The following is a 108885-nucleotide window of genomic DNA, read 5'->3' on the forward strand; positions in this document are numbered from 1 at the left end:
AGGAAAAGGTGGCGCCAATACATTCATTATAGAGGGAGAAGGACACTGCAACATGGACAGCCACAGCCTTAGCACCTACAGCTTCTCTCTTACTGACAGAGGGTATACTCTCCTGTCTAGCACCAGTCCTGAGACCATGGTTGCAGATGAAGGAAAAAGGGGAGAGAGACTGGGCTGCACAGTGCCAAGGTGTATTAGAAAAAAAAGATACGGCATAGGTTAATCCTACTGATAACAAATGCTTATGCATCCCCAAACAGAAAACCCAACTGGATTTACTCGTAAATGTTCAGAGAAATAAGGAATAAATGAAAGGAAAGCAGATGTCTTTTTTCATGCATTAAAAAAAATGCCAAGTCTGGCTTTAGGTGCAAAGGAGATTCTAAATCTGCAGTCACCAGCACTCTATGTCTGGTGGAGAACGGGGTGGGTTTTTGAGATGCACGTACCCAGTTTTGACCTTGGGGCAGCCAGTTGCTTTCACGTGTGGTGCTCTGCACACCGTTAGCAGCCAAACACAGGCACAGATTCCGCTTCTTAACAGAGATGCCCATTTTACCTGCTGAGTGAAAGGGTGAGGACAGGGAGAGGAATTAACACATAAAGAACTGCTGCTCACCTGTTGTAGCGCGAGGATGTTTCACCTACCACAATCCCGATGTGTTGCCACAACTGCAGGTGGAGTCCTTTCCCTCCCTACTCCCTCCTTGTCCGCTGCGGGGGCTGAGCAACCTGCAAAGCATGGCAGAAAGCTGGCCTTGTATTCCAAGATATTGGTCCTTTTATCCCAAAAAACAGATCAGCAAAGACTGTAGATTGATGTCACTGGTAAATGGAAAAAAGGAACAGCAATGCTGTTATTGCCGTTAACGTGGGCATTCAGTGTAAATGGCCCGCAGAGCTCACCCGTCTGAAGCTTGAGCATTCGGGCCGCTGGAGACTGCAGGCAGGTAGCACAGCACATCAGTCACAAACCAGGGCCGTTGGAAAGCTTTCCTCTGCAGTAACAGCTCCTTGAAACACGGGGGTTTGCTGTCTGTTTATTGCTGCTGGGAAGGAGGATGCTGGACTGTAAAATGTGCCCGTACTAACCAGCAGTCACATAACCAGGAACTTCTGTTGGTTCCTGTTCTCACCTAGAGAAAGAACAGCATCTCCGGTGGGCTACACTGGTAGAGCTTTCGTATCACTGGACAGTCTAAGACTGACTGCTCCATAGCTAGTAATTTTATTTACTATATTTAAGATTTGTTCATTTTTTACAAATACTCTGTTAAAATACTTTATTATTTTTTCAGCATTGGTCTAATTTTCTCATTTACCTCTGAGTAACAATATTTCAGTGTTCCCATATTTGAACATAAGGAACAAAGAATTTTGGACTGGAGTTGGTCACCACAGCTGGTGCTCTAACACTCCCAGGGATAAATGTCACCTCAGCTACCCAACTAGGCAGCACTGCTCTGTAAGCAGACTGTGCAGGTAAGAACGGCTGTGATGCATAAAGCAGCGTGATGAGGCCTTTCAGATTTCCTGTCTTCTGAGAATTCAAAAGGAAGAAAGACATCATGATTCTGCTGTAGAGCCCAGGCAGCCCGACTCATCAGCACAAGGGCAGCAAGGCCCTGTCTTGTAGGGGCGCACACAGCATGCCCTCTCTCTTGGAGGCACCCGTGAGTGGGAGGGTGCATGCCTCAGAGAGGGTCAAAATAAGAAGTAATAATAAATGTATTCAGAAGCAGTCATTTCCTGGACACAGGAGAAAGTTAGTGAATATTTTTTTCAAATCTTCAATTCCCAATACCATGATTTCAAAGCTTTGAAATACCTCTGAAGTATCGTTTCTTTCCCATTAAGTATATTCAGTGGCAGCGAAGAGTTCCACTCTTTTAGGGAACAATATAGATGAAAAACCGAAGGCAAACCTCCCAAAGTATTGTGAGAGTTCAGATTCCATTGCTGGTTTGGTTTTATTCTCCCTGGAGACCCCGTCAATAACAGCAGTAATGACTGTGGTTCCAACAGGGTGGGATCTGCATGGGCACCACTGCTCTAAATACAACTCTGTCCCTAACTCCCTACACCATCTGGCCAATTTTTCAGTTGCCTTCAAGTGACAATCAGTAACCAACCTGCTAGCAACAGAAACCTTCTAGTCCCTATAGAACATAATTTCCTCACTAATTTAACTTGACTGACTTTTGTCTAGAATGTAGTCCTTTGTAAAAATAGCAGTTTGCCTTTTGACCAACAGCAACTGCATTTTCTTAGTCTTGTCATACACTGAAATACGAGGTTCAACAGTTAGCAGGTGTAAAAATGCTGGGAAACACTCCGTTAATGCAAGCTTTGTCAGCAGCTTTCCAGACTTCTGAGAACAGCTGTGCTGAGAACCACATCTTCCACACCCAGTGGAAAGAAACCAAAACGGAGATCTTGCACGGGTGCTTGGCAGTAGGGGGGCACAGACGGAGTTTTTAGGTGGGGAATAATTCCATGTACATAAATGATACACAAGTACATGTTTGGGAAAGTACTGTGAATTTCAGCTCTAAGGCACATGCAGTTCACTCTCTACCTCTTTTTATGACTTTGCACGCCAACATCTCCCAAGCTGCTCAGCCTAAAACGAGGCACTGTATTTACAGCTTCCTTGTTTTGAGCCACTGGTCAGAAACACTGAAAATAAAGTATTTACCAAGTAGCACTTTTACTAAGGAAAACTTTTATTTCAACTGTGCAATCAATCAGTATTTAGACAGCAGTTTCATAAACATTTGGCATTTAAACTTCTATTACTTTTTGGCATGACCTTGGGGTAGTATATAAACAACCCTGGAGGGGAAAAAATGAACCAACACACTAGGTAACATTTACTAGAATGCTAGAAAAAGAAAAACAAGCCCACATTATTAAACAAAATAGGTTTTTAAAAGCCATTAAAAAGTTACATTCAAATCAGGGCAAACATTGGCTTTCCTCATGCAATGGAATTCACAGAGCTGATCCCCTGAGACAAATATAAAATTAATACAGCTCAGCTCCATCGTCCGTTCGCCAGTCAGCCATTGCTGCCCTTGGAAGAAAATGGCACACGGAGTGACAGGATCCAGACCACCACAATATGAGATACATACCTGGCTCCCACACTGGCAATTCATTCACAACTTAAAAAACCCCAAACAAAACCCAAAAGCCAAACAATCAAACAGCAACGTTTGTATAAGTCAGTTTTTCATACAGTCAGTCTTTACTGACAACACACCAGGCGGGTGCAATGTGGGTGTATGCAGCCGTGAGCAGCTGAAACTTCCAGAAGGGGCACCGCTCACCGTGGAGCCCGAGGGCCCAATGCCGAAAAATCTTAAGCCTGTGTTTACATCCCTTTTGAGTCAATCAGGACCAGTCTCGGTGTAAATCCAGAGCAATTCCAAAGGAATAAACTGACTCACATTTGAGCCAAACTGAATCTGTGTTCTCTTCATATAGGCCTTTGTTAACAGAGAGCAAGCTGGCTTTGGACTTGTATTGAAGAACGGTGCTTTCTGGAACTCGTTCCAAATACATAAATAACAGCTTTTTAACTTGCATTGTTATAGAAAGGCACTCAGTATTTCCTGCAGACAGGCAAGTTCCTCCACTTTAGAAACCACTTGCTATTAGCAGAGCTGCAGTTGCAGCAACTAGTAAGTGCGTAACAAGCCAAGAACTACCTCTTTAGCAATTACTAGGTATGATTCTGATCTCAGTTTTACCAGAATAACTTCAGGAAATTGATTTCTGTGAAATACCACCAGTTACACCCGTGCAGCTCTCTCTTCAGGTGGTGTGAATGAGATTTTTGGCTAAACATGGAGCGCCCGACAAAACCCACCAACATTCCCCATTTTAGGAGATGGACTTTTCCCTGCATAAACTTCATTCTGTAACGAATAAAATGAGAAAGAGCTCCTGGTCTTAGGGCTCACACATTTCCTCAGAGCAACAGGTTACTGAGTCCCAGCAGCCCATGGTAACTCTGCTTGTGCACCCGCAGGTTGCAGCAGATGGCAAGTCACACACGTTGACTTGGTTTGCAGCGAAACAGAGCTAAACTGACAGGAACTGCTCAGGGTTTGCTGCAGGCTGAGGCTGGGTGCATGGAGAGTTACGGTGGCCCTCTGATGCAGGGTGACTTGTTATCTGACAAAAATCCATTTGCCAGCAGTGTTTTAAGCACATGAGAATTCTGTGCCTTAAAAATAACCACACTGTGAAGATTTAAACCCCAGCCAACCAAACAAAAACCGAGCTGATTTTGTCTGTCCAAGACCATGCAAACTGAAATAAGAATTAACTCTCCCGTTGACTTAAAAAGAACCAGGATGAGGACCCTGATTTGAATAAGGCAAACGAGATTTAGCTCGTAGTCTAAAGCAAGGGAATAAAACCAAAGGAGGAATGACCTCTTTCCTGTTAAAATCTCATACATTATACAGAAAATGCACAGATAGTATAGGAAATTATTAAAAGTGATATGTAGATTTTTCAAGTTTCTCTTACAAAAGCAGCGCTATTAAAAAAAAAAAATCGACATGCCCTGTTCTACATGGCATACACATTGCCAGTTCTCCTAAATAGCTCCTGAAAGATGAGAATATTTTTTGTTAAATATGAAGAAAGTACACAAGTGTAACTGTGGGCAGACTGAGCATTTGGGATTGGATCCAGGTCCTGCAGAACAGGCACTGCTACTGCAATTGAAGGGCGCTCCCTTGGCAACACAATTAGCATGGTAAGCCAGTTCCTCTATCAGTTTCGATGCTCTTCAGGTCACATCAACTGTAAGATTCTTGCGTTCTTTTTAAAGTAAAAGGGTTGCATACACACTCATTACACCAGCCATGGCTCCTTAGTTCTTAATACACTTAAACAAAATCAATTCACATAGTGTAACACTAAATTCCACATTTACGTTCATCTTCCAGAACATATTTAGTAAAATTCATAATTAAAAATTGATAATTTTTCCTCCAGGACCCAGTTCCTACATACACAACCAAGAAAAAAATACTGGAAAACCTGAAACATTCTGCCTGCTATGTTTTGCCAGCTCTTTCTAGGCAAATGGAATGAACAAAGTTTACATATGAAAACCTGATTTCCTTAGACAGACACAGGTATAAAGTTTTGAGGAGATTAATATCTGTAATATCATGGTGTAACTGCATGTGTTGGCTTCAAGGACATGAAGCATTTAAACCTTGAGCCCAATTTTGCACTGTTGGAATCATGAAGGATTGATTCTGCCATTGAGTTCAGTAAAGTATCAATTTCTACACCATTTTTCTGGAGATTCCTTTGCTTACATTGCTGGAGTTTCCAATCATAAGACGAACTGTCTCTTGAAAAATCTTGTGATATATTAGTAGTAGGCTATGAATTTTGAGGAGAACATATTTTTTGTTCTGTGGTGATGATGACTATGTGACGAAGTAAAGGGAAGCACATGAATGTAGACTGGGTTCTGGAGAAATGTATTAGATTTGGTTAACATAAAAATAAAGAATAATTAATGTCTAACTAAGCTTGCCTATATGCTGAGGTAACCTTAAATATCTTTGGTTTTCTTTATTTGCTGATAAAAAGTACCTCGATAAAACGTTAAGCAATGAATAGAGTTCTGGATGCATTGCTCGCTAATACACTTCAACTCCTCGGCTACCGAAATTAGAGCATCTATATTAGATTGACAAATTTTATATGAACTCTGTTTCTCTTAAATTATCCATGGGTTAAACTACAGACTGGGTCTCTGGAAGAAAAAGTTTAGGATTTTAAGTATTCCCCTGTAATGAAGTCATAAAATTATATCTGATTATCAGTACTTACAGCAAACAAATCTTTGGAGAAGCAGTTACCATCTGCATATCGGCTCCTTCTGAATGAAACTAGCAAGAGAGGCTACTCTGAAAGATGAAGTGTGAAACTTCATGCTACAGGTACACATTCTTAATCTAGCTTTGATTATTTCACACTTTACCTAACTAGAAACAGTACTCTGCTGTACACTAATTCCACCTGACGAGACCAAAAATAAATCTTTGGTGAAAAGGGTTTATTTCTTTTTCTTCAGCAAGTAGATAAAAAACTGTTCAAAAATATTTTTTTTAATACTGTATTGTTGATCAACTACATGCTGGAGAAAAAAATTACACTTGGAAGTCTTTGGAGATAGCTGCTGGTATTATTATAACTTTCTTTAAATGCTCTTGTACCAACAAGGTAGTTAAAATTATAGAAGCATACAGCTCACCTACGCAATCAGCTACTACAACCAAGAAGCCCTATTGGTTTTTGTTAGTAGCTACTTACACAATAAAATGTATTCAGCTCTTCAAACCTATAGCTTTTAACTAGTTCAGTTATATCGGGACAATGTGTGTTTTCCTTCTCTTCTACAGAAAATTCTTTGATACAAGATTATTTTCAAAGCATTTGAATCCACACTGTTAGGAGAAGGTGAATGTGTACTGCCTGGTTCAGAACTAGCCAACAGTTACAAGGCAAAGAACTCCAGTGCCTAGAGGTGGATCCCTCCACACTAAAGAGACAGAAGAGCAGGGCTTACTGAGGACTTCTGACCACCTTCCAATCCACGAGGAGCGGTACAGAAGTCAGCCTGGCCCACCTAAAGGGTGACATCTTGACCCCAGTAAAGTCAACGGGAGTTCTGACAGACTTCAATAGAGCCAGGAGTTCCTAGGGCTGCTTTCTCACCTTACATCTCAAACATTGCTTTTAAAAGTAAAAACATATGCTTTTTTTTTTTTTTTTTTAATTTTCTTGCTTGCCTTTTTTTTTTCTTTTTTTTTTCTCAAAGTAAAACAGGGAAAAGGAGGAGTGGAGAAGAGGACTGGATATAGATACAGACAAGTTTAGAACATGGGATGATTCCAACCTCCTCCCTTTCTCTCCCTCTCTCCTATTAAAAAACAAAACGTGATACCCTGTCAGTTTGCTCCACGTTTCCGTGAGGCAGCTCAAAAGTAACAAACTGTTCCCTGAGTACAGGAAAAAACAACAACAACAACAAACCCCAAAAAACACTAGAATAACTTTTAAAGGAGGTAGTATAAAACGGGAATTGCATGGGTTCAAGGCAGTAGCAGTACTCACCTCTTTCAATAGACTCTTCAACTAAAGCTCTGGCTTTTTTATTTCTCATGGTAGCCTAATCAGAGTTTGAGATTGGCATGTGGGTGAAGTCACTCCCTGAGCTAAAGTCTTGGCTAACAGCACGTTAGGTAAAGGCAAGGAGCAGGGTTGCATCCTAACAACAGCTCTGAGACACACTCTGATTCTAGCAGTGCTTATCAGCACTCAAAGCTGGGTAAAAATGAACTCTAAACACACGATACAGTTCACTCAAAACATCTAAGAAGCATTTAAGGCATCTTCCTGTACTCCAGAGCAACTTTATGAATACTAAAAAGGCATAAGGCAAATCAGTAATTTCATAATATATAATGCAAGGCACCATTGCTGAGCAGTACTGTGATACTGGAGTACTCAGCAGTATTATCTGTTCCGTGACTCTGCGGCAGAGCCAAACCGTTTGGAAATGCTGAATACTTCTTCATTTTGCCATGCTTTTTAGCATCAGCTGTCAATAAGGGGGCAACATTTGTCACTGGGAGGAACCCAATGTGTCCCAGAGCCCGAAGCACACGGCATACATCCTGTCAGCAGTTGCTGGCACAGGTTTCTCGGGGAAAGGCACTGTCCTAGGTTTACTGGGGTTATGAGAAATCAAGAGGTAAAAGAAATTTAATGGGGCTGTACACGTGGAAGCATCAGCTCCGGTTTTCCCAGTTTTTAACATCCTCTATGTCAACCATATTAAATCGTTACATTTTATACTCTGAGGTTTCCTTCTTTTTAAAGACAGAGCTTCAGCTAAACAACCTTGTTCCCCTACCTATACAACTCCCTGATCACTGAGCGCACGTGCGCGCACACACACATTCTACACACAGCCGGGAAAAAAAAAAACAAAACCAACCCAAAATAAAACACCACCACTAGGAAGTATCATCAGTTCCATAGCTGAGACCAACTAGAACACAAATGAGGTAAAGCATTCGTCATTCAGAGTTCACCTCTCGGCAAACTGAGGTAGATAGTCAGCAAAAGGGCCAACAGCCTTCCCTTTGCTCCAGTGACACATTTTTAACTTCAGTCAGAAATCTTCACTGTCCTTTCACATTTGTTGACCACTGAACATTCAAAATGAGTGAGTTTTAAAAAACAATCAAAAAAAAAACCAAAAAACCACCAACATTCAACAGAAGTGTGGGATCACCTGCTAGGTTAGTCAGGCTTTCCGCAGTAAAACTTTGGCTCCCTGTTCATTGTCCTTCGAACAGACATACGCTGCGAGAATGCCTGGCGTGGCCCCAGGGGTGTCAGTTCTGCACCGCAGAGTGTATCTGAAGAAGTGAGGTAGGAGTCTGGTCAGCAGCAAACAGCAGCGGAGGCTCTGCGCAGTGACTTACTGCGGAGCTCCTCACGCTCGTACCCAAGTCACTGCTCACAAAAGGACTGGGAGTGGGAGGCGTGGCACTCGTCACAGAGGAGAGGTGTATCTCGTCGTTGGACTCGTGAGAAAATCTTCCAGAGTCACCAGTCTCGTGGCTTCCTTCGCTGTTGGCCGAGTGCTCCGTATCAGCAGCCACACCGAACGGCCCCGGGAAGTCAGACTGCTGGCCAGGAGAGCTGGGGGAGTCGTCCTCGCTGATCAGCACAGCGGTGCCTGGCTGATACAGACACGCTGCCTGGACAAACCTTCTCTGAGGCTACAGGAAGAGCAGAGAGAAAAAGGCTGTTCAGCCTCTGGAAAGCCGAGCCATAATTTGAATTTTTCCTGCATTTCCTGTCTCCTACTCCACCAGAGTGCCTCTAACGGCGTTAGCTCAAACAGTCTGGGCTTTCCTACAGGAGGCTAAAAAGGATCAATCTCAAGTCTTGCTCATACTTTTCCATAATAGATGAAATAATCCCTTCTAGGTAAGCATGGCTAATCAAGAACGATTTCACTGGAGAGGCCTGAATGGTATGTTAAAACCATACGCGGTAGAGCTCTCTCCCATCCCTTCATGCATATTCTTTAAGCATTACTCTGTGGGTGGCAGCAAATATTTTTCTTCTAGAGGCATCAGAAATATGCAGCTGCTTCTGGAAATATTTTGGAATACGAATTTACAACATGGATATCAAGACTTCCATATTCCTTAAACATACAGAACACAGTACACGTTACAATTCAATAAACATTAGTTAGATGCCCCAGAGGTGTGAATTCACATGATAACCTTCAGGATTTGGTTGAACACTTCAGTTTTAAATTGTATTTTTCTCATCCAAATAGCAAATGTGTCCAGAGCAACAATTTCAAAAGCCAGACAGTTCTACTCAGATTCTCAATTTCTTCAGTACTTTGGGTAAATAATTTAATTTCTCTCTTTTGGTTTCTCTTTAGCAAACAAAGTTTTAGCTGTCAGGGTAGAATGGGATTCTTTATATTTTTATATTATTTTTATTTATAAATACATATTTAATTTGTATTTGTATTTATACAAAGTCTCTGCAGATGGAGTACTGTAGATGCTATGCAGAGACCCAGTACACAGGAATCCCTTTGCTCCCAGACAAAAGGGCACAGGCAAGAAAGTAATCAGTTAACGGTAAAGAGTTACAATATCTGACACCTTGGGACAGAAAATGAGACTTCCGTAAGATTTTACTACAAGGCAGAACACCATCAGCCTTAACACAGCTGAAACTATCCAATTAAGATTTCCACCACTAATTATGCTTTTCCACAAATAGAAAAGTACGTATCTTCCTTTGCAAATACAGGGTATTACAGTAAAGGTTGTGCATCTCTGCCCATTAGACCGATTACCTCCTCCGTCTTCACCTTCTTAGTATCCTGGAAGAACAGCCACCTCTTCTTGCAGTTAGCCTTTGTGACGGGCCCATAGCTGTTAATAATCAGATCAGTTCCCCCCTACAACAGAGGGAGGCACACAGACATTTCTTTTAACAAATTAAATTCCTATGGTATTTGAAAATATTTTTCTATTCCTACTTATTTGCCCTATACTGAAAAGGAGGACAAATGAAGTCTTGGTGCTCAGTAAGTTTTTGTGGTCTGCTATTCATCTACTTCTTGAGACGAGTCAAGACCAGATCCACTAAATCTGGCGAACCCCCAGGCCAGACCCAACAGCTGTAATACTACAAACAGACGGAAAAGTATCGCAGCCACTGCTCTGCCTTTACTACGTTGAGTGTGACCATTCAGACACACCGTGTCCGTGCCTGTACTGGGGTCCGTCTCCCAGCTCTTGCATCCATCCTGAGGGCACAGCTCCATCCGAGTTCACAGGGTGTGCAGAACGAGCCTTACATCAGCAGGTCTGCAGGCGAAAGCATGGCCAGCGTGGTGTTGCCACACGGGACTCCTGGCCTGTAAGACTCTGCACACCTCCTGATACATGCTGCCACCCAGATTCATTTATAGTTTGACCAGATATGCATTTATAAAATATAATGTTGTCTTACCAGTAAAAATACAAAACCCCAGTATTTTCTTTAATACCTACTCAGCATCCTGCTCGACTAGATCATGCACAGGCACCTGCTGAACTCGGTCCCGACAAGGAGACTCTCACTATCTCCTTGGACTAGCCGAGGCCACCTGGCAGCCCTGAGTCTGTGGAGCTTTTATCCTGGGATGCTGCGCCAGAGCCAAACTCTCCAGTCTGCAGAGTGCAGTGTCAGATCTCTGGCTGAACTTTAGGATGTCTTGAAAATTTGACCCTGCATTGCCAAGCCTGTGCTCATCCCATTAAAAACCCCCCTGCGGATTTGTAGTGTACCTTTGGCAAGGACTCTGATGTTATAGCAGTGAATTCTACAGAAAGGTTTCTGTTTTGGGAGCGAGTAAAGCTCACGGTACCTTAGCATCGATGAAGCTGTTTCCCACTATCATTGGCAAGAAGGCTTCTTCATTCTCGGCAATTCCTTCAATACTCTTCTCCACCTCATTAGCACTGGCTAATGAGATGCTGTTATGTGACAGCTGGTCAGTGCTTTGCTGCGCAGGTTTAGGAGCAGATGTTTTCCTACACACATGTGAAGCAGGAATAAAATTGACCCACAGGAAGAAAATATAAAAAAATCATGGATAAACTTCAAAGCTATTATTAATCAAGTAATACTGGTATACTCTTGGCATTTACATTTTGTTATACGATACTCCTAACTCTCAGGGAATTTAAATGTTATTGCCTGTGATAAAAATAACATCTGCTCCCAGTTAATCATACACAGGAGGCTACAAGCTTATGTGCAGACAGGAATTGTCATGATTGGTAATATTACTTGGAGAAAGTAACCACTAATGATACTAAGACCTTTCTACCATGCTACACAGAGAGCGTCTCCCAATCCATATTTTTTCCTGCACATATGCTAAAAAGCCCTGGCTACTAAAATCTACTTTCAGACAGTTTTTTAATTTATTATTTCAAGTAACTTTATTTGTTCTGGTCCCAAAGTTATGGGCAGAGTCTCCGGGCCAGTTTCTGCCCCATAGCAGCTGGTGACAAGACAGACTGATGGTGGCCTGCCCCACTGCAAAGAAACTGCATCATGGAGCTGCTTTATGTCAGCGCTCCTCTCATCCAGCCACCCCAGAGCTAAAGCCCTGCACACCGGGGCTGGGCAGGCTGGCGGGCTCAGCGGGAGGAGCAGATGATGTACAGCAGCACGCTTATCTGACTCAAAAGGGGGGGTTATTTGGAAAGCGTGCCTCGGTTGTCGAAGCACCACTGACTCACGCTGAGGGTTCTTCCTTCTCTTCAATGGAGAAGGGGCTCAGGTAGGGTAGGAAGAGCCAACCAAGTGCTTTGTGTCCACTGCAGGTAGGAACAGGTGAAGAGACAGAGCACAGAACTTGGCACTCTTGGAGAAGAAGGCATGTCCCAAGGATCAGGGCATTCAGAAAGAGCTCGGCCTTCAAGAACAGACACATACCTGGCTTTACTGCGATAAATGAGGATCAGGATGCAGATCAGGATGCAGGTCAAGGCTATGCAAACCCCAACAACAATGCCAGTCATGGATTTCTGGTCCAGGCGATAATAGTCAGAATAAGCTACAGCAAAAAAGAACATTAGAAAAGGCTCAGTAAATAAGAAGAGTTACCCGCTGCTCCTTGTCAGGAAATATTAACAGGGCTACAGTCATAACCACAGAGACAAATGCTTCCTCTTAATGAGATTTCCAGACCTTCTCTGATAGACATTTTGATGCTTTTGAAAACGAAACTTGGTGACTGAACAGAGGAGTGTATGCAGTGCTGGTGTGGAGGGGAAGAAGGGACTGCCCCACTCCAGTGCCTCTTCAGTGACCTACAACAGGGAGCAGAGGAGCTTTCTCCAACCCCTTTCTTACAGTGTGCTACTAGACAACATGGGGAAAAGGCTTGGAGAATTCCAGCCACCGTCACCTTCACTTTGGTTTATGCTTTGACATCATATGTCTATTAACCTAATTCCAAGGGCATGACTATTTGCTTATTCAGGCCTAAAATAACTGAATTCCAGGAAGGAAGAAAACCTAAGCAAGAAAAGAATCTCTGTGTTTTAATCACAATTCAATGTGTAGTGACAAGGAAAGGTTAAAAGGTTCATGTACCTGAATAATTACTAGCTTTTGTCTCCCCAAATAGCTTTAAAAATCTGTAACAAGTCACCAGGATAAATCCTGTTCTACATCAGACAAAGACAATGTGTTCTTCCACTCTGGTATGGAGATAGCACTGCTGTTCCCTTACTTTCCACGAGGTAACACACAGTCTTCCCCAAAGAGCTGCCCATGGGGCTGACTTCTCTGGTGAAAACATATGCTGGTATGTCACTGACTGACAGATTGATTTGGGTTGCTAGAATACCAGGATCTGGCAAATTTCAACAGGTTTATTTGAGATGCCGACTCATGTCTGCTGGGCTAACTGACCGAGCGCTACTGGCGTCTCAAGCCAAATACAGGCCTTAAATGAAGTGCCTTAGAAGAGTGGCTGCAAAGCTGATACTGATGTAAAATTCAACACAGTTACGTATTCTCATTTGAAAGGCAAACTTCCAACTTCTGGGCAAAAGAATTAAACCAGTTCTGAGCTGAACTGAGATAAAAATCCCAAAGTGGTTTCACTGAGAAGAAGACGCCACACTGTTCGGACTGCCTCACGTAAAACGGAATGGTCACCCAGGGAGCGGTTACAAGCTAGAACAAACAGGGTCTTTCTTCCTGGCGCTTGGTGGCTGCAGTGATCAAAACATTGCTACTGACTGGTGGAATCTCCTGAATCCAAGCGTTTGGGTCTCTGATTAGACTCTGATGTCTCCTTTGGCAGGACAGCAAGTTCTACAGCAGTTGAGAAGGGTCCTTCTCCCACTTCATTGGAGGCTGCGATTTTGACCAAGTAGACATTTCCTGCTACGAGGTTTTCCAGCAAAGCCATGGTCATTGCTCCTGTGAAAAGATTTGATAAACAGTTCCAGTGAGACAAAACCCATGGGAGCAGAATGAGATTTAGACATGAGGACCTACGCTTTCTTTCCAAAACCACCTCCAAAACTCGTGTGAGGACTGGGATCACTTTCATATGTTCTAACCTGCAGGGTTACAGGGTGCAGAATGAACACTGGGGTTGCCTGCTTGCCCCTTCCACCCTTTCTCCCCGTACTGCTTGAGCACAGCACACTGCCAAGTGCCAGTACAGTTCAAACCCGAGCGTCAAGCACTGGCTGGGACACACAGCACACTAATCCCAGATCTAGCACTAACTGCATTTCGGGGTGACAGCATTTATGTTGTGATTGCATCTGTGAGACGATGCTCCAGGCATTAACCAGACTGTCAGGCAGAGAAACCAGTGTGTCAGACCTCTCATATACTAATCTACGTGCCTCTCCCAGATCCACTGTACCACGAATGTGAATGAAAATTGTCATAACAAAGTAATTCAGGTTCAGTTTATCAAATTTCAGGTCTAGTTGGTAAAATGAACAGGACAGATTTGGAAGAGTCCATTATACCACGCTTTTAAAATAAAATTAAACCCTATTTAGGCCTGCGTAGGCTTCCTCAATTACTGTGCATCTAAGCTGTGCTCCTGAAAATATTTCAGAAAATGTCTCTCTCGCATGCTAAGGATTCATTTCCTAAAGTCCCTGAAGGCAGGAAAAACAGATTAAGAACATAAACAGGATTCCCTTGCGTTGTCCTTAGACAGGCAAAACTCCGATCAAAGTCAGTGAGAGCTTTGCCTGTCCAGGGACTGTGGACCGCTGCTTAAAATTCCCGTTCCTTTCTAAAATGCCCGTGTTCCTTCCTCCCATAGAAATATATTGCTTTTCTGTCCCTAAATAGCAGCAGTTACAGGACCAAATCTATCCCTTGTTCTCCTTCACATATTTCATTCACTGTCTCAGACTTAAGTCTACATTTCAACCTTTCAGATCAGTTTCAGAAGTCAGAATTTATAGTATCGTGGGAGCGCATAAAATATAAGGTTGTTTTGTTGACAGAAAAGATTATACATTTGGCAAAAGGGAAGCTACTTCAAAAGCTATTTCAGCTCTTCTGTAAAAAGCATCCATTAGCCGAAAGCATTTGAAGTAAAACGTGAGGTATCTGTAACCAAAGGAGCTGTAATATTTAGCACCAGCAAGGGCGAAAGGTCATGTTTCAATATGACAGGCTCCTTCCCACCAGCTCCTTTCAAATCCGCTGCGTTGCTAAAGCCAGTAAGGGCTTTGTGCTGATTTACTGCCCACCAAGGGTGTAAAGGCTGTAACTGCCGATCCACTTGAAGAGAACCGGGGAAAAGGGGGAAGCGGCTGGAAGATAACTCACATCACAGCTCGGCACCAACCTTCAGTTCTATTTGCTAATTCTGCCGCAATTTGCTAATTCTAACGCAAGCTCAATCAAATTAGAGGGTTTTGGGTTTTAAGTTCGTGGATTGGTAGAAATTTTCATGCATAAACTCAAGCCCACGCTAGGGCTTTTATAGGTGGTAGGGTGGGTTTGTGGGTTTTGGTTTGGTTTGGTGGGGGTTTTGATTTGTTTTATGTGGGTGGGGTGTCTTTGGAGGTACAGGAAAGGAATGGCGTTCAGATTTCACAAATCTTCTGCAGAACAAAGTTAGTGTCAAGACAAAACAATGCTATTTGTTGCATAGGGTTAGCTGATCTTGTTAGAATAAATGCATTAAAACCCCCAAACCCTGCTACTAACCTATGAAAGGACTGTCACGGGACTATCACAGTATTTGCCCAATTTTACCTCTACATTCTAATTTTCTTTCACAGACTCTTTCATTTGTACTTTTAACTAAAAGCATTAGAGATAGTTCTAACGTGTCAAGATGCCCGAATTCCACGATGCCATGCCTCAAACCCTAATATACCTGTCAAAATACAAAATTAGGGACTAGCATCAATGGACATAGTAATACACTGAGATTTATGGCTCTCCATTTGCTCATCCCTCCAACACTTTCCATATGGGAACACATGAAAACGTTCACTGTTACTGCTGTCCCCTCACTCAAAAGAGCCATGGTGAAATGCCACTCAAGGTGCTGTTCGGTTCCACAGCCACAGCCAAGCTGAAGCACATCCCTGAAAGCAATTCCGTTACTTTGCTGCATACGACAAATACAGTGTGTCATCACCAGAAGGACAAGATTTACTCTTCAGTATAAGCTCTCTGTGAATTTAAATCCACAGGGTTTTTAGCAAGTAAAAATTAATATTAAATTGGTCCTTTAACATGACAACTTTACTTCACTGGTTCTTTCAACAATTTAATGGGGCAACTTTACAGCACTGTATCTCTGAAAAATTTTAATAGTGAAAAACCATGGGCTCAATCTTCCACCTATAGTTAGACTTCATTGCTATTTCAGAGACTAGTTATTTTTCACAAATTTTGCTTAAGATGAATAGTCATTTTATTCTTCACAGCTGACCATTCTATTTGAGGCTAGCCTGACAACTACCATCCTGCTCCAGCAAAGCCAAAGCAGCACTGCCACCTTTGAAAGGGACTGCTGGACTTTGGTCCTCTCTTCAGGCGCGGCACAAAGGACAGCCACCGTCTTTGAGCTAAAACAGCTCACCCTCACCGATGGCGAAACGGATGTTCCTCTGCGAGTGCACACTCATTAAGTTTTATGAATTTTCTCCACAGAAAATTTAAAGCCTCACTCTCCTGCTGATAACTAAGCTTTCAGCCATGAAACGACATGGAACAACAAAACAGCCACTTTTCCTGGGCAATCCTCTTCAGTAAGCTACTCGAGCAAGTGACTGTGCCCTGTGACACTGAGCTCCCCTCTCTGGTTCAATACATGATTAGAACATTATCTATTCTGAACTGACTCAGTCTGGTTTGAGTATCAGCCCAACAGTAAATGCCTTTTTCTTTCTTTCTGGCTATAGGATAAATTCTATAAATTCTAAACTGTTCGTGACGCAGCTCTTCAAATTGCGGTGTTATTCTGGAAAGTGCCTATAAAAGTTGAGGCTCTATCTACATCTAATCACAAAGATGGGACTGCAGATGTTACCATACCTGAGCTACTGTTAGATTAGCTAGCTGGGGCTCAGGAGCAGAACAGAGCCAGAGGGTCAAATTGAATTTGCAGAGCAATTTGCTGGGAGCAGGGAAAAGTTCATTAAGCAAACTGAGCTACCTGGGCTGGCAGTGGTTAAAAGAAACACAAAAACGCACACAGCCACACTATAAATTTGTTTCTGGAGAGCAAGGCACCTCAGAGACTGCAGATTTGAAAATGTGCACTTACAAAATGAAACCATCACAGTCAGGGTTACCACAGAACCGAGATGGATGGAACTGGGTTTATGAGACATGTTGGCTCACGTGCACACACTGAGCTCTAGAGCAACACAGCCAGCCTCTCTCCCCTCACCTTCTGAGCCATAACTGGTTTTTTTAATCACATTTTCATCCCAACCATGGGAATAATGCTAAACTAACGGTAACTTCTATGTGAACATTCATACAAATTTCTTTCTTCTTGTAGTCTAAGGGAGCTGAAAGTAACACATCACGTTAGAAGCAGCATCATTGTGTCCCCACTTCATAGGTTTATGATTTTAGTTTACCTTCTCTGTGCAACACTTGCCACTCCCCAGCAATCCAAGACTTCCTGGATGCATAGAGGATAGTGTATCGTGTGACAACTGTTTCAGGGCCATCAGGTGGCTTCCAGGAAACCAAAGCAGTATCATCCTCTATCAAAGTCACCTTCACTCCTACTGGAGGGCCAGATGGTGCTGTGAGAACAGTAACACAATGCTATTAGGCTAACCTAATTTACATGCAATTAAATTGCTCAGAAACTGATGTGCAGACCTAGTGGCTACTGCTACATCCCTGATAAACAACACATAAACAAACACAGAGTGCGCCCCAAGAAAAACTCTTGTGTTAACCCTGATCTGGTCAAGAGTTTAGATTCTGTAAAGGCAAATTTTGTATTTTTCCTTCAAGTCCAGTGGATGTTGTGCCAACACTTACTGCCAAAACCCCACATCGTTACCCTGCAAACAGGTACATCCCAAACATTGCAGTGCTGAGAACATGAAAGTAAGGTTTTTGGTTTTCGCTGACCGAGCTGACAAAAAAGCAAACCAGCAGCTAGGGCAGCAGACGTGTTAATACAGTTTGTATTCCTACAGTTTCTAAACCTTACGGGTTTTAAAATATGTTTTCATAATGCCTATGAATCAGCCATGCCTCTTCAATACGTATTTTAAATTTTTAATTCAAGTCATTTCCATTGAGCGGTTGCTAATGGTGTCAGTGTATCACATTTTACATAAAAATTGTTGCTGACTTTAGGTAGATTTTGAAAAAAGAATTTCTCAGTTAAAAAAAAAAAAAAGGATTTTCCTGACAGCATTTTTATCTCTCTCACCGAGAAGAGCAATATCTGCATCTCAGAGGACAGTATTTCTGTCTCCTACAGACAGCTTAAAATTAATAAGCAATTTTTCAGGGATTTTCGTTCTTTTTAGAACCATGTGGTCCCCCTCCTAGTGCCTTACCTTCTGGAAGAGTAGTATGGTAGACTACTGGACTCCAGGGACTGGAAAGCTGGTCCACATGCAGCCGAACTGCAAATTCATACATGGTTTTTGGCTCAAGACCTTGAACTAACATGTGAGTCTCTGACCTGTACAGACGAAGGAATAAAACAAATGTAAAAGCAGCAACTGACTTGAATATCCCGAACTCAAATGTTATCTCTTAGTCACTGTGAGTACATTCTCACCAGCAGTTCGAGAGAAGACAAGCCAGTTCAAGTCCAGACCCGTGGTCCATCTGCGCTGCCTACCTGCCAGATGTACTTGTGCTAACCCTGGCGCTCTCTGGAGGACACTGCCTGCTGACAGCCTGAGCTCACGTCTTTGTAAAGGTGGTTCGGGCAGCTGACGCACAAGCCAGTCCAAGAATATTATTGCTCAGATCACCAGTAGGTATCCCAAACTCAGCTCTTTCCACATTTCTCCATAGGACACTATGCTTCAAGCTGGAGTAACACTTAAAGCTACAACCAGCACCACAGCTGAAAAGGCACACGCTGTGGGCTCCATCAGCCGCTCCTGCATCTGCCTCTCATTTCACAGAAAATAGGCTTCCCCTTCCACTTCGGGCCTCTGTCACCTCGAGTTTAGGGGATCTCTGTAGAATATGAGTGTTCCCTATTCATCTTGTAGTCATATTTGTTAATTGTAAAATTTATTATATTAATGGTAATGCTGCAGTTTACTATTTGATCACAAAGTCAGTTGTAGACTTTCTGCTTTCTTTTGATTCTGGGGGCAGGGAGAGATCTTTCAGATACACCAGGGTTAATTCCGGGTGATAATACCCAAGTAGAGATTAAATCTCAATTTAAAATGGTGTCACTCTACAGATACTGCTTTATGAAATCTTACTTAGTATTTTCATCTTCCGTACTGCAAAGGCAGTCACCGATATTTGCAATGCTCTCATCCTGTCACAAACAGCAGCATTCATGGCTGTGCTCCAGACTGCACCCTAAGAATTTTACATGGTGATTATACTGTATCTAATCATTAAGTCAGGAGTTATACAGCAGGAGATGTGTTCTTTGAAGAGAAAACCATCAATATTTGGATGGAAACTATCTTTTAAGACAGCATTTTTCTTACTTAGAAGGCTTGAGTCAACCCAGGCATTGAGGGAACGACACGCACGGATTCCCTCAGCAGCACCACGGCCCCAGCACAGGCACACTGAGGAATGTGGCATTCCCACAGTCACACTCTTGGCCCCTCAAAACTCAAAAATTGCTTCCAGTCTTAAGATCAAACATTGGACTAAGTCCCGTCTTTGCCCAGACAAGCTACGTATAAAACAGGTATTCCATTTCATTTAGTTGAAGAGGAGCTTAAAATTAAATTCAACTTCGACAGCTAAAGAGCCATTAGAATGCCAGAGCTCATCCAGGGATCTAGCACAAGGACCACAGGTTGAGTGTTCAGCTGTTCCATGAACACATTTAAATGATTCCAGGAGCAGAACCAGCCAACCACTGGGCAAAACGCACGGTCCTCCAAGGGAGATAAGTCGTTCCAGTAAAAGGCTGTTACGAGAGGGCAGGAAGATAGAAACGGAGTGGGAAGGATCTGGCCTGGGAACCCGCGGCTCATTAGCAGTGCTGCACTTACGTCTGCAGGTAGAGAACCAGCGAAGCGTTCTGCAGCCCCACGGGGTTGCAGCGGACGGTGTAGTTGACGACCTGCGCAGACGTGAAGGCAGGCTTCCCCCAGTGAAGGTAGACAGACGAGGAGGTGTTAGCTTTGGCATAGAGGTGGTGAGGAGGCGGTGGCGGTGGCACCATGCGGTCACGGACAGCTGTTTGAAACAAGAAAAGGAGCACCAAGTATTTAACGAACTGTATACAGATACTGGTAAGATTAAGGGACAGGTCTGAGTCCACAGGTTCAGATTCACATCTGCCCCTACCCAGCACTATCTGGTACTCAGACCCAGGAACCTGGTTCAGGTTATTAAAGATCCCTCCTACCCCAAAAGATGTCAGATATTGCTTCTGTAGTCTCACTTGTTTACTCAACAACAGAGTCAAAACTATAAACAGAAACAAGGGAGAGAAATAAGATACACGATACGTCGCTGGTTAGATGGTGCAGATCATCCAAGAGGGGAGGAAAACGTGCTTGGTAGCTATCTTGTTTCCTCAGCTGCGGTTCACAGACACCGGAGACTGTCTCAGTTGCAGATGACTAGCATGGTATTTGTCACAGACGTGATCTTTCTGGCTCTCTGTTTTACACTGAATTAATTGATTATTTATAGTTAAAAACAGAGCTGCTGGGACCTTGAAACAGCTCAGCTCTTAATAAATTCTTCATGCAGCAACACTTACAGACGCATCCTGGAGTGCTGACTGTTTGGTCTGCCTGATAACCTTCTTCCATGCTGTTATACGCCAGCAGCCTCACATGATACTTTCTTCTAGGATCTGCACAAAGAGGAAAGGAATAAGAGTAAAAAAATAAGGACTTCCAGAATTCTACAGATAGTGAGATAACTTTATTCTCCTGCAAGTTTGGTTCAAAATTTGTCCGCTACAATCAGGAGACGGATGAACGGGCTGGATGCCTAGAAGTCTGTCTTTTCTCCAGCCCTGCAAATTTCCCTGAATCTTTGCCCAGAATCAGTCCCATATCTCCCAGCCTTTGCTTCCAACAGCCTGAAACAGCAGTTTGTAACCGAAATCAGTGGGAGTAGGATAAATACCACATTTCTATCTGTAACAGAATCATACCTTCACCTCTACAGAGTATGATTCAGCATATTGAAAGTGCTGTCAGTCTATAATAAAGACTTGTTAAAACAAACAGTGTGAGCGCCACAGAAACCAACACTTATTTCTGGGTAAGCAGGCTGTAATGAAGCAGGGCAATCAAAGCAGAAGCGGGAAAACAGGACCCAGCAAAGAAATGGGAAATGTTTTGGTTCAAAGTTCTCAGAGGAGATGTGCTGTGAAACAGCAGTGATTGTTAATAATGCCTTGAACTAACAACTCCTGCTGCCACGTGTTTTATTGAAAGCTGGTTCTGGCATTCTTAGAGGGTCTCTGTTCCTAGCCTGAAGGGTCTCCCCGTTTCCCTTTCTCTGGCCATGTCTTTGGGTACCCATATTGCACTTTGCCGCTTCTCTCTGTTCCGTTAATGACACGCTGGCCTTGATCCAAGTGAAAAATTGCTACAGCAAAACGAGTTAGAAAAGGGCCTTGAGCTTTTGCTAAGTGGAGACAGTGTAGGGTACCTATGGGTGGCTGGGAGTGCAGACCACCAGGATGGCTGCACTGCTTCCCTGCACGCTGCTCCCTTGTGATGGTATCTGCAACAAAACCCTTCAGCACAAGGATGATTTGCAAGGTGGTAGCTAGTACGTACGAGCTGAACTTCACCCCAGTACCGATGCAGGTATGAAGGCATTCTCCTCTTCTATTGTCATGAACTTGTTTCTTGCTATTAAGATTTTTCAAAGGTTCACATGTCTCATAACTGGGCTGATCTTCTGTATTTCTTTTCTCCTTGCCCTAAAATACCATAGTATTATCCCTTCTCAAAATAAGCTCTCCTCGTTCTCATTTTAGCTGAGATTTGACACGGCTTCTCTCATGAAATAAACAGGAACACAAATCCCTAACCTTTCTTCACCACAAAGAGCACTTTTGCTTACATCAGATCCTTAGCTCCCTCTGCAGTCTGCACTAGCAATACTACCCTAACAACTCGATGGTTCCGTAAAGATGGCATAGTAATTTCATAATGCGTTCCATGAAATCTTTTGATGTTTATTTTGAAATAGACAATCTTTTTGTGCTGTAGTTACCAACATCAGCTTCAAACGAGATATCACTAGGTAGAGTTTACATCTCTATGTATGTTTATTTTTAAAAGATTATTTTACCAAAATCTAGATGTAGGTTAAAGTATTCCTTTGATGTGTTTAACACTAGTAGTAAATAGGCAAGAGGAGCCCATTCCCATTTTTCAGACAGACTTTAACATCACAAGAAGACAATATAAAAAAAAAAAGTCAGAGTAAAATTCTCATTTGTTTTGAAGTTTTTTTCACTTTACAACATCACTTTAACAACAGATGATGTAAGCTGTTCCTAGCCAACAAACTGCAATCAGAGAAAAGGAGATGGACACAAACACACAGAATAACCTTAAGCTTGTGATAAAAGAAAATATGAAATTTTGACACTGAAAATTCAGAATGGTAGCAACATACTCTATGTAAATCATTGCAAGCTCTTAAAAATTCGTAAAAACCAAAAGACATGTGAAGGGGAGGTGCATTTAAAAACACTGAGCCCAACCAAAAAGATAACTGCACTTCAAAAGTACAAAGTGATTTGAATACACCAAAATCAAGTTACGGTGACTTACTGAGGCAAATTACAGCCTGCATCTCAGAACAGCAGAAATATGTACCTTCCTGGGCTGCTGACCCTGTGCTAGAACAGTCTATTTAATGTAACTGAAAGATTCAAAACCAAGGACAAATTTAAAAAGGGGGGCCATCAAGCCATCTTTAAGGTCTCATTAGGATTGTGCTTTGCAGGTTGCTACGATCATCAATTCTCCCATCCGTTCTTAGAAAAAACTTTAATCCAGGTCCTATTTGGCAGACCCTTGAACCGCTTCCACCTAAACAGGCAGCACCCAGCTGGCCAAGTGTCACAGTCTGTCCCTTTCTTTACAAGTTCCTGCAGAAGAGACCCCTGCTGCATTTCCGCAAGACAGACAGGACAATCTATCATCCTGCTGAGCACCTTCAAAAACTCTGCGCCCTTTGAAAGTGCTCACCCAGAACCGATCATCTTCACTGTGAAATGAAGAATAGCTAAGGTCTAGTGCCCTGCTGAGCTGAATGAGGAGCCTGTGAGGTCTGTTTATCCTCATTGCCTTTTTTTTTTTTCCTTTTTTTTTTTTTTCCCCCAAACCTGAATTCCTCATTAACACTTGATTGGGGAGGAGAGGAAGAATAATGGGATGTGGAAGAAAGACAAAAATGTAACTCCCACAAAAAAATTCAGATATCATCGAGAAAAGCACATTTTTTAAATCTTATTTTTAAGTGTCCTTAATGCTCTACGTTTAGAAAAAGCACAATGTTGAATACCATTCATCCAACACTTGTATAATGCAAGAAGTTTCAAAAGTAATTATATTTATATAGAAGAACTTTAAAACTAAAGTCTCTACCATCTAAAAACCACAGTTACTTCCACTCCAGGACATCATGGTTCAGCTGGTAGCCAGGCTAGTTCAAGCCAAAAGCAACGTCAGAATTTTTAGGCTGTCATACATTACTGCTTCTACAGCTGAAAACCATCTGCTGGTATCTGTAACTGAAACAGCAACTGAGGGTGGCTACGGTACGTACCAGCCTAGAAAAGCCTGTTACAGTAACCTAAAAAGAATATACAAGAATTTTAAAGCAGCCTAGTACCGAGTAAAGTACTGAGCAGCCAAAGAAATTGATGTGAAGCTTGTGTCACAGATTACCAAGCGAAGACCAGTTCCATGTACCTGCTGAGGCGCTGTTCCATGTTGATCACAGCTTTACCACTGGCAAAACAAGGTAACCAACAGCCAAAGATCTGCGTTCAGCTCCAACAGGTACTTGCACACTTGTTTTATGAAGCGGTGGAAAATGTTTTTGCCTGAAGTAGCCTCTGTTTAGAATATTTTTAATAAATGTTAATTCCATTTACGGGCTTATGATACAATTTACTCCTCATTACTGCAGTCCCGGTACAAATTTGGCATAAACACTTCCATCTAGCAGGTCATCAGCTGGATCAAACATTCAAAGCCAGACACGTCCTTACAGAGAAAACAAACTTCAAGAGCTTTCTTATCTTTAACCCACATAAGTGTCCTGAATAGTTTACACATAAATCATTGGTAGAAGATGGGGGATAGCATGGCCACCTGGGGGCTGGCAGTCTCGACTTTAGTGTATGCCATCCAAGCACGTTATACAGCAACAGGAGGCTTGAGAGTCCCAGAAAACAGGAAAATGAGTGTTGAGGCCATCGGTCCTGCTCGTAACAGCCCCAGAAGTAATCCATCTTTCCACAGAAGATCGCTGCTATTCAGAAACAAAGTAGGTGCAGGGATTTATTCAACCCATTCAACACATAAATTCAGTTTAAGTGAGAAAAAAAAGTCACATCAAGATTTCACCTCTGCGTTTTCAAAGCGTTTCTGTACGGCTGGTAACACTGAGTCATTTCAGGTAATTCTCTTGCGATTGCAATCGCCAGCATTTGTGTAGGGGTTGAAGGCTTGTTCCCAGACCCAAGGTGAACAGGAACAATTTATAGCCTATTTACCAACTGGCTGAATTTCTTAAAGTTAATTTGTTTCTGTTGAATATGGTTTGGTGTGGGTTGGGTTTTTTTAGGTGGTTGTAAAATTGTCAGAGCACCTACAGTTTTTTAGTAGGCATTTTTGTGGTTATTACTTAAATCAGCTGGCGGAAAGTATGCAAAAACTATGCTGTTTGCACAAATCAGAGAGGCCAGCACTGATGTTGATATACACATGCCAATTCATAAATGTTATTAGAAGAGTGCCTCTGGGGTGCACAGAGACTGTCTTAAAAGACATTATAGGCTGGATGTGATAAACTGGCATTGCTTCACTCAGTGTAATGGATCTGCCTCACACACCCTTCTTATACGGCCAAAACCTGTCAGTATTAAAAAACCCTGAATAATAGTTCAATCAGACGTACAAATTCTGCCCCTAGTAGTAATACTCCTATAAAATAAGAATAGGAAAAAGCTAAATATGCCTTATATTGATTAATTTCAAATTATCAACACAGATACTGTCCCCAAAAAAACACTGTTTTACAACTTATGTAGGATCAGCCTCATTTCCCTAGGGCAGTTTCTGTAGGTAGGTCAGTGCTCCCTGGTGATACTCCTCTGGAATCCCGTATCCTGTCACTCAGTCTCCCGTAAATTCTGCAGTGAGCCCTGCAGATTCAACCCTGAAAGGTCTTTCAGCAGCAGACACATGGGGGAGCTTTCTCTTTGTTTTGCAAGTCTAGGAATAGGTTCTATGCCTTATAGCACACCTACGGCAAAGCTAAATCCTGCAGAATAAGCAAAGAGAGTAAGCTGATATCATTTAAAACATGGATGGTAACTTGGAAAAAACATCAGCTGAAGCTTGGTAAGAGTTCGGATGACCATGATTTACTTGTGTGTTTTACTGTCTTACTATGTCCCTGAGATACAATCCTAGACCCTATGTTCAGCTTCTCAGAAAGCAGACTGGAAACCCACAGCAGTTACTGGTGTTAACACTGTAAAAACAGATTCTTCAAGAAAAATACTACACTGCATTCAGATGTTTGTGTAACAAGTCATTTCATCTCCCAGCATGGAGTGAGAACCACAGCTGCTTGTCTGTCTGGACACAAGAAACTGAGAAAAACCAAAAAATATCCTGAAGAATCGAGACTTGATTCATTACCAGTTCTATTGCTCTACAGTTCATTGGCACATCCACATTTTATTGCACCGGCTCAGTTATTCACTATTCTTTACCACTGCCATCAGCCTTGCTTCTACGTAAATCTTCCATTTCTCTTCCAGTGAGGGGACGAGTTGCTACTACAAAGCAGCTGTCAGTCAGAAATAGGTATATTCAGGTTTTCCCATTTTCTTGTCCAAAACTTAAGATTTTAATATGATCAAATTATATATATTTATTAGTTAAACCTGGATTAAACATACAGAGGCCAGCTTTCAAAGCTAAGGAAAATATAAATGGTCTAGTAAGTACATACACTACGGTAAGCAAAAGCAACTACAAAGTTGTTATCTTCTCAAACCAGAACTAGTTTCAGTGTATGTTGGTGTCTTCCGTGGCATTCCATTAAGTTGCTGTCTCAAAATTAGTTCTTCAATTCTTCTAAAACCTTGAGACAAATAGGCAAAAACATGTAAACCAACCTGGCATTCTTCCACAAGAGAGTGAACGGTGCTTCTGCTGACCTGACAGGCCTCTGCAACGCACCCACCAAAACCCACGAGAAGAAACCAAACCACAAAAGGTCCTCTGTTTTGCAGCCATTTCCCCAGTGATAAAGGTGACGTGGGGAGAGGAAGGAACATCTCCCCAGCCAGCGTGGGTTAGTTCCATCTGGTGGAGTTATACCTCATTACTGCCAGATGGTGTCCTCACGCACTTCCAATGAGCACAGCTGGAAAACCCAGCGGCTTCCAAGATTAAATGCCTCTATTAGCAGTTAAACAACTAAACCCCGAAATGTGCTCCTAATCACCTTGCAGCTGGGGAAGTACTTTTAATGCAACTACCTCAGTCTTCAATTACCAAGATTGCACAGACTGAACTTTTAGGAAAAGTTACCAAGAACAATAAAGCCACTTCCATATTCACAAAGGAACAAAAATTCCATTCTAAATACATTCTATTACATCATTAAAACCCTCTAAGCTTAAAGCAGCATGATACTAACAACACAGGCAATGAAACATCCTAATCCATCTATAATTCCACCCTCCCTTCTCAACAGAATACACAGAAATATGTTTTAATACTATCTTCAAATCAGTTTTCTGCAAAAGACCGAACTGTGTTTATCTCGTTCAGATTGTGATAATTTTTCTTCATATGATTCTTCTATTCCAGGTAAATTTATAGCATTAAAGACTAGTATAAAACCTGTAACAGCAGGTTCCACAATCCCATTGCACACACAAGACACGCTCTGGGTAACTGTTCATTCAGCCGAAGCTTGTATCAAACACAAAATGAAGGGTCCCAATTCAAGAGTGTTACAGAGCCATGTTTGCGGCTATCAACACAGCCAAAATTTTGGCTTTCTGGCAAATGCTTCATAGAAAGCATCTATTTACAGGCTGCTTAGCCAAGGTTAGAAGAGAGTGTAATATTGCAACCCCTAAAAGCCCTGTCATTGTTTCCTTCAGCTGCTGCATGTTTGTGAAGCTCTGAAGGCCTTGAAAGGAGCCAGAGCAGAGCCAACAGGTCAGGGCTAGATAAAATTAAGAAAGAATCTGAGGTCAGACCATGAAAGAACTAAGAGCTTCTTTTTTTTTCCCACCCCTCCAGAACAGCCAGTCCACCTCCAGCAGCCTTTTATTCAGTCCAGATAAGAAGAGACAGCACTCCACAATCTGGATTTCAGACTTTTTAAGTCCTCTTTGGGGAGAGGAAAAGATAAGGAAGCCCAAAGAAAATGGATGTTCTACTATCATTTACTGTTGACTCATTAAGTCTGGATACTGAACGTATTTTCATGCCTGTTCTGCACATCCCCATTCTCAGCACTTTAAAAGGAAAATATTGATAGCAGCGTAAATATTTGGGGCTTTGTTCTTGTTTCTAAAAGAATTAGGATTGCACAGATTTCTAGAGGAAAAAACCCACACAAAAAAGCTCAGTGGCTTGATGTTCTGAGTCGAGTTCAGCAACTAGAAAACTAGAAATAACTTCTTAAGCTACATCCAATATGGCAATTCTAACAGTTGGGGAAGGGGACAAGTAAAATATTTCAGTTTTATTCTAGCTTACATACGAAATTTTAAATACTTTTTTCCTTTCAATTAAAAGTATCAAAACCATACTACACCCAGAAGGCTGAAAAAATGGTTCCTCTAAGGACAAAACTTCTGTGGCCAAATGTCCATTTTTAATTTAATCTTTTGTGCTGCTGGATTTTTTGTGTAACCTACAGGTCCATTGTTGGGTAGTGGTCCGTCTGGATAGCTCATTGGTCTGGTTTGCCAGGGTGACTGCGCTGCCCCCAAGCCCGTCCCTTCAACACAATAAACTCCAGATAATTATTCAAAGAGGAGGCCAGCAGCATGGGCTGCTCTGACATCGGGTCACGGCCTTTGACATCGAATCTGGGGCTAGCCAAAGTCTGCTCCAAGCAACAGAGGTCCAGGGGAATTATTAAGGGGGAAGGGTGGGAAAGGAAGGGCACTGAGAAATACAATCCTTTAAAATGTACTTTTGAAGCAAAGTAATGTAAATACAGCAGAAACTTATTAGGAAAATAAGCAAATACATTTCAAATACACTAGACAAAAGGAACAGAGAGAAGTGCATCAAACCAAACAGTCACATAAAGCAGGAAAGTAGAAGGATGATACAGATTCGGGTCTGTTCCTCTCAAAAGCAGGTATTCCCTTGCAGATTTTCAGTACTGGATTTTATTTCTCTTTTCTAAAAAATGCCCTTTTATTTTGCTCAAGTACATATGAGGAAGCAAATAACCACAGTTTAACAGTCCCATTCTATTACAGTTTTTAAAATCTTGTCGAGGCTCTGGGTCATTTCTAAGCATTATTGCTAGCTTCAGATAATAAAATTCAGTTACTGCTATTTTTAAAGGAGTTGGAATTTCAACTTATCACACATTTTCAATAATAATTTTTTAGTATCAGATTAAAATAGTTTGAGAGGTTACAAATTGCCAATATTTTACATCTCATGGTTTCTTTTTCAATTTAAAGGTAACTTTAAACAGTTAGATGGAACAAAGACTGCCTGTGATGCTCATGTTTTCCTTTGCAAACCAAATAGCTGAAATAGAAACTAAGCAATTTGTTCTTTGTACAATACAGTAAAAGTTTATTTTAGTAGAAACTAGAACTTATGACACATGTGAAGTGATCCAGCTAAGCGGTCTGGCTTTCCACAGCTTTGGATGCCTCTCGCTTATTTGTCTAAATCCGAAAAGGGTCTGTATCCCTTTTGTAGCTTCGCACTGTCCCCTTGGAGGGCCCCAGGACAAACAACACCTCACACCCCCTTGCAGTAAAAACATCACCTCTCCTACTGCCCACCAGCAGCAACAGCAGCTTCATACAAAAAAAGCGGGGGGGAGGGCTAGCGGGCCAGGGTGAATTCCCAGCATACAGTATTTCCGCCTTTTGGAGACCACGGAAACAACAGAACTATCTAAATTTCTCTACCCTTTTGAAAACCAGTGAGGCAAATCTCAACGACTTTAAGTTTGCTCGATTTCCGTCTGGGCATCAAACATTGCCCCTGTGCGTGCAACGTTCTCCATCAGTCCCTGCGTTTCTCCTGTGCTTGAGAAAACTGTTAGATTGCACAAGCAAAAAGCTTTCTTCCAATATTATCCTAACACCACACTCAAACTAGCAGACACCCTCATGTTAACTAGCCTGGCTCACCGTTTTCAAAGTGAGCCCTCAAAAGCTGACTTGAAAGCAATACCAGAGGCCCGGACAAACACCTAATTTTGATCTTTTGTACTCGTCTTTTCTTCCGAGAGACCTTCTCTTTTGTTGCTGCCCAGTGGAAAGCACATAGCTCATTGGTCCTGCTTTGAAAGATGAGAGCACTGCCCCTCAGTCCACCCCTCGGAGCACAATCACTTTAATGGAATTATGTAGAGAGGCCATCTCTGGAGGAAGAAAGGGAGGGCGAGGGGGCAGGGAGAGATGGTCCGAAGGAGCCGGCAGAGCCCTAATTACCCCCAGTTACTAACACGGCTGCGTCCGCTGAGAACTCAGGCAGGGTCCCAACAGGACGTGCCGGCCCGTACAACAGGTTCCCTCACGTACAGCAACTGACCCACGCACGAGGGACAGAAAGCAGCAGACCAAACGCTACAGTAGAGAGGCAAGGGGAAAAAAGAAAGAAAGAAGGAAAAAACCCCACTGAAATGCTGCTACAAGCACACCTCAAAACAGGAGTGTGCTATAAAAGGTTCTTTTCCCTAAGACAGGAGAGGCTGAAAAGGTGATCTCCCCGGTGAAGGCCAACATTTCTGGGTTGCAGGTGAGAAGGAAGGTACGATTTCCCTGACCTTCAGGCTAAGAAGAACGCTTCCAGAAAACATAGGCAAACCCAACGCAAAAAGCAGTCGCCAAGTTTGGTTTAACGTCTGCTCAGGTACCGAGCTCCATCGCAGACAGGCACTGCCCGCCTGGCAGCCAGCGTCACCTTACAAACAACACATTTTTACACAATGACAAAGGCAAGCTGTTCACAGCCCCAAACTTTCCCCTGAAGCTATGAAATAAATTTTCTTTCAGAACCAACATTTTCTGCTGGTCTGTCATGGACTCCCCATGCCATTTTGACCCTTTTGTGCAGCAAAATGAAAACACTATCTATCATTATTTGCACCGCAGTGACTGTCTAGGAGGTGCACAGTTTCATTGCAAAAACATCTGTGGTCTGGTGAGTCTTCTCAGATCTCAAGCCTTTGGAGTTGTGCTGTCACAAGCATGACTGCAAGATGCAAAAGTGTCGGGTAGGGCAACTAAGAACCAGCATGGTGCTCTTGTCCTTGAGAGGGCAACGAGTAACTGCACTAAACCACGTTCCAATTGCTAGATGTAAAACAAGCCACTCATGACAGGAAAACAAAAACAATATATGCAAGTAGAAACCAGCACTGTATTTTTCTGAAGGCAAATGTTGGCTGCATGGCCTAGATCCAGCTGCATCTGTATCTGGGGCCCAAACTTCCGTGGGACTTTCTGTTATTGCAGGTGTCAAGGGCCACGTGTGCTCCTGCTCACACAGCGCTCCCTCTTCCCTGGGCTGCAGCACACCTCCTAGCCCACGCACGGCTGTGGGAGCGCTCAGCTATTATACAGACACTTTGTGGATGTAAATAAAGCAACTGCTTAACGAAGCCTACATTTGGCACTCATGTTGAAGACAGGGTGGAGGGGCAAGTTCACCCAGAAGGCTGACAAGTTTTAAATTGAATTTGCTGAACTGATGCATTTGTCACAGAGTGCCAGTTAGTCTGATACATATTTACTGCTTCTAATACAACAACTCCTATACTTCATTTGCTGATGTTAAATCAAGATGCATCAAAAAAGCTTAAAATAAAAAGGCTGGCATCAACCTTCCTTTGTACACTACTTTTAATGCACAGTATCCACTGAAATCTCAGCATATAATGCTGAACGTGTTCCAGTTACACAGGTTAATAAACGAGGAGGCAGAGAAAACAGCTAATGGCACGTGCGAAGAGTTTGATTCTAATGCCTTGGCCCCGCAGGGAATTTCACCCAAAGTGAGACGGCGCGAGGACACAGGTCTCCATTTCAGCCGTGAAATACATTGCAGTTATCTCTCTGTACATGAACATGTCTGTTACTTCTCCCTCACTATTTTCTTGGATGTCTCGTTCTCTGCAGCCCCTCTGACTGGCTGCAGATCTTTGACACTTAGCAAGGGTATTCATTTTAATTACATTTACATTATGCTGAACTACCTCCCTGCTGTTTTGGCGCAGCAGTGTTATTTTTAGTCTTTACATTTTCATACAGCACATCCCAGACTTCTAAAATATGCCCTGAAGAAAATTTCCATTTGTAATGGTAATAAAAGTGTCCAGAACCCTACAACGTCCTTGGCTTTAACATGCACCACTGTTATATGCAACGGCACACGGGCATGGGCTACTCATAATGAATTTTGTGACATTTTCCATGAAAAAGTTTATTAAAAGAACACAGTAAGTCACAGCTTGTCACCAGGTGATGAAGCCTGATATGCTACGTACTTATATTCCTTCTTGGATGCTTTCAGTGAGCTTCAATTTGGTGCAAATACCCATCTAGAAAGCCAGGAGGAATTTACTTCTCCGTAAAAATTATACTACCTTTTCATTTCCACACTGATTCCACCTAAACCCGTATTTCAATGGCATCTTGTGTTCGTCTCTTCCCAGGCCGGGAGTCTGCTCTTCTAAGATAATTCACTGGGAGGATTACTCAGTCTATGTTAGCAGCAGAAGCTGGGCAAGTTAATATTGTAGTTGCTTTTGGCTAAATAGATGTTAATAGTTTATTTGAAGACCATTTAATTAAACCAAATTTCTGGAACAGTATTCTTGAAAGCACCATAGACAGATCGTGCAGGTGGTGTAAAAGGAATCAGCACGTGCAATCTGAATTTGGACCTAATATTCCCAGGAGCTCAAATCCTTTACTCAGAGTAATTCTCTGAACTGCACTCTGAGTCCTAACACGCTGCTACAAAAGAGTTGTTCAATGTCCACACAAAGAAGCATCTAGACAAGAAGAGTAGCCTGAAGGACTTCGGGCTTCCTGGAACTTCTGAAAATCATTTGCTCTTCTACAGCACCTATTATTTTATTTCTTTCAAACTTTGTGGGGTTTTATAAAGACAGAAGTGTATTTTTCCCCCACTTGGAAATGGATTACAGTGTGGTTTTAATGTAAATACTACTTACTACAGGTAAATACTAACATACTTTAAAGGATGCTCAGAACAGCACAGCATAGCAACAACAACATGGAAAAGTAAATTACAACTTCGCAGAATCTGGAACAGAATTTCACAGATTGCGTCCCTTTTTCCAAGAATGCTTTTTATGTGTGTAAAGTATTTTTCATAATTATATACGTGGGAATTTGGTCTGGCTTAAATTTTTCCTTCAAAATTATTTTAACTTTTTTTTTAATGCACAAAATCACTTCTCATGGGAAGCAATGCTGTTGTCACCAAAGTGTTTGACCACAGACCAGTTGTAATTTAAACCTTTCGCTATACCTGCTGTATTTTTTAATTAGTTTTGTGAAGAACAAGCATTGAATACATGTCAAACACTGTATTAACAAACTGAAAGGTACAGAGTAAAAGACTAGGAGGCTATTCATAATCAAGGTTATTTCTGCTATCTTTCCTAATGCATTCAAGATTTAAATCCAAGCTGTATTACTATCTTGATTGAAAAAGGGAGAACAAAATTATCTTGATGTAATTCCTCTGCATATGAAGTTTATACAACACTTAGAAAATGGAAAACAGTCTGACTGATTGATTACTTAAGTGAAACAAATACACAGCTACTTAGTTCTTAGCCAGCTATCTTCCCTTGTACAATTAAAGGAGTTTCCCATATTTAATTCAGTTTTACACACGCTCAGTTGAGCCTGCAGTCAGATGAGCATTTTAAACGGGCATTAGCCAACACTGCCACTGAGAGAAGCCAGCCTGCTTCCCCTCACCCTTCAGCCGCTCACTCCTGCCACAACCTTCATCCGCTGAGTTATTTTTCACTCAGGCCGACTTCCCACCCCGTCCCTGTGCAACCACACAAGCATTAAGGCAAGCACAGAGGAACAGCAGAATCAGCACAGACAGGTACACCAGGAACGTGGGGTGTTTTCTTCCCGAAGTGCCAGCTTTTGCTACTGCCTTGTGCTCGGCGTTGCACTTTGATGAACTCTGGCAACTAAGCACATCCCAAGTCAACAAAGTGAGGCACAGGCAGAACCACCTCGCGATTCCCCGCTGTGGCCAGCTGGTTAGGGCATAACCACTGTAAGTCTGTTCCATCTTACAGCCTGGTGAAACCATGAACCTCAAACCCACCCACACAAAATCCCCAGTGAACTTATTGAGAAGTTTCCCTCAAGGGGGAGCTGTTCTCTAACACACTGAATGCAAAGCTGGAAAACGGGGAATTTACAGCTCCGCTCTGTCACCGATTTCAGGGCTGTATCATACCACACTCAGTTTAAACCATCAGTACCTGAGCAACTCCATGAAAATGGCCGTTCTCTTCCTTGTCTTTCAGCCACCCAGTTTGTAAGACGGGACAGTGAACACTCATCCACCTGTGAAACTCACTGGAACAGCTACAAAGCGCCAGAAGAACACAGCACGTGTTATCGTCAGAAACAACACAGAAAAGTGGAAATATGAATAACTGCCTAAAGCGTATTTTCGCGACACCGCTGCAGGCAGCGTGCTTCAGCTGCCTTGTGTGGGGGCACAAGGGACAACACAGGCTCTGGGGTCTCACAGGGGAGACTCCTCCTGGCTTCAACGCGAGGGAAGAGGATCCTTCAGAGGCAGATCTTCCACAGGGAGGCTCAAGCAAAGGAGGCAGGTGCAGGCACTGCTGGGCCAGCCAGATTAGCCTGCACTTGTGCCTGCACCCTGAAATGTGCCAAGCAATTCGCTTTTCTGCCCTACGAACTTGACTGTGCTTTGGTGCTTTTCTTCAGGTATTTTACTGGGCTGACTGGAAGCATGCTCTGGCTGGCATTTCTGAAGGAGAGGGACGATTATCACTACATATGTGACAGGGCTGTTCCAGTCCCAGCCCATGCATACCTGTCTACTCTGCTTGGATAACCGACAAAGAGTTAACACATCCAAGCCACCCCAGAGCAAAGTTTTCCAGCACAAACAACTGGCAGGGAGTGCCACCGCTCTGGGTTTTCAAAAGCAAGTGGTTGTCACAGAGGCAACAAGGACCAGTGGGAAACCAAGTTACAGAAATGCAGATGAGAAGCAGTAAGGCAGCAGCCAAAAGATATGACTAGAGAAAAAAGGCTAGCTTAGGCCAACATTAACAATATCATGAAAATAAAATCTAATACAAAAGGACTAATACAGTAAGAGGCATGCTTCTGACGGAGAAGTGCTCCGCTAGACTAAGACAAAGAGGATCAGGAAGCCAGAAGATACCTTGTTTTTCTCCCAACAGTTTCTATACACACATACAAATATAGACACACACGTACAGAACCAGGCAACAGGCTGTGAGCACATCCCTCCCTGAGTCTTAAACATGCAAAGTGGGGAATCGATGGGTAAATGAGCATAAGGTACAGTAGTACAACACCTACCCATCTGCCTCTCCTCCCCAGTACACACTGTCCTACCCTATTGCTTCTACACATCTCCAGTACAACTGCTTTTTAAAAAGCCCTGGGATCTGATAGACAGACTGCATTTTCAACACGTATTTGCATACGGTATTTTATGTCTCCTCCTTTGTCTGAATATACCAATTGTCAGCTGTACAAAGAGCCTCAGCATGCCCAACGGGACGCACACAAGCAGCAGAAAACTCAAGTCTTGAGCTGATCTGCCAAACAGGATCGAGAATGTACCTGTCCCCGCTTCTACAAACAACCTTTAGTCAGGTTACAATATTCAGCTATGATAATAGTAAAAACACTGTGAAAGTGAGTATAAATGCTGAAATACACTTTTAATGCAAAATTTACTTCTACTAAACTGTTTTCCCAGATGCAAAAAGTCACAGGTTTGCAAGAGAAGTTTCACAGCAAAAGCTGCTTCTTCCAACACAAGATTGTTTTTTTTCTCCCCACTTCCCACATACGCTCCCCTCATTTGCCACAAAAGTGTGACTCCAGGCAGCCTGAAAAAACCCAGCATTGGCTTTTCCACAATTGTCTTTTCCCAAAATAGAAAAATCCTTCTGTTAGCAATAATGCCTTCACGGCAAATACACAACCAAGGTGTTACTCAAGGCAGGAAAGCTACCAGAAAACATACTAGCTTAGCTTTAGGAGTGCATGTACTTATCACCAACACAGAATTTGCAAAGAGCCCCTACTATTACATTTCTCATACAAGTATCACAAGTGGTAACATGACCCAAAAAAAGTTAATGAAAAAAATCTCAGGAGAAATTAAGTTAACATTTTGATCACAACATCTGGACTGTTGTTTAACAAAGGAAGAAAGAATAAAAAAAAGGCAGGGGGGCGGGGGGGAGGTGGGGGGAATTAAGAAATGTAACTAGCCCCGTACAGCAAATGTTTTCTTCTGTCCACTCTGAAGTCTCTTTCATGTGCTAATGGTGGCATTTTTTTAAACTCTTCCCCTTTGACTTACTCAGACCTTTAAGGACCTCACACATCTAATGGTTCCTCACATTCACCAAGAACAATCAAGAGAGGTCTGGGGGTTGACATGCAGTATGATTAATGGACAATGTTGATTTAATTTCCTATAACAGGAGTTTTCTCTAAGCTTTCTCCAAGGAGCAGTTTCTTTGCAATCCAGGACTTAAGTATTTTACTAATGAAGCCCAATAAATAGCAAATTAAATAATGCTGTCTCCCGGAGACAAATCCTCTCATTTCAGGGAAAAAGAAAAACACACAAAACAAAAAACACCCCACCACCGTATTTAAAGTTTTGTTTAAATCTGAAAAAGGTTGTATAGCAGGAATGTACATAGTTGGGGTATTTTGTTTGGTTCAAATATTTTGTTTTGTTTAAGAAGCTTGAGCAATTATCTGGTCACTCCTGCCATTGTTAACTGCTTGCTCTTTTTTCTCTTTAAACAGGGGTACACATTTAACTTAATTTCCACTTTCCACTTTATTTATTGGTCACTTTTACATTATAGCTATTAAAACGTATACTATTACATATTCATTGTAATACTTAGAAACATTTCAAAAGCAACTTTGGGGGTTTTTATTTAAAACAATTTACAACTTTCTTGATGTAAGCTGTGATCAATATGTCCTTTTCATGAAGCAAAATTCAACCTTCAGCTCCAGCAAAGGAACAATGAAACACTATTTGCATACATCCTAACTGTTACTCAGTCAACATGACACCATTTCCCAACTGAATTCCCACAAAGGTTTAGCTTTAAGTGGTGGAATTTCTACCCCAAGAACGCAGAGCAGCAGAGAGCATTTCCAGCAAGATTCTAATTGCTTTCCCACCACTGAAAATTTTACCTTTAAATACTTTGAAGACAACAAATTTTGCTTTACTGTAGGCTAGCAAGTTATCTTGCCAGAGTGCAAAACATCTTCCCCTCCTATGCAGCACCCTTGATTCTAGTTCTTCAAGCTGTGGCACAATTAATCTGATGCCCTGAGAGAAACAACTGCATCCAACCCAGTTACGGGGACAGCTGATGAAGAGACAGAAAGTATCTCAAAAACAGGCCACAACCCCCCGTGCTATTGGAGTAGGCCCACGGAACGGATCTCTCCTGTTCCCCTAGTAAAAGCCTGTATCTTTACATTTTTACGTTTAAAATTGCTACAAGGCATTGTCCCACGACATAACGAAACCTCCCCCCATCCTGACAGCTCCCACCATCTCTTTAGAGAGTCAGGCTTAACTGGTCTTAGCACGCTATTTTGTGTTTTGAAGTACAGTGCATTCAATCTGTGTTCTGCACTTGGGTATCTCCGCCCTCACCATGTCCTTCCCCTTTAAAGGGCCACTAGCTTGGGAAGTCAAAATGAATGCTGCAAAAGTCAAGGTGTGTTTAAATGAGGACCTCAGGACTATCTTCCCAGATAAATGGGTTCAAACAGTTCAGAGAGCAGGTTCAAGAAGGTTACATAAAAATATATTAGGCAATCCTTCCAACATCTACCTGTTTCTGAAAGATCTTAACTGTCTAAGAGAGCAAGAATGCATCTTTCTGACCCAAGATTAAGGGCATAGCATATGGGCAATATAATAATTTCCCATGAGTTTTAGAGCCATTTCATGACTCTGCAGTTAATTCAAAGCAAACCTAGAGGTTCCTCTTAGTAAGTGTCTGTCATACGTAACATTTTAATCCACACCAAAACCAACTATGCTGCTAATGCAGACATTAACTGATTTCAGACTTCTAGCACCTACTGAAGTTGACTACTGGCTAAATTGGCAACCCATTGAGAGGCTTGATGATGTAATTTAAAATTGACAAATACATCAAACATTAATTAAAGCTTTCCATTACAAATGAACTGTATGAAAATAACATTTACTTTAAGAAAAAAACAAAAACATGGCCAAAGCAGCTGTGATGTGATTTAAAAAAAAAAAAAAATACAATTGATAAATCCAATTTCTTTAAGAGGCAAACTTGAATGCTATCAGACAGAATACATAACAAGAATAAAAATGAAAGTGAAAATATTTAATTATGACACCAATCTGCAATGTTGCACAGTGCAAGAGAAATAATGGCAGAACTCAACAGGAAGAAGGGCACTAGGTTTTTACAGATGCAGCACTTGAATTGCATAATAAGTATGCAGCATTAGCAGCTGACAGTTAACTGGCCTCTCCTCAGCAAATCTGCTCAGAACAAGCTGATATTTATCTAGGATTCCCACTCAGTTGTGTGTAAGAGTGCTTAAATAAAGCTGAGCCAAAGACAGAGTTGTTGTAATGGAGGCCATGCCAATAAGCTCCAACAAAGGGCCGCATAGTTAAAAACGAGCTGCAGTTGTGCTCAGTAAGAATTCAGTTTACAACCTGACTGAATCAAATTTTCATCTGAACAGAGGCATGTAGTATTTCCCTTCCCTAAGGAAGGCAGGAACCAAGTGAGTGAGTCTGCAAATCAGTTTGTCTGGTCACCTCACATCAGTGTATTTGTGCTGTGAACCTCTTGATGCTCCCCGCTCGCTGGTTCTGGGACACATCCAGCTGCACATGGACCAAGCAGTACACAGTCAGAAACGCTGCACAAGACAAAAGTTTCAATTTCTTCCCTGCCTCTGCCACCCAACCTAGTTCTTGCACAAGCAAGAAGAGTAAATCTGAATTTAAAAGCAGCTCTCTGCTACAAACATACCTAGAGAAAGTACTAGCACTGACATGGATTTGAAACAAAACGTGATGTGACAGTTTGTAAATTCCAACAACAGAACAGAAGAAAACCCAGTTTAATCTCTATTTACACTTAGAGCCTGTAAAATGCAATATGGTTCCTTATATAAAAGGGGTAAAAGCTTATCAAAGCAGCATTTGCTTTGATATTTTGCAGGTAAAAAAAAAAAAAGCTGCAGGATAATAAAGCCCCTCTCCCTTCTCTCTCTTCATCTATAAGGGTTTCTCCCCCTCCCCTTTTAAACCCTGAAAGAAAAAAGAAATATCAAGGAAAAAATTATATGCAGATATACCGTGTCTGCATTCAGAAGACAGACTCGCTTAGGGTGGTGACAGGTCTGCCTCTCACCATCACGAAGTAAGGAATGTGTCTCCTGTTTGCTGACGTGGGCAGAAGCGCTCTGTCATACCAGGAGCGGGCAAGAGCTCGGGTTTGCTAAGTGCAAATACACCTCAACTGCCACGTCTGCGAAAGAGAAAGAGGTCACAGCCAGCCGAGGAAGAGGCTTTTCAAGGTGTCCAGCCTACCCCTAGGGCTTTCGGGTTTATTACTGTGCAATACGACCGAGTCCTCCACCCCTCTGGCAGCAAATCCCTTATGTTTTAGCTGATAAGTAGTAGTAGCAAGCCTGTTACACACAATCAGGAGAATTGACAGATAAGAGGTTTAGTTTAAGGATGTAATCAGCATGAGTAAACACTAGACTGACCCAGCTGTAAACAGTGGAAATAAATGATAATATTTGTCCTGGTCACCTACTGAACTATTAGACGCTTTTCACTATGTACCAATGTAAATACAATGGCTACAGTATATACAGCATCCAGTGCTATCATCTGGTTTTCCAAGCAAGAAAATTGACCTTTTAGTTCATCTTTAAGAACCAAATTTCTGATTTTTTTTTTTTTTAAACAGAGCTGTAGTTTGTTCAACATTTCATTAACTGTGAATGTCTGACCTGATAGAAAATACCTCAAGCAAAAATAAAGTGTATCTGTAATGCCAGATTATATTTTATTGAATGCCATTTGAGAACAGTTAACTATGAAATAAAAGAAAAATTGAGTGTTGAGGGAGAAGACCTGTGTTTCTTTCACATCATTCCATGAAACTGTAGGAAAGTCTGGCTCCTTGAACTTGTATGGGAATCCCAAGTTAAATTTCCACAACAACTTAAAACCAAAAAGCAGGATCAATTCCCACATACATAATTTTGGATATCCCAGAATTTTGAGAGACAAGTATGTTAGACTGCATTTTGACACCAACAAAACTTGGGATAAAACTGAAGTTATAGCCCTAGCTATTAGAAATCACTACATTAACACATGTAATGCTCTTACAGTATTCCTTCTCATTATTACAGCATTTGCAGTTCTTAATGACGTCTTTGACCACTTTGATGACATCTTTCTCATTAAGTTTTTAAAATTTACATTTCTCTAGCACATCCACTTGCAACATGATGCAAACAAAACCACTATGTCATATCTGACCATCCTATCAACTGCTGTACAAAATTTCATAAGCACTTTCACAGAATTATTACAAGAGCCACTTGGGTGACATGCATCAGCCAGTTTATTGGAGAAATTCTTCACATTGACTCTTCTTACACACTTTTATTCAATTTCTATAGACCGTAGAATCACCTTGTCCTCTCTGCTGCCCTGGACTAAACCTTAGCTCTAATCATGGCTGTAACGCGATATAAATAGATCCAGGGGAAATTAAACAACTGAAGGCCAAGTCTCTGGGGGAATGCTAAGTGTAGTAGGTAGCTGGCTAATTCTTCAGCACAAGCCCCCTTTTCAGAGAGTGTCATGCAGGGTCACAAAATGTGTCTTTGTGTCATTTAGATTTTGACAAATTCTTCACTTGGAAATTTTGTCCAAGTTGAGGAGGGCAGGGAAATGCACTTGCCTTATTTCTCCTCTGTACAACTGGAAAGAGGTAGGACAGAGAAGAGTTTTCAGGCAGGGAAGTTTTTCTGATTAAGACCAAACATTTCGGAGTAAATCACACAAGTGAGTCTGAGAGAATCTAATCATTTTTCCAAAAGAACTATATCGGGGCAGGGGAAAATGCCACCAGGTAAAACTGGAGTCCCCAGAGAAGCAACAAGGGGCTGTGATGCCCCTCATGTTAAACAGCTTAGATGGCCCCAGTCAGCATAGAAGCAGCTTTCCCAGAGAGAGAGCTTGCAGTCTCTCCAAGCCTCAGAGGAATCATCAACCCAGTTTATTTAGTTATTGGAAAGCAGATACACTCCATTTCATGGCCATCCCATCACTTGGCAGTTTCTGCCCAGTCCCCTGCAGCCTGCAAGCGCCACAAGCCCCGGGGAGGCAGCAGTGCTCCCGGGGGCTGCAGCTCCCACAGCAGGGGACACCACTCCACAGGCTCTCCTGGGGAGAGGCCTTCCTAAGGGAAAGGCCAAGGTATGTGGGGTCCCAAAGCTCACCAAAGCTAACAGACCAGTTTTTCCATCCCCTAAGGTGTCTGTCTGAAAACGGTTATTTACTGTGATATCATCTTGTATGCGACAGAACCAAAAGAGGACCTAAGGTGTGCACATCTCTGCCACAACCTGCTTGCCTCAGGGTTTCGCGTGCATTTAGTGAGACTCCGGTTCGCCTGGTCACCAAGTTTCAGCTTTCTGAAGCCCTCACTGCAACTACCACCACTCAAGGTGGTAGGGCTCCCAGACAGCCACCACGGAAGAATGGATTAGCAGTGGATTCTTGCTTTCCTCCCTCCCTCCAAGCGAAGAAGGCATTAACGGCACAAGAACATGCTGCATTCGCCCATCACCAGTGGCATTCATTTAATTAGTTACTAGCATGGTGAGAACCAAAAAATTAACAAAAGTTCAGAGAGGGAGACTTCCAGGCAGCTTGGAGAACAGCGTTCTTGTGCTACATCATGAGAACTGACCACGCTTTCTGGAGTTTGTTAACTAAGGAGTTGAATTTTATTTTATCCTTTCTAGATGTAGGTTCCAGGATGAAATTCCTATCAGCATTGCAGCCTAGTTATGAAGAGTTCCTGGCTCCAATAAACCAGATAAGCTTAAAGTGGGTGGTTCTGTGTCAGTGCCCTTCTTGCACAGGCGTTCCCTTCCTACCAGTCATACAGCCGCAAACATCATGAGCTGTGACAGGCAAAGAGCCCACCTAGAACAGCAGTGAGCACCAGCAACGCTGAGGCAGAGATGCATATGCACATGCTTAAAATATTCTGAAAAAAAGAATTTGAAGGCAGGAGATGAGCTTCTCTGGACACTCCCTTTGTTTAACTTCCAAGCTTTGCCAATCCCTCTCTTGTTGCACAGGAAGAAAGTTCCCAAACAAACTCTTCCACCAACAAAACTCACTTCAACTCTGAGCACACACATTCTGAAACATTACAGAGAAAGAACCTGTACCAGCAGCTCATCAAGTCTGACAATAAAAGACTTTCTGTTAGGGAAAACTTTCTAGAGCCGGAGGAAGCTAAGGAGGAATTAAAAATAGAGGCAAAAATGCATGGCATGCACCCAAGGGTCTGCTCCTGTGTCAAATTCAAGTAATAACGGAATTTTACACTGGACTAGGAAATGGTCTGCTATTGAAAAATAAATGGCAAGACCTTTAACACAAAAAAATGTCTATGTGAAACTATGGATATTTATTTTGAGAACGGCAGCCCTGGCTCTGATCAGATCATTTAATTCTATTTACATGGTGACTATCATGCTAAATAATCCGGTTGAAAAATACACAGAAGTCACTGGGTAGACCTACACTGGAGTAAAATAGGTCAGTTCTCAAAAAACAAGGTAGGAACCAACAAGAGATTAAAACACACAGCGTAACATTCATACTGCTGTATTTCATGTTCAATTATTGTAGCCTATTTAACCCTAGCATTGCTGCTTCTGCTTTACCTATCACACTTCTCTCCATCAAGAGTCTTGTACACATTTGCAAATCATTTAGTTATATCAGTTCTATCAACAGTGCTTATAATATCAATCTTAATGTTCTCTTTGATTAGAGAATATTATGAATTCTGATTTTGTGATGCACTTCAACTGCCACAGAGTAAGTGAACCGTCTTCTTTAAATGCACAGATTTTGCACAATTGGCAGTTGTAGCAACATCAGCAGAAGGTTCCATGGAGAGACATACTGACACGCTCCAAACGACACTAGAAGTCTACCTGCAGTTTATTAACTGTGCAAGAGAACAGGGAATGGGCAGCCTTAGGTCATGACAATCTAAGACACGAAGAGGGAGCATTTGAAAGCCACATAACCTCAGTGGCAACAGACAATGCCTAAGAAACTACTCCATCTTTGCCACTGGGAAGCACCTAATATTCTTCTAAATTAGGAATAACCTTTTCTTTTGACCATGTTATCCAACATACATGAAACCAAAAATCTTAAAACACACCTTTCCCCTTCAGGTTTCACACTGGCCTGATTCTAACTAATTTCTGTAGCTCATAATGAAGACATTTATTTTAAAGAGGCTGTCAATAAATCAGTAGTTTAGTGTCCTCAGGAGAGGCAAGTGGATGACAGAACATTAGTCCTCAAAGCCTCTGTCCAGTTCATGAAGATTGAGTTTACTGTAGTCACAAAACCTAAAGCGGCGGCTTGCCTTGTTTGATCTTGAATTCTACCAGGTAGGGACACTTCCTCATTAGTAATATTTTAAATTTGAAATGCCTAAATAAAATAACCTGGTTTGAATGATTTAGATTATTGGCAAGAAAAAAAAAGAAAAGCAAATCAGTCCCATCTTAACATGTGGATGTTGCTACAGCCTTTGTGGGTTTATATACTGCATATAATCTTCCATATATTTCAGTTTTGCATATATTCTCCCCAAGTGCAGCTACCACAGGCAGAAAAAGGTTGGTTGAGTACTGGTTCCTAAGAAATAATTTAGTGTGCACCAGTATTTCAGACAGGCAGCTCCTCAACGGGCAAACACAGTAGTCAGGCAGGCACTGTCACTACGAGAGGTCTGAGCGAACGCTCCAAGCTTCAACATATGTAATCACCTTAGCAGTGGAAAATCATGACCTAACGAAATTTCCTGCGCTGAGTGAGTCTTCTGTAGCTCTAGCAATGAATGCCTTTTTCTGTAAATGCTACAAAGCAAATGAAAATAAGAAAACAGCAAAGAAACTTACACAGGAAAACTTCCCAGATTTGATATATACTCCAAATAACTCAATACATTCCATTTAAAATAATTTTAAAAAGGTGACTTCTACTGAAGTTATTTGAAAAAAATACTCTTCAGTGGATCTAACATACGGCAGCATAAATTACACATGTGAAGATATAAATGATGGCAATCAGATTATATGGGATGTATCATATTTTGGTCACCATGTTTAGATACTTAGAATTATGATAAGGAACAAACACTCCACAGATCACGTGCACCGTGACTGAATGGTTAACTCCAGCACATGAATTCCTCCATGCCCAGCCTTCTCGTAGTTCAGTTAACAATGTGACCATGTGAAAGTTGTCATTTCTCAAACTCACTTTGCTTTTGTTTCCTCCTCTGTCTACATGCTTACTGGAAAGAAAAAACAGTAAAACCATACAGATAATGTGCATTCTAACATAATTCTATAAAGCAATATTTTAACCTAGGAGGATTAGTGTACTGAGAAAATCCGTATGATGTGGATCACACAGTTAATAAGTTTGCATGTGACTGAAATTACTGCTTTGTAACTGCGTAATGAGAAGACAAAAAAAAAAAGGCATTTATGTCCTAGGACACACAGATACCACAACCTTTCAACCCACTGCTCTTTTGTCTCACAGCTCTGTTAAACAGTCAGCTGCTGCCAGATGCTCTGGCTAGAAGTGGTCACAGATGGCCAGTCGTCCACTTAACAGACCAGAATGCTCTCCTCAAATCTCCCCTAAAATAGTTCTCAACTGTATGCGGCAGATGAGTATATCTGAGCATGGCCAAGAGGCCATTTGACCTAGTTAAGACTGCAGGTCAATTTGGATAATTTAGTCAAGATTAATTCTCCACACTACCCCCAAGTAAACTATCTCCACACACTTGAAGCACTAAGTGTCAAGTCCCAGATTCCTTTTCCTGATGACATTACAGATCACATCTATCGATGAAGGACATTCTCGGTTCTACGTGTAAACAGAAGCACCTTCTACCTAGGGATGATACGAACACATCTGTGCTAACACACACAGCGAGAGTGACGGGAGGAAACAGTCAGGTGACTAAGGGGAAAGACTCCAGTGGGACTCCGCAAGCTCCGTGCCCCAATCTTTGTGCTCAGTCCTGCAAATATTTACCAGTATTCCTTAAAAATACTAACACGACAGCAATATGCACAAGGGCTACTGGCTACTACTGTGAGAATGCAGTGCTTGTTGTGCAGCATAGGTTACAAATAACAAAGGCTACAAATAACAGAGAAACAGGCCAGAGAGATCAGATAAAAATCTTTGGTATTTGGTAATAAACTTTCACTGTTACTAGATCAGGCATAAATACACTAAAGCTGAAAAACCTGCATATTAAACTGAATATTAAAGAGACATGTAATTTACTAGCAGTATTTACTACCTGTAAGTTCTGTATCTCGTGATAAGTAGTTGGATGTCCTTCCAAATTACCCAAGATTTACAAGATCTGTTTATCTAAGTGTAGTGCAACACACATTTTGGGAGAGGGTAATTCCAGCAGCAGCATAATTCAAGCTTGCAAAGCTCATTGCTGCAAAAATAGATGGCCAAACCTAACATTGTTGCCTTACAGGTCTAATGATTTAAGGTTTCTAAGAGGTGCTTTGACTTTGCTGCCTTTGAGAACAGTAAGAAATATCTGGTGTACTCACCTAAACCACTAACCGTATACTCAAGATCGCTGGCATCCAACAGAATGGGTCCATTCTCCTGTTGGCCTTCCTCCTTGTAATACAGCTTGTACCCTTGAACAGCTGCAGTATCCTCTGCGTCCTGCTGCCACTGCACGGTAATAGTTGTACAGTTCATCGGCTCCAAACGCAGCTCAGGAGACTTTGGGGCTGGTTTTAGAGAAATACATGTAACATTCATTTATTCTGGAAACAACCAATTTTCACGCAAAAATCTGGGTACCCACCAGTCCAAAGTTCACTGAAGACTTCCATTCTAGCTCATCTGTGTACTCACATAACTATTTCTTTACTATGATGTCTGACTCCCTACAAGCGAGAATAACAATTTAATTTACGATAAATCAGAACATAAACATTTTTTAATTCTGCATCCAAATAAATATGTAAATACATTAAATTTATAAAGGTAGTTGTTTTCAAAGAAAAACAGAAACACTCCAAAGAGTTCCAAAATTACATCCTGTTTTAAAGTGAGCCAGAGGAAATGTGATGAACAATAACATCACACTGCATCAAGTGCTACTAATTTGCTACAGTAGTCAAAACTCAGTAAATCCAAAGTGGATGGATGCAGACTACAGCTAAGAAATGAAGGTATGAATTCAAATCTACATCTTTTTCAAACTATTCATGCAAAGTTGAATGCTCTTCTGCATCACATTACTAAATAATAATGTAATCCAAAGCTCAATTACAACTTAATTCTTCAAACAGCAAGTCCATTTGCATATTCAAAACACACGTGTATTTTGTTTGTAATACAGACGTACACACATCAACGCAGATCCTTTAAGTACCTGTACATACTGCTAACGTGTAATGCCCCAGTTTGCAGAAAGGTATTTTACACTGAACAACGGTGGGGTTTGGGGTTGTTGGATTTTTTTTAATTCAAATTATACAGAACAGAAGAAAACTGTGCTACCATTGGAAACTAGTCTATGAGCTAGAACATTTGAACAGCTCACAAACATGAATTAAAGTTTCCTGCCACCATGTCAAATATGTGAACATCAACATGTGGAAGCAATCAAAGACTGACACCAAAATAATATATCAGCTTTTCCTTCTCCTGTCACATATAAAGCCTTTCATAAGACAGATTAGTTCCTCTTCAACTTTTGATCCTGAAACTATGTATTAACTGCATTTATTAAAGGAATCAGAAGTTTTTACAGATTATGCACCGAATCATGGTTCAAACACTATTTTCTAGATCACCAGAACAAGAACATGTAATGAGAAAACCTATTTCACATCCTTGCACTAACCCATCAGAAAAAATCCACAGCCTTCAGATAAAGCCTGCGGCTGACCCCATCTGTAGGCTGATGGTAACGTTAAGAATTACCTTTCACACTTGTAGCTTTGGGAGTCCGGTGGGAAGTCCACAAAGATGCCTCTCCCCAGCCAATCCTCGTTGCAGCAGTGATACGAACCAGGTACACACTGTCAGGCCTCAGGCCTTCAAGGAGATAATCATCTGAAGTCCCTGGAAGCTCCAAGACTTGGATTTTGGTCTCTGTGCTGAGGCGGAAAGACAGACGGTACAGGACCACCTGACCTCTCCTGTATTTTGCAGGAATTGGCAGCCAAGAGATGAGAATATCTGTAGGACTCCTGCTTGTCAAACTAATTTCAGGAGCTCTCAAGGGAACTAAAAAGGAAAAGGCAAAGCTTTTGAGCTCAGGGAAAGGAGGGATGGAAAAATCGTTGTCTGACACCTTAGCCTGTGACGAGGTGCCAGTGACCTATGAGTAAATAACCCAAGAAGTTTTGTAGATTCTTGTTTTAGGGTGACTTGACAATGCTCACACTTCTCACCGTCTGCGTGCACTATAGCCTAAGCAAGCTCCTTTCTTCTCTTATTGCTGCCAGCAGTAATCAAAGGCAGTCAGCACCTCACCATTCTGACAAACTCACCATCAAGGCCAGATGCAGCGGCTTAAACTGAACCTAGACAACAACCTGTACTGTTGAAGATTCGGTGCGTGTTTCCTTCCACCACCCGTGTAACGAGGGTGGTAACTCCTGGCAAGGCAACAGGCAGACAACTGGAACTGGCAATGTTCTGTGCTGCCAAAGCTTAACCCTGTCAGAGTTTATTAATCAGTTCTAATGAACTATACCAAACAGTTTGTTGTCGCTGTGATGTTCAAATTAGTTAAATCACTGCAGGAGTGAAAGGAGTCAGCAGGGTCTTTTATGAAATTCTGATTCTACTAATAAGCACGTAAGACAAAAAAAACCACATTAATTTTTTTTTGGTACAGCAAATTTTTATTTCAAATTTTCCTCCAACACTTGCAGAAGACGCAGTAGGTGTGCAGTTTGATTCACATTTCAGATGCCTAAGAGAGAGTCATAGAGACTAAACCCCAGGCTATCATCAAATTCTCAACACTGAGGGAGTTCTTAAAGATCTAGAATAGTTATTTACATGATGTAATGAAATGTCTTTCAGCATAGAAAAAGACACCATGTAATATACAATGTCACCCTGTCAGATCGTTATTTCACTCTCATTCCTTTCATCAGCTGCCTCAATCTTACACAGGACATATTGTCTCACTGATGTCAATGGAAACTTGGGACCCCCAAGAGCTGTTCGCACTGGATTGCACACTTCTATTCAGTGCAAATAAAAACGTTCACCTAAATCAGTGGTATTGTCTTACCATCTTCAAGGGTGTGCTGAGTCACATGATCTGACATCTGACTGGCTCCCAGAGGCATATAAGCCACAATATAGAAAGTGTAGTTGCTGGCTGGTTCCAGGTCATCAATAATGTAATGGGTTGTATCATTTCCAATGACCACTTGGTACTCTTCGTTATTTAAACCTGGCATAAAACAACGGTTAGACAAACAAAAATTCCTGACAATCCCTAAACATCCCGGTATCTTGGCTTTAATATCTTACAAAGATATTTCACGTTCTTCCCTAGCCTACCTCTACTTTTTCAACCCTGCTAAGTAAAAGCTCTTTTATGCACAGGAGTAACTGTGTCTTGCTGTGGTGTAGATTATGGTGTTTCAGGATTTTACTGAATAAGGGATGCTGAATGCAGTTCTAAACCCTATTTAGACCTAGTCACAACAAACTGTGCCCAATGTACAGTAACACAACAGACAAGCTCTAATAGCCTTATCATTCATACCGAGCTTCTAAATCTATTTGTTTAGAGTCAGGGAGGTTTTTTTCCCAAAACCTATTTACAGAGCCTTTCTATAGCAGACTGCAAGGAATGTGAGGGCTCCACTCCATCAAAAACAAAACAAACACCCCCCCAATAAAGAAACAAACAAAAAGAATTTATTCAGCAAAGGATCTGCGAATTCTATTACATCTGATTGACAAGGTTTTTTTCTTTAATTTGGAGAAAGGCCAATAAGAACAGTCCAGAATGAGCTTCAAAAATGTTTGGCTCCTCAGTGAGTTCTTAAAAAAAAAAAAAATTCTCAGCAATTCACATTAAAATATGCATAGCAATGCATGCAGCCGTCCTTGTCTTTGTTGGGCTTTATTCCTATAGAGGCAGGCCATGAAGTGGAATAGGTGTGGTGAAAGCTGCTGTGTTAACGAACCATTCACACCAAGTGCATGTCAACTTAATCAAAACTCTAAGAGCAGCTCCTCCTCTTCACAACCGAATTTATAAACAAAACGAAAGGCAAATTCCACCATTAAGTTTTCCCACATTTATGAATTAACTTGATAGCATTTTAATTAGACAAGATTACGAGCATCTCACAACAGACTAGCTAATGGCTTGTTAATTAGGAATTGCAAGGCACGATTTCTGACCTGCTAAACAAGATCCTTGAGCTCAAATTAAAAGGACTTGTTCTCTCATTGAATGGATTGCTAGGCCTCATGCAGAGGCCCTAATGAAACAGCCATAATAGAGAACAAGGCTTGCCTTCCACCACAATCAGTGTTCCCTTTGTGCCTTTTCTAAACCACTAACAAGGAATTAACACACTCCAACATGCACGCTCATCAGACCCTTATTCCTCTTGCTACTATGACCCAAATCTGAATGTAAAATATTCTGCTTAAAGAAACAAAAAACAAAACTACAAAAAAACCACCTGTTAGTTTCTTCAACTAACTTGATTAAAAAAAAAAAAATGTTAGTGTTTTAAATAGGGAAGAAGACCTGAACCTGTTTTTACAGTGAAACATCAGAATACTTGAGTTCTGAAATGAAATGATGAGTGACTGTATCTTTGTATTCAAACACCTACCACATCGAGTACAGAAAAAACTCCTCAAAACTGCATGTGACAGTGTATTATGCAGTTTCCATTTCTGTTTCAAGTTTACGGAATCATAAGCATGAGTACAACTTAGGAGACTTAGCAAGCACTCTTTTTCTTTTGCAATAAAGTGTTCTTTACTCACACTGACAAATGGGGTTCCTAACTAAAACAAGAGAGCAATATATGAATATAAATGTATGAAGTAAAAATTTACACATGAGAAGCTTTAAGCAGTAAGATATACTCAAGTCAGATATATCTGAGAGAATTTTTAATCTTCATCAGGGTCTGAAACAGGGTGTGAGGGCAGACTGGGAAAAGACAGGCTGAAAGGAATAGTGAAAGCAATACGTCAATATGAACTATTTACATTAATACATAATTATCCAGAATTCTTAAAAAGTAAATAAGGTGTTGTCAACGTCAACAGTCTATGTGCCTCTGTGGCCTGGTACGGTGTGAATGTCATCAAAAGGTTTTCTGTAATATTTAGTCTGCATTTCTTTAAATATAGCTGCTTCTAAATTTACATCCAAGAGATGGCCTACGTTATACTTTCTCACAAAGGCATTTTCTAGGTTTTTGATAATGCCTCTGATATGTGGAGAGACCTCAGAAAAGTTTACAGACGATCACTTAGAAAGCAATTATTTTTACAGAAGTGCAGTCCACTACCCTTTGAAGCTCAACATTTTCTTTAGGAAATGAGGCAAAAGTGGTTTTATGTCCTGATGCAGATTTTCTGGTACTACCCAGTCATGTTACCAAAGAAAAAACGCATGCAGATCACCTGCATTTTGATTCTCATCACTGTAATTACTCCTTTTAACACAGCCCTCCCCACTCCCCCTGTGTGGATTTCTTTACTAATATGAAAGGATGCAAAACTCCATTATATTAAATGAAGTAAATATCACAAGATAGTCTGGAAAGATTAAAAAAAAACAATCAGTATTTGAGAGAGCAAATTCAAATAGATCAGGGTTTGTTGGTTGCTTTTGTTTGGAGTTTGTTTTGGTTTTTAATCCAAGACAAGCTACAATCTCACTTCACAAGATACAACCTTTGGCTAAGCAAGCACATAAAGCAGGGATCACAGAACAATTTTGCAGAAAAGACACCGAAGACACCTCCTCCCCCTACCCTGCAAGAGCATTTCATGCACAAACACACATTTCCCTAAGGACAGTTTTCCAGTCTTCTTTGAAGTTACCTGGTCTCTGCTCTCTACATTAGCACTGGACACACAATTACCCAGATAACCTCTCTAGTGCGACTTTATTCATATTAGCTTTAAGAGGGAGTTTTGAGCACAACTACTCAGTGACTGAAAGCACAGGGAGTAATTTCCCGCTCCTCTTGTCCTCATTATCTTTTAAAATGCCTGCCTTCCTTCCTTCCGACAAAATTCTCTTGTGTCCTGAGATATCCCACTTGCAAAAGCAAAGGCAGCTATTCCTGCATCAGTATTAGAGTAATTAAGCTGTCCTTCCTGTCCTCTGCTTAGCAGATGGCAGACTGGTATTCCACCCAGAGCAGAGCATCTGCAGTCCTGTCCTTGAATAAACCACTTACTGAATAGAAATGGAAAAAGAAATCGCTCCTAGAAAACAGAGCTGCATCGCAGCTTAGTTTAAGCCGTGTACCTAACAAATTTTCAGGTCATTTGGCAACCGCTTCTGCTTATGAAAAAGTTTTCGACCACCTTAACGATTACCTTAACGATTACCTTAACTTAAAGCAATTACACAATACTAAGGGATTTAAAAATGTCTGGTTACTCATTTTTATTCCAACTATCCATTTCCTCTTACACAGGAATTTATATATCATTTCAGAGACTAGGATAAACCATTCATTTCAGCCTATTTTAGAGTTTGAGTACATCTCATTATAGGAGACCAAAGGGTGAAAGGAGAGTGGATTTTACCATTCAGCCAATATTCACTCTAAGAGAAGATAGTTAAGCTGATAAAGTATCAATTATTCTACTTCAAAATACATGAAAGCCAGTAAAGCCACAAGAATTTGGGGATCTAGACAAAAGAGCTGTCTCTGGTGAAAAGTTTAACTCTGTAAGCCTCCAGGATTCTGCCCTTCCCTGCCAAGCACACACAGGGAAGCAAGAAGGCAGAAGCTCCTGCCAAGGACAGAGGGAAACCCAGATAGCAGCATGCAGGCCGCAGTTTTAAAGTCCATTTCTAACGTCAAAATCTGCTCACTGGAGATATCAGACAAGGGTGAGCTGGAAGCGCACCCAGTCCCACAAATGAGATAAGGCGGCAAAGGCATTTTTCCCCCAGCGTGCCTGTTGACTACAGTGTGCTGGTACGCTCTGATGCAGCCTTGGGTATGAACCATTCCAATCCGACAGTCTTTGCAAGGACACCCCAGTTCCTAGCACACACAAGTAGTTCAGCAGTATTTAAATCAAACTGCTTACCTTCTGCCTTCATGTAATGCACGGAGTAGGCAATCACTTTGTCTGAGTTATACAGTGGCCTCTCCCACGCCAGCAGGATCGCCGAGCTGGACATCGTTTCAGCGTGGACGTTGTAAGGCGCACTGGGTCTGTCTTCTGACATAACTACAGTAAGCCTGGCCCTGGAGAGAATCGATCCCTGGCTGTTCTCAGCCATGCACTGGTAAATGGCATCATCTTCAGGAATGATCTGGTTAATCACCAATTTACTGAATCCAAAAGGAAGAAAAAGGAGGGGGGAAAAGCTCACATCTTGGACGAACTTAGCTCTACATAATGCAACAACAGTTATGTTTGCCTCTTCTTCATGAATTTAGTATAATTGACTTATGCCCCACGAACTCTTCTATTAGAAATGGATGTGCAGCTGTGAAATTTAGCAACTGCAAGTGTTCCTCAAAACCTGCCATGTTTAGGTTTATGTCTGCAAAGCCAGGCACAGCGAAAACAAGCCTGTAACTCTATTCCTGCCTGTAAAAAGCAAAACCTTAGGGCTGTCATTTCTTAACCAACCCTTCAATATGAGCTGCTCACTCTACAGAAGTAGTGAAATGGAGCCTCGAACAACTAGCAAGATTTTGGTCTCTGCTTTACTACTGTAAATCTAGAGCAACTCTGTGGTGAAACACTTCAGTTTCTCCCCCCCCAGGTAAGGCACGGATCACAGAAGCTTTGCTAAGGACTTTATGTATTGACTAATCTGCATTTCTTCTGCCAATGAAACATCCATAACTACACTTAATGTCCAATTTCATATTTACTTGAGTTATATCTTGCTTGGCTGTATTTAGTTACTGGAACTTCATCCTTTGGTAGCACATCACTAGCATAGCTCTCATACAGCAATTGTAATCTTACCTGTTGTACATTTTTACTCTACCATTGGAGTGTATTCTCCTTCCATTCTTTAACCATGAAATTTTGGGGGCAGGATTTCCTTCTGCCTGACAAGCAAAACGAGCAGTACCAGCTCTAGGCCTTGTTAAACTTTCTGGCCATTCCACAAACGAAGGTGGAGCTACAGATAAGTAACAAGAGGGGGGGGGGGGGGGGGAGGAAAAAAAAAAAAAAATCAAGCCCCCACAAATGCAAGGACAGTCAGAATAATAATGAATTTTCCACACACAAACGTCTCTTCCTCAGGCCACTCAAATACACACATACCCAGGTAGAATGCAGGTTCCATGTAAACAAAGCACATTTGTTTAGAGACATGCTATCTGCACAGACAGCAACATCTCTACACATTTGTATTCATGCCTTTATGAATACAAACAAATCCAACTCCAGCCTATGACATACTGCTCATGAAGCACACATATTACATATTACTACTTTGTTACAGGACTCTTTTCTGTGTTGAAAGCCTGTCTTCTGAGAGCAAACATTGCACCTGGGTATCTCCCAGTGCAAATGAACTGCTAGTTTATAACTCAGATGTTGAGTATCTGACACTTCTCATCTAAGTCAACAGACAGAAGAAAGCAGCCACAGTTCTGTGATCTGTTTCATCTCTGCAGCCTCCCTATAGCCCTTGGTGCACTGTGTTTGAGAGAAAAATTCAGCCCTTTTTTGAGAATTGAGAAGAATGGAATTGAAAATTGAGAGAAAAAACCCCCCCATAGCAGAGCTCAAGACAGACACGGGATGTTCAAACACGCTGTGGAAGTCAAAGCAGGCTCACCCAGCACAGTGACAGTTGCCATTGCTACCGTGAAGTTCCGTGTGCCTGGAATAGTGGCTCGACAGACGTACACGCCTGCGTGTTGCACCTTTACGTCAGAGATCATGAGGTTCCCATTTCCAAGGACGCGGGTATTGAAGACATCAATGGACTTATGGTCTATTTGAGAGAGTGGGAAAAGTGCGCTTACAAGACTGTTCAGTGTATCTAAATAACTTAAATAGGGTTGCCTAGGCAGTAACGGCAGAGATCAGAGTTTAAAAGTCAAAAGATGAAATGGAAAAATCACAGATGAGCTTTCAGGGGTTTCCATTTTGCATTGCTTTGCTCTTCACTCTAGTTATCTGACCATTTAGATAGCCAGATCTCACCACTTTGTCAGTGGTTTATAGCTCAAATTCACCATCACAGCTAAAAAACCAACGCCATTTTCCCAGTTAGCCTGCCCAATTGCCTTGCACTATGATTTAGTTCATCACTGCCAACATCCACATCATCTTTACAGACAGGGATCATCTATCTCATCCTGAATCATGCTGGGGATAAAATGAGTGTATTTGATTACCATGTATTTTCTTCTATTTCCACAGCAAATGCTCTATGACTGTTAGTTAACTTTTTTCTTACTTGTTTGTCTATAAAAGCCACTGAATCAACTAGGAAAGATATGTTTATTTCTCCTACTTTTAGAAATAAAAATGTAGGAAAACTTTTCATGATTTGGTTCTACAGGTGCAGTCCTGCCCTTCACATTTAGGTACATGTCAGAATAAAAACAGAGGTAGTTTTCATGGAAAAATGTGATGCACTGATGAGTGTTATTATTCTTACTGCATTCCTTCTCTTCTTCCCTTCCAGGCAGACTACTCGGGGTTTAACTATACCTATCCATAGTCCAAATGGCCCACCAACACAAGGTCCAGATCACATTCACATACTGCTTCTAAGAAGAAGAGGGGGAGAAACGTTTACAGGCTTGTTTCATAGGATGTGACCACTCCGGCCTGCCCTAAACTTGCCGTTGATTCTACTCTAAGTCACAGACCCCTGGAGGTTACCACCCTGCCCAGCGCCTTGCCCACGCTGCACTGGGGGCAGTGCAGGATTGACAGCAAAGCAGGCAGTCCAAAGCCTCGAAAAAACCTCAGGGCTTCCTAACAGTGGCATGGCAGTATGCAACTAAAAGCATTTCACTTATCCTACCCTACCCTACTAATCGTTATCGACCACAGGAAGCCTCAGAACAGTCACCTAATTGCTGAAATCCCTTCTTTCCAGTTTCACTTCCTCTCCATGGGCTGAAGGTCGTATGCTGTAATTTTAAGACCTACCTAACCGGCTCCATGAGATGATTGGCTTTGGATTCCCTGTGGCTACACACTCCAGTATGACAGTTTGATGAAGAGATGCCGTAATGTTTTGAGGACCAGCTATTATAGATGGCTTGTGAAAAGGCTTCAAGTCTGAGGCTTTGGAGGGAAAAAACAATTTTAAAGAAAATCAAGGAAAGTGAGAACAATTAAACAAAAACTCATACATGAAATAAAATATGACTTTTTTTTTAAGGATGCTTAAAATTAAATTTACCCCAAAGCCTTACTTCAGTAATTGTAGGAACTTACACTGAACAATATTTTAGCCACAAGATACAAGCAAGCAAAATCATTATTTGGGCAAGTGGTTCAGAGGAGAGTTACAGCTCTTCAACGCACCTAAGTGTTTTGGCTATAATGTAAAAAAGAATATAATGCCACTGAAAAAAAAATCTCACACGGTGAGTACCTGGAATAACACTCAGCACTGCCTCAGCGCTCTTACGCCTATTGGCTACTGTTGTGGCAACACATCGGTAATTCCCAGCATCCTTCTGTTCAACACCATAGATCTGAAGAACTCCTGTAGGTAGAGCAGTTATCCTGTCACAGAAACAATCAAACAAAAAAAAGAAATGTAGATAAACGTTCAGCCAGTGAACACCATCATGGAATTAACTACTTGATTTACAAACAGCCATTGCTACACTAACCTGGGAACAGCAGGCTGAGACTCAAAAACGTTCTCTATACATGAGTCACCTCCCTACATTTCTGAACTACAGGCAAGATTCTCCCCAGCACCATGACAAGAGCAGAGGGATTTACTTTCAACAAGCAGATCTTTCTCACCCTCCCAGCAACCATCCCACCTTCTTTAGCCAGCTACCACCTTCATACTATTCAGGTTGGCTGACTTTTGGCAGCGATGTCTGACATAACTGGTTTATGGTTCCCAGAAACCCACCTATGCTTTCGATTTTTATGCTTCTCTTTTTACTTTCCTTTCCATGCTGGGTATCTTAGACATGTTCAACAGAAGTTACATGTCGAGAAGGATGAAGGTGGGTTCAATTAATACAATCGGGACAGGGAAAGAATCTAGCAGGGAGTATGCGTCAAGTTAATCAATTCAAGAGAAGTCCCCCTGTGCAGAAATTCCCTAGCATTAAGTGTTTTAACTGAATTTTCTGTACATATAATTATTTATTTGCCCTCTACAGAAAAACAGGTTCAGCATCAATTCTTCTGTGAAACCAATCCTGCTAATTCAAACCACTCGCCCAGCCAAAGTCCACCTATTCTGTATCCCACAGCAACTCCCATTCCTGAGGATGACTTGTATCCAAAATTCACCAAGAACCATCCATAGGTCAATGATTACCGTGCAGACAATAGCAGGTGATTCTGATCTGCACTCATAACACCCATTTAAAATTAACAACATAATTATTACTAGCTATTTTAGTAGCTGACGTACTATACACATGGAACCTTTTTATGTAATGGCATTGCAAGTATTCAGATTTTCTTCTTGTAGCAGGCTCAACATTATCACAGAAAATAAATTACATTCTAAAATGCAGAACTCTACATACCTGTCCATGACTAAAGGTAAAGTTGTTCGATTAACTTCCCATGTGACAGTGGCAGGAGGGTTTGCAGTTATTTTACAGGCAAATCGAGCTACTCCACCTTCTTGGACCTCAGTTGAAAGTGGCTGGACTTCAAATGCAGAAATTGCTAAAAGTAAGAGAACATTGAATTTAAAGGAGTAAAGTGAGGAAAAATTCCTGGCTAAATCAAACTCCAGATCATAGACCAACTTGCAAAAATACCCAGAAACACTTCAAATAGTCCTCTTTTCTACAGGCAAAGAAAGATAGGTCTAATTTGCTCAACTTCGCTCAACAGCAGGGTTTCATTGGTTGAAGGTTTACTTAAAATAACTTTGCTTTAACCTAACTCAGTAAAAAAAAGTTTCAATGAAAGTGAAAAAGACACTCTTGAATAGAATTAAGCATACAAATTGACTGACATGCAGCTGGAAAGCATATCAATTATTAAACTAATGAGTCAATTAAACTAAGTCAATTCAACTAGTTTGGGACTGGCCACACTACACTTCAAAAATAGTTTGACAGCAATAGAAAATTTCCACAACAACATTTGGTTCCTACAGTTATATTTTAGTCCTTTAATAATACTCACTTCAGTAAAAGCATTTGCAGAGTTGTACAAGCTCATGTTTGACAAGAAAAAAATCAAAACCAAAATAGATCTGAAAATAAGTTTAATCATGAAAGAACACTTGCATCCCAACAGTCCGAGCAGTCGCCAAGCGGATGCCTGATGCACAGAGCATGAATATAATTTTAAGCATTTACGACTTACGGAGTTCACCAGATTGAGCCAACTGAAGTGGTCGATCAATAAATACCTTCCAGCTAAGAGACACCAAAGAAATTGATCAGTAGTTGGATTTCTTTGCTCAGGAAAAAAAAGCCAAAGGGAAAGGAATGCAAAACCCTCTAATTAATTGCATATGTACTGCTACTTATAACATAATTAACAGAAAGAACAACCCTTCAGAGTCAACTCCTTTTGGATAACTCCCATATACAAATAATTCCACATACATTTCCACTACTTTAAACTGCAGAGGGAAGAATCTCTGCATAAAGTCAATGGTACTGATTTAAAAAAAAAAAAAAATTAAATTTCAAATAAATTTCTACTCTTGTATACATTATACAGAAACATGCTTTCAGTATAGAAACCAGTATTAGTAAGTTACCCATCTCTTAATAGTCAAGTTTTGTGCTGAAAAAAATTCCTCTATTTTACTGGGTTATTAACTGAGATGGTCTTTCATCCTATTTACTCGAAGAGGCTCTCAATAATGCCCTTAGTACCGCCGCACACCAAGCACTCCGATGAATGCTCCTCCCCCCGTCATTTGACAACTACTGCATGGATTGATACTGCAGAGAGAAGGGAACGTGCCATCACCTGGGTGCTGCCCGCTCCCAACACGGGCCTAGCTGCATCACTGGAAGATCCCCATGACCAGTACAGCTGTTCCGCTTCCCCGGCCAGAATAAATTCTGCTGCTGCACTGTACCCCCGTAGCGGCACCAGCACCGCAGGAACGGGCGCTCCTAACCACACCGTTGGAGGGGCGGTGTGGCAGCTTTGTGACCAGACCTCCCAGGGACGGTGAGGACCAAGACAAGCCAACCACCTTATACAGCGAGAATCACCCGAGAGCAGTTGCAGCCACCATCGAAGCTCGGTCTGGCACCCCAAACGCCATTCAGACTCCCAGCGACGCAAGCACAGATGCTCCCAGTACCCATTTTTACGACCAGTCCCCTGCTTTTGGCAGCGGGTCCCCACAGCCCCAGCACACTCTGCCGCCTGTTCCCTACCCACCTTCGCTGCAGACACAACTAGCCTCTTTCACCAGCAGAATTTCACTCAGTTCCCTATGTTCCGCTTTTCGTTTTCTATCACTTTTGAGCAGTACCAGGTTTAAGAAGAAACCAACCAACCAACCCACAACTTGCATAAAGATGCTACACCAGAAGTCTTACATTTCAAGCCTGCTGGGGGGAGACACGAAACCAGTTCTCTCAAACAGATATTCTTTTAATTGCTACAGAATCATCAAAAGGAAAAAAGAGACTTAACGGTGCTTTGCAGCTTCACAGAACAGAAAGACTCGGTGCAAGTCAGATAACCTGCACATACACCAGGTTCTTCCCATAACTCTCAACTTTCAGGATTTGCTTTCTGATGAATTTCATGCAGTCCAACTCTCCTGTAGTTTTCCAGTATAGAATGGGAGGGGGGAGAAAAAAATGCATCCAGGCTTGTCTTACCTCCTCCCTTCCCTCCTTCTCCGTTCTAATTCCTCCCTATACAGACAACACGTGTTCACGTGGAGTCAGAACAATATTTCCCTAGTGCTGGTCTTAACAGATTTTCTGACAGAAGTGTTGCACTCTTCATTTACTGGAAGTATGATGTAGCACAATAGTCAGGTCTGCTTAGCCTTCAAAAATCAAATCTCTAGGAATGTAACAAAGGCATCGATAATACGAACAATATAAATCAAAGTAACACGGGTTTCAGAGCCATCATGTGGCACAGCTGCACCACACAGCCAGTGGCACAAGAAAGGACCATTTTAAGAAGCTGAAGTCTTAAAGCAAAGCGCTTACCTTTAAAGGTTTCACCTCCATAGGAACTATAAAATCATACCCAGAATTTTCTTATATTGGTTCCATTAAAGGGAAAGAGTGAGACTACAGAAACAATAATTGGTTTTCATTTATGTATGTAAACAACAATTTATTTCCATCCATCTGGTACATTACAGCTGAAGATTAAAGATAGAAGTGAGACTCTCAAGAACTACAAAAGAAACTGAGGAAAATTAGTATTTCACAGAACACAAAATGTCATCATGATAGCAAGCCAGAATAGATTCAGCTATCATATTCAGAAAATAAATGCAAGTTGTTAATTGAAGCTGATATTTAAAGAACATTTTTCCGCCTGAGACCTGAGCGGGAACAATGTAATTTCCTCAGAAAATTAGTCTTTAAACATAGCGAAAGTCAGAACTACAGAGAACTGCACAAAAATCTTCAGAAAAACTCGTTAATGTCACTAAATGTGGTTGTAGAAACAAAAAATCCCCACTTGCCTCTTATCTAAATTTATACATGGTTTATCAGTTTAGCTCAATACCTGCTCCTTCTGTATCTTGTTTCTTTACGCAAATCTCTGGTTTCTTCTTAATTCTGACTTTATTTGTTCCAGTAAAAACTGTTTTTACAAGTCTATTGCTGTCTTGTGAAACCTGACCTCTTTGTAACAGGCTTGTTTTCATGGCAAACGCTGATACCAACTCAGAACCCCAAGAACAAGTCATTAAAGCAGTGCTGTTAAGAGGCCAGAGCTCTATAAAATGGATAAGAAACAAAGTCTCAAGAGACATACGTTGTTCCTGAAAACAACCCTGCAAAACACAATAAATGTAAGTGCCTTTTTATTTGAGTTCTCCCCCTCTTCTCCAGTCTATTTAATCATTTTGTTCCTCGATTTATAGCCAAAAGAATACAATTAATGTTACTCTGAGAAGCTGATGCTCCCACCCTTTTGAAGTTGCAAGATACCAAATGCTGCTTACAGAAGAAAACAATAGCTAGAAACTGTATCTACTTTTATAAATTCCTGCCATTTATGTGATGGGAACATGTGTTTGTATAGTTACTTTTGAGTATTAATATCTTTGATGGCATAAACTACACAGTTCTGTCCAATAAAGTTATCTATGCAGAAAGAAATTAGAGTTCAGTTCTGGTACGAGTTCCCTCATTTACCATTGAGGCAAATACACACAGGCTCAAACCCCAAACGATTCCTTGCCGTCGCACGCTGATTAAGTATTAGAAAAACACTGGTAATGTCTCCTGCACCGTACACAGACTGAACACTATCCTGCAGGCATGCAAAAAGATTTAGTGTACTTCAACAGGTTTATATAGATTTAACTATTAAGGTACGAAAAAGTGAAACTGAAGCAGCTCATCCCTCACATCTTTTTTGTTGTTCTTGTTGTTGTTTGTTTCAATGCAGCAGCAGTCCTTCCCTCACTTTAACAAAAAAAAAAAAAAAAGGACAAACAAACAAAAAAGAAACACAACACACATTCATTAACTTCACATTCCTGAAAGGAAGTCCTGAGGCTCGTTCAAACACAACTCCAGGTGACTTGTTCCCTTACATGCCTCACTTTCCACTCCCGTACTTTGTGGCATTAAGTGATTTTCTGAATTAGCTTTCTTCTGAGGGCAAAAGACATTCCAACCACCTACATGTTCATTATTGTTAAAGCTTGCTGGGTTCATCACACCTGACGCCATCCCAAGACTGGACTGCAACTGTGTAATAACGAAACTGAAAGAATGGAAGATAAAAACCCTGCACTGAAATCACTCCCTGAACTGAACCAGTAGCATAGAATTGGGTTTCATCTAACCAGCCTGCAGCAAACATTGAGAAACTCTCCAGCGCATCATACTGACCACTTAGGTGTTTCTCAAGAGATAACAGCCCTTCAGATAGATGAACTGCTCAGGTGGAAAGAACAAAAGTGCACAATGCCATTTGTAGAACTTACATGCTAATGTTCGAGAATTACACAACAACCATAAGCCTCCAAATTAAACCAAAAATATTTCCTTTTTTTTTTTTTTTTTTTTTTAAATTCTCAGGTGAAGAGGTTTCACTTGAGGAAAAAAAAAAAAAACCACACTTGTATGTTAAAGAAAAGCTATGGCTTTTTCCAAAGACCAGAATTTCAGAACAGCACATGACAAATTTAATATTGAATTTTCTCTTCTTGATCTGGTTTTCGTAATACTCTCCCTCCAAAACTGTATAAAAATGAAACAAATATACACATGTATTAGATTTTAGTACCGAAGCCAACTTGCACATATTTTCCTCGACTCTAGTGCGAGTTCTCAGTCCTCCCAGGAGCAAGACTTAGAACAGATTATGAAAGGAGTTCTGCCACGCCTTTTGGCTCCAGGGACACACATTTCCAAATTATTTGCTACTCAAATGGCACACTCTGCTCTGGATCTGGATTGGGAATAACCTTTACATGATACTGACAGATTCAGATACGTAGCAAGACTATAGACACATAGCTACTCTCCCCACTTCTGATGGAGTACACAAAGCTGGAGCTGTCATCAAGTGATCCAACGGGTGAATCTTTGATGAGTTTCCCAGGAGATGCTAGTAAAAATTAAAGTATTTTGGAGCTCAAGCTCTGCTTAGTACATACAGTTCACAGGTGAATGTGACACAAATGGAGCAACATGGGTAAAGTTTTTCATAACTGTAAGCGAAAAGGGATTACTGTGAAAGGGCTACCACAAGCACAGTCACTTCTTAATTCACACTTAAAATTTTAGTCAAGTGTTGTTTGACCTAGAGTTATTATTTTTAAAATGGGAGGCACAAAAAGGAGAGATTTCAGGAGAAAACAGAACCTAACCTGTAAGGAAAGATTAAAAGAGCTGGGACCTGATTAGCCTTGGGAAAGAAAACTGAAGAGAGAAGTGACCATCTCACAAATATACAAAGGAGGTATTGGAAAGGACAGGGAGCGATGACTCTCATTAATCTGCAAGAGCAGAACAAGCAGGAAGAGGCATTTAGCTCTAGCAGGGGAAGTTCAGGTGGGGTTGCTAAAGAGAAATGTATTAGCAAGGAGCAGGCAAGTAAGGGGGGAGATACAACTGCTAGCAAAAGGAGCACCTGGGCCGTTACCAGCTTGAGGGCAGCGACACTGCTCCTGCCACTCTCCTCACACCAAATGCTACAGTAAAGATCCTTTCACAAAGAAAATAATTTCACCCTTCAGAAACATCCAGAATCTATTAGTGTTTGGGGGGGTTTTCCACATGCAAAAAGACAATTCAGAGTACATTTGTATGAAGAGGCTCTTCAGTTTTCAACCCCTCTGCCTCCCTCTCCCCACAACCTTCTCTTTCATCCTACTTTGCTCTTCAGAGCTTTATCAGTGTAGTACATTTTACGTGGATAGGCCCTACAATCTGTGGAGACAAGATAATGAGGCTAGTATATAAACAAAAGGATACCTAAGAAAGAGTGCCAGAAGCACCCCTCGGTAGAACACAAGCGTCAGTCAGCAAACGATCCCTTAAAGCATAATTCGTTGGGCGAGGAATTGGTTGGATGGTCGCACCCAGAGGGTAGTGGTCAATGGCTCAATGTCCAGATGGAGATTGGTGACAAGTGGCATCCCTCAGGGGTCCATACTGGGACCAGTGCTGTTTAAATATCTTCATCAATGACATCGACGGCAGGATCAAACGTACCCCCAGCATATCTGCAGATGACTCCAAGCTGAGTGGTGCTGTTGATAGGCCTGCGGGACGGGATACCATCCAGAGGGACCTGGACAAGCTCAAGAAGTGGGTCCGTATGGCCCTCATGAGGTTCAACAAGGCCAAGTGCAAAGTCCTGCACTTGGGTTGAGGCAATCCCCTGTATCAATACAGGCTGGGGGATGGAGGTATTGAGAGCAGCCCTGCCAAGAAGGACTTGGGGGTATTGTGGATGAAAAGCTGGACACGAGCTGGCAATGTGTACTCACAGCCCAGAAGGTCAACCATATCCTGGGTTGCATCAAAAGAAGCACGGCCAGCAGGGCAGGGGAGGTGATTCTGCTCCTCTACTCTGCTCTGGTGAGACCCCACCTGGGTACTGTGTCCAGCTCTGGAGTCCTCAGCACAAGAAAGACATGGACCTGCTTGAGCAGGTCCAGAGGAGGCCACAAAAATGATCAAGGGGATGGAGTGCCTCTCCTATGAGGAAAGGCTGAGTGAGTTGGGGTTCTTCAGTCTGCAGAGGAGAAGGCTCTGAGGTGACCTCACTGCAGCGTTCCAGTATTTAAAGGGGGCCTATAAGAAAGGTGGGGGCAATCTTTTTAGCAGGGCCTGTTGTGATAGGACAAGAAGTAATGGCTTTAAACTACAAGTGAGCAGATTTAGCCTAGATAAGGATGAAATTTTTTACAACGACGGTGGTGAAACACTGGCACACACTGCCCAGAGAGGCAGTAGAAGCCCCATCCCTGGAAACATCCAAGGTCAGGTTGGACGGGGCTTTGAGCAGCCTTATCCAGCTAAAGGTGTCCCTGCTCACTGCAGGGGGTTGGGACTAGATGGCCTTTAATGGTCCCTTCCAGCCCAAACTGTTCTCATAATGAACAGCTGAGGTGTGTGACTGTTTATTGTCTCTTTTCCCCTACTTAAATCGTGAATTTCTTGGTACAGAGACTGCATTTTCTCCTGCATTTGCTCAATTACAAGCAAACACTGTCTTCTGCAAGTCTGAGACCACATCTCAGTTAAGAACAATCTTCTCTTCCCCCCCTCTTTTTTTTTTTTTTGCAAGTATTCTTTTCAAGTTACTCTTCATTAATGTATGTATTATTCAGCAGGACTACTATACTGAACATAGGTGCTACAGTTAATGAAAGGGATTATAATGCTCAGCTTTTCCTTATAGATTCCTGTTGGGTTTTTTTGGTCCAAATTATATCTGTTTTCAGCAAAACATCACGGATAATTCAGGTAACTGCACATCACTGGCACTGTCTGCTCTGTAAACACTCAGCACCTGCAGCGGACTGCAGGTCAGTGGGGAAGGGAGTAGGATCACGATTGTAAGAGAAAATTTGCAAAGTGTCAGCCTGACTTCACCCAAAGAATAAATTTCCTCTGTTTAAAGAAAATAACATTTAAAAAAAAAAAAACAGAAAAGGAGAAAGAGAAGAATAAATTGAAAGAACTATAACTATGTTGAAGTCCCTGTAATTAATTGGACCACTTACACAGAAGTACTTACTTTGAAAGTCAGTACAAATAGATCCAAAATCGTAAGTCATTCTACACACAACCAGACAACAATCTGCTGTTGTCACAGTGGAGGCATTGCTACAGCTGCAGCAGCAGGAGACAAGATCAAGAGGAAATGGAATTTTACTGACATAGTGTGATCAGATTAAGACTGTAGCACCATACCAAAGAACGTGTCTTCATAGACTTACAAGCTGAACAACTGAGGAACAAACCATCTGACCACCTCTTCATCGAACTGGGTAAAATCCAGCATAATTGGAAGAAATCTAAAGACAAAGTATTAAAAAAACCCAACCACACACACACAATGAAGGAGGAGACTACTTGTTGGATTTTGCTTCTTGCAAAGTATTCTCCTTTAATTGGTCCTTCTCTAATTTCCAAGGATCAGACTCTTATTTTATCTTATTTTGCTTTTCTTTGAAATGCAATAGTGTATGTTAGCTTGGGACCAAAACATTAGTCCTCCAGACTTCTTGACCACTGCAGGCATCAGAAAGATTTGCTTCTGAACTATGGACCTCTGGTAGTTTAGCTCATAAAAGCAAGCATCTACAAAAACTTTATCTTTCTTCAGTCTCACTCATTGTCTGCACAGATATTTTCCTCCTCTTAATGGCTATTATTTAAGGCTAACAACTGAGTTTGAGATGGAACTGAGTTCCACCTGTAAGAAGAACTGATATCATCCAGAACATATTCGGCCCTCCCAGACACAAAGGAAAAGTGTCAGTTCATTCAGTTATAAGATGGTAATGAGGAAAACACAGTAATTCAAACAACATACTGGTAATGGCATTCCTGTAAATTACCACAGATTGAACGCTTCTAACTCGCAAGTGTGGCTTTTTCTCTAAAGCCAGCTGTTATTTTTAATTTCTGCCAGACCACTTGGAAAAATAAGCCTAACTGAAACACACTTTTTCTATATACTTCCATTTAAAAAAAAAATTTCTGAAATTGCATAGTTTTGTACTACTATTGCTTAAAACTTTAGTTTAATATACTTATTTTTAATTAATAGCCGAAGATGTATATAGTGACAAAATCCTGATACTTAAACGCAGCTGCAACAAAATGAGTCTTTTATATTTCCCAAAAAAAAAAAAAAAATCAGAAACATCACAACATCAATAAATAAATAAAACCATCAAATAAATCATACAGGCTGTTGACACCACTGCTAAGATCTGAAGAACCTGAAGAAACAAAAATTCTGGATAACACTATCAGGCATTAACATTTTACACTAGAATTTTAAAGCTGTGGGTTTTTTCCTCTATATTAATCCGTGGCAGTAAATGCTATCACACATTGACATATTAATGTGACAAGATAGCCTAACAAAAAGCAACCAACAGCAATAAAACAACCAACCAATCGTCCTCACCTCCTCCCCAAAATCTAAAAACTGGGAGACGACTGTAGTGTCCATAAGCTCACCCTACGCCTCTCCTCAAATTCATGAATTAATAAATTAGGGCTCTTGAGGTGGTGGTTGTTCTCACTGGCATACCTAGGAACACTTGCAGCGAGAAAGGGAGGAGAATAACGACCAATCCTGCTCCAACTACTCATACATGCTGCAAGCGCTGCACATTCCTGAGTACTTGCAGGAGGAAAGAGCAAAATATTGCACATCACCCTTATCTAATACACAAGGAAGTCTTGATTACAGGTTGAATCTCTAGCACCAGCATCCACAGACTTTAATGTCCTTGAACTAACCTGAGCCCAAGCACACCTTCAGTCCTAGGAAGGCAGTGTGGACCTGTAACTCTGACTGTCTTTCTGAACATTTCAGACAAGCTTTTCCAGACCATTTCACTTCCAAAGACAACATACATTAGAAAGGATTATGGAACCCGTTCATCACCATTTTTTTTACAAGGGCATGTAGTGATAGGACAAGGAGCAACGGCTTTAAACTAGAAGAGGGGAGATTTAGATTAGATGTAAAAGAAGAAATTCTTCACTGTGAGGGTAGTGAGGCACTGGCAGGGGCTGCCTGGAGAGGCTGGGGCTGCCCCCTCCCTGGCAGTGCTCAAGGCCAGGCTGGATGGGGCTGGGAGCGACCTGCTCTGGTGGGAGGTGTCCCTGCCCACGGCAGGGGGTTGGACTAGATGATTTTAACGTCCCTTCCAATCCAAACCACACCGTGATTCTATGATACTGTTAAAAATCCACACAGGGGGGTGTGGGTGTGTATATCTCATATAGACATCCCAGTGTAACTGGGACAGTTAGAGAAACCAGTCTTTAAGCCATCCCACTTCACCTCACTGATACCTTGGGAATAGCTTTGATAGAATGGCACCTTGCACCCTCTAATCCAAAATTAAACTAAATCCTTTTAATGTGCAACAAGGAGATCGCTGCTATTAATCCCTGGATTTTAATGAGGTACCAATACTAAACTGTTAGAGACATGACTTTAAAATCAGTATTCGCTTGAATTGTCCAGAAATGTAATCATCCCTGTTAAAGGGCATGCATTTTACCTTTCTGTTTTGTTTTCCAGCTTCATAGTTTAGCTTTAATTTCTGCCCCTCCTTTGTTCTAGCAAGCTGGATACTAAGAATTCATTCTAGAAGGAAGACAGGATACAGATGCACACTAGTTTGCCATCAGCGAGTATGACATTTTATTTCCCAATAAAAAAAATAAAATAATTTTCCTGGAAAACCTAGAGGTTGCATATCAAAAATGGGGGGGGGGGGGGGGGGGGGGGGCAGGGGAGGGGGAATTACCTAATTCAGCTATTACATAGCAGAAAATAAATACTTTTTTATTTATTCTTTCTAAGAAAGGAAAAAATCAAAATGGTGTTGGAATGGAATGCTGGCCAAAATGGTTGGAATCAAACCAACAGTAGTGTTACACAAAGAAAATGACTCCTCAAACTACATTATCTTGTCAGTTAGAAAAGCCCTTACAGCCAGGGGTACAGTTTTTATGACAAACATTGCTACAAAGGAAGGCTTGGTGCGCACCTAAGTGTTTCTACATTCAGAAATACTTCACTACTTTTCAGATTCTTTAATACTTTTTTTTTTTTTTACTTTAATTTAGTTGAATACTTTAATAATTCTCCAGAAACATCTAAACATGCAGGTCAATAGCTAGCAGACAGCCTTTTCACATGACAAAAAGCCCATGTCCTGGCAGGATAAAAATTCTATAGAAAAAATCTAACTGCGCATTTAGCCCTAAATCTATACTGACAATCCCTCAGAAAAATCAGGAGGTTCTCCCCAAGAACAGTTCTAAAAAATGCCGCTATAATGACTCCAAGTGGCAGTGAAACTTCCTTAAAAGTAATGTTTATACCTTGGCTTACTGAAATCAAATCTAAGGAAGAAAACCCTTCCCCTTAGCAACTAAGCAAAAGGTTTAAATAAATCAAAACTTTTCATTAAAAATTCTAGTTTGAGACAAAAATGTAAATCTGGGTATGGTAACAAGTCGTGTTTGCTTTAGTCTACACTGAAATGAAAAGTAGTCACAGAAGTGCAAATAATGCTCCCATTTTTAATAAAGTCCACTTTTAATAAACTCCATTGTTCAGGAACACACAGAACAAAAACCCCACAGCCTGCTGTGTGTACTGGCAATACCAGCCGGCACGGTAACATTTAGCCTATCACCATGCTATTTGTGAAACAGATTACACTGTGTATTTTCACAGATATTTCTTCAGTTAAACATATTTCCAGGATAAACCTAACATACCAACTTTCTCTTCCTAAAATGAAAACAAAAAGATAAAGAAATGTTCCTCTATGACTTTACCAATATGAAGAAATTCTTAGATTGTGATAGTATGAACACCATAGCAGCAGTTTTGAAGACAATGGTTCAGAATTGTTTTGAAAAAGGAGTCCAGTCTCAGGCATTACAGTTAAGTAATAGGGAGGTTAAACAGGATGGCTGCATTGATTTGACACTATCAATAATTGATATGGGACGCCTATTAATGTGTCTATTCCAAAGATTTTTCTTAACCATTCACCATTTAGAATCTCCTAGCAGGCATTTTAATATTTCAAAGAGGGTGGATTGGAATTACAGCTTGTACAGAATGCAGTCATATTCTACAGTGATCACTATTATTCTGAAGCTTTGGAAAACCCTGCAGAGTGGGAAATTAGAGCTGCATTTTTAGGACCCACTAGCTTAGCATTACAACTTGGGTTCCACTTCCCTTCCTACTGTTTTTTTTTTCCTAAGCCAAAGGATAGATTTTATCAAAAGGGGATGACATTTTGGGAGCTACTAGCATAGCTTATTGGCATCCACGCACTTTATGTTCACAAATCCAGAGAGTTCAGAGCCAGACATGTAAGACTGCTTACACATATTTCTTCAATTTTTTCCAACCATCGACCAGTAGGAGTCTTACCCTTGATTTCAACAGGCTTTGAGTCAGGGCCTTGCCTTAGAGAGGTAAGAGATGCTTTACTGAAAAAACACTGTGCCTCCTCAATTCTCTAGATGATTTCTCTGTTACTCCAGAACTCTGGCATATATTGCTTTGTTGGGATCAGAAGGAGGGAAGAAGGAAGATTGGAAGGGAAGGGAGTTGTTCTGGTTTCTTTCACTAATCTTTATCAAATTTTTTTCTTTATATGAATGCAAAATACGCTAACACTTCAACAGAAAACACAAACCTAAACAAAAAAAAAAAATTTAAAAGGTCCAAATATTGCAAAAAACTAACTCCATTTCTAGAGTGTGAAAGACATATAAGCACAGAATAAGCCAGGTTTGGCCATAAAATTTCACATTCCCTATAGACAAAACTGATCCTTCAGACCGTGTGCTCCTCACATTTCAGTTCACAGGATAGTACTGGCAGGTTGTAGGCAAGGAACAGATCTTTCCGAGGCATTAGTCTGCAAGAGCCTCTCAAAAACCACACTTTGAGTTTCAGAGGGACCAGAAACTGCTCTGCACGTAGAGGCAGTTACAGAAATCTCTCACTGATAACTACCAAAGAGACCCCAGATGCAGTAATGAGTGAGGATTTGGGCCATCTGCCCTTCTGCTATTCCCAATTCATTACCTCTGTTCTGGACAAATCTCCACGTCCCTGACTGATAAGCTAAACTGTGAGCTCCTTTGCAGAGCTTACTGCAGTTTCACCTCCAACAAACTGCCAAATACATCTGGGAAACAGTCTGCTCTGATAAAACTTATGGACACCTTATTGCAAAAACATTTAGTTCTAGCCTACATATCCCTAATTCCGACACTCTAACTAAACAGAGGGAAGTGCAATAGAAAAAGGAAAGAAACGTTAGTATGTTTGAATTTTTCCTTTCCTCTCTCATATTCTTGCCAACCTACTGACAGATATCCAAGAAGTGTAACTTTTAGACAATGATTTCCAAACTAAGATGCCGATCACTAGGAATTACCCTCCAACCTCTGATAAGAGAGAAAAGGAAATAAATAATTAGCTTCATATATAAAAGCCACACTATTAAAACACAATGCAGAACTGTTTCTTTGCACATTAAAATCTTTGCAGCAATGTTGATGATTGCCTCCCTCACAAAAAAAAAAAAAAAAAAAAAAAGGTAGCATTTGCCCAGTCAGAAACTAGCCATCACTTTTCTGGTACTGAAGAATGCTATAATCTAAAGGCAATGAAATGGAGAAGCAAAGAGGTCAACAGCCTGAGCACCCTTGAACAAAAGTTCCCTTGGAGATGTCAGCTGCAATCTCATTTGTTTCCTCTAACACTTTCAGGTCCCTCTGCTTCTTTCTTTAAAGCTCCTAATTCAGTGGCTGAAAAATGATCACTTTAAAAATCTCTGTACAGGAATAACCAAGTCTGAATATGTCCAGTGAAGATCATTAAGCTCTCCACCGTTTGGGTTGGGACTAGATTCTATAAAAGTGTTTCTGGCCACACACAGACAGACAGACACACACGCACACGGAGACACAGTTTTCACCATCAGTTTCTCAAAGTTAAGACCAATCTGAAGTTTCATATGCAGTATTTTCTCTTCCTGAAAACCTGGGAAGTCAAGTAGACTATTCTGGACTAGGTTTTTAAGCAAATGTACTCATTTATTCCTTCTTTCTAACAGTATCCTCAGAAAGTAGGAAAGTGTATTGTCTTATCCACACACAGAATAGAAATTATTGTGTACAAGTTTTTGATCTACCCCAGTGCAGGAAGTCAAGAGAAGAGGAGGTCTCAAATGGATACATGTCGAAGACAGTTGACAAAAAAGGAGAAGAAACTTGACAAGATAAGGAAAAATTTCCTCCCCTCCAGGAAGAACTAAAAATAGCCTTTTTCTTTTATGTCCTGACTTTCCCAAGTTTGTTTTTGTTTTCATTAAAAACAAAACTTTCTTCCCCTCTTGAAAGCTCTTTATAAGTGCAAGGTCTGGAGACAAGGTCTCAAAGACAGAATATCATCTTGGGTGCTCCAGAGAAAAAATAGCAGAAAAAAATAACAAATGAGGCACGTGGTTCTGGAACAGCCTCCCTCTGGTGAGGCAGTTTTGGAAATGCAAGCCCTTCCTACACACATGGACATCACTGCTGGCAGAAGCAAGCTCTACTGCTGCCATTTAACTATTGTCTTAGAAGCTTTCTGTCCTGTAAATGTTTCTGTTCTGAGCACAGGACACATCAAATGGCACATGAAACACTCCACCCTTAAGCATGTGGCTGGCTGTCTAAGCTTTCCTTCTTGGGTAAAAACTGTGAATTAAAAATTATTATAATAAGTATGTCAATACATCAGGAGCATCTACGATACTGATTCACTTTTTCAAGGATAAAAGCAATCACTTCACCTCAGGATACACTGTACTTTCTGAAAGATGCTCTTCCCTTTTGCTGAATTCACTGTACATTTTGGAAAGCTTTAACCTTAGCAACAGAAAGAGTTCGTAATTAGCATGTCTGCTGTATGCCAAGAAAAAACATCAAAACAGTTAAAGAAAATTGGCTCCTCAGAAGTGGATAATCACCCTTCAAAAAGTTGTCTTAAATGCAGAAACACACATGCAGGAACAGAAAAGTACAATTTGACAAGGTGACTATTACACTGTACCGTTTCCTCCTTACTACTTCAGACCTCTGAAACAGGCACACAGCTTGTTATCCATGACATATGAATGTAACTGTGACAATAAATGGCATCCTAGGTAGCACCAATGTGCTAAAGAAAATAATGGGAGGGAGGATCCTAACAGACATACTACCAACCCAGGAGTGCCTTATTTTACAGTTCAGTCTCCAGCCCATCAGGTGCTCTTAGGGCCACACAGAGATGACAAGTCAGAAGAATTGCAACACGGGGCCATGCATCAAAATTCCCAGTCTGTGGAAGGAAGAAAGTACAGCATAACACACCCAAGTCTTTCTATTTTAACTTGGTCAAAGCTAATGATTTTGCAACAATGGCACTTTCCACTTCCCGCAGCTACATGTAAGCTATTCACATAACCACACACATTCCCTTACTACACCTCAATCATTTAATAAGTGGCAAGAAATATACTACTACCACCCTTCCCAATGAAATCAGGCATACATACCACCTCTGGAGTTACCACTGGCACTGTTTTAAAGGAAATAAAAGACTGAGGCTTAGAAATACGTGGTTCTATATATTCAACAGTTTATGGATGGTGTTACTGACATACCCTGCTGAACCATGTAAACAAGTATGAGAGATTTGATCTTTCCACTTTTGAAGGCATCCCAGCTGGGGTTTTCCCTTCTCAGTCTATCTATCATCCAGGCAACAGTGTGTGGCCAGAGAAGTGCACAATAAATGCTAATGCACTTATCCAGGAATTCTCCTTTGCTCTTCTGCAGACAAGAAATGTAGGAAACGGTACAGAAAAGGCACCCAGTAAGCCACATTAACCAGCTTCAAAGCTATTCTACTTGTGTGGCTGCATGCATTCAGGAGAAAGAACACACCACTTTCTTCCTTGCAAGGACTGCTTTCCTTCAGCAGTTTGCCAAGCGATTGCCTTCTAGTATCTATGCTTAATCCTACAGATGCCTTTCTTTAGAGTTGTTGCCATTCTGTGAAGAATTAGTTCTGCTTAATAGCCCAACTGTTGTATGGAGAACATCCAGCACAGTTTTGTACTTTACAACATGAAGCAAAGGATCAGCACACAAGCAGGATTGTGCACAAAAGACACATCCCTTCACAGCTACCTTAATTTGGCATCAAAAAAACCAACCAACAAACACCAAAAAACATCCAACCAAAAAACCCACAAAGAAAAAACGAATAGAAAGGTAAAGATTGACTGATATGATTCTAAGGTTCCTCAAAGAACCACCCCAACAAGAACAACAAAAATGTAGTAATCACTCAGTGCAACACAGAAATTTCAGCACTGTGCAACAAGAGCCTCCAGCACTGTAAGCGCTGAAGCTGCCCCATTCTGATCAATTAATTTCACTGCAGATGCCAGCAAAAAGGCAAGACCTCTATTTATCAGTCGTGTGCCTTTAAAAATAAATACATGCTATTCCTAGATGAAATAAACCAAGACCCTAAGTAGAATGCAATACCCACTCTTCACCTCACCCTGCCCAGCTCATCAATCAGAGGAAGCACCACAGAGCACATCCCAGGACAGGAGCAGGGCCCCACACATTCCTCTGCCATGCCGCCCACTGCTGTGCCTTCCCTCGCATCTGGGGGGAGGCAGGGGAAGAGGTTTCATTCCATCCCGTGGCAAACTGACACCATCCGCGTACAAGCGCACGTAAGCTGATATGGCGGTGCTGTAAGACTTCAGACTGACAGAAACGCTATCCCCCAGAGATAGGAGCACTCTCCATTTTTTGCTTCCTGTGTTTCAGAATCAGCATCGTAGGATGAAAGACAACAATTTCACTGCAAAACGCTGAGGAGACGCGCTGGGAATTCAAGCCCTTCAGCCCCTTCTCCAAATGTCAACATTTCGGCGTTCCCATGGGGAAAGAAGAGATGCCTCCACTCTCAAGGGCCAAACGCCTGCAGCTCATTTCCCTGTCACCAAATGCCCACCGACTGCATTACACAGCCCCAAGATCTCTCCCCAATAACAGTCTTTCTACAGAGGGTAGTTACTAACAGCAAAATTCTGAATGTCTTAAAGTTTGAGAGCAGCAGGGAGAAAACCAGAAACGTCACACACAAAAAAACAAGTAACAAAAGGCACTGTCAATACTGCTTATTTACTGAAGCCACTTAAATCTTCTAATTTTATATTTATTTGAAAATTTCTGGAGGTACAGGAGTGGGAAGAGTTCACAACTCTTGCAAATTCCACATAAAAATAGTCAGAAGCCTGGCTTCCAGATAAAAATCACATTGCCTTCAATGTCATAGAAATCCCTATGTATTTCCCCAAGTATATTTCTCTCACTCCCTTATGTGTCTGGAAAATACCCTGCAAATCTGTTCTGAACACAACAAAAACATCCTCATATCAAAACCAAACATAAGAAGCAAAAAAATTTTGTCTTTAGAGGAAGTCACTTTGCTACGGCTGTTGACTACTTGGATGGGAGGCAATACTTGGATTTCCAGTTTGCCCAGTCATATTGCAAGCAAATAACCACATCTTACTGAGTAGGTAAAACCTCAGGTTATTAGATCACTTATATTCTCTAATACGCAATGACAACCCATCTTCATTTTCCACAATTTTCCAAGGCTCAATATTTATCTCCAACTCAAGGCCATGAATCAAAGCCACCAGGATGGCATGGAGGGAAGCGCTATCTGGAGCACAGAGAAGCCAGCAGCCCCATCTCAGACATGATGCTCCAGCCTGAAACAAGCAAGCTCTGAGACAGGGGACTGATCCCCAGGAAAAGCAACTGCAGACATGAAAGGAATACCACCAGGCCTCCATGAAAGAAGGAGGTCCATTCAACAGGTGTTGGATCTTATCACAGATTTCTGACACGTACATAGAGGTGTATAACAAAGAATTACTAGATTATCTCAGACTTCCTTACTCTCTTGTGCTCTTAAGATAGTTCTCAATAAATATAAAATTCTCCCTTTTCCCTCCCAAAGAAGGCAAGAAAAGAATACAACTGACCAAGCCTCACTGTATTTTCTTCTAGATTATGCACTCGCACTTCCATCAGCAGAAGTATAACACCTTGGCCTCAAGCCAATCAGAAATCCCTCATAATGCGTTCAATAAGCCGAATCAAAACAATACATAGCTTATGTGAGTGGGATAAAGAAACTTGAAGGTCATATTTCATCTGCTGCAGCTCACCATGCTCATTCAAACCGAGGCAGAAGGTTAACTGGCGGGATCTGCTCCTTAATGCCTGTTATTTCCAGTGAAAGGAGCCAAGCAACAATGTTATTTTCTCAGTACTTCATGAAGAGGATCAGTAAAAAAAAAAAAAAATCCTGAGGGAACAGAGCCCAGCTGAAGGGAAGATGGACAGAAAAGCCTGGCAACACGATGAAGAGGAAACACGCCTCCCTAGTGCAACCCAAAGTTGTTTTCTGGATGTGTTAATTATAAAATTGAAAACATGATCCAAGTTTCATAAAGCATGGAAACGCACTCCTCGTTTTAAAAATAAGGGATTCTAAACCAGCAGACAAACGGCCAGAGAGCACTCTTAGCATTTGGAAAATGCTGTGTTTATACAACAAACTTTTATTCATCAAGTGAAACGGGGACTGGACAGAAAATACCAGGTTCTACCCTCAGATTTACAGCTGTCTGTGTTGTCTGTAGGAAAGTATTTTATTAGTTTGATCCTGTAGAATTTATTCTCTTCCTGGTTTTCTCCACATCTAAAACAGTGGCAACACACTAATCTTTTACTTACTTTAGACTTCTCTGGATTGCTTAACACCATATATGACAGGTAGTAGGAGCACCAATATTCATATATCATACACATTAAAACTAAAAGTGAGATTAATACAAATCAATATTCTTAACCCTCTGTCATATCAAGTCATCACAAAAACCTATGGATTTGTTGGCAAAAAAAAAAAATGGTGGGGTGGACAAGTCATAGAAAGGAGGGATGGAAACAACAAAACACTCACGAAACAGAACAGCCCTATTGCACTGATGGAATTGAAACGATCTGTCCCTCTTCATGAGCACCACACTGTGCTGATAAACTAAATCTCTCTTTGATTGAAGGCCGAATTAAAACAGAGCAATGCAGGAACTCTTCTGACCCAAAAGTAATCCACTCAATCATATAATGCATCTCCTTCCTTTTAGTAAAATGAATAGCCTCCATAGAACCTTTTTCTTCCTTGACAAGTCCTTGACAGAAGAATGTGAATCTGGACAGTTAAATGAATCAATCACCAGCTGCTAGTCCAGGGCCAAGATGGTGAGCCGAGGGGCCTGCCAGAGTTCACTGACCACTGGTCAAAGCAGGACAAAGGCTTCGCCTCTATGAATAGCCCGCTTCTGGGATCCAAAGGTCACTTAGCTGCCTTGGAAACCGTCCCCTTTGGTTATTTAAAGTTCTCAGGCTATTCTGCCGCAGATATTATTGTTTCAGGTGGTCACCATCTTTCCTCTTCACAACTTCATGAAAGGCCAGGCAACCATTATTTAGGTAAACACAAGACAATGGTGAACACGGCAGCAACTAAATAGCGAGGAAAGGAACAATTAAAATAAGTACAAATAATGCTTTACGTTTCCTCACAATCCCAGCTTCTGAACACGCCTGTGAAAAACATCCTCAGAAAAAGAAGGTCCCAGCACCCAAAGGGCCAGATCCCCAAAAGGATCCAGGTGCATATCTTACAATGAAGGTGTTGAATACTTCACTGCCTTTGAGATCCTTTACATAAACATGTCAGGAAAAAAGAACAAAAAAAACAAGTATCAGAGCTTTTCTCTAGTTGTGACTGCTGGGCTGTATTTCCAGAAAGCCGCCCTATGGCTCAAGTTAAGACCTATAGCCTAACAAGTAGGTGGTACTCTAGGCTACATGCTGGAGTAAATACTTGAGAAAAAGAGACAGGCTAGATGAAGGAGAAGGCGAAACCCACAGGTGCCAACTCCTCCGCATCACCGGAGCCTGCAGTCCTCCCTGGCACCTACCTAATACCATGCACAACATAAAAGCCTTCTCCTATACACCAGCCATAAATCAAATTTCCTCTCAGTCAGGTCACAGAGAGAGTAAAGGTTGCACTGACAAACACCAGAAAGCATACAGGTGAGCACTCACCTAAGCCCTGACCACACACAAGCTTAAACTGTAGCAAAGTACAAATTTAATGCGGGTTTTGTAGTACTGTGCTAAAATGGTTTCCTAGTCAGATTACACTCTGATAAACAATACTACCGACAGGTTTATAAATGTTGCCGCAGACCTCTACAGGATCTTCAGTGCTCAATAAACCTTTACATGTAAGAAAAAATTACTTAAGGATTATTATTAAGTTAAAGCTATTGCCAAAGACACGCCTAGACACCAGCCCATGTTTTGGTTGAATCAAAAAGTTCTGATAAACTTACCTAACTTGTCTCAGAAGTTGTCACACCGCCCTCTGCTACAAGTCTTTTTTTCCTGACATTCTGCCTATATAAAACTCTAAGACTTCCAAGCATATTTATTTCTTTTTCCTTTTTTGCTCCATCGCACACATCATCAGAAACATGAAGCTAAACCCTAAACTTTCCCACTCACACAGCATTGAGTATATCTGTGTCCTACGTGTATGTATACACACACACGAGATGAAAATTTCCAAACCCCAAATGCTCAGAAGTTAGGAAACGGAAGAAATGAAGGTTACTCAGGTAACTGATTTGCTCTGTTTATATACATACTTCAGGAAACAAGCTAACTGCACACTCACACTTCCCACACTATTCACAGCACCGAATGAATGCTGCTCACATAATGAGCATCTATTCAATATTATGTTTGCTCTGTTCAGTGTGTGGCCTCATTCCTTATTTATTACACTCTATTAACCACTGCCCTGAAGACAGAGTTAACTTCCCTATGGCCTTTTCTGCAGGGCTCTGCACTACAGTTCTTCATAAATGTTAATGCATCTACTCTCACAACACCTCAAGATGACATGCTACTACTATTTTAGTTGTACTGTTGGGTATGGACAAACAGTTGGATGGTGGCCCAAAATAGTCACTAAATTTAGGTGCCAACGAAAAGACACCGATCCTTCACAGCACTCCATGTGTTGCAATCACCGCTCCCCCAACTTGTTACGGCTCCAATTGATCAAACCTGAGAAACTTGTGTCAAACACCAAGCCCATAAGAAACACATAATCACACGCTTCCCACAAAAACTGGGAGCAGCTGACTTGTGTCACACGTTGTAGAAGCTTCTGGCTGAAGCAGTGATGCAATTTAAATCCTTCAAAGATCCCCTGACTGGGAGGTATTCTTTCTCTCTCTGAAGTTCCTAAGGGAAATCCAGGACTCCTGGGTCCATATTCCGCGTCATGAAAGATCATTGGCTATGACGGGCATACTTTCATGGTCTCTGCCAACCCCTCGGTCCTCTCCCACTCCCAACTTGTACTCATAGCAATCCCCAAATCCAGCCAACCCTAGGCCTCACTCCACCATCTCTTCCTTAGCATGAGCTGCTTCCCACACGAAATGCATTCATTTCTCTTACCCTTCCTGACCTCTGGACACATGAGACCACTCACACCTCCACCTCACCCCCTTCCCCTCCCAAACTTCCTCTCCAGGTAATTAGACCATTGTTTTCACTTGCTTCAGCTTTCAATGACAGCTGGTTTCTCCAGGCAGTGTTAGATCACACTTAGGCTCCTCATTAATTCAGAGCAGCAAAAAAAGGCAAGTCCACAGCTGCCTAGAACTGCTTAGAGGGAAAGCCCAGCTCAGTGTGCACAAGCAACATGCTCAGTACAAACAGCATCTTCCGTGTCTCTAGCTAGTCAAGCTGAGTAAGTCCATCCTGAACATGTGGAAAAAAAAAAAAAAATTTGAGATTTTTTTCCTCGGGACAACCACATTTGCAAATATATTCACAGCAACAGCAAAAGCTACTTCCAGACACAAAGACCACTTCCCCAACAAATCCCATGTCTCTGTTCCCTAAGCAGAGATTCCCACACTATTCTTGTGAAAAACAAAAATACAGAAAAATCAGTTTCATCTTAGATTTGCTCTAGGAAACCGAATAAAAAGTCCTGCAGAAGTATACTGTATTAAAAACAAACAAACAAAAAAAAGCAGAGATGGATACTGACACAACAAATTTCTATCCAAAAGGTTAACATGTCAGAAACTTAGCAACTACAGTCCTGCAACATAAATATTTGGTAAATTTATCAGTGGACTGCCACTGGCCCTCTTAGAATAAGATCATAATTTGCACAAAACAATAGAGCAGAAGAAAAGTCTACCACTGGTATTTTTTCCAAGAGTCATGATTAAAAGCGTCAACAGGCTTCATCTCTACTACGCAAAAATAAAGTCTGACAGCCAATTCTCTTTCTTGGGGTGGCTGATGATGTCTTCTCAGAAAATCAGGGTGGAGGGGTTTTTTCTTCCCTATTGCTACAACTCTAGGTTCTGCTATTCCTTCAGAGTGTCCTGCTAGGACTATAGCTAGGCCCCACTAACAATTCAAACCTATTTCATCTTACCCAGCACAAAAATTTTGATGATTTCATAACAAAGTAATACCTGAGTGAAGTTACCTTCACTCTGCTGTTTCCTGAGATGGTCAGAGCTAATCTACCAGGTAGTAGCTTCTAAAAAAGCAAAGACAAACTCTTCCCAGACAGCCCCAAACACCCACCACTCTTGCCTGCTTACCTCCAGCCAGCTCCAGCACTTGTCAGGTAACACAGAACGACAGTTGAAATCACCACACTAACCACAGATGAGCACACAGACTGCTCAAGGGATATGGCATTAACTGCATCCTACTCTACATTTCCAAAATTTCAGACTAGTGTCAGCTGCTTCATGTTTAAAGCATGATTTACTGTTATCTTTTTGCAAACGAGTGGACTGATCTATCTTCTTCATATTCCACTGCAGTTTCTTTTTTCATAGCTTCAAGTTTATGTCATCAGCGGACTTTCCTATCTAGTACACACCAAAAATCCCACAGGCTACTACTAATGAACAGCATTAAGAAAACGTCAACGTTCTAAAAGTTCACCTAAACATGAAGCACAGATTTTGAGTGTGCTTCATTCTCTCAGTAGCATCTGCTTCCAGTATCACCTCTGGCGCACAAAGTGTAACATGCCTTCGACACAGCTCCAAAAGGAAAGAAATACTGCTTCCAAACTCAAGTGAAATAAAATTCTTCATGAGAAATGTTTATTATATTCTTAAAATTGACCATTTTCAATAAAATCTCTGACCATAAAAGAGCCTAATCTACTACCATGTATCTCATAATGATACCTATCAGCAGATTAGATATGTCACCTTTTTTGCAGAGAAATAGTTTCCTGCAGTTATGTTGTGATAGACAGTATGAGTGGTTTTTTCATTTGCATGTTTTTTTCTTATTATTGTTTATTTATCTTACATAAAGTTATGCAAAACCAGTAATTATATTGGAGAAAAGGGGGAATAAAGCACTGTGTAGATTTCAGGGATTCACCATCTGAAAGCTTTTATTCTTACACAGTGAAGGAAAGTTATGACCTTTGACATGTGGCCATGGTGCCAAAGAAACTGCTCATAAATGTGTGTCAGTAAAGGAGCAGAAATCAATAAATTCATTTAATCCAGTGAACTATTATGTAGTGAGACACAATATATTTTAAATAGCCAACTGCTCTACTCTTTCCCTCAAACGGCAAAAATATTATGTAATGGATTTTTGTATATCTGATTTTTAGAAAGTTTTACAATCTGAACATTACCTTTGACCCATTGATAAATATTTTAGTCAGATATGCCACAATTTGTTAGTACATTCATTCCTGTTTGAAAGCTCCCTGATACCACCGATTCAGGTAGCACAATAGGAACACTAGCAGGTGGGCAGATAGCTTATTAACAACCTCTACCGTTATCAGAGGTAGCTATCCACAGGAATCAAACACAGGCAGGTGTTAAAAGTGTGTATTTTTTTCCACACTGAGTGCTCAAGAGCAGAACAAATGATAACTGTTCATCATGACAAACAAGAGAATTTTAAAAGACCAAACAAAGCACTGCTCTACATATATTACAAAGGCATTCAACAAAGCATTTGGTCATCTACCCTGTATTTTATGAGAATTAGCAATAAGCAACATCAGCTGCCACTAAAAACAAGTACTGAATGCCATGTGCTGGGAATGCTACAAAACTCCCACCAACACTACCACGAATTCCATAGTAATTTCTTGCACACTGTATTCTAGTATTTAGTATATCGAAGAATTCCAAACACTAGAAAATATAATTATTGCTAGAAATAAAGTTCACATCCTTAAGAGGAAAAAAAAAAGAAAATTTTAATAATTGGAATAAACAAAAAAAAAATAGACTAATGAGAAAGAAAAAACAAAACAAAAAATCCCCATACCAAATTTTGTCTCCACTTCTTAAATAAATGCAATAGTGATGTTAAGAGGATAGGCTAATGCATCCAATAGAAACTTACATGTACCTGTTCCATGAGCCACTGTGCACAGAGCGCTGTGGATTTGTACAAACACCATTTTTACAACAGTTTGGTCATGTGATAAAATTGAGCTGCCTGCCTGGCACAGACTGGCTGAACCAATAAAAGCGGTATCCACTTTCAACCTCTACTGAAGATCGGTGACAAATCTGCTTGCAAACTGCAGGCCACAGGGTTGTTTGCATAAATAAGCATTAAAAACGAGATGAAAAAAAGAGCTGGTCACACGCTCACTTACGCTTTTGGGGAGGGGGTGGGGGAAGGAAGTCTCCCCCTTGTAATTTGGGACATGCTACGTACGAAGTTTCTCTCTCCTCAGGCAAAATGCCAGAGTCATGCCAGAACTCCCAGAGAATATTTCCAGTTAACATCAATTTGCCGGATGTCACAGACAAGTTTAATGAACAAAATGACAAATGTCTGCCCATGGCTTCATAAAGTCAACGAATTCTCGTTACAGAGAACATACATAATGCACAGCTCTGCCTGAGGCACATGTTACAGTTATTAGAGGTTTACTAGAGATCTTGATGTGGACAGTGAAATGGTAATTTAACAATTTACATCAGTTAATTTGCGATAAGTTACCTAAACAATTATTAGTGTTGACGATTGTACAAGCAGGAGTAAGCAAAAAACCAAAATTTAAAACTCTTCTGCATGTTCAAAGACCTTAAGATTAATTTTAAAGTTTCTTCGAAAAGAGAATTGCTTATTTGATAACTTACAGTTGTAACAAGTTGTAAACCAAAAAACAATACTGTGTAACACTGAGCTGGTTTTATTGTACATTGTAATGGCTACCAAAACAGCTTTTCCTTAATCATAACTAATACCTGATTTTGAAGTGACAGCCAGACCACTTGAGACAAGATGTTAAACTTCTGTTGAATCATTTTTACATCATCTAAATTTGGGGTCAAAACTGACCTCAAAGTATCTTATGACACTTCCCTCCTCTGCCACAGCTGTGAAAATAAGCTCCACTGGAAAAGAGTACCGCCTTCCACTCATCAGACGGGAATAAGAAACAGAGGGGTCACCAGGAGCAGTTTTGCAAATCCAAAACAACGACATAGCATATATGTGACAATTTATAATGAGAAAAAGGAAAAAAACAAATGACTACATGCAGCAAAACCAGCCTGCACCTGACATGAGAAAGAGAAGAGTGCAAACATGGGAGAGGACACAAACGATAAGAAAATTTTGAATATTCAAACACATCAGCAAATAAATTAACAGTTTTTCGATTTGACACTTTTTGCTCTCCATTTCAAGGTATATAGGAAGTGAGTGTCTCTCCAGATGGCTTAAAAGAAATGACAATCCCACTTTGTAAACAGGCTGATAGATGGCTTCTCTGATTTGAGGAGAGAAGGCTGACCATTGCCACTCGCATGAGAAATTCATGCTGCAAAGGTTGAGGAGGTACAGAAGAGCAATTTCTTTTTCTAATCATATTTTATCTTGTTTTGTCGTTAATCTGAAATGGCTCAAAGAAGAGCCCAAAAAAACCCCAAAAAAACCAACTCAAAACCCTCTTGACTGGAAGATCCAGAAAGATCTTTGGTGTAATGCAAGATTCCAAAAGCAAGTCATGTGTATCTATCAGGGTGTCCAAAGGTGAGCTCGTACGCATGTGGTAAAATTACACTGATCAATTAAAAATCCAACATTTTTTCTGCTTTTATAATTCTATCAATTTGCCAGTGATATCACTAAGACATGAAGGTTTTGCATAAGAAATTCTGATCTACTGAAATCTATTCGATCAACGTGAACAGGATTATTACCTGAAGACACTAAAAAAATCAAACCTGAAGATACCAAGTTGCTTCTGTCCACAGAATCCCCTCCAGTTTCCGACATCCATGCATTGCTATACACAAGATATACATCACGAGCTGCAAAGCCTTAGTTTAACTGCCCCCCAGCCATGTATTAAAAGAACACCAGATGACATGTTTAATGCTTATAAGAACTTTTATGTACCCCTTATCCCTGGTCAATCAGGTGATTATTTCTTCCAAATCTCTCTCGTATATGCAAATCATTTCAAAATGGAACGACTGCACCTCAGAGCTAGAGAGCAAATTTCCACTACACGTACTTCTAAGTCAAGGTAAATAATTGCTATTATTAAATTCAAAATCATAACTTTAGCATGTTCCGAGCCTAGAGGACTAGCACGAGGTAAGTTTTGCTGCTTTGCCATCAATATACCCCTCAGTGTAGCCTGTAGCTAGAGACAAACTCCTTTCTCCTTTCTAAAACACTGTATTCATCCCTCCTGAAGCTGTGATTCAGCAAAGCCTGCCGGCTTGGGACAGAACCGCAACCGTGCCCAGAACGGACAGGTTCTCAGGAGGAGCTGGGACAGAGTGCATCACACGTTCTGTGCGCCTCGCCAGGCTCCACGGCCATGGCTGCGGGAAACCCTACTCAATGAGGTTTCTACCTGTTTCCTAGTTTTATAACAAAAGTTCTTGTCTCTTCTCAGTTTTGCTAGAACTTGGCAATCAGTGCATTTCTATTTATTTCATATTCCAGAAGTTGTTCCTTTCCTCAAAACTTTGCCTACGTGCAGAAACAACTTCATAAGATCATTTTCAAATAATTTATGGGAATGTGTATTCTTAATACTGCAGTGAGAAGAGGAAAACCGTTTACACAGGTATAAACCCAAGAATCACAATCACAGAAGATTAAATAACTGCACTCCTTACTGACTTTCTCCCTCTCCAGTAGCTAAGCCCCCAGTAATTCTTCCAGAGATAGTCAAGTAGCATCTTGGTATATTGCAGCTTTTGCCTCAAATTAATGATTAAACTCTAATAACAGTTTTGGATATAAAGCTTGTTTTCAACATTCCTACGTCTTTTATAACATGTTCATTTTCAGTATTTCATTTCTCACGTTGTATTCCACTGCTCTGACATCTAGTAAATAAGATGGCACTCACTGAACACTATCACAATTGCTACAGGCTAGAAGCAAGTGTAACTTCCTCAAGCGTAACTACTGAAAAATTTTGAGTTTTCCCCTCAGCCAAGCTCAGGCAATACCCTGACCACAGTGGGAGTTTCAAAAGCTGTTCAGTGTAACAGTGGCACAGAAAGACTTGGTAGCCCTGAAATCCTTACACCATAGAACACAAAGATTGCACATTCTGTCATTTTTGGGTTACGATAATAAGAATCCAAGTGAACTTCATGAGCACACAGCAGACCTATTTGCATCCCGGGGGAATGCTACCCAGATCCTATTCAGCTAAGCTGCAGATGCACTGGTGTGTCAGAAACCTCCTACCAGAAGCCCAACAGAGACAAGCAACTGAGAAACAAGCACTTTGGAACAGGGCCTCAAGAAGACAACTGTATTAGCCAGGTGCCATTTAGTTTATTTTGCCTTCATGAGAATTCGTGTTGTTAAAAACAAAAAATGCTTCCACTCACCTAAGGAGGTAAAATTCGATTTCATTTAAAAAAACTAACCAGAATTACTGTCAAGAGTTACGAAACAAAGTAAAAGCAGTAAAGAAAATCAGTCTAGAACTTCTTATTTAAATTCTCCTCTGATATATCAGGAAGGCCATCTCCCTCCAGAACTTTTACAAACAGAAAAAACAACACAGAAGAGGAGGTTACGATAATTTCGTAAAGACAGACAGACAAACCCTCCACACTCTGGTGGTTTCACAACCGTATTTTTCCTATGTCTACTGTTTATCTCCATCTATTAAAAAAGTAACGATTTCATCCATACAAACAGAAAATGTTTCCACATAAATGCTGGAAAAAATGTTTCCACTATAGATGTACGTTCTGGAAGCTGACAGACGGATTTCTAACTCTCTAGTGTGACTTTTTTTTTTTTTCCATCTGTAACTCAATTGTTGAGACAGGCAACTTTAAAATGTAGATGCTGCTTAAAAGCTACATAGAGGTTGACCCTAGTAAGTAATGTTGACCATACAACCCACACTTACTCAACAAAATGTGGAGACTTGACATTGTTGATTACTTTTTCACTTAGGTGGTGATTACCAGTTATAAAGAGTGGAAGTAATCAATCCCAATTTAACAGCTGGGCCTATTGATGAAACAAAAAAAAAAAAAACAACAATGCAAAACTAAACAAAAGATTATGTCCACAATCTTGGAGGTAAGATGTGGAAAAATACGAAATCCTGAGGAAAACACATAAACACTAAGCACAAATTTGTCCGACAATGGAAATCACTCTATTTCTGTAGGAAAACGCTTAGTAACTTTTAAATTCTTCCTCCAAGAGTCTCTTTTGTCATTGTCTTAAATTGTTCTGCACACCATCAATAGCCACAGCTGTTAAATTGTGAAGACGTGACAACAAGTCTCTAGGCAAACAACTGCTCAGAGTGAGATCCTTTTCTTTAGGATAATCAGAGCTGGCTGACAAAAGGGGGCCTTACTGAATGCCCTTTCAACAATTTCTACACCAAGAAATGCAGCGAGAGAGGGAGGGGGAAGAAAGGGAGCAGTGGGGGGGAGCTTCACACTGCAAAAACAGAACAGCATCCTTTGCTGCCATACATCGCTTTGCAAGGAGAAAAGAAATCTCCAGAGTTTAGTGCACATATCACACGCAGAACTGGCACCAGGTAAGAACTGAGTGCCTCTAGTCACAGTTCTGACAACTTGTAGGACTGTACCATGTTTTCCCTCAACGTTTCTCACGTAGGTGAAGGTTTTATTAGCTACAGGGTACACTACCAATAAGACTGCGCATTCCTTTAAAAAGGAAGCTGGTAAAAACTTTATACATTATAAAGTTACGGTGATAAAAACTAGTAAAAACCGTAACAGCTTTGGCCTTACTAAGTAGGAAGAAAAGCAAGGGCATGAAATGCCTCGGTTTGGCATTATGCTTGACATAATTTGAAACTGAGGTGTAGAGGAAGCCCATAAAAAGCTTACTTCTCCCATAATGTGGTAGTAGAAACAAACAACGTTCACGTGCACTAAATACAGTTTTGTACATTTTTTTGTCCTGGCAACAATATAAAAGCCCATCCCTCAGTTTGTGGAACAGGTACAAGTACAGACCAGACACTGGTGAACTAATAGGGAATGCCCTAGCGGAAAAAAAAAATAATAAAAAAAAATTAAAAAGTAACTAGTGGTAATGTCTTAAAAGGATGTTGACAATTTCTTCTTTAAAGGTGTTGTAGGACTTCAGGTGAAAAGATGTCTGGATGAATTCTAGAAAAAAATCCTACCCAAAAAAAGAGAGTTAAGAAGGAAAATATTTCCAAGTTTTCTTATTTCTTCAGTGTATCTCAGTTGAAAACCAAAAATCTTTCTACTTTTCTTCACTGTTATCAACTGATGTTGCTGACTGAGACCTTACACATCCTCCTGCCTTGAATACTGGAACTGAAATGCATGAGTGATCAGCCAAGAGCACTCTCAGCTTAGAAACGGAGTCTCCTCTCAGGACGTTCAAATCAACTAATCAAAGGAACAGCAATAAAGCAGCACTTGTAACAACCTGAAACAAGGGCTCCCTCAAACCATCTGCAACCACACCAGTTCTGCAGAATTAAGACTTTGCCATCACTTTTAATTCAAGACCATTGTCTGCAACTGCCATTGCCTTTTCACTTCCACCTCAGTCGAAAACCACTCCTGCTTCCTAACCCCACCCTTCCAGCTCAGAACACGTTCTTCTCTCCATTACTATTTAGAATAATTAAACATATGCCCTATATGCATTCGGAAGACACCTGAAATGACAGATTCCACACAAAATGAAAACTATATTGTTAGACCATAGTTATTAATCCCTTCATTTAAGGCAAGATACTAAAATTAATTAAAAAATAATTAGTAGCAGAAGGGCACAATTTTTGCCTATACACATGTTCCATAAAGGCCGTAGTTTGATTAAATCTATTTTTGTGACAGTCTAAGTTTCAGCAGCCTTCCTCTGTCCCCACTAAGCCTTCCCACTTCATCGTTCCTCTCAGCTAGACCAGTGCAATCACTGTAAGTGGCTCCATAACAAACCACACCAGGGATCTCATTTGGGTGAAACACCATCTTTTGGTTTAATTCCATTATTTTAACCCAGATCAGTTCCCTGTTCAGTTAGCCACACAGGCAGCTGTGCCCATACAAGGACAGGCACAAGGCAGAAGTGGGAACAAACAGCTGGAACTGCTAAGAAAACATGATAGCCACAGCACAGAATAAGACTCAGCTGGGTGCACCTCAAAGTGCAAATATTTAAAAGCAGAGCGAAAGATGTTATTAGGATATCAAAACATAAATATTGCCCATTATTGGCAGGACAGCAGGACCAGCAGTCACACCACTGCGACAGCAAGTAAGAAAAATCACAAACTCTCCACAAAGTCCAGGCAGCTCCATGCGGAAGGCCCAGCGTTCCACAGACCACAGGGTAGCGTGCACATGCAGCTTCCCTCCAGGAGCCCGTTCCCAGAAGCCTTCTGCTTGCATAACCTTTCACTCCTGTGAAATGTAGAAACCTGCATATGAAGAATCAGGCCTACATTTCCTGGAATTCACAAACATTAAAATCAATTCTGCCACGTTACAAGAGGACAAAGGGTTACCGAGGAATGCTCCTACCTAGCTGTATATATCCCATCCAACCGTCTTAAGACTTCGATTTCCACTTTTTGTGAAAAGTAAATCATGAGCACCCTGTCCAACTCCTGTCCAAGGCCCACTTTACTAGCTTCAGAACATGATCCACCTTCTCCATTCTTTCTTAATACTATCTTATTGGAAATCCAGTTTTTAGACAGAATCTTAAAGAGCTGTAATTCAAAAATGCAGGAATACAAAAACCCTGGCTTGTTTATTTTTGGCTGATTCAAAGCAGTACAAAAGCGCTTAGACTTTCTCCACAGCATACACTCCTTTTACATTCCGTTAAGAGAGACCTCTCTCAGCAGCAGTAACCCGAATTTTGAGTAAGTCATACTCTTCACTGTTAGCATTTTACTCCCACATTGCCCCACAAAGCACCACACGGGAACATCCTCCTCTCCCCCCCACGCCAATTAGCCTGCTTTGGAAGCGACTACAAGCACATACTGAAACGAACATTTATTTTTACCTAAGCAACACCTCAGCCCCACAGTTTCCTTTTTAAAAAGTAGGGAGATCTCACCGAAAAAAAGCCCTAAATTAGTCAAATTCTTTTGTGCATGGATGAACAACAGGAAAGCAAAGCCTTGGGGCCTCTGGGGAGGAACCCTGTCCCTGCAGACCTACTCTGATGTGCTCGAGAGATAAGGCTCCATAGTGACACTTAAGGAAAGGCCTGCTCACATTTGAATTTCTGCATTCCTCAAGAACAATTCATGGCAATCACTAACTTTGCAGAGGAGCTACATGAAAGCTTTGGCCAATGAATGAGGGTCATCTGCTCTTTATCACAAGGGTAAACCTCATCCTGGCCAGTTTCTAACCTTTTAACCCTGTGAATTCTTAATTTGCACATGAATAATGGAATTCTTGCCAAGAGTGCAACCTTCAGCTTCCAGTTCCTAACTTTAGAAACCAAGACCTGATCTCCTTGTGTGTTCAAATCTTAAAACTCTTGGACAGATTAAAGTTTTTGATTTCCAAATGCAACACTAAACATTACAATTCTGAAGCAAAAGATAAGCTTACCGGCAAAAGCTCTGACCAGGCAAAATAAAAGAACATCCTCACACCCCGCTGCTACCAGTGACTGAAGAGAGCATTTGCTTTTTTCCTCCAAAGAAAGAATGCCCATTTAATGCCTATTCTCCACCTGTTTAATATGTATAGTTCCTTCTGTACCCTGACCACAAGGTAATTTTCCTTCGAAGCAACTGATAACAACTTCTAAACAAAATTATAAGCCTACAAAATCCCCCCTCAAGACTTTAATTTATTTCACTTTAAAAGTCTGCAAACTTCAATCAACTCATGATAGCAGGCAGAAACAGTGTAAAAATGAGATATAAAACTATTTTGCACGTGTTTTATGGGCTTCAAAACATGACAATACAAATTACTGCCTTATTTCACAGCTTTCCAGTAAAGATGACATTCTGAAACCGGTCAGAATGGAACACGACTAAAAAAAAAGAGACTGCTACATAGGATAACTTCGTGTTTGGCCACTAGTTAACCACTTAATCGCTAAGTCAACAACACCTACTGTGATCGTTATGGATCCACTATATCTTCCAGTTTTCTCCAACAGCCATAGGAAACCTTTCAAGTATTCAAAGAAGAAGAAACCTTTTGTCACAGTCTTACATGGGAGGTGAGGAGGGGAAAAGAAAAAAAAAAAAGGGGGGCTGCAAAACAAGAGTCTCACTCCACAGCATGCAATCTATTGGTTCACAACTCTTTCTTGGTAAAAATTGTTCATTATCAAAAAAAAAAAAACCAAAACAAAATTAAACCATCTTCCTGGTGAACTAATGTGCATGCAAGAAAAAAACATTTAGAGAAGTTCAGTACTGTCCACATCAAACCAGATACTATAAGTATGCTGCCATGCTGTACTCCTGCAGTGCTCTGTACTAGTCCAGAAGTTCTCTGATAGTGAGCATAGAGCTCATCCTTCAGTGTCTGAGGTTTAACATGGCCCCAAATTTTCCAGTCCTACACACAGAATCCATCAGCCACTGCATTGCTTTATATTTAACAACAACAAAATTCCTATCCTCTTAAGAAAGGTTTTCTTCAGTCTGTTTATTAATGGTGCCGACACTCTGAAATGTAATGATGTGAATTTAAATGTCAATAATATTAATATTTCATTTTTCACCAATTTATCAGAAGCATCCAAGAACTGCTTGGCCTGTGAATCCTGAATGTGAGATGCCACGATACAAAGTTGTAAGTAGCCAGGTTTTTGACATCGAGAGTTCACAGATCAGCTGCTTTACAGCATGTGAAAAACTCATCGTCGGAGCCACCTGCTTCCAGGCAGGTTTTCAACTGGCCAGCACGGGCTCCCTGAATAAGATATTTCACACCTTCCTGGCGTACCTTACAGACTGTTTTTGTAATCAGTTCAGAAGCACACAGGAAAAAACAACAAATGTTAACGTTCAGACATTTTTTTAATGTAAGCTAATGTACCGATTGTATTAACTAGTTTCACACCAAATTTAGCAAAACTTGCAATTTGTAACTAATGTCAACTGTCCATAAAGGTATCTGCACCACAGTTTTGGCAACTTGCTACTAAGAACAGAGTTGAAGAGGTCAAAGGAAGCCTTTTCCTATTAGATTAAGTTCACCAGTTAAGTCCCATTACAGAGGGAACATGAAAAGACTACATAAACCATGTCCTCTTTGAAATGACTCCACGTACTTTTGGAAAGCAAAATAAAAGAAGGTGCTGTAGAAGCGGCCTACTAGCATGGCAAAAGGCACAGCGTTCCGTTGTTCCTAATACACGTCTCTTGCTCAATACATTCAGAGCTGCTAAGAAAACGGAGGGCAACACACACTCGGAGTTAGACTGCTAAAGCCATGAAGGCACACGCACACGACTATTTCCTTCGGAGTCACCCCAGAAACGTGACTCACTTCCTAGTGGAGCCACATAACAGGCCCTCGTGGTTGGTTCCAGAGGACCCTTAACAAGTTCCGAAAGGGACAGCACCTGCATCTGCTTGGCTGAACACATGCATCAGAAAAGCAAGGGCTTCGTAATCTAACCCTCATGGTTGCCCAGAAAACCCTTCCCGCTCTTTCTTCTTCCAAAGACAGCCATCCTAGTTATCATTCTGCCTTGCCCCAAAATGGCACAACACAGCATCAAACTGTCAAACAAGCAATAATATCTTTTTTTTTTTAAATTATATTTGTAGATAACCCTTGTAAGGCTGCCTGAACAGCACTTGAGAAAGAAGACCTGTTGCCAGCACAGCTCTGTATCACCACCTGCTCTGCAGACCAGTGACCCCAGGAGCCACCCACACAAGGCATCGCTGCCCAAGAGGTCTCACGGATGGCTGTGCCACTCCTGCGACCCCACAGCCTCGAAAAGCGGCCGCCGGGAGTTTTGCTCATCATCTTTTAACATGTAAAAAGAAACAAAGGTTCCGCAGAATTGACTTGCTCTTTGCTTTTGCAATTCGTCTTTTCAGGTACGCAATCAAAACGATACGCTCTAGCACACTGTTCAGGGAATCGCTGTCACAAACTCAGGAGCAGGTTAATAAACAGGAGCTGGAACTTACTTGCTAGTGTGAGGTGGCTTTTTTGACTGAGAATGGCCCCGTATTTGTTCAGCGCTAAGCACTGGTAAAATCCTTCATCAGACAGCTCTCCTTTCTTTCCTTCCACCTCACTGATATAGAGTGAACCATTGGGTAAAGTGTAGATCCGTTCATTTTCAGATACTTTGCCTCCGTTTTTCAGCCATGTAATAGTTACAGGAGCTTCACCACGGGCCTGGCAGTCTAAAACCACCGGATCCTTCCTTGAGACAGTAACGTCCTGGGGCTCTTTCACAAAAAACAGTTCACTAAAGCACCACACTCCTAAGAGAGGGAGAAAAAAAAGATTTTGCCTGTAAGTATAGAAATGCGGGGTACCAAGAGCAATCGTGAGCGGCATGTCACCTCGCAGAACCCACAGCACAAGGTGAAACTATCGTTGCTACAGGCTCGGGGGTCTCTGAGCCCTCCAAACTCGGAAAGCCCTGGGAAGACTGTGGCCCTGGCTACAAGTGGGGTAAAGCCACCAGGCTGGGGAACACCTCCCAGTTCCCAAACGCACTGTGTCAAGGAGCGGGAGAGCCGGAGCCTCAGACGCGGCGCGGCCATAACCAGGGCTCGGCACGGGAGCCGCTGGGCGGCTGGCCGGCGAGCACCGGCGACCCCCGCGGGGCCGGCCGGGCGGCGGGCATGGGTGCAGCCTGAAGGGGCACCGGGAGCCGCCCCGCTGCCGCCGTCGGCCCCGCAGCGGCGGGGGCTGCCTCACAGGTGCGACCCTCGCCGCTGCCGGGGCAGCCGCCGCGCAGGGGGGGCCGAGGGGGGGCGCCTCAGCCGCTCGCTAATTTTACAAGACTGGCGAAGGAGCCGGAGCGGGGCGAGTCGTTAAAAGGCTAATTTTACAAGAAATCGTTAGCGGAGCCCCACACGCCGGCGAGCGGAGGGGCGGCAGGCCCCCGCGGCCCCTCACAGCCTCCTGTTCCCGCCACCGGCCCCTCAGAGCCACCCCAACCCCGGCTCGCGGGGCGCGGCCAATTAACGGTCGCCCGCCGGCCCAACGTGGTGGTGGGGAAGCCGCCCGCCGCTCGCGCCCCCTACTGGCGGGGCGGGGTACCCGGGAGCCCCTTCCGCGCCGCCCGCCCCGTCGCGGCGCGAACAAAGCGCGGGGCCGGCGCCGGTTCCCGCTCCCGCTGGTGCCGCCGATGCCGGATAAATAAAACCACGTGCGGCGGAGCGGGGCCAGGGAGCGGGGCCAGGGCGCGGGGCAGACAATGGGCCTTCGGGGCGCGGGACGGGCGGACTCACCTGGTAGCGGCAGCAGCAGCGCCCGCAGCAGCGCCCGCAGCAGCGCCCGGCGGCGGAGCGGCGCCATTTAGCGGGAGGCGGCTGGCATGCTCCACCGGCCGCCGCGAGAGAGACCGGTCAGCGAGCGAGGGGAGGAGACAAGAGATGGACGGAGCGGCCCTGGCGCGCCCGTCCCGGCCCTACTCTCCGCATCTCGTCTCCATTGGCCTTTGGGGAGGAGAGGGGCGAGGGGCAGGGCCGGACGGGGGGCGGAGGAGGGAGGGACAGCGCTGGACGGGGCGGGCCGCGGCGGACAATACCCCGGGGCAGGGCATGGGGGGGCGGGGGGGAGCGGCAGGACCCGCCAGCCCCGTGCACGAGGAGTGGCGAGGTCCGGCGCCATCTGGGTCGAGCACGGCCGGAGGGGGGGTGGAGGCCGGGCACGATCCCCGCCCGGGCGAGCGCCGGCGCTGCCCCGTAGACGCGGCCTCTCCCGGAGCGCGGCGCCTCGGACAGCGCCGGGACCCGCCGGGCCAGCCCCGAGCCGGCCAGGCTCTGTCGGCTCCGGTTTTTCTCGGGCAAGGGGCTGAGCCATTCCGACCAGGGCAGGAGCTGCCGACCGTGCCTTATCCCAGGGCGCAGGGTTCCCCCGGGACCTCGCGGACCGGAGCGCTCTTCTCACCGGCATGGCGAGCATCTGCAAAGCGTGCCCTTCGCCAGACCCGGCTATACCAAAGGCCTGTGCCAAAACCAGATCTGCCCACCCGGTGGGGGTACTCAGCCCGAGCCCCACGCCATGACCCTGCAGGGCCCAGTGCAGGTGCAGCGATGCCCAGGTTTGGCAGAGCCCCTCCCCGCCCAGGTGAAACGGGCTCTCCCCCGCACGCAGCCTGGTTTTTGAATGTGAGGATGGGAACGGATCAGAAACGGAGTGCCATTTTGTCAGCGGTTCTCCCTGACCCCTTCTACAGCACCGATAAAACCACTTCCAGATGGCCGTGTGGGGCAGGGCTCTGCTGCTGAGGATGAGCCGCCCTTTGCTTGTCCCCACCAGAAAGCAGCCCTGAGTTTACATCTGCCGCTAGTCTGACATGGAGCTTGTTGAAATGCAACCTGAACTGCAGCCAGAAAGCTTAAGAATCATGCCATCACCATCCTAGGGATGATTCGTGTGGGAGATACCATCAAATTCAATGCTGCTGCTATCATTTAAGCTGTGATTTTACTCCATGCCCACAGCCAGTGATTTCTAAGCTCTTTTTTTGTCTGTTCAGAGTTCTAGTTTCTAAAGTTACCATGTAGGAAGGCATCTTCTTACTCAGCAGATTTGCCCCCTGTTTGCATTCATTGTGAGAGCTGCTGACTTCAGTGACAGGCAAGTTTTTACTGCTTTTTGTTCCTGCCAACACTGCAAAGCTCACAGAGCCGGGAGCTGGCAGCCAAACTTGGTCCCTTCTGCTGCATCATCACCGGGACTGGCTACAGGCTCTGTCAGTGACTCCCCTGAAAGCCTTCGGGAGAAAATCAGAGCTATCTAAACACAACGTAAGCTATACTTTGACCTATATCACCTTCCTTACTTGTCAAAAATACACAAACAGAAGAATTTAGCTTGCTCTGATCTTAGCACGAGTTTTCAGGACAGGTAGTTAGGAAAGATTTGCTTTACATGCAGATCAGTTACCCAAAAGGCAGGCAGGCAGTTTCACAGCCACTTTGTAGAGCAGAACTGCACATACACAGCTGTGGTGTCCAAATAGGAGCAAATACAGCAATGGGATCCACTTGACCCACTATTGTTTAGTTTTCCTCAGTAATTTACTTCATCCAGTCACAGAAGTGCGAACTATGAAAAAAGTATCACTTCCAAGCAATTTTGCTTATATTAATTTTGAGTACGAATGATCAAGCGTTCATTCTTCTTGTGGCAAACCCATGACTCCCACCTGCAGCTCATGCTGGTGCTGTACTCCCTCCTGATAAACTGGGGTTGATCCGTGACCTGCAGTTGAGTTCCCTGGATGACCTCAGTGCATCTAGAGGACAAATAGACCAACAGGGAACACGTCACCCAGTAACAATGCTATCCCGTGTGCTTTGCTCAAGTGGTGGAGAGGCTGAAGCCACCCCTGGTTAGAGGGACTGCCGCTTCCCTGCAGCCCTTCGCTCTGCACAGCCGGGTGCTGCTTCCCGCAGGCACAAGCGGGTGGCTGTGCTGGACTGCCCAGCGCTGGGCACTGTCCCACGAGGGACATCTCCGTGCCCAATTCGCCAGCCCTTTTTGAAGCAGGAGTTGGTAGTAGTGGACCAGGGGACAAAGCAAAAAAAGCCAACGGAGAAAGAGCAAATTGTAGCTCTACCTGTGGGCTGGTTCCCATTAGCTGTGTAATCTGTGCTCGCCGATGTGCTCTGCTGTGGTGGGGAAACCACTTTACCGCCTCCCTGGACTACTCTGTGCCAGCAGGAGGTTTTGATCATGAGATCAAATGCAATATTTGTCTTAAATGGCTTAAAAAAGAAAAGTGCTTCCCACTGGAGTGTTCCTTGTGCCTGAGTCTGGGCACCTGTGAAAACCAGTATTTCCATTAGCACATTTCTGTTGAGCAAAACAAATAATAAATTCCTCCCTAGAATTACAAAGTTCTATAACTAGATGAGCATAAACTCTCCCTCCTTAATTTGTCAGAAGTCATTATTTTAACACATTTCCCAGTAATTAGTTGCATTGGAGAGAGTGCAGACTTGCGATAAATCTAAATTCAGACCTCACTGCAAGCTGACAAACCCACTGAACCACAGTTTAAAGGCACTGCCAGCCATAACTTTGTCAAATACACCATGTTAGTAAATATGGAGCCAACAAACACAATCATCTGCTCTGCTAACCCTCTCACAGAAGCATTATCTCGAGAAAGCCAGAATGGCAGTCCAGGATGAGTACAAGGTATTGCCAGCCAACATAAACAAAGCTATGTCTACTTTGCTGCAGGGCAGCAATTTTTCTTCTGTCACCAACACAGACTTTTTTGCTTGACTCTATCTGTATTTTTGGCATATGTCGGAAACTATGCAAACTTGCCCAGTTTTTGTGGTTCTTTTCAAACTCATATAAACCCTTTTCTATGCTTTCTCCTAGATTTTGGGGTCTGCAAACAAGCTGCGCACACCTTTCAAAGGAATAATAACTCATAATACTTCAGCAGTCATCTCCTCGATGCCTCAAAACCCAAGGCAGGAGCAAGACCTCTCTTTGAAGTGCTACTACCAGCTGGAGTAACAGCATGCTGTCCAGGTTGCTGTCGGTAAATAACCTTACGCTGCATTTCAGCCTCAGCCCCGGCAAGCCCAGTTTCTATGTTTCCTGAAAAGAAGTATTTTAAAAATCAGATTGACACAAACAGATCGAGCTCAGGACTTTGCTCCACTGCTCTTCTGTGTGCCTGTGAGGGCAGCTATTCATCCATCCAGGACTGCTAAACTGCGCTGAGCCTGTAAAATCCAGAATTTTGGTCCCATTATGAACCAGCAAGGAAAGAGAGGGACTTTCCAAAGGTGAATGCAGTCTGATGACCAAGGTGGTTATACACATTGTCTGAAGTGTCACTAACATCTCTAGAAAGGGAACTAACAGGCAGGACTCTTCCCTGGCACGGAGCGTAGCAGTTTCAGGAAAAGGAAAGAAGCTGAAAATTCATCTGTAACTGGAGCTTCCCAAAGTGAACTCTCTATTCGTAAGAGTTCTGCAGCCACAAGCCCAGGGTGGAGAATCACGTTTCTTTCCAGGTTAAACTAAGATTTTTCTGCCATTAGACCATTTAATACTTCTTTCAGATTAAACCAGAAATAGTAGTTTGGTCTGTGGTCAGTTTTGCACTGAGCATTTCAGCTCTACCTGAGGAAAAGCATGGCATCATGTTTGTTAGTTCTGTCATCCCTGTGGCCTGGGAAAAGCCATCACAGCAGCACGGAGGGTGTTCGGCACGGCCACAAACCGCACGAGCTGCGTGCCCCTGTGCTGCTACATCCTGCCTGACCTCACAGGCTCACAGAGGGGAAAGTGCCTTTGCCCACGCGATCCATTCCCCTGGTTTGGCTTTGCTCTAACACCACAACGCTGTGGGACAGAAAAGGACAGGGATGAGCACCAATGGGAGGGAAACAGAACAGGTGGGAATAGAGCAGCAGCTCAAGCGTCCGCCTTGCCACACGTGCCATCACAACACCATCCTCAATGAGCTGCAGCCTGTAAGAGATGGTAGTAGGGTCCTGGAGGCCAAAGCTATTTTCAAACCAACGTATCGTCATCCTGGTCCCCCCCATTGCTCCGAGCCCCACAGGCTCCACCCTTCCCTGCCACCAGTGCTAGGTCCCTGCTCATCCTCCAGCTCTGCCAGCAGGCTATGGCAGGAGCTGCCAGGTGTCACTGCGGGTGTGAGGGAAGCTGTAGCTACAGGCACCCAGGGTGGAGAAGAGGGTAGAGCCACCACGGGCAGCTTAGCATGGCTGCAGCAGTACTGGAGCTGCGGTCGCTCTTCAGGGCAGGCTGAGGGCAGTGGCAATGGCTGGAGCCCTATCGACTCCAGGGGAACTACGGCAATTTGCAGCGGCTCAGCTCTGCCTTTAGCCGAGGGAGTCCTCCAAACCCAGCCAGCAGGCTGCCGTGGCGCTGCACTCCTGGCAAGGTGTCGTTAACCCTTCTGCTCAGGGAAGCCCCCTTTTTCTTTACAGTTTTTGATCTGGTGCTGCTGTAGGCATGTTTAGACACTTTCTCATTTCTCATGCCAAACTCCCAACCCAACTACAACTATATTTACAGATTTACAACATGTTAAGCTAACTCTATGAAGACCCACCATGCAAACATTTACTTTTGGCACATTTGGTCACTTAGTGGATTCTTGCTTCATTTTGAGCCTGTGTACAGTTACCATCTCCATCACCTTCTCACAGGAGATTCATTCCTTCCATGAGCGGACAGACAAACACACCTTAGGCTCAGCCCTTGGGATGCTCATGAACATTTTCTCCAGGGAGCCTTCCTGTACAGGAAAAGGGCACCTTCTTGACAGAGGGATTTTAACACATATCTCACCTGGCTGTAAACCAACAAACACCAAAGTGGAAGGAGTACCATTATTTGTCACACTAGCTTTTTTTTTTCCTCCTGCCTTCCACAATAGTGCTCCACTGGCCCAAATCGATGGATACGCCTCGACCAGGTTGTTTCATAGTGCCCCAGAGACAGTCCCCAGACATTTACCCCACTCCTAAAGGCTCATCACACCAGAATGAAAGAGGACCCTGCCATGAATTTCAGCAGGGGAAAGAGGACGCCCCGACATCCTCCCCTGCTGCTGGAGGTAACTGCAGGCAGTCTGGAGGAGTAACCTCACAGGGATCTGGCAAAGTGTGTTTCCTCGCTCTCCCATGGCCGTTCACTGCTGCTGGAAGGTGTGAAAAATACCTAAGTACTTTTGGTCAGTCACTCTGCTGTTTCCCAAATGCAAGCCATCAGGTCTTCTTGGTACTTTTAACAAACCCCACAGCTACAGCTACAAAGAGAGCGCACACCTGAGAGCATACGTGATCCCAGATGCACTCTTCCCCTTACAGACAGCGTAGAGCTCTTACGGTGTAGAGTTGGAGTTTACTACAGCTCCATGGTCTCTCTTTGGCCCTCATGCCACCGCTGATATGCCTCTGCCTGCACTGAGCTCTTCTGGACACATAACCTGCCAGAAAACTCTTCTTTTTTTTTTTTTTTTCTCAGTAGAGCTTGTTTTCTCCTGGTTTATCTCCCTAACCTGGCTCTTTGTAGTGTAAAATGAATGGTGCAAGACCAAGGGTTGCAACGTGCAGCTGAAGGTATGGCAATAGCATGGGGCAGCGGCTGCTCTGACTCAGATCAGCCAAACCGGGCCAGGGCAGCCTGCACGCCTCTGCCATGCCACCGTGGGCTCTCACGCAAGGTGCTGAGCACTGTTTAATTCCTCTGACCTCAGGGATGCTCAGCACCTCTGGGAGGTAAGCCCACGGGGCTTGGCTGGCTTGAGACCCGAGTGACAGCAGTCGGGCAGCCGCAGCTGGAATCTGGGCACTGAAACACATGCAGTAACTTCATTAAGGGTTTATGCGTATGTGGGAATCGCAGCGAGGAGCAGGGACGGCCAGTAGGTGGAGAAAAGCTGCCCCATAAACTGCATTTGCAATGTATATATTTTCTAATTGGCTCAGTACAGTCCTCTCTCTCAACCCTTTCCCCAATAAGAAAAAATATAAAATCCCGGAAACGCTGCAGCGCTGTACTCTGATGTTATCCTCCACAAATCAAAGTGTTAATACACTGGGTTGATACACTAAGTATCAGACCAAGAATAACTGAACAGAAAAAAAATATCTCCTAGGTTACCACTTTCTATGTTTGAATCTACAAAGGGATATCTCGAACCTTCCAGACAGAGGCAGCTTTTTGTTAGCATCTTTCTTGCTTATCATGACGTCTCACTGTTCTGCAGCTATTTGTTTAGCAACTGGCATGAAATATGGTCTCCTTTCATCCCTGTGTAAGTTACCTTCGTTCTGCAGTTACAACAGGAAATAGGCAAATCATTGCTGCCTCTTTTCCTCTATATGTTTGCAATCAGGAAACAAGTACTGGAAATTAAATAAATTAAAAACAAGGCAAGTCAGAGGCTGACTAATAGTTGGACATAGTGCTAAACATACCATGCTACAGATACATATTTATTTTTGCTGTGAAAGATGGGAGCCCTTTGCCTTTGCGTTCTCAGCTTGATAACAATGCAGTCTCTCCTCTTATCTACAATTTATCCCAAGGAACTATTAAATTGAAGGATTGGAGGAGGCTTCCTGCTGCTCTTGTCCCATTTCATCTCCCAAAGACATAAGGAATTGCTGGTCAGGGAGAGGCTGCTTGGCCAAAGCCGCCTGTGCCCCATAGGTTTATCTCCTCGCAGCCAGCGCAGCTCCCTCCAGTGCGCTGCCCTGTCAGGGGAGAGCGATTGCCTCTCAGGAGTGTGAAGATAAACAGATTTGAAGCCTTCAAGGCATGTTCCCAGCACCTCCTCCCCCTCACACGCACACAGGCTCGTCCTGCAAACGCCCTCGCGCACAACACAGCTTTAGGGATGGGTACCAAGATGTCTGAAGGGCCACACGAAGCTGTGACTTACACCAGAAAGGCTTCACCAAGAGTTCGGGCTGAACTGCTAAAGGCAACACCCCGGAGCAAGAAGCAAGCCAAGGAGGGGTGGACCGAGGGGAGCCAACAGCTGGGCAGCACAGGAGTGATTTCTTTTGATGCCGAAATTACTGCCTCCATCAGCTGCAGTCGCCAGGATTTTATCTCAGCTGGGCTGTGCAGGTTGCTTGGGACCCCACCGGGGTTTCTTATATTTCAGAGGGTCTGGAAGAGCTGTCTGCCCGGTGCTGGACAGGAGCTGAAGGCAGGAGGGAGGCATGGCTGGATCACAGTGCCCAGCGCAGCCCACGGCACCAAGGGGAAACAGCAGCCCGTCCCCATTCCTCTTTCCCCCCCATTGTTGCTAACCTGGGTTAGGTCTCTACCTGGCCCCTGCCCAGGCACAGCAGGGCAGGAGGAGGAGATCAGAGGCTCTGCTGGAAGCACAGCCGCAGGCACTCTCCGCTTGCTTGATGCAAAATTCAGCGCTTTGCAGCTTGCAGTGCCTGTGTTGGGTTGGCACAAGAGCTTGCGTGGCCAAGTAAGAAACCAGATGAGAGAACTGATCCTGATGGGAAGAACTTTGGGGGGTGTTTGTTGCTGTTTTTTTTTCTGGATTCAAGTCCCTGGTTCAGTTTAGCATGTGGCATACGCAGCTGGGCCTGCATAGCGCACCAGGCAGTTACGGCCACCGGTAGCACAACTTGGTTTCAGCTGTGCTGCTACCCCATATCCAACCGTTACCCCAGGACTGTGTTTGCTCAATGCTAAATAACATTTTGCTGCCATTTATGTTCAGATGCCTCTAGAAGGCCACAGTGGCCATATGCTCGCACATGATAGTACTTGTATTGGGCAAATACCTGTACGGAATACACGGCATGCGCATGCCAAAATGCTCATCCTAAGTCAGCAGGAAAAAGTGTGTGGCAGCAGGGGAGTTTAAGCCAAATGTGCTCAGCTGAGGACCAGGGCAGTGCAAGCCACTGAGTGGAAATCCCCTCTGGAGTGGCTGGGGCTGCAGGGGCATCCCGTTAAGCATCAGCAAGCTGTTGCAGCACTGAAAGCACAACGCGTCAGCCCAGCTAGAGAAAAGGAAACCTCCAACGTGCAGAGAGCAGTCCAAATGCTCCCCCAAGTACTGAAATTCCTCCTGGCTTCAGGAGGAGCAGGGATGGACAAATGCCCTTCCAAAGGCCCCGTGAGGAAGCTGCAGCCCCCTCCCTGTTAACACCTCCAGTGCAGGATACCCCGAGTCACACCCTGCAGCTCAGCTCCCCATCACACCCCATCTCCGCTGCAGCTGCAGCCCCAGATCAATCGATTTAGCTGTTCAGGCTTCAAGTTAGATACAGCAGGATTAGGATAAATGTCTTTCTACAGCGAGAGATCAACTGATCCAGCCTGTTTGCACCTAAAGAGTCAATTAAACAGCTTTTTCCAGCACAAAAAAGCATTTAAATTATTGAAATGTTGTTCACTTTTCTAATTTGGGTTTACATAAGCATGTAAAAAATTTCAGCTTCACCTCTTTTATCTTTAAAAAATTGTAGACATTTATATAAGTTAAAATTTGAGCATAGAACAGTTCACAGTCAAACTTTGAATTCTCAATTGTAGAGAACAGTAAAAATGATTTTTTTTTCAAAATACGCATAATTTTTAGCTACATATTAACAGAACTCAACTGTATTGGTTTTGCTTTGGATGAAGCAGCACCTTTTATGTTTTGATAGCTAACTTTTAATGACACTAAAAGAGCAGCAGTTATAGCATTCTGATAAAGCACAGAGAATTATTTTTTACTAACCTGTTAATTTTTCCGTGAGTGTTCAGCACAGAGCATGCACGATTGCTTAGTACTTTTTCTGCAGGATGCCTATAATTATTAGACTGAGACCCAACATACGAATGAGCAGCTTCTCAGTCCCCTGGGTTTTGGTCCATTTCTGTAAGCCTACACAGAAAGGAAAGCATTTACTTAAAACTCTGCCTTACAGCAAGCAATAGTGCATGAACAACTCATCAGGAATAAATCAATTAAGGATGGACAACTAATTGCCGGGCAGCGATTCATAGAATGAGGGGGACTCATAACTCCACCCAACACTTCCCTCAACTAAATTCATTATATGATGTATCATAACCAAAAATAATGTTATAGCCATTCAAAGTAAAGAAAATACATCCACAGAAACCACAGCTTCAGCTAGAGAGTAACTTCTAAACTCTTCTATATAGCAACCACCCAGAAATGCTGTTACCTGGGCAAAGGTAGAAAGCAGGTTTTCGGGACAAAGGGATACCATGGCATGGCCAGGGTAACCTCTATTAAAGTGGCATAGTTTGTCATATCTGACAACCCACTGAAGAAAGTTATCACTAGTTAAGGGCCTGACCCTGCATTCCTTAAGTAGACAAAAATCCCTTTGAAGTCGATGAAGCATCCTGCTCAGATAACTGTATCAGGATTTAGCAATTAACGACACTTTTAATTTCTTAAGTAGATTATGAAAGCTTTTTCCTGAAAAACAACTATTACACGTTGCTCACAGCAGCTCCTCGGCAGCGTGGGTTTGTTCCCGGCAGCTCTCGCAGCACAGGGACTGTTTCTCACTAACTAGGAATTACCAAAAGTCAGAACCACATTGTTTTCTGTTTGCATTGATCTGCCTTAAGTGTTCTTCTCTAGCTGATGTCTAGCTGAAGGTTTTGACAGCTTTGCATTCAAAAGGTCAGTAAGCAGTCCTCAGGGCAATTTGATTTAAACCTTCAGCGTTTTGCATACTCCCAAGCAGCAGCGCATAGTAGGACATGTGTTCACAGCCCCCGAAAGGTCATACTTCCCAGCCCTCAAAACAAAACCCGAGTCAGAAATATTTCAGCTCGTAGAAAATATCAGAAAAGCTATCAGACAATTATGAAAACATTTTCCATTAGATTAAACTCAAATGGGCTTAAGAAAAACAAATTGTGACGTGTATTTTTAGACTGTGGTGTATTTCAACAGAAAGTTTTACATTCTGTCGCATTTAGGAAGGCCACCTTATCTGTCTTTCCTCAAGAGGCACACTCGCTTACTTCATGTCTGTTCAGGCTTTCCAAGCCCCTTTGCCTCCCCCCTCCCCGAAATCCCAAGCCTCTCTCTGGGATGAAAACCTGAAACCTACAATGCAGAATTTGTTTGAAGTCTCATTAAGCAAGAAACCTCAAATTAAGGACAGCTCAGCAAAACAAAACATTTTTCTACAGAGTCACGTGGATGTAAACCAAGCATTACATGGAAGTTCTCCCTCATTATCCCTTTTGTGAGCTGTTTGTATTCTGATTAGCGTGCTAATGATATATGTTCCACACAGAAAAAGCAATTAAGTCTCCACTTCAAAAGAAAAATGATTTAGTATGAGAGCACCAAAGCTTGTGCCTGCATCTCCTACTGATTTTGTGATGCCGCAGAGCAATACGGCAGCTCAATTCCCACTGCTGACAAGGGAGGATGGTGGGTGTTTGTTGCCTTTTAAACGTACAGACATTTCAATAAAGTGCTTCTATGGCACCAGATATGGATTCTTGGTGGTGGTGGTCTAACTGCAGATAAATAAGTAAGCTCCTCTCAGTTCCCATCATAACAACTGCACATCGATTCCTTTAAAGAAATCATTAATTTAAAAAGGGAAATATTAAAATAAACAAACTGCCCTAAAAAAGCCGTCTCCTACAAAGACAATTGCTTGATAAGACCCTATGGGAAGAATCCAAGCACCACGACAAACTAATTAATGAGAAACAGAAAGGAAAACAGAAATGAACAGACAGCATGAAGAACGACAGACAGAAGAGCCTGCTCTCCCAACAATCAACATTCTTTTTGACCACACAAGAAATAAGTAAAATGAAAACAGTATTTAAAGCTACACATATTCAGTTTTAATTACTTCATATGTGTTTTCGTATGTTATCATCGTATTTATGTAATTCCTACTCTAGGGAACCGATAGGAGTATTGCCTATTTGCTAAGTAACATGGAAGTCACACTTTAAATAGTACACAAGAATAAAAGGAACCCGTGCTGATCCATGACATGTTTCACGTTGACAGTACGCTAAGGGCATCGGCGGATTTCGAAGAGACACATGCAGATTTTTGCAAAGACACCATCGATTAGTGAAATGGCACCAAACCCTGCTATGGATTTAGAGAACAAATCAAATGCCAAGGCACTAAGTAGATTGCAAAGTAAGGTTATGTATGAAACAACGAGGTTACAGAGGGAAAAACAGCATAGAGAAAGACACTCACATATTTCCTAGGGTTGCTGTGTAAGTACTCAACCCTGCCCTAGTAAAAAATGATTTGTTTAATATGCTACAGATGTGACTTATGAAGAGTAATTAAAAATTATTTAAGTCATGTGTCCTTTGAGCAGTGTAAGTGGAGCCTCAGTCGCACTTAAATTACTGTTTTAGCTTCCTAACCCACAGCTCTCCCTCACGATGCAGTCAGAATGCTGAAGATTCACCTCTACCACCTCGAGAAGTGAAAGCCTTGATACAAATAACACCCAGCCTAAAGATGTCAGTTGAGAGACGTTCATTTTGAAGAAAAACCCACAGCCCCCGCTGCCCCAAACCTCCGAGTTGCTGCTGAGGGCTGCACCTGCATACCTAGTCTCACTTCCACACCACTGGCCTGCAAAGCATTTCCACACACGTGACCACCTTTGGAATAAACGGGAAATTTTAGAGAAATTCTTCTCTAAAATTCCCAACTTCACACCAAACCCCTTTGAATCAGCGTAAACCAAATTACTGACGTCGACTGAAAATCTCAGAAAACCTCACCCGCAGCAGCCTAAGCAGACTTTTGAATTATAAACAGTTCATGCTGCAAGCCTTCGTTGAGGTTAATCTATATACTTCACCTTTTTGAGGCTAAATAAGTGTGGTCCTGTCAAAGGAGTGAATTTATTTACTCAGGAACAGAAGCTCCATTCGCTACGTAACACTAACAATCAATATGCAAACAAACGCCACCACCGTCCTTACTAAACGTGAAACACAAGTGGTTGAGCTTCCCCAGAAGCCCCTGAAAATTTTCCAAGGGGTCGGACGCGGCCCTGGGCCCACCGGACCCCCCCTCCCGCCGCTCCCCGCCCCGTCCCGCCGCTGAGGGGCCCCGGCCGCGCGCCGTTCCGCCGGGGCCGCCCGGCCCCAGCCCGCCTGCGCCACCTGGCGGCCCTCAGGCGGGCAGCAGGCGGCCGGGAGGGCGCCGAGGGGCGGGAGCGAACAGAGGGCGGAGCGCGGTGGCGGCCGTCAGGTCCTGGGAGAGCCGGCGGGAACCGGTGTCACCTGCAGCAGCCATCATCCAGGGCAGGGAAGGGTCGGGCTGGCGGCTCTCCGGCTCCGAGCAGCCCACAGAAATACAGAAACCACGCAGGAACGCTCAGGGCTGCGTTTTTAAAGCCGAGAAAAGCAAAACCATTCCTGGTGCAGTCATCTTCTCCCTCATGTCACGGTCCAGTCTGTGCTCTGGCATTGGCACCTTGCTCAAGACAGGCCTTAAGAGCCAGTTTCTTCACGGACCTATGCTTTTTAACCAGGCCTGCACAAAATCTCCTACCAAATGTCAACCCTATATACACTTTTTTTTCAGCAGATGGGTACATTTAGCTCTTTCCTCCGGGAAAATTTTTTCGCCTTACCCCTCATCTGGCACTGTTGGGTGTTGAGAGTACTGCAATTACAGAGAGGGTCGCCACCAGCCGAGGAAGCAGCTGTTTAACCCCCATCTGTAGGGCGGGTGGTATGCAGCTGGCACGCTGAGCCGTACCACATTTGCAGTGAAAAACACACATAAGTGTTCACAGTAGCATCTTTGAAGTTGCCCCCACAATCTTAAGTGTACGTTTCAGAGAATGGAGAGGTCTGATGTGCAGGAAATACAGGTACAAAGGGACACGCAGCAGATCCAGGAGCGCAGTGCCCTGGCTGGCCAAGCCAGCACCCTTGTGACCCCCTCTAGAAGCCTCCCAGATTGCATCCCCTCACGTTGCCTTCCCCACAGACATCAGGGAGTTGAGTCTCCTGTAAGAGCCAGGGTTTGCCATTTTGGAATTCCTTGACATGCTTCGAAGACCACTCTTCCCCCTTCCCCACCACAAATGCGGTGGTCTAGGACAAGTCCTCACCAGGATGTTTTTCATACTGGTGTTTCCTCTGGCCCAGACCCAGAAAGCTCTGGAGCAGCCTGTTACCCCTTCCACAGATCTCCCTGTATCTAAGTGGCTCCAGCCATAGAAGCCATGTCTCTTGCTCCCGCTGGTCTTTCCCTGGCTGCCTGCGAGTGTGTCCAGGCACATGAAGGAAGCCCCCCTCAGCCTGTGGCATCCTCCACAAAGGCTGCCTTGCTCCCATCACTCTGCCCCTGTACTTAGCACCACTGACCTCTCTTCTCTTACTTAAGTACAAGCTGTTATCACCATTCCTCCACAAACCAAATTTAAAGCCCTCAGACGGGACTCTCTGCTATCACCCACCACTTCTCAGTGTGAATGCTTGGCTCAGGTCCATCTGGCTCTGAACCCTTCCCTTAATGCAGCTTGTGCCTTTCTTCTACCTGTTACAGCACCACAGCAATTTTGTAAATTCACAAGCAAGGTGGAGAAACCACCTTTCTGGTGATGCCAGAAGTCACAAGCTTCCAGCTTCACCCATCTCTGCAATCTCCATCCACCACCTGCTCAAGTAGGGCCTCCAGCTGCCCCTTCTTACTCACACTGCATGGTTTGGTTATGCAAGTCTACATGGTCTACAAGGTCGTTATGACCTCTTGCCGTTCACCCTTGCCCATGCTAGAAGCCTACTCCCTTCTCCTGCAGCTCTTGCATGGGGCAACTCAGCACCCTGCCCGCAGCAAAGCTCCTGTAGGCAAGGCCAGCCCTGCCCCGGGGAGAAGCACCAGGTACTCCCTGCAGCCCAAGACCTGGCAGCACATCATCTCCAGGAGCTTCCACCCACGCACCAGGGCTGCCTCCTCCAGCTGACACCGGTGACCCGTGGCACATCCCCATCACCGCTGGGCAGCCCACGATGCCTGGAGCAGAGTCTCAGGGGCCCTTTTACACCCCTGCCATGCTCACCTCCAAAGCATGCTGGCTGCACGCCTGCCTGCTGGCTGAGAAACATGTTCCTGCAGCAGGAGAGAGGAGCCTGGACCTCCCTCAGCAGCAGTCAGCTGGCATTTCTGTGGGGCCCCCACCTTTGCCTGTCTGCCATGCAGCGCTTCTACGCTGGCCCTACAATGAAGGGACTCACAGTGACACAGAAGCTTTTACAAAAACATGTTACTCGTTTTTCAAGGACTGCGTATCTTGGGAGCAGAACACCAGAAACAGCGCTGCCGCACCGCAACACCGATGCAAGAGCAGCAGTGTATTGTCATGGAACTGCTGCCCCGGCCTGCTTAGGAGTTCTAAAATTACCAAATTCTTGCTGGTTTAAAGACTTCCAATTTGCACTTCAAAGAAGTGAGTCACAACTTATTAGAATAAACTTTTATTTACTGCTCTCAGGATCCTCAATTTATACTTTAAAGTATGCAACAAAACCCGCTAATTCAAATCTATACAGATTTACTGATATATCATTCAAGTTTTACAAAACTGCATATAGATATGGGAAATTTGTATAAGTTACCTTTATTTACATGTAATATTCTCAGCCCTAACGACCTAGTCAAAGAATAAAACAAAGTGAAGTGGGACTTTAAATATCCCTTAAGACCCATTACATTTGTTACATAATTTACATATCTTTCGAGAGATATGTGCTACACTTCCTTCTTGCATATTCATAAATACTGCAACTAAACAGAAATTTGCTGGCCAAAGCTAGGTACTGTCATTTCCTCAGACTATATTGGTAATAAAATGTTAAAATCGGAGCAAGGTAGGTATATAAAGCATTTTTTTTTTCTTTTAGAACCAACTTTGCTAATTGTTTTAACCAGCACTTGCTCAAAAAACGTGTTAACATTAATACAAAATACACCCACATTTACAAAAGAAATCAAACAAGTATTTATATGACAAGTTGATCTACAAGAAATTGCACATTGTTGGTTATGACTTTGGTTATACTGTATTAACAAATTTGGTTTCTAGACTAACAGTGGAGAAAAAAATATAAAAATGCAGCTATAGAAACTAGCATAACCTGTAAACATATTACAGAACCAAATTCTGCACCTGTTTACACGTGCATAACCTCCACGCAGTTCAGGGAAATTTGCACACATCAGACTGCTGAATTTGGCCCAGAAAACCCTGTAAACATGTTCTTTATTGTTATGTAGTGCAATACTGCAAGAATGGATAATAAAAGGCCTCTAACTACCAGTAACTAATACTGAGTGATATCCATAGAAATCTCACTTTCATTTGTTGCAAAAGGCTGCATTGAAATATTATCCATCGTTGAACTACAAATTTATCAAAAAAAGTGGTGAACACTCAAAAAACCAATGACAATATACAAATTCAGACAAAAAAATCAATATAATTTCTCATTGCAATTTAGAATTATGCTGCTTGTCTGTTTTATATAAAAATCCTGGTTTTGTTACACCATTTTAACAAAAGCAAGTTAGAAACAGAAACCTAAGAGAAAATGTGTCGGCAAGCCAACGCTCTGCAAACTGATGGCTGATAA

At 42.5% G+C, this 108885-nt stretch overlaps 1 protein-coding gene across 1 annotated transcript; it reads right to left on the minus strand.

Moving 5' to 3' along the window:
• Nucleotides 1-8447: 8447 nt before the first annotated feature.
• Nucleotides 8448-93084, minus strand: PRTG (protogenin). Its single transcript, XM_086471759.1, is given in 20 exon segments — nucleotides 8448-8837; nucleotides 9947-10051; nucleotides 11006-11171; nucleotides 12085-12205; nucleotides 13402-13584; nucleotides 17250-17420; nucleotides 18195-18322; nucleotides 19845-20031; nucleotides 20564-20659; nucleotides 45554-45742; nucleotides 46947-47252; nucleotides 48274-48438; nucleotides 52305-52552; nucleotides 53202-53361; nucleotides 54028-54186; nucleotides 55359-55496; nucleotides 55810-55943; nucleotides 56939-57083; nucleotides 91716-92018; nucleotides 92997-93084. Coding segments are annotated over 20 exon segments (3582 nt in total).
• Between the last annotated feature and the right edge of the window lie 15801 nt (nucleotides 93085-108885).

The sequence above is a fragment of the Leptosomus discolor genome, chromosome 11, assembly GCF_034619465.1.
Source record: "Leptosomus discolor isolate bLepDis1 chromosome 11, bLepDis1.hap2, whole genome shotgun sequence".
NCBI classification, from domain to species: Eukaryota; Metazoa; Chordata; class Aves; order Leptosomiformes; family Leptosomidae; genus Leptosomus; species Leptosomus discolor.